The 144,179-nt window shown below is 38.0% G+C and overlaps 1 protein-coding gene across 1 annotated transcript; it reads right to left on the reverse strand.

Annotated features, from left to right (window-relative positions):
• Positions 1 to 6,329: 6,329 nt before the first annotated feature.
• On the reverse strand, positions 6,330 to 115,418 carry cntnap5l (contactin associated protein family member 5 like). Its single transcript, XM_053635076.1, has 24 exons — positions 115,340 to 115,418; positions 87,499 to 87,609; positions 83,148 to 83,341; positions 55,741 to 55,888; positions 52,978 to 53,181; positions 46,698 to 46,882; positions 43,659 to 43,802; positions 42,052 to 42,322; positions 41,071 to 41,220; positions 40,102 to 40,273; positions 38,469 to 38,575; positions 32,931 to 33,050; positions 31,118 to 31,318; positions 25,687 to 25,843; positions 25,211 to 25,338; positions 24,911 to 25,081; positions 23,491 to 23,709; positions 20,758 to 20,994; positions 17,861 to 18,091; positions 16,945 to 17,078; positions 12,535 to 12,622; positions 9,085 to 9,297; positions 8,815 to 8,892; positions 6,330 to 7,479 (listed from the first exon to the last, which is right to left on the reverse strand). The coding sequence occupies exons 1-24, from the start codon at positions 115,416 to 115,418 to the stop codon at positions 7,304 to 7,306; spliced, it is 3,918 nt and encodes a 1,305-aa protein (XP_053491051.1). The 3' UTR covers positions 6,330 to 7,303.
• Positions 115,419 to 144,179: the final 28,761 nt, after the last annotated feature.

Raw genomic sequence — 144,179 nt, forward strand, 5'->3', positions numbered from 1 at the left:
CAAACAAACAAACAAACAAACAAACAAACAACAACAAAAAAAAACAAACAAAAAAAAAACAAAGAAGTGAAAGTTTAAAGAGTTAAACAGAAAATATTTTTTGATGTGTCTATTTGGTGCTGTGATGATTATTTTCTTGGTGTCATTTCTGTCACCTTTAGCATGTTCTGGCTACATTTTGGTCAAAAATTCTTTCAGATTACCTCCTGTATCTCGTTTAATTGTAATTTATACATTTCACATTTAGTCCCTTATGATTCTGTTCACCACCCATCCAAAACTTTTGCCATCACCGTCCACTCTAATATCAGTGGGGAAATAATTATTGATTAAGTCCGTTCTTTTTTGTTGACTAAATTTCATGTTCTTAATGTTTTGTATACTGTAACATCATGGAAAGCATGTGAGCATCAGAAATGGACCATGGAGCAGTGGAAGAAGGTGGCCTGGTCTGATGAATCATGTTTTCTTTTACATCATAAGGACAGTGGGGTGTGTGTGCATCGCTTTCCTGTCGAAGAGATGGTACCAGGATGCACTATGGGAAGAAGGCTAGCCGGCAGAGGCAGTGTGATGCTCTGGGCATTGTTCTGCTGCGAAACCTTGTGTCCTCGCTTTCATGTGGATGTTACTTTGACACATACCACCTACCTAGACATTGCTGCCAACCAAATACACTCCTTCATGGTAAAAGTATTCCCTAATGGCAGTGGTCTCTTTCAGCAGGATAATGCACCCTGCCATGTTATGTTATATATATATATATATATATATATATATATATATATATATATATATATATATACATACATACATATATATATATATATATATATATATATATATATATATATAGAGAGAGAGAGAGAGAGAGAGAGAGAGAGAGAGAGAGAGAGAGATGTCAAGGTATATTGTTGCAGATTAATTCAACTTTACCACTTACTGGCAGGTGCTTATGCACCACCTCACAAATATTACCATTCTTGTGGACCATTTTGCAAAGTCTTGCCATTTTGTTTCCCTTTGTGCAATTTGGAGCCTGTTTATTTTGTTGATTTTCATGGTATTGATCTTTGCTTTGTTTATTTGACTTCACTATCTGCGATCCCTATATTACCCTGTTTGCTGTCAGTTTTGATCTCTGCCTGCACTGATAATGGATTCTGGTCCATGATTTGGATTTGTTAAAGAAACAGCTTGCTATTGTATCCCATCAACTCCACCTCATAATGTCATGCTGTTTGTTCAAATATACTATGTTATTCTCTGTTCACACATTTTAAAAATTCTTCATTGCAAAGGAAATTGGTTGTCTTATAGAGTAACACTTAGCTGTAATGTAGTTTCATTGAAGGCATGGGTTGATGTATTATCTTCAACATAATTAAACAACACTGCGTTTTAATAAATGCTTTTTTTTTTTTCTCCCTTGTCAATGCCTCAGACTTAGCAAGGTTGCTAAGAAACCGTCTTCTGCTCCATTTTCTTTTTCATCAACTGCGAGACCTGGTTAGGTTTCAAACATTAGAGTTCTTGTCTCATTCATATTTTAAAGGTGCAGTATGCAATGCATAACAGTGTGAAATATTGCAACAGACCTAGACAAATTTTAATCTAGTCTTTATGGTCACAGCAAACATTCTTAGAAAGTTTATTAACTTCAGGTAAGGTTATAAGCTAAAGCAAAATATGTGTATTAGGCCTAAACTAGTCCTTGTGTTACCAATTTTTATACAGACAAATGGCAAGTGACAAGTGAATTGGTTTATTGAATGGCTTTTGTAATGTAATACAATAAACTAGGTTTAGCTGCTAATGACTTCTGTCTGGCCTAGGAGTGTTTTAATTTTCTGTTTTAGCAACCATTTTTGTCATGTCTCCATTCTATATCCCAAACATGTTTCTCTCACTTCTAATAATATCTTCTTGAACAAACACTACAGTTCGGAACCAGCTAGTGATTAAATACAAAAAATAGTCAATAATCACTTCGATTACAATACTTCTGTTTAAAATGCAACATATATCCAGAACAGCTTCCACTTTATCGTGACCCATCCCCACCCCCAAATCTACTAATTTCTGTTTTTCACTTTTCTCTACTATATAACTATTTACTATACTGTAATTTGATTTCATTAATGTTGCTGATAGTAAATATTCTGTACTGGATAACAGGCTAATAATAAAGTGGCCTGAAAATTCTGTGCCCTGAATTCTGTGTCTGAAGAGCTCTGATGTGGTCACCATAATGTTACAAAACACAGGCCATTTCAGAGGCATGAGTGTCCTTGTTTAATTATTTAGTGTTTTCCTTGCATTTATTTTTCAATGCCAACTAAACTTGCTGTAGCCTCAGCCTCAGGAAATGCACATATGTTCACATATATCAGTATTCAAACAAATCTGCCTGGAACTGGTGCCAAATTCAGCATACAACTGACCATTAAAACATACACAGATTGTCAGTATGATAACTATGTTGCTTAAATGCTGTAAACGTAAATATAAATCCAGCCAGCACCCTTATATAAGCTCATGTTCCAGTAATGCTTTTCTATTACAGGTCTGAATTTGATAAAAGATTAAAATACTGAAATTCACTGAACCTAATTACACTGAGAGTTCTAATGAGGAAAATGAAAACAAAATAATTTATTCATATCTACCAACCCCTACATTTATCTGTTTTTTTTTTTTTTTTTTTTTTTACATTCAGTGTCACATCTTTGTATCTATCACAGTGCATGGAGATGATGATAAATTATCACCTTTTCCTCTCCTTCTACTTCTGTTCTCACTCCATCTCCAACTGACTAAAGCCACCATTATGTGTGACACACAGACATATGCCGGATTTGCTGTACAAACCTTTATAAAGGACTTAATTCAATTTTGGGCCAGTCTATAATTTGATCTTTAGACTCCATTTGCTCTTGCCATTTCCTTTTATCTGTGCTTATGGAGGATACCAGCATAAGCTTTAGCTCACTGATTGTGCATGCAGCATGTGTGCTATTAGACTCCAGTTACATATTCAGCTTAGATTTATTTCATACTCCTGCCAGAGTGTTCCTAAAACATGTCCCTGACTATATAATGGAATGTTGAGCATTTAAAATAAAGCAGTGCTTTTTGAAATTGAACATGATGAGCTTGGTACTTGATTGATTTTTGAGACAGTGTGTGAATAAACATTTCTATGTAACAAGCGCCATGCCTTGTTCAATAAGAAGGCATTATTGTAAAGTGCACCTGAGTATTATGATGCAGGATTTGGATTCCAAGCCTTTCTCAAGCACTCTGGTTTGAGCTTAATTGAATTTATGGATCAGCTGATAATTCAATCTTGTGACTTTTGCTCTTGCTGTTTTCTTTTATCTAAGCTTAGAGCTCACAACAGAAGAAATACACCTTCAGCATGGTGCTTGTGTGTGCTTTTAGGCCCTAGTTGAATGTTCCCTGCTTAGGCACTGTAAAAGAAGTGAACTCTTCGTCGTAACGAAAACCTTGCCTTGTTCGACAGAAGGCATGACTTCAAAATGCACCCAAATGTCGTGACAGGCTCCCAGATCAAATCAGAGCTGTACCTCCTGAGTAATAATGCATTGTCTGTAGGCTGCCTGTTTCAGCAGATGGCAAAGCAGAGGCTGTTTCATTACCACCACATCCTCAGGGCTCTCAATCAATGCTGTCTCTCTTTTCTGTCACTGCTTCTGTCTTTCATCACCAGGAGAGAGTAATTCTAGTCAGCTCACTCAGTTTTCACCCGATGATTGCCTGCTGTGAGCCAGGGAATCATCCCATTATGCCATCATGGTGTTATAGTGAATGCGCTGGCTCTATTAATTAAGCTACAGAAGCAAACCAAAAGCAAAGTTAAATACAGCCTTTTTATTTTATTTTATTTTATTTAATTTATTTATTTATTTATTTATTTATTTTTACTTTAGATCAAAACTATTAGAAAAAAATATTTTTAAAATATTTACAGTACTGTGCAAAAGTCTTAGGCACATGCAAAGAAATGATGTAGAGCAAAGATGCCTTCAAAACTTAAATGTTTCAACATAAAAACTACTATAAAGTAAACAGTAATGAGTGAAACAACAGTAAACAGTAATGAGTGAAACAAATTCAATATTTTTTGTGACGACCCTTGACTTAAAAAAACAAAAAAAGTAGTTTCCGGTACAATTTGTGTAGTTTTATAAGTAAATGAGCTGTAAGTTTTATTGAGTATCTTGCAATACCAGCCACATTTCTACAGGAGACGTTGACTGTCGCACTTGCTTCTTATTTTTGCAGCAAAACCCAACATTATGTTTTTTTGTCTGAAAAGTAGTCTCTTACATAATATTCTGCTCTCTTTACTGACATACAAACATTTTTCTGTAACGTTTAATTTTGTGTTGGAAAACTAATGTTTTGTACTGACTCAGTAATGTAGACATAAAATAAAAAAAATATATAACAAAGTTTACACTAAAAAAATAGGGTGCGCTAGATTTTGCATAGTACTGTACATGAATTTCAGAGTTTCCTAGTATTTGGTATGTCCCCTATTTGCTATATTGACAGTGTGCACTAGAGCTGGCATAGTCTACACAATTTTGTGCAAAATCTGATAATCCATCAGAGTGACGTCTGAACACATGCTTCAAAGGAAGAGATTAGACACGAACAAAATCTGACCTTTTGTACAAAGCAGTTAACATGGTCGATATCACACATTAGTTTGGAACCTAGAAATAGTGCAGAATATCGAATATTAAATATATGTAATATATTTAACATTTACTTTCTTCGTTTTAAATATTTCAAAATTCTAAAACCTTCTGTTTATTTCCCTTAAAAAAAATCCAAGAGTTTCAATGTGGTCTCAGACTTTTGGACCCCATGGTACATCTACTTTCCACTCTTACTTCTTATACTTTACTTTCTCACACAGTCGAATAACACTTTTTTTTTCCTGACAAATTATCCAAAACTCACATATTGTTCAACCCACCATTCCTAATTATCCATGCTGAGTTTCGTTACCATTCTTGGTATCCGTACTACATACCCCTTTCCCAGTCTTTTTTCAGTAGTAGTGTGATGAATACCTGTCAAAGTTTCTCTTTACACACATACTGTTTTCTGGTGGATTTACCAGGCAACATCACAAATGTATCATAGCGTTAATTCTTCTAAGTCTTTTTTATATATTTGCCCACAGTTGGCCCATGTCTTTGTTAGTAAATTCACCAACTTCAAATTCAAAAATGGCCTCACTAAGTCCGGAAACCTTGTTCTATGATATTGTGAATTCTGCTTTAGTGCTGTTTTAATGTTTCTATTTGGTTGCTTAGTTGAGATTATTGAGCATTTCAAAACAAAAACAAATATTTTCAATCTTTTTCTCTGGTTTGACATTAAAATCACCCTTGCTTTACAATTTTCTAAATTTGTGCATATTTGGTAATTTTATTACAAAACCCCATTAGCCACGCTCCAAAATCTAGTGGAAAGCCTTCCCAAAAGAGTGGAGGTTATTATAACAGGTAGGTTACAAAAGCACACACAGGTATTACAGATACACTATATGGTCAAACGTTTGTGGACACTTAACCATCAAACCCATATGTGCTTTTGGAACATACCATTCCAGATTTAGATCCCCCTTTACAGTCATAATAATCTCCACTCCTCTGGGAAGGCTTTCCACTAGATTGGCTGTGGGCATGTGTTCATTCAGACATAAGTGGATAAGTGAGGTCGTGTAATGATGTCGAGTAAGGAGGTCTGGGGTGCAGTCGGTCTTCCAGTTAATCCCAAAGGTGTTCAATGGGGTTGAGGTCAGGGCTCTGTGCAGGACACGTTTGAGTTCTTCCACTCCAACATTCGCAAACCATGCTTTCATAAACCTTGCTCTGCAGACAGAGACATTGTTATGCTGGAACATTTTTGGGCCTCTTATTTCCAGTGAAGGGAAATTGTATTACTGATGAATAAATATTGTATGATGTGCTTCTGATGCTTTTATATTGACATAGCCAGTACAGTAAATGTGGCATCATGAAGTTATACTGTTCATATCCTACAAATTACTTCGTATCACCCTGGCTCTGCTTGATGCATGCCCTGAATACCACCACACACTCACTCCATCCACATATGGATACAGAACTATGACATTGGAAAAGTTCTAAAAGAAGCACCCCCTCTGTAGGTGTTTGGTCATTTCACCAAGGTCACTTGAGACTATGCTAGCCAATAAAAACAAAAAAACCTTCACATCAACTCCAAAATCATTACTCAGAAAAAGTGTGTGCTGTACTCTCAGAGGCTATAAAAAGCTTGTTTTATTAAATATATTTATGAAATAGATAAACAGTCATATACAACAATAGCCATATAGAAAACTGAACCCCTGACCAAATAAAATCAATTTCAGTAAGAAAGCATGTTATTGTCTTAGGGGGCATGACAGGGTTGTTTTCACTGTCAGGTAATATAATGCACTTCATTGAGGTCCTTCTTTCTGTAGACTCATTGGGCACTCGGTCATGGATTTAGCTGCATTAAGGCCGCAAAATCTGATCCCTGACATGCAGCTGAGGACGGACACAAAGCTTTCTCAATTGATCTCTTGCTAGTGCTGATTTAACGTAAGAGCTAATCCTCCTTTGTTTATGGTTGGTCTCTTGTTTTAACTGATTGTCTTATTTTGTCAAATCCTTAATACAGATATGTTTTGACATGACAAGAGACTGTTGATCTTTCCGCAATATTAATATACGTGTAAATTTTAGCCACCAAACATCAGTCAATCTCAAGTGCCATCCTCAGTGATCAGAGTACATGAGTTAGAGAGGCCACTCTCTTTTTGTAAGTGACAAAACACAAAGCTTGTGCTCAATATAAAAGGTTTGGACAAGCAGACCATCGTGTCTCCTGTCTTGGGCTTTTACTTCAGATGGGTGTGTATAAGGTGCTGTATCTGAGTGCATGTCACTGTTATCATACAGCACATATCTCATACAAATTGTGACTATTTCCTATTTTTTTTCCCCCCAAATAGTCTCTTCTTTCACACTATCTGTAAGCATAACCAGCAACTAGAGAGTCTCTTCCTGCATGCAGACCCTGATTTCCTTTCCAGCTTGGATCAGAACTCAGCAGCTGCCTCAGACAAGGGGCCTGGATTTAAAGATGGCACAGAAGTGTCGGAAGGCATGGGTCAGGCGCTTGTGTGCAGCTGTTAAGAACCTTACTTCTGCAGATAATGCAACTGATGTGCATGCAGACAAAAATCCTGTCAGATGAAGTACTCCTTCCCAACGTGGCTTGGTTTGCGTGGTTCCACATTCAGGCTAGGTCTTTTGCTCTTTACAGCGATGGCAGGCGGAGGTTGGGGTTCTCTGTGTTGGTAGAGGAAGCGGATCAACACAGCCAACACACACAGCGTTGTAAACACTATGGCAGCTACGACTCCTGCGAATGACAGAACATGAGTGTAGCAAGTTATTACTGTTTCCATTAGTGAACCTTAGCAGATTTAAACATCCAGTACATTAAGCCCTGATGTACTAAGATAATGTGCATGTGCAATGGGATAAACTGTGTGTACAGTCACTCGGTGTATTGCAGCTGATTTACAAAGAAGAATTGTGTGAATTGTCAAAAGCTGGATATGAATTTACTTATTCATTAATAATTTGGACAACCCGTGGGTGGGTGGGGAGGTGGCCTGATCACTTAGTGGTTAGCACGTTTGCCTCACAGTGGAATCTTCCCTCTTCCCCGTGTGCGTGGAGTTTGTATATTCTCCCTGTGCTTCGGGGGTTTCCTCCAGCTACTCCGGTTTCCTCCCCCAGTCTAAAGACATGCATTATACGCTGATTGGCCTTTCCAAATTGTCCGTAGTGTGTGAACGTGTGTGATTGTGCCCTGCAATGAGTTGGCACCCCATCCACTGTGACCCTGCCTTGTGTACTTCATCAGTGCAGAAAAAGAAAAAAACTTCAAAAGAATAATTACAGTATAGTAAATATAATTATATTATATTAGCATATAATAAAAATGAAGTAAAAGTGGTGACTCAAAAGTGTATTAAGCATTTTCAGAATGTTGAAACATATGATTTAGAAAAAAAAAAAATCCGTTGAAGCCTGTTTAGGATTATAGAGTTAGTTAGTATATCAAATAAGTCCTAAAAGGTTTATTTTCCCTTATATTACCATGATACATTTTATTTGGTGTAGTTTATATTTATTATGTGCCACATATGTCAAATATATGACACAGTTTAGGTTATGATGAAACACACTGCACAAAAATACAGTATGAATGCAAAATAAAAGAGCATGTGTGTGCATTTTGTTGATAAGGTATACACTATGGGCATGAAAACATTTTCATAGGCTCTTTTAGTGATTTCAGCATCAAAGGTGCAGATGTGCAGTGAACACTGAACAAAACCAACTTTACCACATTAATACTACCAAAGAACTTCAAAGAACCTTTAATAAATCCATGTGCATGTAATTTTGCAGGTGTTATGAAGTGTACATGTGTTTTTGCACACATAACCTTTGAATAAGTCAATACCTGAGAGTGAATGAATTGAATCTGCTAAGAAAAAGTTTCAACTTGAAAAAGAGAGAAGCTTAAGCAAGATTGTATGTCTGCAGAATTTTGGCATAGTGCACTGATAAAAGTCAGATGCATGAGCAATTGCATTGACCTTCACAGAGCATAAGATACTCAACATCAGAGAACTGTATGCTTTCACAGAATTAACATACACGTGTTCCTGTTGTTTCTCACCTCCAATTAGTGCTGAGTCACTCTGTGCAACCTTTGTCAGAGGTGCTTTACCTCTGTCTGATTTTGATGATTCATCGACTGGAAGAGAGAAAGACGATGGAAGACAGAGAGGCAGAGGAGTCTATGCTTACGTACAGATTAACCATAATGATATAGTGCTATAATTTAATTTAACACAATATACATACATGTGAACTTAGGATGATGCAGGTTTAGGAGATTTGCAGTAAACTGATAAATCATAGCTCATAGAGTCTACGAGTGTTGTACCTGAGCCTGTATGGGTGGTAATGTGAGTGTTTATGCTTGATTGAGCCCCACAGTCTGACTCCTCCAGCCGGCCGTGTATGCTGACTGCTGAGCTTCCTTTGTTTTGTAGCGCTGCTTTTAAAGGAGCAGCTTGATTAAACAGGACAGAGGACAGACAGCCAATGAATCCACTTGATCCTGCACGGACCACTTCCTCATCAGTGATGTCACTCCCTACAACCAAAGAATAGAAAACAAAGAACAATGGTAAGCACTTATTCAACTCCAGAAAAAAGAAGATTTGTTTAGTTTTTTTTTTTTTGTTGCAGGATTCAGTGTGCACTTTATGCTATGGTTTTGTAAGTTAAAATGACTGTGAGGCATTTACATGAATGAATCCTTTCTCGCAGTATACTGGCATTCCATTCCACCAGCAGAATGGAAATCAACTTATTGGCCATTTTCAATCAGTATAAACAGTCTGTTATAAGATTAGTCAGGACACTGTTGGGTTTCTGTGTGTAGAGTATCATGACTCAGTGTTTAGTTGGTGGTGAGCAGGGCAGTGGGAAATGGGAAGGGTGTGAGCCCCTTTCTGGTCAAACAATTTACAATAACACTGATACAGAGATTAAACAAACAGCACAACTACAGCTTTTTTGATAGTAAACACCTTTATACAAACAATTGTGTACAAATATTCAAATCTTGGGAACATACACCGTTGCTCATGAATAAGACATAATTTAACTCCCAGGGATGAACAAAGGTCCAACTGAACCCCAGGAGAACAACAAAGAAACCGGTGAAGGAGTTGGAGGCATCAGGTACCAAATATGTACATCAGCCATTAAGAGAGTCTTACATTACTATGGCCAGAAAGGCTGTCATGCAAGTAAAAATCCCCTACTCTAAGACTGTCATTAAAAAGCCAGACTGAAGTTTGCAGGTGTGCAACAGCCTTTAGGAGGATTGTTCTCTGGTCAGATGAAATAAAAATTGTAATTGTTTAGGATTAATCATATGGATATGGCTACATATGGAGGAAAAAAGGTAAGGCTTTTAATCTGAAGAACACCATCCCAACTGTGAAGCATGGGGATGGCAGCATCATGTACTGAGGGAGTTTTGCTGGAAAATAGACTGGTACACATCAGAAAATAGATGGCATCATGAGGTAGGAGGAGATCTAGAATACTGAAGCAATAACTCAAGACATCAGCCAGAAAGTTAAAACTTGGTCACAACTGGGTCTTCCAACAGGACATCGATCCTAAGAAATGTCCAAAGTTGCTTAACAAAATGGTTTAAAGGTAAAGTGAAAGGAGTGTCTATCACACAGCCCTGACCTGAATCCAATAGTTATACCAGTTCTCTCAGGAGGAATGGGCAAAAATCTCAGCAAAGTATTGTTAGAACCTTCTGGAAGGCTACTCCAAGTGTTTGATTCCAGTTAAGTAATTAAAAGGCAATGCTAACAAATACTATCCAAATCTACAGTAGGTTACATTTTGACCCACTGAAAATCTGATCTAGTAAAGAAAAGCTTAAATAAATCTTTCTCTCAATTAGATACCCTAATTGACTTAACACAGAAAATGTATGGCAACATGGAATATGTGGAGAGTATATAGGTGTTTGTAAGCTTTTGGCCTCAAATGTATTTGTATGTTTTTAAAGCCAGCCAATGGTTTGAAAATAAAAAGCTCCCTGCATTTTTGCTTGGCAATTTGACTCTGAAATTAGGCTAACACAAAATTCGGTATTGTTCAAAGTAAAAAAAATGTTTATCATTATATATTTGCTGGCAAGTTTCATCAAAATAGATGACTTCATTACTCTAATCTCTTGGAGTCCAGGCAGAACTGCAGAAATCAATATATCCATTCACATTTTTTCTTTCCTTCTACCTTGTTTCACCATTAATGACTAAGGATGGATGTGCTAGAGCTTGTCGCATTTTGGTGTGCACTTTACTGCAAATTTATCTCAAACATCCTCCTGTCTCCACCATAGAATTAGGGTCATGCCATGTCTTGTCCTGCTTATTAGTTATCCGATTAAAAAAAAAAAGGTTTCCTAGGCAACATCGTGCAAATCCATTTACCCTTCACTCAACCCATCTGTCGCAGTACTGACAGCTCAGAATGCACTCTCTCGCTCCCTGCCTCTCTGCCCTGCCAACCACCCACCTCATTCTAACCTGCCTCTGAAAAAAAAACCCACACCACTCAAATGCCTCTTTAGATGCACAGAGAGTGTGTGTGTGTGTGTGTGAGAGAGAGAGAGACTTTTAAGACGCCTTTAATGCATCTGTGTAGCATATTTACATATTTAAAATAAAATTAAAAAATGAACCCCTTCAGAGCCCCCACCCACACCCTCCACCCAGGAACCTCAAACCCCTTCAGTCTTACTATAAATCCATTGTAGTCCAAAGATATGTATGAAAGTTCACAGTCCTGTTTATAGTAAAACCTTTCTTGCAGCTGATGCCCATTTTCTTAATCTGAACTGTCTCCCTTGTGAAAGCATGTTCAGATTTTAATTTTTGGTTTTGCGTTGTGCAGATTTGACAAATTTTTCTTCGTCTGAGAAGTAGTTTGTTCCGTTTTCCTTTGGTTAATTCTCAAAACTGGTTAATCTGTTTTGTAGTGTACAGTTGTTCAGGCTGTTCTGAAAAGTCAAAAGTATTTGGCTGATCTGGGTTGACCTCTGCCTCCTCCATGTCTGTGAGCAGTTCCCCTCCTGTAGCCCCTGCACTGCACTCTGGGCCCTCATTCTCCTGCTGTGGCTGTTTGGACGATTCCACCACCTTGTCCATCTTCTGTCCACCTGTTTCCAGCTCAGCTTTATTATTCTCATACTCAGCAGTATGTTTTTGTCTAAGTGTGTTCTTGTGTGGGCTCTATGGTTTCTTCTTTTGCTGCTGCTTTATGGGGTCGGTCCAGTCATTGAGGCTGGGGTCATTACTAACACTAACATCTGCAGCAGGTTTAGCTCTAATACCGCCTTCAGTGTCTGTGATGTTGTTTATAGTAACATCCGCATCGGCACGATTGTTAGAGTTAGTTGAGGAGATAGAGCCGGTGTAGCTGAGACTGTTGTGTTCGTCACTGACCGTTTCAATATCAGCTTGTGTATTTTACCTAATACTTTAGTAATTTCACTTAATTAATCCAGTAGGGAAAAAAAACAAAAAACAAACAAGCAAATATTTGGCAAAACGCCAGAGAGCGCTGCACACTTTCGCTCAGCACATGCGCAGAGAGGGGGAGAGAGAGAGAGAGAGAGAGAGAGAGAGAGAGAGAGAGAGAGAGTACAGAAACTGATCATTAAAATTCATAGAGAATTATAGTAGTACTGATTGCAAACAGCTTTTTTTGGGTGGTGCTGAACAGGTGCAGGGCTGCAGTATAAAGAATACAAAGAGGGGGAAAAAAATGTTCTTCAGCTGAGGATGGAACCCACCTCGGATTCTTCCCAGAGTTAAAATCCTCACTGGAGCAAGCGCAGAGCCAGGAGACAGACTGTACTGCTGCGTCACTGTGTTATCGATCTGCGGACACACAGAGAGATCAAACACAGATCATTTATACCACTTATATAAATGAAGATTCATTGGACAAGACCATTCTGAAATTCTAGTAACATGCCATAAAGAGTGACCCAAGGTTGCATTAATGGAATACTTCAGGAATTTTTTTCAGCCTAATCTCTGTCTACTGCAGATGTAGTGTATATATGTATGTGAACAGAATTTAGACACATTTTCTTTTATTGACATAAAAAGTAAAACCTGTTAATTAAAAACACATAATGGAATTTAATAATACATGTTTATCTGAAGCAGTTCATGAATTCTTCAGAATTTAACTTAAGCTTTAAATGCATATTGTAATTTTTTTTTTTTCAGAAACAGGATTATTTTTTAAGACGGAAAAACTTATAGTTACAGTGATGCTTGAAAGTTTGTGAAGCCTTTAGAATTTTTCTATATTTCTGCATAAATAAGACCGAAAACATAAGATTTTCACACAAGTCCTAAAAGTAGATAAAAAAAAAGCCAGTTAAACAAATGCGAATTTATTTATTGCAGAAAATGATTGATTATTACATATCTGTGAGTGGCAAAAGTATGTGAATCTTTGCTTTCAGTATCTGGTGTGACCCTGTTGTGCAGCAATAACTGCAACTAAACATTTCCTGTAACTGTTGATCAGTCCTGCACATCGGCTTGGATGAATTTTAGCCTGTTAATCAGTACAGAACAGCTTCAACTCTGGGATGTTGGTGGGTTTGCTCATATGAACTGCTTGCTTCAGGACTTTCTACAACATTTCTATTGGATTAATTTCATGACTTTGACTTGGCCAATCTTTTTTAACCGTTCTTTGGTATAACGACTTGTGTATTTAGGATCGTTGTCTTGCTGCATGACTCACTTCCTCTTGAGATTCAGTTCATGGACAGATGTCTTCATATTTTATTTCAGAATTCGCTGGTATAATTCAGAATGCATTGTTCCATCAATGATGGCAAGTCATCCTGGCCCAGATGCAGCAAAACAGTCCCAAATCATTATACTACCACCACCATGTTTCACAGATGGGATAAGGTTCTTTATGCTGGAATGCAGTGTTTTCCTTTCTCCAAACATATCACTTCTCATTTAAAACAAAAATTCTATTTTGGTCTATCCACAAAACATTTTTCCAATAGCCTTCTGGCTTGTCCATGTGAGATTTAGGAAACTGCAGAGGGGCAGCAATGTTCTTTTTGGAGAGCAGTGGCTTTCTCCTTGCAACCCTGCCATGCACACCATTGTTGTTCAGTGTTCTCCTGAGGTGGACTCATGGTGACCTCGCAAGAGACACCCAAGCCAGAGGACGAAGAGCAGGCCTCGCAAGTTGCATGTGAGGTTTCCAATCCGCCCTGACTCCTGACTCTGGTGAGGACATAATTCCCTCCTACCCCCCGAAGACTAGCACCTTGCATATGTGTGTGTGTTTGTTTGTGTGTGTGTGTGTGTGTGTGTGTGTGTGTGTGTGTGTGTGTGTATGGGTGAATGAGACACAGTGTAAAGTGCTTTGTTTAACGGATAAGGTTAAAATACACTATATAGGTGCAGACCATTTAATAAAAAATAAGCCTATTGTGGTATGGAAACAGGACTCAAAATTGAGATTTCACAATTCACTATTAAATACACTTGACAAGAAATTTATTTTTTCCTAGTTTCACTAAAGTGCTTGACTGGGCTTGTGGTCTATTTAGGATTGTGGCTTAAAAACGAAATTGATTGGATCTTCATTTGGGCAGTTTTTGCTTATGTTCAGCCATCACATATAGTTAAATCTTAAACCTGAGCTGAGCCTTTGAAATCTGCCTCATAAGAAAAACAATACAGATACAGACTAAGAATAGTGGACCAATAGCGCTGTTTTTTCTTTGTTTCCAGTCAAGATACCAGCTCTGTGTGAATCTAGAATAGCTCAAGTTTCACAATGAGGATAAGTAAACTGCTATTTGAAGGGCCAACAACAATATGCTTTTTGGCTGTGTTCAACATAATTTAGTGGCTTGTATTAATGATGTGTTTTGAGACTCTTTCTTCAAAAATGTTTTGCAAAAATGTTCTACATAGGCATATGGGCACAAGCTACATTTTTAAACCTTCGAGTCAATGTTATTGAAAGATACTCATATGTCAACATCTCTGGGGGAATAGTAACAACCTTTACTTATTTTAGTCAATTGATATCTTGCTAGGTCCATGTGCAGATTCTGTTACATTTAAAAGCAATGTGTAATTGTAGTTTCATTGGTTATTTGATATATAGTGATGTTCCTTCAAACCCTCATTACAGTGTGTTCATGGCTCTTACAGTAAGCATTAAAGAAGCTGTTGTTATTATATAAGTTTAGTTAGTTATCTGATACCCAAAAAATTAGTATACAATGACTGTAAGCCAATCTGTAAGTCCCCTCAGGCTACTGTAGGTCAAACACCATAGAACAATCACTGGAATGCAGTGCAGTAACACTGACATGGCATTACATTGAATGAACAGTTGACTTCAAAATTTTGCATTCCGCTTACTTTCTGGATGAAAAGTATTAAAAAATAAACATTAGGGAGGGTGTATACAGATTGTCATAAAATTGCACCACGTTTATGGATAGTCTATGTTTGGACAAGAGGTGAAGATATCACTTCCACAGCAGTTTTTACTACTTGGGGTGAATATGCCACTCTTCATATAGTGGATTTCCCCTTGACAACAGATCCACACCTGGGTTTAGGATAGCTGGGACATTCACTACATGTGACAGGAAGTGGATACTACCCCATATTTGCAGGTTGTATTACAGGCAGTGAAGCTGGGAGAGCACATCCTGCCCTGGAGGTTGATGTGTACTACAACTGTCGTGTTTTGACAGCATACTAGCACATGGTGCTCATGGAGAGTTTTCTTTTTTTGGCAGGGGGAAAGGAAAACATGGAAAATTTATATCCAACTGGCTGGTTGCCATTGACACTTGGCTTAACTCCCCCTGAGGCCGCATTTTCTCTTGGGCCAAGGGTTTTGGTGGCTTTTTCTGGGGCTTGTCAGGGCTGGAGCCTGTCAGAACCTTGATGCCTGGACAGCCTGGGGGACATTGTGAAGGACAGGAGGAATCACATCTGTATAGTCTGATCTCTCAACACATCAGTTAGCTAGAGGGGTACGCATCAAATATACACAGATGAACATATTTGAGCTCTAGTCGTGCATCTGTAGCTGCTGCATCATCACTATTTCTTCAATCAAAATCATCCTGATCAGGATTAAACCTCTAGGAGGCAGCTACTATGTGTTCATGGCAAAAGAGATTATTGGGAAGTACAGCTGAAAGAATGGTGTTTCTTAGCTGTGTTAAGGGTACCACAGGCGACCAGACAGTCTTCTGGTTTCTCCGTTTCTGAGACCTCAGGTGTTTTAGACAGCACCTTGCCAGAATGGAAGCTAGTAGCTTTGACATGCAGGCAGATTTGACATGCCTTGCCAGTGCAGTAAAACACAGACCTGTTCCTATATGCCTACAGTCAGGGCGGAGCCTTCCTCACCACTGTGCTCCTGTCTGTCTTGGTGTAACTGTACACTCCTACAGAGGTTAGACCTGGATGACCCTCCAATAACCAGATTTTAAATCCAAAATGATTAAAGAGAATAGTTATTTACCTCATTTACCTTTTACAGATCTTGATGAGGTACAAAGAGCTACAGAGAGTTTAGTGATACCATTAAAAACAGGGAAGAATGTAAGAAAAAATAACTTAATAAAAAAATAAATTGGAAAAACAAAAGAGATTTGAAAAATTCCAAAACAAACAGTTTGTTGGTGTGTGCAAAGAGACATGGCAATGGAACAGTAAAGGCAGCAACACATAAACTCACAGAAGCACAGATGGCCAATGTCTATCATAACATGTAGCATATACAATAGATCTGATCATAGAAACCGTTCTAGAAGTTCTAGAAGTACCACTGAATTTGGTAAGCAGACACATTTAATTAAATATAACTTTTTTTTTAAGTATACATTATAAATCTAACTAAATATTCTGCATTATTGTTCTTGTCACTACTTAATATGAGACTCTGTGCAGCTTGTTCACATCAGCTTTAATGCACTACTTATACTACTTATACTACTTATACTACAATGAGGTCTCTGTACTTACAATTTTACTGCAGGCTAATACTATACACATATACACATACCTTTATAAAAATGCATTTAAATAAAAGGAATTGATGACTGATGCCACAAAATCAGTTACTGCAGTCCAGCAATTAAACAGTTCTGATCCTAGTCACCCTATGGAAGACTTACCTGAACATGAACCTGATTTCCATCACGATTCATTCTGATCCAGTGGAAACGTCCATCAGCTAGACTGGCAGATTTAAGACTGAACGTGTCTGGACCCGTCTCCTGGTTCAGACTGTACCAGATCTGCAAACTGCCTGGGAGACCAGAAACAAGCTTTTAGAATGCACAATTATGTCCTATGTAAGCTACCTGCTTCATTTAGAAGTTTGCTCCATTCACTAGTCTGCAGATCTCATGCTCTCATACACTTTTCTGGCATCATTTGCATTTGTGAGGATGCAAGATATGTCTGTCAGAGTAATTCATTATCAGTTATCATGCAGGGAATACTTGCACTAACCTGCCCACTCCTCTCTCCTCATGCCCTCATATCTCTCTCTCTCTCTCTACTCACTCACACTCTCTCTCACCCTGTCTGTCTCTCTCTCTCTCTCTCTCTCTCTCTCTGCTTGAGTCACAGATCCAGGTCTGCTGTAAAGGATTTATAAAAGCCAGTCATGGCAACTTGAAGAGCTGGTGTTTCACACCCTTCTGCCAGTAGATAAAAAATTGATAGGAGTGGAAGAAGAAAATGAGCAGAGAGAGAGAGAGAGAGAGAGAGAGAGAGAGAGAGAGATGCCAGTAGCTGCCATTACTACATTCCTCCTCTTGCATTCCTTGTGCATGTTTGCATGCTTAAAGAATATCTTTTTTCATATTGGTGACCTTGGAGGATATAGACTTGTTGAGTTGAATGAAAACTGGTAGCAACAAGGAGACAAACCTTTTTATGTGTTTAATTAGCGCACACATGTGCCCACCAGGTACTTTTTGTAACCACAGTTCAGTATTTTTAAAAACCAAATTCTCAAAAAAACAAAACAAAAACAAAACAGGTAGTAAATTTTAATTATGGTTCCTACTCGTAAACTCTTACCATTTTGGGTCAGCATAATTGCCATGTAGCGCTGGTCATGGAACTGAGCGGACAAGAGCAAAGCTGGCGCGTGTTTTGTCAGGAACCCAAATGCCACATTTTCCCGCAATCTAACAGTGTCAGATTGTTTGTTGCTCTGCAGTTCCTTTGGATCCTGGTTCCTCATTACAGAAAATGGTTCCTGAAGGGCATACGTTACAGATGTCCCTCTCTCAAAGGATGCAGATATAGCTAAATAAGACAGACAAGCATAAAAAAGCAGACAATTGCATAAAACAAAAACAAATCTCTTGCTAAATTATGGAAACTTTTTATCATCTCTCTTCAAATGCAGAAATATGAGCACAGACATCAGAGAATCAGCAGCTCAGGCTCATCAAGCTCAATGAAATGCATGAGAATATATGGCATTTTTCTTCCTCATTACTGATTTTCCATCTAATTAGTTGACTAGCATTTGTAAACTTATTGCTGTGATATGAATTTCTTTCTCTTTCTTTGTCTCTTTTCATTTGTCAGCCTTCTACCACACTGAGCTGTAAACAGTCACAGTGTAATCTGACCCTTTCTGCAATCACTCTGTAAAGAGACAGAGCCATTACATCACTAATTTGATTGACAGGCCATTGGGTGAGTCTGGAGGAGAAGCAGGGAAGCTGTAATTAGGTTCTACTCGGCAGGTGAAGCTTCTCCTATATGGCCCACTAACTCCATGTCAAATTAAAGAGAGTTGACAAGCAAGGACATGCTGTCAGCCAACCAAACCCCTCCCTTCTCACCCCATCTTTGAATAGTTGAGAGGATCCCTGGCCATCTTTTAAGACAGGGGACGATTTTTATCGATTTCTTCGCCGATTATTCTTCACATGTTTTACATTTAGGGCTGTAATTCAGGGTTGGTGACTTAAGTCCAAAAGTCATGTCAACGCAGGGAAAGTTACTCCTATTCACAGATCAATTACATGGATTACAGGCTTCTTAATAGCACAGAGACCGCCACCTTTAAACACTTGCCCTTAAACATGAAAAAATATCAGGAATATAAAATTACAGACTAAATGAAAAAGGAAATAGTGTTTTCCTCCCTTTGCTGTCAAATGTAATGTGATGTAACATAAAAGCAAAGAATAATAAAAATACTAATATTATGATATAGTATATGAATGAGAAGACAGCAAGCATTAACGTAAAAAAATCGAACAGGAATGTAGTATATTGTCAATATATGGCTGCTTGAATAGTCTTAATTGTATTGATCACATTACTCACTGCATTATGGCTACCACCCTCATTATAAGGAAGCTTATAAAACAGCACATTAATTTTCTATATTATTGAGCTTTTTACTACTTACATTATCTGCCAACAGGTAATTGTCCACACAAATGAATCAAGGTCACGAAAACATAATGTATGCACAAAATATCTGATTTTTTATCATGCTTTAAACTAGCTAACTTTAGTTTTCAAATCAATAGAACGATGCCAAGATATGCTCTACTGTAAAGAAAATGTGCCCAAGGTCTGAAGGATAAGCTGACCAAGTATTCATCATCTACACTTACAGCTTACTTGAAATTAATTCAGAACTTAAGTTAAGCAATGTTTGTGATTAAGATAGATCCTGTTTCCTCAGATGTCCTCTGTACAGGAATAAAACAAATCAAAAACTTTTTGTGCTCTTTCAAGGGATGATACTATTTATTAATTAATTAGTGTCATAGTTATGTATTTAATATTGGTCCTAAATGGCATACTCTATATTCTTTAGTGTATATAAGGCCTAAATATTAATTTCAGCATGCCATATTGTGGTTACATCAAACTGTCAGACAGTGGTAGTGAATACTGCCCCTCACTTGCACCAATATGTCATATAATGGGGTTTGGAGATAGATGCAAGCGCGGTTAAAGCTTTTAATGAAGAGAGGCAGGCAGACAAATCCAAATCATAACGCAAAATTGTGGTCAAAAACAGGCAACAGGTCAGGCGATGGGCAAACAGGGTAGACAGGGGAAAGGAAGAACATGAAAAACGTGAAGACAAAACAGGATCAAAAGCATGAAACTACGAACAAATATCAAGGCATGGTACGGGTCTGGCGGAAACCACAGAAACATACTCTGCCTGGAACAACGACATACAGGGTTCCCTTTCAAAGGGAACTTCGACGTTGCATTTAGCATAACAGTATGGGAACGCCTATACTGTTATGCTAAATGCAACGTCGAAGTTCTCTTCTCAGGGAACAGGGTTACATGTGTAACCCCGACGTTCCCTTTCAAAGGGAACTTCGACGTTGCATTTAGCATAACAGTATAGGCGTTCCCATACTGTTATGCTAAATGCAACGTCTCGTTCCCTTCTCAGGGAACAGGGTTACATGCGTAACCCTGATGGTTTAAATATATAAACTAATCAAAGATGGAAACAAGAACAGCTGAGACATTAGGAAGGAACCAATTACATAACAGGGATGGTGAGACAGGACAGAAACCAAAGCAAAATACACAAAAGTGTCAAAATTAAACAATGAAAACCCGGAAGTGCGCACTGTCGCAGTTCATGCTGTCCGTGACACAATATCACTGAATAAAAGTCAGAATCATGCATAACTGACATACACATCTATGTTAGTCAATCTCTTAAAATAATACACGTATCTCTTGCATATCTTCTGAATAGCGCATAACTCTATAATCATGCCTGTGGTCTGAATACCGATGTGCACAATTTTGGTACTAAATCCCGTATAAACTGCCCATACCTCAACTCTTAATACGACCCATAGATAAAACCTTAAAACATATTTACAGTTACTCTAATTTCTGAACCAAATTTACTCAGCATAACATAATCCAGAAATGTGCATAGCCAAAATTCAAACACTTCTCACCTGTTTTGCAGTTGGCTCCAGTGAATGCTGTGGGTGTGCAGTCGCATATGTAGCTATTCCTGTTTTCCAAACACCTTCCTCCATTATGACATAGGCTCTCACTGCTGCAGTGACCTGGGCAACCTGAATTCATACCGGGCGTCATCTTTGCTCGCTCATTAAGGTCAAAGGTCATCCCATTGATGCTGAGTGCACGTAGGCACCCTAGGAATCCCCTCTGAGTGGTAGGTGCGCCTCCTGAGAGATGATATCAAATCAATTCCTTAATGAAAATGCATATTTCATAATCGCCATATAAGTGTATACATGATTGGTTATTAACTTAGAAATCTACTAATGAGGGGCTCCCTAGTGGTACAACAGAATTGTCCAGACTACTTTGTTACACTATTGTCCAGAGATCACAAGTTCATGGCCAAGTTTTCAAGAGAGCAAAATTTGCTGTGCTTTCAGGGAGGGATGGCGCACACGCTCTCTCCATTATCAATCATAGTGACACTAGCCTATTATGGGGTCTGTAAGTTCATGCATGCAGAAGTGGGCGGATAGCACTTTCTTCCTAGTGTGTTATACAACCATGACGTTGCATGAGCAGCAGTTCAAAAAGATATGGTCGGCATCGAAGGAAGCATGTGATAGCCTTCGACCTCCCTGGTTGGTAGCTGTCCTGTGATAGGGGAGAGCTAACTGTAGGATGGGAATTGGCCAAGTCTAAATTAGGAAGAAAATGAGACAAAAAAGGGAAATTTACTAATGCCTATATAGTTCAATTTTATTTGTATAGTGCTTTTACCATTGTCACAAAGGAGCTTTAGTGTAGTGTAGATTTATATTTAGATTTTGGAAAGAAATAACAGTAGAAAGTGTTCAAGCACAGCCAGATAATTCTCCTGTAAGCAAGAAAACATTCTGTGCTTTGAAAAAATGACAAGAAATGAAGCAAAAATTCAGTAAAACTAAAATAAACATTGCATTTGTTTTCTATGTTGGAGAAAATTATTACTGGAAAATTAATGATTTTGCTCCTGGACAGGTATGTTATCGCAATCTGTATCACAAATTGAACTGTTTAAATAACTGTTTTGACATATACCAAATAAAGTATATATCTTTTATCTTGCAAGGTAATACTTTGGATGAGCCATCTTTATAGAAATGCACGTAATGCTAACTAAATCTTGTGATACTAATGATGCTTACAACAGCACCTCTGTCAGCTCAGTCAGCTTAAAACCTCAGGGGAGATCATTGCAAGGAAAATCAGGGCAGCGTAAACACTCGACAATTGTCACAGCAGCAAAAAGCTCATACGCTTTTTACCTTTCATTGTCAGTGATAGCTAGTCAGTATTGATAGGTAATTATTCTAACTAGCGAACACCAATTTATTTGGGCTTTATTAACTGCTGAAAAATACATGTATCTTTCACATGTAATTAAGTATTGAAGGATATGGTCTTCAACACAAAAATAACAGGCAGATTGTGATGTTTTAAATATGACTGTTTCTTTCAGTGCACTGACCAACACAAATCAATTTCACTGAATGTCAATCTTACCGACACAAAATGACAATGTAATCAGGAACTGTCATGCCAATTGTCTGAAAGCTGGCAATAAATTATTCATTCGGATTACATGTGCCGAGAAGTCCTGGCCATGCTGTCAAAAAATAAATAATTAAAAAAGTAAGAAAGAACGAAACAGGCTCTATAAAAAATAAACTGTAGGATTTTAAATTTTTCTTTTAAAAATGGTCTCGATCTCCTCTTCCGGAACAAAATCTCTTCAAATATACACTTGGTATAATTAAGTCTATTACAACTAAAGTGACTGCAGTAATCAACTCATTCTTCAAAGACATGAAATCAAATTCAAATTTAGAGGACTCATTACAACTTAATGAAGCAGTAATTTTGACTTATAATTCTAGTTATTAACTAAACCCCTGCACAGTTAATAGCTGAGAATTTTTATCAACATGATTCTGTTTTCATATCAGAGACCTATATGAAAGCTCCAGTTAATTATAATTATCATGGGTAGTATATATGGAAATTAAAAGTCTGCACAAGCAAAGATGTCCTAGTAAATATTTTGGTAAGTCTTTGAAAAATGCACACAATAAGCTCATAATTATGCCTCCTGCTGAGCTTTGGGTTTGGAAAGGTCAGCAAGGTTTTGCAAACCTTTTGAGATATGCAGAATTCAGTTACTGTCTTTCTGAAAAGCTCTTGACTGAAGGGAATTTAACATTTAGTTGTAAACAATGTATAGAATATGCAGAAGCTGGCCTTGAGATGGAGTACCTGCTGAAAATGCTAACAGGCGCACTGTTCTGCCATACAAGAAATCCGAGGTCTTTACAATATGTCTATGCCAATAGAGCCATTGTCTATGCCAACAACCACTGGAAGGTCATTAATTCTTGACATATTTAATAGCAAATTATTTCAAACGCATTAGACAAGTTTTGTCACCCTGTTACTATATAAGACTTTAGAGCTGTATTCAAGAGGGCTTGTGTGACTAAAATCAATTTGAAAGAATAAAAATAAGGAGATTAAAAAACAATACAGATCTCAGACTTAAGAAATCATAGACATAGAAATACAGAAATGAAATATAATGCAAATATTTGGCAAATTCTGCAGCATAATAAAAAGCAATAAATACAAGGTGCATCCTGTAATGCAAAGTCACTGTATGTTTGAAAAAGAGTTCAGTTTCTTACCAACAAAGAGCTGGCTGTTGAGCTGGAGTCTGTGTTGTCCTTCGGCTCCAGCCGCAGTGAGCTGAAGGGGCAGCAGGTCGACCTGCAATGATGCCTCTTTCACGTTTCTTTCTGCTTGTACGTAATGCCACTGCCTGTCATTCAGATGCACTGGTGACCTGACTGTCAGAACCACTGGGCCATCACCAAGGTCAAAAGTGAACGTGACTACTGATGGAGCTAGGGAGAGTAAAATAGGTGAGTACTGCTGTCATTTTTATATATATTTTTAAAATCAGTCAACAGCTATCATGTGCCTACTAATTTGGAAACTAGCCTGCGAATTCTTTTTTTTTTTTTCAATTAAAACATTAGTACTTACACTAACCGTCCACTTTATTAGGAACTTATACACCTGCACATTCATGCAGTTATCTAAGCAGCCAATCATTTGGCAGCAGTGCAATTAATAAAATCATGCAGATAAAGGTCAAGCGCTTCAGTTAATGTTCACATAGAAAATCAGAATGGGGAAAAAGTGTGATCTCTGTGACTTTAACTGTGGCATGGTTCTTGGTGCCAAATGGGCTAGTTTGAGTATTTCAGAAACGGCTGATCACCTAGGATTTTCACACACTTAACAGTCTCTAGAGTTTACATAGAATAGTGCAAAAAATATTAACCGAGCAACGGTTCTGTGGGTGGAAATGCATTGTTGAAAAAGTCAGAGGAAAATGGCCAGATTGTTTTGATATGCCAGGAAGGATATAGTAACTCATATAGTCACTATCTACCATCATGGTGAGAAGAAAAGCATCTCAGTATGCACAAAACATCAAAGCTTGAGCTGGATAAGATACAACAGCAGAAGACCACAAGTTCCACTCCTGTCAGCCAAGAACAGGAATCTGAGGCTATCATGGGCACAGGCTCACCCAAACTGGACAGTTAAAGATTAGAATTTTTTTTTTTCCCAGTCTTCAACTGTCTAGTTTGGCTGAGCCTGTGCCCATGATAGCCTCAGGTTTCTGTTCCTGGCTAACAGGAGTAGCTCACCCTCCTGATGCGTTGTTCATTCTGAGATGCTTTTCTCCTCACCATGGTTGTAAAGAGCACTTATTTAAGTTACTACATACTTCCTGTCAGCTCAGACCAGGTTGGTCATTCTCCTCTAATCTCCCTCATCAACAAGGTGTTTCAGCCCTCAGACCTTCTGCTCACAAGATTTTTTTTTTTGTTTTCCACACCATTCTGTGTAAACTATAGAGACTGTTGTGTATGAAAATCCTAGAAGGTTTCTGCAGTTTCTGAAACAAAAATGATTAGATAACTGCAAAAATGTGCATATGTACGGGTGTTCCTAATAAAGTGGGCAGTGAGAGTATAACTTTAGAACAACAGTCTCCAGAGGATCCTATGTGCAGTACTGTATTTTACTCACAGCTCAGCTCCAGCCTGATGAAGTCTTGTACTCCCACATTCTCAAGGAAGAGACCAGAAGGAGCTCCGGTCTTGAAATAAAAGGAGATGTCTATGCTAAGCTCAGCTTGCAGTGTAGGAAAATGCAGATAAGAGGACTCCAAAAAAAAGGAGGCAGAGTTCCACAAAAATCCTGAGGCAGTGATGGACAAGAAACAAGGTAAAATAAGTTACACATCCAATTATAGAAATATAAACAGCTGCGAACATGAAAATGAATTCAGCACAAACATATCCCTGAATCAGTAAACAAAACACCCACGATCACCAGAGCAACGCAGAGGTCCAATCTGAAAGAACGCCTGCGAGCCCGTTCTGTTTGTATCTCCAATGGCGATCTCACTAAGCGGTAAATGGTCTTTGTAAGATAACAGACCGGTATCATTCACCCTGTAGAGAGAGTGGGAGAGAGTGTGTGGGGCACAAGGAATAATGAGTGAGAAAAAGAAATTCAGAGTCGCTTCTTAGCCCGAGGCGAAAAACGTCTTTGGTGAAAACTGAACTGTATGATCAGACAGCTGCTGAAAAGGTGTTAATGGTGGTCATGTGAAGTGAAGCTAGCTTGCTAAGCTCATCCGCAGAGATGTTTTAAAGCTCATGATCCAGAAGGATTTAGACATGACTGTGCTAATTTCACTGTTAGCAAGCTAAGCACTTGTAGCACGTTTTACTACTTTGTTTAATGGAAAACTCACTCGTTCTTTTCTTTGGTTATTATTATACATGTGGACAGATTACCATGTTTCCTGGTCTGCGTCACAGTTGCAGAAGTAGTTCATGTCCCTGCAGTTGCCTTCCAGACTACAGGAGCATTGCTGAACTCCAGGCAGAGAGCCTCCCCAGTATGTCCTCTTAACACCATCCCTGTCCAGCCACCATGACAGAGGAGTGCCATCTGGAAATATAGCACATTTCCATCTGTGCTGCAACTTTCTGATATTATTCTTTCCCAGATGATTTATGTATGAATTATATGTGGCAAGTTCAAAAGAATACATTGTGAAATATTCACTTTTACTGCATGTGCTAGGTTTTTTTCTTCCTTCATCATGGATGCACAATGATTTTTTTTCCCTTTATCATGGATGCACAATGCACAAAGTGTCAAATTATTTCACTTTGTAAATAGACATAAACCTATTTAATGCTAAATAATATCCGTTTTTTTTTTGTTTTGTTTTGTTTTACAAATGAAATCCATTTTTTCACTTGGTCCATTATCATGTTTAAACTTGAATTCTTTTCCAGTCCTGAAATTATTTGCATTGCAAGTTTGATGTGTTTGGTGGAGTGCAAAAAAATTCTGGTAAACCTAAAATCACAATTCTCATCCAATGCTCCATTGATGGTCTACACCATGTACAAATTGCACCACTGGCTGGTTGTTGAATAACATGATCGGTTCATAGTTCAGGGTTACTGCAATGTGCTCACCATCATGGACCCTATTACTAAAAATCTTCTCAAGCGACAAAGTGTCGTTTGGACGTATTACTGCATGAGTAAACCATTTCAACAGCAGTATCATCTGTTTATCACACTTAGAATATTCATATTTCGATATTAATATTAATTAGAACAGTATCAGCTGTTTGGCATTAAATTGCACGTAACATAAAGAATTGCACAGTCTGAGCCTTTCTGATGTCTAATGGCAATTGCAGTTTAACCAGTCCAGGTAAATGAGGGCTTGTTGATCTAGAAAGCAGAGCCACCCAAAATGTTTGGAGCTATCTGAAGCGTTTGTGTATAGAATGCTCACAAAGTTGATCTCTTGCTTAAGAGATTTACAGTGACTTTTACTTTGGCAGAACAATGTAAAGCCAGAAGCCAGAAAAGAGAATTGTACACTGAAGAAGTAGCTACAGGCTCCTCTCCAAATAAGAGAACAAATACTTCCCCACAGAAAAATATAGATAACAGAGGGAGTGTGCAGGAATAACTCTGTTATATGCTGTGATCTACAAATAACTAGTAACAGAAAATTCACATTGACTTTTTACAGTAATTCTGGATAGTTTTATTGAACACATTATTTTCTTAAATAATGATTAAAGCATCTTATCTTAATGTCTAACAAAGCTGATTCTAAAACAAGCATCTATTGCAAAGTACAATTTTATAAATACAGTGACTCTGAAAGTATTGGAACAGCAATTAATATATATATATATATATATATATATATATATATATATATATATATATATATATATATATATATATATATATAAACTGAAGACATTTGGATTTAAGATCAAAAGATTAATATGAGATGATCGATCAGAATTTCAGCTTCTGTCTCCTGATATTTACATCTACAGTTTCCTTCGAGACTATATAATTTGTTTTTGCTGTAGACTGATCTGTTCTGTTCTGTGCTGCACCATGGTCCTGAAGAAAAGTAATTTCGTTTCAATGTATTCAAACTATATAGAGGAATGACAATAAAAACCCACTTGATCTGACTTGACTTGACTAGAGACTTTTAGGTTTGAAATCAAAAGATGAATATGAGAAGAGAGTTTATAATTTCAGCTTTTATTTCTTGGTATTTATATAGATGTGTTAAATGACAAAGAACACAACAAATTTTGCATAAGACCTCCCAATTTGTAGGTGAGAAAAAATATTGGAACAAATATTTGTAAATTAAAGTAAATGACACTTTTGGTTGCATATATACATTTATGTTTATGGCATTTGGCAGATGCCATTATCGAGAGCGACTTACAGAAGTGCTTTGAAGTCTTTATCAATAAATACATCCCGATACTGGTTCACTAGGTCATGGACTAAGAATATCATCAGTCTTAAAACTCTGTTGGGAGGTAATATAGTAAGAAAAACACACAGACAAGTGATAATTTAAGTACTTTAGGAAGCGGTAGGTCTGTAGGTGTCGTTTGAAGACTGCCAGTGAATCAGCTGTTCGGACATCTAGAAGACTGTCAGTGACTCAGCTGTTCAGACATTTGAACATCTAGACATCTAACAGAGAAGAGTCTTGATGCATGCCTTCCTTGTACCCTGAGAGATGGTGGCACCAGTCTAGTGGTGCTAGAGAATCAGAGGGAGCATGGTGCAGTGTGGGATGTGATGAGTGATTTGAGGTAGGTGAGTACTGGTCCCTTTTTGGCTTCGCAGGCAAGAATCAGTGTTTTAAACCTGATGTGGGCAGCTACAGGAAGCCAGTGGAGGGAGCATAGCAATAGGGTGGTGTGGGAGAATTTAGGAAGGTTAAAAACAAGTTGCAGACCTGCCAGGAGTGAGTTGCAGTAGTCTAGTCTCGAAATGACAAGAGACTGAACCAGCACCTGAGTGGACTGTATAGATAGAAATTGACAAATCCTTCTGATGTGGTAAAGGAGAAATCGACATGTGTCAGATTAGCAGTGTGAGAGGAAAAGGGCAGTTGATTGTCCATGGTTACCCCAAGGTTGCGTGCAGTAACTGAAGGTGGGATCAGAGAGTTGTCCAGGGAGATCACAAGATCCTGACATGACGATGAATCACCTGGCATGAACAGCAGTTCAGTTTTGCTGGGATTAAGTTTCAGCTGATGATCTGAAACCCTTGATGAAATGTCTGCCAGACATGCTGAGATCTGAGCAGAAACCAGAGGCTCTGAGGGAGGGAAGGAGAGGATGAGTTGAGTGTCATCCGCATAGCAGTGGGCTGAACCCATGTGAGAATATGACCTCACTAAGAGATCGAGTATAGAGGGAGAACAGAAGAGGACCAGGTACTGAGCCTTGTGGGACACCAGTGGTGAGTCTGTGGGGATCATATCCCTTGCATGCAATAACTGCATAAAGCCGGTGACCCACTGACATCACCCAACTGTCACGTTCTTCTTCTGTGATGCTTCCAGGCTTGTGAATGAAAAGCTGAATACTGATCTATCATCTAATGTCCATCTTTTTATCTCAAACCCAGATGTCTTCAGTGCATAGCAAAAACAAAAGAATTAACCTTGCCAACCCAATAGTTTCGGTGGGGACTGTAATCAGCTGACCCCTATTGTATTACTGTATCTTATAGTCTTAAATGTTTTTGTAGTATTTTTTTCCTTTGGAAAATTGGGTAACACAGTACACAGTATGAAACTATATATAAACAAGTAATATAAGCAATAAATAGTTTTGGTGATTAATTAATGATTAATTAACGATAAAACATAAACAATTAATCACGTATTTAAAGGGGATCTATTATGCAAAATTCACTTTTACATGGTGTTTGAACATAAATGTGTGTTAGCAGTGTGTGTACACAACCACCCTATAATGATACAGATCCATCCACTCCTTTCTTTATATTCCCCATAAATCATAAACAGTCTCAAAATGAGTCGCCATTTTCTATCCAATGTGACGTCACATTGGAACAAGCCCCACCCACGATTGTTGACGGACTCTGCCCTTTTAGCATAGATCCTCCCCTGAGTAAGCTGCACACAGTCTGCCATGTTCTCCATACTGGAGCAGCTACAGTGATAAGAAGACTATCTCAGCTTCGTAAGCTTTGTAAGTCTTCTGTTGTTGGCTGTAAGAATTAACATAAACAGTCTTTATGTACTTTCAGCCTCAGAGCCACTGAAGACGCAGAGGAGAAGTTTTATTTTTGAAGGAAAAGTACCCCCAAAATAGCTAAATTTCTGTATGATGGTTTGAATCATTTATCACCAGACAGCTGTGAATGAGGATCAATACAAAGCAGGATTTGCTGAAAAGTTTATTCTCAAGCATGGATTAGTACCAACTGTACGTGATCCAGCTTCATATCCAGAAGCCGTAAGTGTCGCACTTTATTTTGTGAATGTTTGCAAATCACATTTCCGAATGTGCTTGTTATCAAATTCCATGGCTAATGCGGATAAAGTTACCATTGTCTCTCATTGTATTCACAGAGACCAGAGCTATGTCGTCATTTTAAATCCAAAAACGCTTACTGTCTGTATAATTCATAAATTCAAGGCTGAACACCGGTATTTACGGTGTCAGTCATATTGGTTCTCCTGATTTGTTGTTGCTGTAGTATCTGAAGTAAGAGCTGTAAAGGCACTGCCCTTTTATGGAAAGGGGGCGGGGAGCAGCAGCTCATTTGCATTTAAAGAGACAAAAAAAGAAGAGAGACAAAAGGGGCATTTACAGAGTGGTATAATAAATGATCCATGGGGTATTTTGAGCTGAACCTTCACAGACAAATTCTGGGGGCACCTGAGACTTATATTACATCTTGTAAAAAGGGGCATAATAGGTCCTTTAAGTAGTTGGATATTAGTCTAAAATCTTTACAATTAAAGGGTCACTGAAGGCAGCTACAGTAAAGATCTGCTGAAGCATTTCAAGGGAGGCAACTCAGCATTTTATTATGCCCATGGTTTCCTGACTTAAGGCAGCCATTGACTGCAAAGGATTTGCATCCAAGTATTAAAAATAATCCTAATATTTGTGATAGTTAGTTTGTCCAATTACTTTTGAGCTTGTGAAAATGGAGGGACTCTGTGAAGTCTATGCTTCAATCACATCCTGATTGCTTCATTTCAAATCCATTGTGGTGGTCTACAGAGGCAAAATTACAAAAATTGTGTGTCGTGACTGTAGCTTTCTTTCACATGGCATATACAATACAGTGAAGATCTACTTTCTGTTCATAAACAAACAAACAAACAAACAAAACAAAAAGACATAAAATATAAAAAATATAAAATATACAAAAATAAACAAATAAATAAATAAATAAATCAACTACTAGCAATAAAAAACAAAATTTTCCAGTGAGGAAAATTGCATGTAAAACCCCTGGTATAAGTATTTCTTTGGCATGGTGTTTTACAAGGTGTTGCTGTTAGAACCAAACTGCAATTTGTGTTTTGATAGAGTGAGTTTATTTTGAGAAATGCTATGTTGTATTGTTAAATTCTGGAAATGAAATGATCTGTTGTGCCATGCTGTGTGTTGGTGAGAGTGGAAATCTGTAAAAGGCTCTAATTTTGCAAATACATATTAGGGTGGTTTAAATTTTTCTGTGGAAAAAATATTATTGACTTTGTTATGATAATTATAGTATGTATAATGGTATAATTATTATAAATATAGATAAACAAATACATTCATGTATAATAAATGTTTTAATTAATATAAAATATAAAAGTAATACTCACCCCACGTGTCAAAGAGGCGAGACTTCCTACAGCGATATGTCACTTCCTGCTGGCAATGTTCTGACGATGCCACCAGGGAGCGAATGTGATATGGCGAGATTGAGTAGTTGAAAATGAGAACATAGGGGCTTCTGGGTGTGGAACCTCGAACGCTAACAGGCTGTAGGTGATCATGACCTACAACTGTCCACATTTTGTCCTCTGCAAAGAAAAAGAGAATACTGACATACAATGATTTTGTGCTAAAAACATGAAGCACAGACTGCAGTTGTCACCAGTTGTGGGGTTGCGTAGCCTCTCAACCTAGACTTCATTTGCCCACATGTGCACATGAATGAGAAAAGGAGATTAGCTACGTGATGAAGTGAGATGCAAATACCCGATGAATATCAAGTAGGGAACAGAAGGTCATTTATTCAGGGGTTGTGAAATGAAGAGTGTTACGGAGCTGGTGCTTACTTCCTTTCTCTATGCAAATTAAAATCCCCCATGTGTGATGCACAGAAGTGCCTGTTTGCTGAGCCTTAAAGAATCAGCGTGGCTAACAGCTCCTGTAATTGGGGTCACTCTGAAACAATCTTCTTGCCAGCAACGGCTAAAAAGAAGATTTCTATTTGTATTTGCCTATAAAGTGTTTGCAGCATGAAATGGCCAACGTCTGAATGAGAAGAAGTCAGAAAGGCTAAAGCAAACTTAGCAAAGGGAAACCATCTCACCTACACAACATACTGAGTGTGTGGCCATGCTCACCCGACTTATTTAACCAACCTCGCAGCCCCACTGCTCTCCTGCAGCCAGAGTCAGCCTCTAGCGAAACTAAGAATAATGGAGCTATCAGTCTAGCAAGGCCAAGCTGCCAGTATCTGCGGGCTGACATGCTCTCTGATTTTTTTCCCTTCTTCCACCTACATTCCTCCCTGCTGCTGACATAATGGACCTCTCTTCTGCTGTGAGATGACATGCTGTATTACAGGCTCATCCCAGAGACAAATCAGCCTGCTGTCTGATGGGGAAGGCTGAGGGGATGTCAAAAGGTAAAAACCAAAATGGCTGAAATCACTAATGAATCCTGACAGGGGATGCTGAAAACTGTGCTGGTCCTCAGAGCACAGGATGCACCTGTGTGCCTACACATGGCAGGTTTTTCAAATTTCAAAGATGAAGGTCAACTATGGCTGTATTTTTGTTTTTGGTAGCATAATATATATATATTTTTAATTCATTTGGTCAGGTCATCATCTGTGTATACTAATCCATAATGTTTGCATTATGGAATGGCAATTTTGTGCCTCAAATAAGTCCTAGCGTCCATCTATATATTCATATAACGATGGACATATACTGTACATCTCTATAACTTCTTTATCCTGCTTAAAATCATGGTTAATCCAGAGCATGCTCCAAGAAAACTGGATTTTCATATTTAGGAGCAATTTAGCAAACCCAGTGTACCTACTGGCAGGAAACCAGGGAACCTTGACCTATGAGCATAGTATGCGCCTGCATGCCTGTGCATTGGCATAAACCTAATTTGTATATTTTTAGCTTTACCTTTTATCCAATTTTTAACTTCTCATATTCTGTCTGTAATAGAACCCCATTTATACTCCTCTATTGCTTTTCAGAGGCTGACTGGCTGACTGTGAAATGCAAGAGGAGAGCTCGCTGAACTATACAGAGGTGTTAAGACAAGCTGAACTGAGTTAATGAGACGTGTGATTTCTCAAGGCCTAATTAACACCCTGTGACTAGAAATACATGACAAATGCATCAAAATCTGCATCAGAAAAAAAAAAGGTAGAAAGTAGCCTACCTGCAATTGTACAGTTCACTTGTGTGTACTCCAAAGGACCACTGCCATCAGGATCAATGGTAAAAACACCGGAAGAACTTGCTGTATTTCTGTATGCTTCACACGATCGCTCATATATTGCTGTGAAAGACCGAAAATGACAGAGAGATAAATAATGGTTACTGGTTGGAGAGAGGTGGACAAATCCTATTTGTCATTTTTTATACTACACCCCTACTATAGCACTGACTATCAGATATCTCATATCCCTTATCTGTTTCACATTCTGACAGTAAACACTCCATCTCTCGGTTGCTAAGCTACGTGAAACATTACTGTCATGCTTTATGCAAGACGTGTTGTGTCAGTCACATCACACATTTTCACTACATAAAATGAATCAGTGGATTTAGGGAGGAAATCCTATCAGGTACAAATTCAGATCAGTTTCAAACCAAAATTGCTCGGATAACAATACTCAGTAACAGATCAATGCAACCATAGTTGGAAAATGGTTATTTTGGCGGATGCAGGGCTGAAAATTCACCCTGCAGACAATAACTGCATAAACAAGGTTTATTGTTTATTGTTACTACAGATGAGCTTGAAATGAAGCCAAGAAAAAGTAATAATAAAAAATGTTTCCTGACATATCCCTTCAATAACGCAGTACAGAAAAATCACCAACACTACCACCAGGAGTGCATAATTTTAAGCAGCATGAAACTACATGGTTTAAAATGTATAATCTATGTGCTACATTGATGATTTGTTGTCGTTGAAGTGCAACCTTATTAGCTATAGGTAGCTGTTAACTGTCAAATATATCATATATCATATATATAACTGTCATATACTGCATCTCTACATGCACAAGAAACAAACAGATCTATATTATACTAAGCTTAAGCGAACACTGTTCATGCTAATAAGACAAAATGACAGGTTTAAAATGATCCATTTAGCACAATGTGCTTGGGGGAAAAACTGCCTTTCTTCAGCACTGAAACTCCTTGCTAAATTGGTGCACAGTGACTTCCTGAGATGAAATTGACAGGTTTGGTGAGTAATTTCTTATTTTATTTTGTTTAATCATTTAATGCAATGACTCAAATGCATCAGAGACTGTGAGGTTATAGGCATATACTGAGACACAATTAACAGGAAAACAAATCTGAATGTGTTTCTATTATCACATCCCAAATATAGTAGACAAAACCTTATTTAAATCAGTGTCTCACAAATGGTAAAATGGGACATTCACAGGTACACTTCACGGCATGTTTAAAATTAGGATGAAAAGGAAAAATCAAAGCAGCCATGCATTATTATATTTTTTCTTTCTTGTTTTCTCGTGATCATGACTTAATTCTCTAGTGATCTTGACATAACGAAAAGCTGTTTCCTCACTTTTTAAACAGAAGGAAGCACATTGTGATCAAGCATCCTTTTTCCCAGTCATGTCGGGTTTTTTATTTATTTATTTTTTTTGTGCGTGTGTATATGAGTGTGTGTGTGTGTGTGATCCATGATTTAATTTTTCTTCTTATTCAGACTGGGAAACAAAATTAAAGCCTTAATTTTCTTATTGAGAGCACTTCACCTACAGGCATCGCCTGGATTTTAAATAATGATGTCGTGCTCAAAGTTGAATCAAATTCCAGTTTGACCCATCCACTGCTGACCTTTGCTGATGAGATTGTCAGGGCAAGGACTGATTCACTTTGTTCAGGGGAAGAGTAGATCATTTTCACCATTATCTTGTTCAACTCAATATTAAATATCTACCAGGACAGTGACTAAAAAAATATTTGTGTTAAGTTTAGATGCATTTTATAAAACGGCATCTGAATAAACTGTGTCTGGTGGATGGTATTCATTGGATAATCCATAGCAATGTTGGGCAGTAATGCGTTACAATAATAAAAATTACTTTCCCCAGTAATGAGTAGTGTAACAAATTAATAATAGAATTTCAATAATAATATTACAGTTACCATCCAAAACAATAGCTCCTTACACCTTACTTTTTACAAACCCTACTGATTTTAAAATCAACACGTCACCATTGCAGCTATCTTGTTTGGAAGATGGAAGAGCTTACATTCACGGGCTGGAAATACAGCCAGTTCCCAAAAATCAAAAACATTTTTATGAAATACAACACCTCAACTCCACCCAGCGCACCCATGGAAAGACTGTTCAGCTTAGAAAGTTTGGTTCTCACTCTAAGAAGGAATAGACTGTCAGATAAAAGGTTTGAGGAGCTTCCCCTGATGATACATAATCGCCATTTCAGATGTGAGCAGTGAAATTGGCTCGAGGTGAAGCAAATGCAATAGGCTATACTTTAGGCCTACAGTTTTGACTTGTCCATTGCCTTATATTTTCATCTAGCCTGTAACTTTCATGGATTCAAAGGCTGCAGAAAAAAAATCTGCTAGTTTGAGGTCTTAGCTGTGCTTACCAGTGATACCCTGACATTCACAAAGAGGCTCACATGTGAAATCAGAATTTTGAGGAGAAAGGACGCAATTACCAATTTTGTGGGGTGTAATGGAAAAGTAATATAATGAGTAGTGTAACGAATTACTCTTGGCAGGGAGTAATAAGTAAAGTAATAATATTACTTTTGAAAAGAGTAATGAGTAAAGTGACTCTTTAGTGTTGACATTTCTTTGGTATTTCCCATTGTAATGAATAATAAAGGGACTTTACATGTGTGCATGTAATCTTGCCACATTTTGAGAGAAAACAAATATGATTATAATTATGAGTATACTTTATACATTGATTTTATGCAATGCTTTGTCCATTTTCTTGAAGGGTGCCTATATTTCTGAAGTCGACTCTAAGGTGCTTACAGATAATTGCTCAAGGTGGTGTTTGAGCAGTGACAGACATCAAATCACAGTCACTGTGGATCAGTGTTGGGCTCGTTACTTACATTTTTTTATTATTTATAAATAATAGATATAAAAATACTTTAGCAGTTACCATAAAGTCAATTTTTTACTACTCTAATTCTTATTTTTCTATTCCTATTGTATATATACATTTTAGATACTTCATTTCAATTCTGTTCCTATTTAATTATTAAGTATTCATTCCTATGTGTTTTTTGTGTAACTGAGCTGCTGTAACAAGGGAATTTCCCGTGTGGAATCAATAAATGTTATCTTATCTTATCTTATCTTATTTTGGACCATAATAGATAGTTTTATGTCTGGAAAAGTTAAACTATTTGGCAGGAATTGGTCACATTGGAACACTGCACAGCCACATACAGAGAGGAGGATAGTGATTGAGACAAAGTAGAACACACATGCAGACTTGCAAAGTACTAAACTTATTATTGCTAACTTTTACAATCAACTATTACGTACCAGTGCTATAACAAAAAGCTTTTTTGGTTGCACTAAAGAGGACATGTCCAAAAGCATCCCACAAAATGCAGTGCCTGAAGGTCATCAAGTGCCACTGAAACTACAATTGGAATCATGTGCTGTGGAGACCAAAATCACTGTATACTCATGAACACAAGTGGCACATTTGTTAGAAAATCTAGGAAAAGGACCTGATAGCCATTGTGAAATATGGTGGTGGGTAGGGGAGGGCAAGCTGGCAAAAATATCATGATTTTATTCAGGTTGGATCACAATCCATGGTTTTATCACATTTTTTTGGTAATGGTGTTTAAAAAAATAGACTTTTGCAAGTTACTGAACAGAGCAAGCAAACTAATTTCCATCTCTACAAGTAAACATAACCTCAAAGAAAAAAATAACAGAGACCACTTAGTCTAAAGTACCTTTTCCTATGCATTTTTATAAAGTGCCCTTATCAACAAAATGTAAACAACTGTTTCGAGAATGAAAACATGGATTATTTAAAAAAAAAAAAAAAAGAAAGTTAAAATGCAAAAAGTACATCACCTATGCTAATGTCTTTAATGTTTAAAAATTAAATAAATGGAAAGGTGGTTGAGAGGTGAGAGAGTATTTAAATATGTTGGTTTTACATTTTTATTTAACGTATTTAAAATAAGCTATTCATGTTTAACAGTTTTTCACATATTTCCTAAGTCACCTGTTTTTAGAAGTTGCTTAAAACACTAGTTTTTGAGGGGCATTTTATCCTTTACCAAGTAAAATGTTATGGCATCTGTGATGATTTTCCAGCACCTACTTGTTTTCTTAGAGTGCCTTTTTCAAATGCGTTGTTTTACTTCAGTGCTGTTCCTAGCTGTGGCGATGTACATGTGTGCTCCCTGTGTTATCTGGATTTCAGCATAATATTTGGGGTGGCTAAACATATATGCTGTGTTTCTTCAATCTGTTAATCTTCTCTTTGCATATTTTTCAAACAGCCGTTTTTTGTGCCTTGCCTGTTGTATAAAGTCCAGCAGTCCCATATAATCTATGTTGAACTTTTAGGCACCACTTCTCCCATGTTGAGCCATGCTGTGTTGCCAAGCAAACTGAGTAGAAAGAGTAAGCTGAGGAACTGGCTAATATTGGTTTGTTTACCTGTCAGGGACAGCACAAGCTGGACTAAACTAGCGAATAGATTAAAGTCTGGTTCATAAAACTACTTGGAATTCCATACCTAAGCATTTTCAGTGCAACTGACAAAATGTGTGTAGTATCATGATCTGACCCTGTCCAGGGTGTACCCCGCCTTGTGCCCAATGCTCCCTGGGATAGGCTCCAGGTTTCCCCGTGACGCTGAAGGAAGGATAAGTGGTATAGAAGATGCATGGGTGGATCATGATCTGTACGTACATCTGGTGACATATTAATCATTCACGATATAAGAATCACGTAATGGTGGGCCATTCATATTTTGGTTTAGGGGCTTTCATACGTATCAGTGAAATCATGAATTTTGCTAAGTACCAGAATATTTTAGGTCAAATCCTGGTCACATTTGCCAGGAGGTTAGGATTTGGCTGCAGATGGATCTTTCAACGAGATAATTAGCATGAAAGATAAGTATTTTTCAAAATAATTATTTTTCAGTCGCTGACTAAGAACCTTGTTGAAAACATGTAGGGTGATTTGAAGAGGACCTCCCACATGTACAAACCTTAAGCATATAAAACAGCTCAAGGTCTAAGATCACTCTGCAAGCATCTCCAACATTTTTAGACATTAGGAAGGGAAGAGACAGATCATTTTAAAACCTGGATTTTACAGAAACAAAACTCTATTTATAGAAAAACTTTTAACAACAACAACAACAACAACAATAAAAACTGTGACAAGAAGATAATACAGCATCCCAAGCTCACAATATCACACATTGCATGTGTGAGTGATTTTTGCTCATTTTATGAATAGTGCCAATAATTTCAGTTAAATAACTGTGCTTTTGACCTAGAAATGAAAAGCCTAATTATGTTTAATAAAACTTGTAGCTAATTTATACAAATCTTTATTTTAAAAACCACTTAAAGTAAAATGTTGTAAAGTCTAAAGTGTGCACTTTAGTTGCACTATATGACTTTCAACATTTAAGTTGAACCATGACAGTGTTTCAGGGTTGTGTTGAACTCACAGTTATGGCAGGTTGTGCCTGTGTAGCCCGTTCCAGAGCAGTTGCAGTAGAATTGGTCCCAAGACTGGTAGCAAACTCCACCATGTTCACAGAAATTAGGCACACACCTGACAAAGTAAGATCAAACTAAATATGAGATTTCTTTTGCATATGTACTTGGATCTAATCTGATATTGTGATATGAGAGTGTATGTTGATGTGCTGATTCAATCATGTACAGATTGCAGATTGTATGTGAGCAAACAATAATAATAAGTCCAGACCTTGGGCCCAAGATATTTCCAAACTATTCTTTATCTAACACACCCACACACACCCACACACACCCACACAAACACAAACAGTGCCCTCCAATAATAGGGGGTATAAATATGAGGTAACACATAGGCCAAATTCCCTTAGTCATTCATAACAATGGGTTAGACCAAGGAATATAGCTGTTATGTGCAGAAAAAGGTTGTTGAGCTTCACAAAATGAGAAGTGGCTATAAGAAAATAGCACAAGCACTGAAAATGCCCATTTCCACCATCAGGGTAATAATTAAGAAGTTACAGTCAACTGGAAATGTTATGACTCAACCTGGAAGAGGACATGTGTCCATATAGTCTCAACACACTGTGAAGAGGATGGTTCGAGTGGCTAAAAAATCTTAGAGGATCACAAGTGGAGAATTGCAGAAGTTAGCTGTATCTTGAGGTCAGAAAATCTCCAAAACTACAATCAGAAGTCACCTACATCATCACACATTGTTTAGAAGGGTTTCAAGAAAAAAGCCTCTACTCTCATCCAAAAACAAATACAAGTGTCTTCAGTTTGCCAGAAACTACTGGATCTTCAAATAGGATCAGGTTCTATAGTCAGATGAAACCAAAATAGAGCTTTTTGGCAATAAACACCAGAGGTGGTTTTGGCACACACAGAGAGGTAGCCATATGGAAAAGTACCTCATGCCCACGGTTAAATATGGTGGTGGCTCTTTAATGTTTTGGGGCTGTTTTTCTGCCAGTGGACCTGGACATTTTGTTAGGATACACGGCATCATGGACTCTTATCAAATATCAACAGATATTAAATGAAAACCTGAAAATGACTGCCTCTGCCAGAAAGCTTAAAATGGGCTGTGTTTGGCTCTTCCAGCAGGACAATGATCCAAAACATACAACAAAATCAACACAAAAATGGTTTACTGACCACAAAATCAAGGTCCTGCCATGGCCATCCCAGTCCCCTGACTTGAAACCAATAGAAAACCTGTGGGGTGAACTGAAGAGGAGAGACCACCAGTGTGGACCTAGAAATTTGAAGGATCTGGAGACATTCTGTATGGAGGAATGGTCTCAGATCCCTTGCCCCCCCCCCCCCCCCCCCTCTCTCTCTCTCTCTCTCTCTCTCTCTCTATATATATATATATATATATATTTATATTCACACACACACACACACACGTGTATATATATATATATATATATATATATATATATATATATATATATATATATATATATGTGTGTGTGTGTGTGTGTGTGTGTGTGTGTGTGGGTATGTGCAATAAGACATTAAAGCTGTGTCAGAGTGCAATGCAAAAAAAATCAAAAACTGAGGCTTATTTGTGAATACTCTAAAAACTCTGACCTGTCACGGATACTGCAGATGTCAAAGCTGAGCTCGCTGAAGTTTGCTTGCTTCTCCTGTTGAATTCTGCTGAGGTTGATAGGTTGGTTGTTGATAAAGATGAGACGAAGGCACCCCTGATATCCTGTGTGAGGTTTCTCACAGCCAAGTTCATACTGAGATACAGGGCAGCCTGGAACAATACAATGTCTACATTTAAATAATTGGGTGAGGAGGCAAAAACCAAATAAATCCTGCTTTGAGAAAAACAACAGTAAAACCCAAAGCAGTTTATGCAGATATTAGCAAAATCACACTGACAGATTCCAAGCTTAGGGATTAAAAGGATTTGGTTAAGACAGTTGAGGTTGGGGAAAGATTATTCAGAGCAGCTTTAGGTTATTTGCAACAATAAGTTTATTATTTTGTAAGGACCAAAGCTTTTAGACATAAAGCAATTTAAATTCCATGTGAAATTTATTAAAAAGAAGAACCTGTTGTGGGTCAAAACTGGAGGAAGAGCAGTTTTGCATTGTCATAAATAATTATTGCTAATGAAATAACATTTGCCTAATCTTTCCTAAAAAAAAAATAAATAGGTGAATTGGCTGATTTAGCTAAAGTACCAGTAAAAATAGGAAATAGGCTCTTTTGATTAGGCCAAACGCAATTCTGAGGTGATTTATAACCAATTCTCTTGCCAGCAGCCAATAGGTCACGGCAATTTGTCAAAGAAGAAGTCATTCTGGACTGCATTATCAATTGGTTGAAGCCAGTGATGGAGAGTCCATTTCTAAATTTTAACAGGATGATAGATTTTAAAGTACAAATTAATTTATCTTAAGATTTTACTGTACAGTACAACCTTTACAAATGAAACAACAATACTGTACTGGATGAAATAATAAGGAAATAAGTATTTCTGTTTAGTGTGTTTTAAAAGTAACCCTTTGTGGTTCATCTTGTTGTGTTGTCTTTATTAATCAGTACCTCCAAATATAACAGTTGTTCTCTGTAAGCTGTTGGTAAGATGAGTGATCTCCATGACCACTGACTTCTGATTGTCGACAGTCAGATAGACCTGCTGACCTTTGACCTCTACCACCACCGAGTGCCACTGTCCATCACACAAACTTGGACCTGGTGCACACATAAGGAATGGAGACTTTAGCATTTCAGAGACTGTCATTATTTGCCATCCTTAGCTGATAGCAAATGCCTTAAAGTGGATTATTGTAGATTTTTGTGGAACCGAGCACAACAGCGCCACCAGTGATCATAAGAAAAATAAACAGAAAGGTATGAAGAAGTAAGGCTGGGGCTGATTTCTTCTTAGCCCAAACAGTAGATTCATCCTCAGTGATCCTCACACTGCCTCAATGTTTCGATACATTGTGCATTCTGAGATGCTTTTCTGCTCACCACTGTTGTAAAGAGTGTTTATTTGAATTACTATAGTCTGCTTGTCAGCTGGAACAATCTCTCCATTCTCCTACGACCTTTGTCATCAACAAGTTGTCTTCACCCAAAGACCTGCCACTTTAACTGGAATGTTTTTTGTTTTCGAACCATTCTGTGTAAACTCTAGAGATTGGTGTGTGTGTGAAAATCCGAGGACATCAGTAGTTTCTGAAATATTCGAATCAATCTGTCTGGCACCATCAACCATGCCAAGGTCAAAGTCATTGAGATCACATTTTTCTCCATTCTGATGTTTGATATGAACATTAACTGAATCTCTTGACCTGTATCTGCATGATTGTACAGTATGCATTGCATTGCTGCCACATGATTGGCTGATTGTATAATTGTGTGAATGAGTAGAGATAGAGGTGTTCCTATTAAAATGTGTGTTGAGTGTATATTCCAAAATGAAAATGAGAGTAAAGACAAGTTTGCACAAGTTCAAAATTAAATAAATTGTGTCTGTATGGCTATTGGTAGATGTAATAGATTTAATTTTTCTCTCACCAGTGCTGATTTGAGCCGTGTCTTGTGGGATTCCTCTCAGGGTGAGCAGGAAAAGCCCCCCACTGAGTTGCAGGATGAGAGATGATGACTTCAGGCCCTGACTCAGTGGGACAGAAAGCAGACGGCTGTCCTGATTCCAGGTGCGGAACTGGAGCCGTATGGACAGACCTTCTGCTGCCCAATCAGTACGCAAAACCAGAAAACTATTGGTGGCACTTAAAAAAGTCACAGCCAATGGCTGCGACTCGGAGCATGAGAAAGTCACATTACCCTAAGACAGAGAATGGATAGAAGATAAATGAAAGAGTAAATATAGCATAATGAAATAATAATAATAAAAAAAGTAGGTTATGAATATGAGAGCAGGGGATGGTAGAGGAAGACATTAAGTTAGATGGTTGAAAATGTGGGGTTTGTTGAGAAGAGCAGACATCTGTCACAGCATGACAGCAATACAATTACAAAGTGTAAATTCATAAGAGGATTCAAAAAGCAAAGGCATATGGAGAAGATAGATTGGAGTGTGGGTGTAAAGTAGACAGTGATAGGAAAAAAATAGAACAAAGGTGGTCAGTGTCACAGCATTAACTCTTCATGCAGTTCAGGTCTCAATGTAGGAATGATTCAGCTCTTTGCCCTTTATGTCCTATGGCTGCATATTTGCTGAACTATTCTCAGGGCTGGTAATTAAGAACACAAACCTGCCTACAGTTTACTAATGACTGCCAAATAGCAAAATTTAGGGCATGCTTTTAAGTGCTGGATCTTGGAACAAATTAAAGGATCAACAGCTTTTAAAGCTGTGGAACTAAAGTACTTGACACTTGGCTTCTAAAGAAGTAATAAGTAATGACACTGTTAAGAAAAAATATACAGTGGGGGAAATAAGCATTGAGCACATCAACATTTTTTCCAGTAAATATATTTCAATTCTTTTCAATGTTCAATACTTTTTTCCCATGTCATTCCACTTTATTACACATAACTATATTTATGGACTTTAATGTTGTGAATTCTTTAGATTTCCGGATTTCTTGAGTTAATACTGATGTCTGGTGAAAATTTCTGAACTGAAAAAAAATGTTGATGCTTTCAATACTTATTTCCCCCACTGTATATATAAGACCACCCAGAGAGAGAAGGGTAGAGAGCAACAAACAGCAAAGAGAAAGAAAGAGCAAGATGACTTGCTTCACTTCTTAGTATATTTGTTAACTAGACACAGAAAGGGCACTATTACAGTTACGTGCACATAGCAACTGTCATCTCGCTCTCTCTCTCTCTCACACCCACACCCACACACACACACACACACACACACACACACACACACACACACACACTCCTCAACTTGGCATTGTAGTGAAAGGAAAAACTAACACTGCAGTTAAGCAGAAATGTGTGTACTGTAGATCCGTGACTAACTGGCATAACACAATGATCCTTAACATTTCCGAACAACAACAAAAAAATGACCTCAGATTTGTTTACAAGTAAGTATGACAATAGAGATTATATTAACGTGGGGTTATATCTGTAGCAATTCTAGTAATTGCTTTTCCAATATGTTGACAATATGCTAAAAACAGCAAACCCTAGCAGCCTACCACAGTGTAGATCTGAGGTTTGCGTCTCTTGGCCATGTCGATGATATTGACTCCATTGTAGTAGAGGTTCTCCAAGCAGCCATGGAAATTCTCCCTCAGAAAAGTCCCAGGCTTGCCTGGCAGAGGGATTCCTCCAAAACTAAGCTTGAGTTGACAATCACACACGCACACACACACACACACACACACACACACACACACACACACACACACACATTCACACACACATTCACACATACAAATGCCAGGAATGACCAAGATGCTAAACACAAAGATATACTGAGCTCAAATAATGAGGCAATGTCTGAGAAAATAATTGCAGCGGCCTGGAAAACCCCATCAGATTTCACTGCTAGAAAACTCTGGAAAACAGCCAAAAGCTGAGCATGAGCTTTAAGCTGTTTGCCTGCAACGATCATATTGGGTAAGGAGCCAGTTTACAGTTTAGACAGCTGTAAATGAAGAGCTAAAACTAAAGATTGCTAGCTAAGTATTATTTCAACACACAGAGAAGGCTTTGATCAAAATAAAAACGAGATAAAAAAACCAAAAACAAATAAAGTAATGAGATTCAATGTGTGGCAGTGCTCTGAATCCCAGTATTTCTAAGAAATCTTTGAAAGTATATCATATAAATGGCTGCAGTATTCTTGTTGTAGTATTAACAACTGCTTGGACTGCAATTTTAAGCTGCTTTTCATATATCCTCTGAGGAACATTCAAAGGCCAAGAGTCCTCTTATGAATTACAATGAGTTCTTTATTATGATGAATTCATTTTGGAGCACTTACAGTAGTCAAGAACCCTGTTAATGGTAAACATGTTTTCCTTTTCCTATGAACATACACAGTTCTAAAGTAGGATATAACCATAGATGGATGGATGGATGGATGGATTGATGGATGAAGGCTATTTTGTGGGTCTTGACAGTATTAACCCTTTATACCATTTATACTACACATTTATAACACACATAATTTGGTGAAATGGAAAGAGAAAAGAACATGCTTTATGTTAATAAGTTTTCAACACTGTTTCCCTTTCCTTCAACTTTACTGCTTGATGACTGCAGTTTTAATGGAATCAATACGTAACAGAGTGTTGTAGGATTGCTTCAGAAATTGCAAGTAGAGTTCCCACACTTGAGCACTATTGTAACTGTCAGTGAGATTTTGTTCCTTTGTGCTGCAATCCTGTAACAGTGGCAAAAGAGAGCAGAGCATCATTTTACAAAAGCAATCCTGTTCTCACATCTGATCAGTGTTGTTCAGTCACAGGGTGGCAGAAAATAAAGTTTCATCTCGCCAATTTAATGCCATGGCAGCATGCAACTACATAAGATTTCCAGCCATTCATCCATCCATCCATTTTTTGTACCCCTAATCCTATTACAGCTGACTTGGGACACAAAGTGGGGGACACCATGGATGGCATGCCGACCCAGTGCAGGGCACAATTGCACACACATTCACAATTTGGAAATGCCAATCAGCCTACAATGCATGTCTTTGGACTGGGGGAGGAAGCTGGAGTACCAAGAGGAAACCCCAGAGGCATGGGGAGAACATTCAAACTCCACACACACAAAGGGCAGAGGCAGGAATTTAACCTCCAACCTTGGAGGTGTGAGGCAAAGGTAATAACCACTAAGCCACCGTGCCCCCTAAATAAAATTTAAAAGAGAGCATGTGCAATGTATTTTATTTAGCTTGCAAGATGATTGGAAAATAATTGCAGGATAAGTTCAATAAAAGGAAGAGCAGTAATCAGCTATAAAAAAGCTGGATGCAGTTTCTTAGTGATCATGGTTGATCACAGTGATTACTGTTTAGACACCAATTCTCCTGATCAATAGAGGCTATAAACCCTTCTGCATGGTAGGAGAAATTAGTAATTTAGCCGGTGCCTGTCTGTGGTGTAATTTGGTTACGGGAAAAGATTGTTATAATAGCATTTGCCTTTCTAAACACTGCATCTCTTTTAGGCAGTCACAGGGGTCTCAAGCAAAAGAAGGCTTATTTTACTCTCCTGGTTTGTTATAGAATATGAACAGTCTTTCTCTCTCTTGCTTTTTGTTTCTGCTCTACCAAATCCAAATACATTTTTTTGTGTAGGTAAATGAGTATGGATATTGGAGTATAGCATTACCCAATTTTAAATCTAATTTAAATTCAATAATTTAAAAAACTTCAATTTATATTTTAAAAAATCATTAGTTTCCATACAAACCACAAACCATTTAGCAAGGGAGACTTATGAAACAGTAAGTGTGTGCAATTTCTAAATAAGTACAAGGTAAATGGATTAATAATTAAAGACAAGAAATATGCCGCATGCCCTACATTTGAATATTATAATATGATAATATAGTTCCTCTGACAAATTAACACTCTCCTGTCAAATGCTACAAAGGAAATCAGATTTTCTAATGAGTTTTCCCACTTGCCCGTGTCTTAAAAGAATCTTGCCAAACCACAGCTGTAAAAAAAAAAAAAAAAAAAAAATACAATCTGCACAATCAAATTATTTTCCTTGAAAAGATTTAATCTTTTTTCTTAGAAAGGGCACTGAATGTCTTATTTTAGACTTAAGCAAATGCAAGTAGTAATTATCATTACAAAATCATTAAATTAAAGGCTTGATTGTGGAATACAGAACACACTCTAGGAACAAAGCTCCCCTGGAAGGCAATTCAATATTTTATGTTTTAATTATATAATCATCATATTTAAGACATTATAATATATTCAAAACTCTCTGGCTTTGTTTTATGCATTTTACAACATAATGGAGCACCAGTATTCACAAGGTATGGAGATGCTATCTATTAAGTAAACAGTTTTCTGCACTAGTACAGCATTGATGGTCAGAAATTTGACTATTGATGTCAGCATTTTAGAGAAGATCCATTAATTGTATAATCCATAAATCCACTGATTGCTCTGGATCAGGCAATAATAATGAAAAGATTTCAATATTGATAATAATAGATTTAGAATAGATTTAATCCAGTGTAGTTTGTGGGGTGGCGATCCTCACCTCATAGTCTACCTCCAGAGAGTCCTCCTGGCCCTGTGTGCGAAAGTGCTGTGTGTCTTTGTCCACTGTGAAATTCACCTGCTTGTTGAAACGCTCTATGAGGACAGAATGCCAGAGATGGTCATCCAGCAGACTGCCTAACATCACTGAAGTGTGTCTACCACTGGACTGGGGTTTAGCATCGTCTGTGATTAGAGAGAGTGAAAGAAACATACAAGGAAGAGAGAGAGAGAGAGAGAGAGAGAGAGAGACAGAGAGAGAGAGAGAGAGAGAGAGAGTATCCATCACCAAGCTGAGGAAAAGCAAGAGCACTTCAACCAGATGTCAGCAATTAGTTCTAGAGTAAGAGAGAGATGGGTAGGTGGGTATGACTTACTGCTGAGGTCTCCATCCACCTGTTCTAATGTGACTTTTCAATTTACGCCCTATCAAATACACCATGTGTACTCACGAGCAAGCGAGCCAAAACATATTCCAGCATGAAAATGCTCCTGTGCACAGTGAGGTCCAGGAAGACATGGTTTGCCAAGTTTGTGTGGAATAACTCAAGTGGAATAACTCAAGTGTCCTGCACAGATCCCTGAATTCAACCCCACTGAACACCTTCGGGATGAACTGGAACATCGACAGTGTCCCAGGCCTTCTCGTTCAACATTACTGTCCGTTCTGACTAATGCTCTTGTGGCTGAATGGGCACCCACAGACATGTTCCAAAATCTAGTGAATAGCCTTTCCTGGAAAAGTGAACTTAAGTAACTAAGTGGGGTACTAAATCTGGAATTGTGTGTTCAACAAACACATATGTGTGTTATTGTCAAATTGCATGAATTGTTTGTGGGGTTCTCCTAAAAATCGGATCAGATATTGCAGTTACAAGATATAGCTCATTTTATTTTACAGTTTGTCGTGCAAAAATTCTTTATTGTTTGTTTGTTTATTTATTTATTTATTCGACTTATAATTCTTTTTAAACCAACTATACTAAGGTGGAGCTGAAAGGTAAATAGCTGCAAAGGACCTCAGTAGGTTTGGTGCTTACAAAGCAAGTGGACTCTTTTGGTGAGGTCTCAGACTACTTGTTGTTCACACCACAACTCCTTTGCCACAGATGTTACACTGAATTATGGGTAGTGTCATTTAAAATGCTGCTTTACATGATGTTATCATTTGGCTGTGGATGAAAAGAGAGAGAGCAAAACATAATTGAAGTAAAATACCAGAACTTAACCTAACACTGCTGAATTTGCTGTGGGACCACATGACCCCATGAAAAGCCATTTGAGCTTTTTTTTTACTTAATTTTTGTTAGGTGACAGAAACTGGAGCTATACTGTATATGTACATCAACCCACAAGTTGTTTTCTAAAGCAAATGTGAAGTGGACTGAGACCACTGTGTTTCACAATGCAGAAATGAAGGTGACCACAAAATGAACCACAAACTAACCTCTGTAGGTGGAGTACGGTTCGCTGATGGGTCGTTTTAAAGGGGTCTGAGATCATTTATTGTGTTCACATATGCACAAAAAGTGTTGATTCATCCATCTGAGACCACTTGGAACTCCACTGAGACCACTTGGACCAAATGTGAAAACACCCTCAACAACTTTTCTTTGCTAGATGGGACAAATTTGTTGTAAATCAAATGATCAACCAAGGAGGAGTAAAAAAAAAAATACACCATGAGTCTGCTTTAGATCCCCTTGCTTGCCGGAGCTTGCCTTCGGCTGCAGCTGAGGACTGTTTGTTTGTGTTCTAATGTTCATTGGCATTTATCTGATTGTTACAAATATGAATTATAAATAAAGGCACAAGCAGGGAGATTCAGGATTGTTCAACCCCACATGTAAGAACCTGCTGAATTTTATAATTATCACAGCATGCTACTCTAAATAGTTTACCTTTGTTTGCTAATTCCCTTTCACTCACCACTGAATAGGGCATTCAAGTATTAATACATAGTTCTGATAAAAGTTATATGGGCAGGAGGAGCAGCATCAGTGGTGGTGCCACAATTTACATAAAATTTGGGAAAAACAACTATTATTCTTACCTATTCTACTTATGTTGCATATTGTGGCCCACAAGTCCAGAACTCTAACTCCAGTAGAAAGTAATCACAGATTTGACTTTAAAATGTGTGATACATTTGAATAGAATTCAATAAATTCAAACTGCCTGCTCGCATTTGAAAAAGATCACAGCTACTCGGAGAGGAACAGCTAATACCAGACAATTTTGTGCAGAAACCTTGGGCTTGCGCACGTCTAAACGTGTGCCTTGTGTGTGAGTGTGTGTCTGTGTGAGGATGAGTTGCTATAGCAACAGATTCCAGCACAGTGTTGAAACGTGAGTGTCTGAGCACCTCTGCCTCATGTAACTGTAAACATCTACTTCACTACTCCACTCCCTCTTAATCACTCTTGTTCACTTCACTCCCCCAGACACTGCTCCTGCCTTTGTTCACTCCACTCCTCCTTCATTTATTAACCCCACTCCCCCATAGTCCTTCCCCTGTACTCATTCACTCTAAAACCCAAAATCCCTCTCCTGCACTCGCTCATCTTCACTCACATCTTCAATTATATTTCTGCAAAAATACAATCTTCACTTCTGCATATGTATCTTCTGTACAATCTATCTCCCTAGCCCTTTTCCTCTCTCCCTCCTTTATTCACTCTCCGTCTCCTTCCGCATCTCTCATGTTCTCTTGCTCTCTTCCCTAATTGTCATACTTTCATTCTTCCTTTTCCTCCCTCATTCTTGTAAACATTGCAGCTCTCCCTCACTCCTCTGATCTCTATATACCATCATTTACTAGCACTCTCCACACCGTAATGTCTTTCCTTCACTCGTCATAACTTCGCCTTCTGCACTCATTCACACCACCACCCCAATCTCCCTCCATCATTTGTTCACACAGCTTCCTTAAGCCTCTCCTTCATGCACTTGCCTTCACCCACACTTTTGCAATTTAAATTGAGTGAAAATCCAATCCCCTCTTCTTCATATACATCTTCCATCCAATCTCTATTTTTCTTCCTCACCCTATACTTTCACTATTCTTTTTCTTCATTTTCTCTTCCTATTTTCCACTCTCACTCTCCTTCCTGCCTAATTACTTTACTCTTACTTTCCTTCTGTCTCTCAACAACTTTGATTTTCCTCCCTTATCAGTGCCTTCTTCATCTTCCTCGTCTGTCTCTTTCTCTGTTTTTATCTTTCCCTTGCACTCTCCCTTATCAAACCCACCTTATCCTTTCATTTCCCCTCACCTTCCTCATTTCCCCATTGCCTAGTCCTCTCAATCTTTATCACTGTCTTCCACTCTCACCTCACATTATTCATTTGCTCTGTCTCTTCTCTTTCCATATCGCTTTCTTATTCCTCTTTCTTTACCCTTTCATTCTTCCTCCTATTTGGAGAAAGTTACAGAGCACCTGGGCCAAGTACTAGATTCATGAACAGTTATTACTTCTCACAAGCCATAAGAATCTTAAAACTGTCTCATTATACCATACACACAGGTCACTTTGCATGTTCGTACTGCTGCTAAGGATTATTAACACAATTTACATCGTCATCAATACTTACAGAAGTTGTGAAGTATTGATTGTATAGTAGATATTATAGTCTATAGTATTTATCGTGGCCTATAGTTTACTACAGTATCTGTATTTATACCACAGTGCTGTTGAATTCTTGATTTTATTGTGTGATTATACGGTATAAACTGTAACCAGTGATAATAGGTTATCATTTCTATAGTAACAACTAATTCAATGAGACTTGTATTTAAGCCAATTTAGGCCTAACAATAAACATGACAGCTTGCGCTTCCAGGTTATGTCTTTGTTTGTGTTGCCACGTCTCTACCATGTCTTGTCATTGGTTGTCTTACTAATGTGTCTTGATCATTCATACCTGTTTCTGTTTACCCTTTGATTAGTTTGTATATTTATATCCCCCCTGTGTGTCTTTGTTCTTCATGCAGTATTGTTCAGTGTTTCACCGCCTGGCTTTACAATTTGTGTTCCATGTGTTAATTATCATGTTCTTGATCTTGATTTGGTTCCTGGTTTATGCTTTTGGATTATCCTTGATATTGTTGTTTGTAGATCGCCTGACCTCTGCCTGTTTTCAGTTCACGAGTTTGATTCACGTTTTGGGTTTGTCTGCATGCCTCTCTTTAATAAAAGCTCTTACTGCAGCTGCATCAGTCTCAACTCGCCACTCATGACACATAACATCTTCTTACTGTAGCTTCTGTGGCAAATTTACTAATGACTGTAAAAGAAAGAACAATGTTTTTTTTCCAGTTACAAATTTATTTTTTCCTACCCTTTTTTATTTTATCAGATTTGAGTGTAGTAGCCAGGCCTATGAAAGTACCCATCAGAATTAACCATCTGTTTACTCTTGCTTTTACCAATTGCGGACTTTATCTTTTCTAACTGCAGAGATTAAAGTTGTTTCGTTCCTGTTCAATCAGCCTTTTTGTTCATGAATGTTAGCTAAAATGCATCAATATTTTTTTTTCACAATTTATATACACTGATTTTCACTCATGTTTCAGGTTTATTTTAATGGTGAAAGGAATTAGAATTGGCAGAGTGGATGCATAACAGTTTAGATCGACATCATAATCGATGCCTAATACTGTAAAAATGCAAGTTCTATTTTGTGAAATGTAATCATTATGTGTGTCACACTGAAAGCCAAGAATACAATTTCTGAGAATGTTTTTATATGTTATAATGACATTATAAAAGGAAAAATAATAAATGATTTTGCTGGCAAAACTCAACACTCTAAATGGGTAAAAAGATGCTCTAAGACAGTAAAGCTCATTTTAATCTATTTTATTAAACCAGATGCGATATGTTCACTGTCTTCTGCAAATTGCCGTGCCATGCTCTACTGATTAATGTACCTTTTAAACTAGCTGGCATGGCAGCAAAGTATAAACAATCTGCAATAACACTAGCACTATTTGCGAGGTACTCAGATCACATGCTGATTTGACACACACACAGTCTTGGGTTGAGTTTCCCAAAAGCAATGCAAAGTTAAGAATATCTTAACTGGGAAAGAGATGGTTCAGTGTGATGCTGGATGTACTATTTAACAATGATCTTTGTGTTGCAATTCTTTTGAGAAACCTAACCCTGATTAGGCAGAAAAAAATGACTTCTTGTACCTTATAAATACATCATAGTTAGGGATATACACTCACTGGCCACTTTATTCTGAACACCTGTGCTCATTCACGCAATCATCCAATATGCAGCATAAAATCATGCAGTCATGATTGAGGAGCTTCAGTTAAATGCTCACATCAAACATCAGAATGGGAAAAAATGTGGTCTCAGTGACTTTGATAATGGTGCAAGATGGGCTGGTTTAAGTATTTCAAGACAACTGATTTCATGAGATTTTCAAACACAACAGTCTCTACAGATTACACAGAATGGGCAACAAATAAAAGTAGAATAGCCAGAATGGTTTGAGCTGACAGGAAGGCTATAGTAACTCAAGTAACCAGTCTTTACAACCGTGATAAGCAGAAAAGCATCCCAGAATGCACAACATTTCAAACCTTGAGGCAGATGGGCTGCAATGGCAGAAAATCTCATCAGGTTCCATTCCTGTCAATCAAGAAGAGGAATCTGAGGCTGCACCTGGTACAGGCTCATCAAAACGGGGCAGTATTTCCAGTCTTCAACTATCCAAGTTGATGTGGTCTTCTGCTTCTTGTCATGTAGTATCTGCATGATTTTATACACTGCACCAATGCCACATGATTGGCTAATTGTATAATTGCATGAATGAGCAGGTCTACTGTACAAATGTACCTAATACATCGGTCAGTTATTGGTTTTTGCTTATGTAATGATTGATATTTAGCATCTCATGGGCACTTTTTTTACATTTGAAACCATTGAGGTGGACAATCTAAAGGGCAGATGACTTGCTGTTTTGTTGTTTCAACTTGACAAGCTGCATTTTTGTTGTCTTATTAATTTAAAAAAGAGAGAAAAGAGAGCGGCAGGTCGCAGAAACAGTTTATAGCTTCTATAGCACAAGTGATGACCAGAATTAACTTGTTTTATGGATATGAGACCCATGTGTACTTTAATTAAAAAAAAAAAAGCATAATCATTGGCAAATTGTTGTGGAGTAAGCAGAATTAAACACTAGCTATTCTCTCTCTCTCTCTTTCTCTCTCTCTCTCTCTCACTCTTCTCCTGCCTCATTCACATCTCTCACTTTTATCATACCAAGGTTGAGACGCAGTGCAAGTCTTCCTCTCTGGAGCTCCAGGGTGATGTAGTCTCCTCTCTGGCCTTCTCCGTGAAGCAGAACACCATTGGCTTGCCTGCTCCGGAAGCGCACTGAGATCACATTCTTCACTGTGCTTGTAGATTTCTGATTAAACCGGTACAGCAGAGCACTGAGCCCATCAAAGTCTGCCACATCCGACTCTGAGAAGCACATGAACACATCAGAGACGTGAGAAGTGGTTGGAACAAATTGACAGTTAAACTGTACCTCAGTCGCAGAACGTGTCGCATCATGCAGAGAGTGTCATAATTTCTTTTGATTTCACGGTAGAACAGGTGCAAGACGTAGTTTAAAATACATTATATAATATCTGATTTTCATATGAATTATTACTGATCTAAACACTATTTCTAGAAATAGACCTACACACCCCCTTGCTTTGGAATTTTTCTCATGGCAGGTGTGCGAGTTCTGGTGGGACCACAAATAGGAAATAAAAATTAAACAAAAAAAATCTCTATGAAAGCCAGTCATTTTTAAAGTGCACCTATTATGGTTTTTCAAATATTACCTTTCATGTAGTGTGTTATAGAGCTGTTTGTGAATGTAAAAAGTCTGCAAAGTTTCAAAAATCAAAGCGCATGGCAAACGGAGTTATTGACTCCAAAAAGAAGGAACAGATTCTGAACAGCTGAAATGAGTCGTTAATAATTCCAGACTTTACTTCCCGTACTAAGCTACGTAGGTTTGTAACAAAAAGCCCCGTCTCTGGTCTTCATTAGCTGCTTGCTGACAGACGGAGCTGAAACTCGTTATGGTAGTGGGCGTTACCTTTTCGACACACGCTGACAGCGGTACACCAATCACAACAGACTGCGACATCTGACCAATCAAAGCAGAGTATGCCCTCTGAAAGGAGGAGTTTAGAAGGAATCCTTTAGAACAGATAATTTAATGAGTCGTTTGTGACACTGGGAAAAAGGTAATGCTGCAGTTTAAATTATGAGCACATTAAAGTGTTTTTTGACCTTAGATGCATGTAAATCTATTGCATGAGAAATTTAAAACAAAATTAGGTACATTTCAAAACCATAATAGGTGCGCTTTAAATATTCTGATCTCACATTGCTTCAGGCCAAAATGAGCTGTTGAGTGTATAATTTTTTAGAAATCATTACAAAAATAAGCCATTTACACAATAACCATGGAATTCCTTAATATCTCTTAATATACAGTAGATCTCCTAAAAAATGTAATCAGAGCTAAATCAATAATCCAGATACTACGTGACCGTGTAAAAAGTATAAATGCAGAAACAGAAGCAAGAGAGAGCCAAAATGTCCAGAAGGACTGTGGCAGGTTCAGCAGTATACCTGAGAGAATAATATTAACATGACTTTAGATTATTTCTAATTTAAAAAAAAAAACTTTTCCTTTTCCTTTTACTATTTTAAAAGCTTTTTAGTTTTATTTTACAGAACAAACTTCTTTCCAGTGTTATGAATGAATAAAACCTTTCGATGTTCTTGGCTGTCATCAGGTTGACTTCAGATCATTATGAAGTCTTTGGGTTTGACTGTGAGGATGAAAGCAAAAATACTATCTAAACCTTCAGCAGCCTTGAGAGAGTGCTGTCAGTAATTTCATCGCTGTCACGGTTGAAAGAAAGAATCTGAGTCTGGAAAAGTCAAGAGCGCGAAAAGAAGGACACATGTCTCTTGAGGTCTATATTGAAAAAGCTAAAAGTAGTGAATACTTTGAATGCATAATCATCTTTGGAAAATGTTTTTCACACATGTACACACAATCACACAATCATTACAAAGAAGATTACGAAAACATATGTTTACTAGTGCATTTGCAACCCAGTTTCACAGAAAAGAATATGTTGGCATGCAGCTTATCTGCAGCACCTTCTACATGTTGAATATCACTGTTCTGGCACAAGCATATGTTGCATAGCAATATATCAAACTCCAGGGTCAGGGTTCAATTCCTGCCTCTGCCCTGTGTGAATGGAGTTTGCATGCTCTCCCCATGCTTTGCGGGTTTCCTCTGGGCACTCCAATTTCCTCCCCCAGTCCAAAGACATGCATTGTAGGCTGACTGGCATCTCTAAATTGTCTGTAGTGTGTGTGATTATGCCCTGGGATAGGTTGGCACCCCATCCAGGGTGTTCCCCGCCTTGTGCCCTGAGTCCCCTGGAATAGGCTCCATGTTCCCACTGACCCAGATTAGGATAAAGGGCACAGAAAATGGATGGATGGATGGATGGAAATTTTACTTCATGCTGGGCTCGCACTCTTTCTCCTCTTCTCTGCAAACACAATCAGTCTCGCAAATCATTTGGTAACATGGTACAGTAACTCAGGTTTTATTTTCTTCAAAAAAAGCTATTGAGAATACAGAGACTTGCTGTGCTTTGAAAAATACCCATGTTATTGTACTGTGCTACTATGTGATTTAAAAAGAGGTATGTATTTAAAAAGAGGTACAATTATATATATATATATATATATATATATATATATATATATATATATATATATATATATATATATCAATCTTATTGAAATAGCATAGTGTTAAAAGTTAACTTGGTTAAAATATGTTGGGTGCAGAACATGACAGAGCATTCGAGTGAAAGTTTGATATGTTGCATGCGAACATTTTTTTCTGTGAGACTGGGTTGCACTTTTGAGTGTGTGTGTGTGTGTGTGTGTGTGTGTGTGTGTGTGTGTGTGTGTGTAGGTTCTTACTGTAACTGCAGCCATAGATCTCCAGTCTGAGCCCTATTCCTCCAGTGGGGTTTCCTTCCAGGGGCAGAAATCGCAGAAATCGAGTCCTGATGGAGTGGAGGAGCTTGTGCTGGACCACTGAGTCTGTGTCTGTGTTCCCTGAAAATGTCTGCACATACAACATACATACATACGTATATATATATATATATATATATATATATATATATATATATATATATATATATATATATATGTGTGTGTGTGTGTGTGTGTGTGTGTGTGTGTGTGACATATGCCTCATAAACCACACCCAAACACATATATTTTGCTCTGAAATATCTTCAATCACGTTTTTAATGGAAATGTTTTGGTTTGGGGAATTATTAGTGGAAACAAAAGAAGGGCAATGGTGCATATGATGAGCTGCTTGATATTTGCACCTTCTTCTCAATGCAAGTAACGATTCAATCAAATGACTTTTCAATAACACTCATTCTCCCCTCTCAGTGGGAATTCTTGTCTTTGTGGCCACAATTTTTGTCACTGAGTCCGTAGCAAGACAGTGGGCACTTCTTCAAACATTGTCAAACATTGCAGAAGAGCAAACATGAAGCTGCGTGTTAAGGATAAAAAAAAGGGGGCAAAAATTGTTGATCACAAATCAGTAATGAAAATAGAAGATGGGTCTTGCATGGTATGGACTGATGAGAGGGAGATGCAGAAAAGGAAAAGAGGGAATGAAAGTATGTGTGAGAGCACAAAACTGGCTGCAATAGCTTTAGCACAGGGAATGATTGCTGAAATGTTTGTTCCCTGCACATCAAGTTCAAAATGGAGTCCTAAATAGACGGAACCAGGGGAGAGATTGGGTAACACTGTAGGATGATGTAAATGAACCATGCTTTGTGGGGTACATTCTATTACACTGCCATACTGGAGAGCTCATTATACAAGCAACAAGTCTTAAAATAACTGTTCTTCATCATCACCACACAGTGAAAAATATTTTCTGAACGATAGGTGGGAGAGAGTGGACAGAAGAGAACCAAGAGTGAGAGAGGCGCGCGAGAGAGAGATAAAGAGAGAGAGAGAGTAATAGAATAGAGTAAGAAAGAGAAAGTAGAGGCATACAGAGCACTTAAATATATATTTATAAGAAAAGCTTAATCACATGACCTAAATTTCTCAAATAGCAGTTAGTACAAGAGGACTGATCATTTTGATCAATGTCTTTTAGCTTTCTTCAGGCCCACTTTGCTTTATAATAATTCACTTTCATGGGAACTGGGAACAAAAGCAGGAAACTATATATAGAGTGGCAAAAAAAAAAAAAAATCCACTGGCATTAAGAATAAAAAAGAGAAATTGTGAATATATATGCAGGGCAAGGATACTTGAGCAATTCTCTGGCTTCAGATATTCATCAAAAAATGCATTTGTAATATCTATAAACTCTTACTCAAGTGATACTATATTTGTCCATACACTCTAACATTAGAGATCTTAGCTATGACTTTAACAGTTATTTTGATACTGTAAACATAATTTTGATCCAGAGACAGAATTTATTCTTATTTAGTGCATTTAGCAGGTGAGCTAGTTAGATAGGTACAAGGTACAATGTGTTTCTATAGAGAAAACACAGTGTAGTGTAGTTTCAACCGCCAAATGCACTGCCAGAATCAGGACTCTCTGTTGATGCATAAGTACATTAATTAACAAATTACAAGTGCTTTTTTGTTAAGTGCATAATTAGTGTTCAGTTAAGTGCTTATTAAACAGATGGGACTTCACTCTGTATTTGATAACAGCCAGTGAGTGACTCAGCTATTTACACAACCGTCGGAGTTCATTCCACCACTGGGATGCCAGTACAGAGAGGAATCGTGATGCTTGTCCTTGCTGGTCAAGTTGCAGGCCAGACCTGAAGTTCAAAAAGGTTGTGCTGTTCAGGGTTTGACCACTGCCATAAAACGGGCAACTCCAGAAAGCCAGTGGAAAAAACACAGGAGTGGATTGATATGAGTGAACTGATGCAGAAAGAACTGATGCATTCTGAATAATGAAGGATTGAAGAGTGGTTTTGAGCAAATTTTGTCTGACGATAATATACTTTCACATTCCATTCTTATACACTCTATACAGAAGTTATAGTAAAAAGGCATTAATAACAAGAAATGTTATTTCATGGGCAGTTGTAGCTCAGTGGTTAAGATGCTGGGCTATAGATCATGAGGTCAAACCCCAGCACCCCCAAGCTGCCAATGTTGGTCCCTTGAGCAAGACCCTTAACCCTCAACTGCTCAGATGAAGATTTATAAAATAAATAAATGTAAGTTGCTCTGGATAAGGGTGTCTGTCAAATGCTGTAAATGTTGTCAATAGAACAGAACTGACTGAATTACAGAGCAATTATTTCCCCAACAATGTTTACCACAGACTGAGACCAGTCAAGTGAAGAGATGATGATAAGGCTCATGTTTATATGTCACAAGGATGGATGGAAGAATGAATGAACTGATAAACAAATGGATAAGTGGATGGATTAAAGAACAAATGAATGAACAAATAAAAAGAGTGAAGGAACAAATAAAGAAACATAAATTCTTCAATACTCTTTTGTGCTTTTGTATGCAGGGCAGTCAATAACAAAACTTCTATTCAAACAGTGCCCACATTCCCTCAGATAAAGTGAATCCGACTTTACAAGTTATTCTCATTCTTATTCAAAGATGATGACTTTTGGGTCTAATCCTCCTACGCATAAATACTTGGTACTTATTCATCATCAGAAGCAGGAGCATGGAACTACACAGTTAAAGAGTTTACTTAACATTATCTTTTAAATGACATAAATCGTTTCCTTAGCTGAATTATCCATATGTAAAACATTAGTAAGTACTTTGGTATGGTTTTAATAGAGCACATGGTGAAGACTGTTATTAGAGCAAACTTTTACAAATAGCAGGGGGACAGATTGAGAATGTGCAGACTACTGATGTAAATCTAACTCAATATTTATACAGGTTTCTTCCAATTATGTCATATAAGTGTCATATGTGTTAACATTTTTTTTAATCACCCTGCACTTGTTAGAATGCCATGACAGCTTATAGGTGGTGCCTCACAAAAACTCAATTTAATTAAAAATTTGTTTATTCTTTCCAGGGTGGTTAATTTACACAGTGTTGACAATGATGGTTGCAGGAAAGTGTGTGCTGTGCTTGTATATCAGGTGTAGCAGTGATTGTATATATACAAATATGAATACATTCTCATAAAATACTGCATAATTTATAGCCAGAGCAATATGGTCCCATACTTGCAGATTTGTAACAAATTGTACATCTAAATTTGTAGGAAACGTTATGAAAATTATACATTTTCTTATGATTTAATTCATATGCAGGTGTGGAATTGAACAAAATTCACATCAAATACATCACTCTTGGTCATTTGAGTTTGAGTATACTAAAAAAAGTTTACATTTTTCATGAGAATTTGTTTCAAGTTTCAAATTTTTCCCTTGCTCTTAGGTTCACAACATATCTAAAACTCTCTCCCTCTTCCTTTTACTATGTAAGCCAACATGTATAACAATAACCGGTAACACTATACTTGAACACTTTAACTCTTTACCTTACTTTGTCATGCACCTGACATGCCTAATGTCATATGCTGTCATAACTTCTCATAACAGTTGATGTCCAGTAATATAACATTGTTATGTAACCACTATTGGTAATTGGTATGATATTGGCAGGGGCAGGTTAGTGGGGAGCGACATTTAATCCCTTTGTTACACACATTTTAATGGCTACCAGCTGCTGCTGTGAGAAACAGGATTAACCAATAGAAATTGTAAATTGTAGAACTGCATTTTTCCCATCTGTATGGTCAGGTCACAGGTCAGGGCTCTGTGCAGGCCACTCAAGTTCTTCTGCTCCTTCAAATACTTCTACCTTGGCAAACCATGTCTTCATGGAGCTCACTTTGTGCCCAGGAGCATTGTCATGCTGGAACAGGTTTGGGCCTCTTAGTTCCAGTGAAAGGAAATCTTAATGTTACAGCATACAAAGACATTGTATACAAATGTGTGCTTCCATCTTTGGAAAAGATACACCCATCACACACATGGGTGTGATGATCAGGTGTCCACAAACCTTTGGCCATATAATGTATTTTATGGCAAAGTTAATTATATGGCAGGATTGGTTGATTAAATGATTACAATAATATATTTGTGTCATCAGCACTCATACTACTGTCTGGCATCCACCCAAAATGCACCCAAAAACATCTCAATTTAATTGTAGAGATAGCACTGTGATGTCCACATCTCCCCCTTAAATTAATTCCAGGCTCTGCTACCGGATATTGGTCATAATGTTTAATGCCATAACAGATTGCTGTATGCTCATTTTTGCTAAATGTGATCTAGTTAGCATATAACTAGACTGACAATCTTATGTAACATCATGAAAATCACTCCAAAATAAAATCCCTTGTCATCATTTATTATTTTCTTTTAGTAAGTCAGTAAGGTATGTGACATTACAGCTTATAACTGCTCATAACATTCCTTTGACCATTTTTGTGATTCGAGCATTCATTCATCTTCTGTAATTGCTTTATCCTGGTCAGGGTTGCAGTGGATCTGGAGCCTATCCCAGGAACACTGGGTGAGAGGTGGTAATATACCCACACACACCCTCATTCATACTTTGGGACAATTCAGAGTAGCCAATCCAAATGGAGAACACAGAGGAAACCCAAGCAGACATGCAGAGAACATGTTAAAATACTGCACAGACAGTAGTTCAAACTGGGGATCCTGGAGCTTATTTTTATCCATCCTGCTCTCATTCTTGTTCAGAAGCTGAATATAAGCTACTATTTATAATCATATTTGGCATAAACACTGAAGACATTTGGGCTTGAGCAAGTCATTTTGTGATGAAAAACCCAAAACAACTGTCAGTGACATCACCAACAACCTCCACAGGGCAGGGATGAAGGTATCACAATCCACTTTTTGAAGAAGACTTTGAGAGCAGGAATATAGAGGTCATACCGCAAGATGCAAACCACTCATCAGCAATAAGAATCAGAAAGCCAGATTGAAATTCGCAAAGAAATACAGAGATGAGCAACAAAGGTTTTGGAACTAAGACTAACCTCTACCAAAGTGATGGGAAGGCCAAAGTGTAGAGATAGAAAGGATCAACTGATGATCCAAAATATAGAAGCTGTCAAGCATGGTGGAGGTAGTATCATGGCTTGGGCTTGCATGGCTGCTTCTGGAATGGACTCACTAATATTTATTGATGTTCTAACTCATGATCGTAGCAGCAGAATTAATTCAAAAGGCTACAGAAAAATTTTGTCTGAAATTCTGATCAATGATCTCATATTTATCTTTTGTTTCTCAAAATCAAATGTCTTCAATATATAGCATAAACAAAAGAATTTGCCAATACTTTTGGAGGGAGAATCCCCCCTACCTGTGACATGACAGCTCATGATTGGAGGAAACACCCTTGCTTATCTAAAGTCACGAATCAGGCATTTCATAAAATATTAGGAACAGATAAAAACTTTTAAAGACTCAATTATACGAAACTGTTCAATAAATAAGTAACATGTCATTGTGTATCATTATAGTACTCGAATGGTACAATATTTTTGGGCAGTTAATGGTAACATGCGACGGTGTCATACATTCAACTGCTATGGCAATGTGCCAATGTTTTCTTAGAGTGATTTTCATAATGTAACATAAAATGTTGTATATTATGACAATAACATTGTTATGACAACTTATGCCAGTGATATGACATCAGGCATTGCAGTGTTTAAGTGTATGAATGTTGCTCATTAGGTTACTATAATGAATATCCACATGTCTCACAGCAGTTCCCTCTAACCTTATAGAAGACAGGTGCATTCAGTTCTACATACGTAATTAATAGGGATACGACTAGAGTGAGTCAGATTTCTTCCTTTGAAAAGCCAGGAGAAAATATCCATAAACATGTTTTTGATTTGATTGACCTTTAAAAGTGTGTTAATGGGATCTGTCACTGCGTGATAAATGTGCCAAGCCATGTTAGCTTTTCAAGCTGAAGTCCCCGTTGGTCAATGGCATCGATTTGAGTGGGTGCTGACGTGGACACCAAAACCTTGTTATGTGAGATGAAGAGGGGGTGGTCTGTGCAGAAATCCGAAACCAGAAAAAAAGCCACACAGCAGCTACACTTCAAATCCTATTAACGCAAAACTTGAGAGCAATGCACCTTTAATTCCAACTGCTTTATTCAGCTTGAGATGGCACTCACTTCTGGCATGAATATCAGAATGTAAGGTGTGACAGACTTTAGTAGTTTTAGGATTTAAAATATGTCTGAATTGTTCTGGAAAATTCCAGTGGCCACAGTGTGAGAGCTGATTTGTTTTTGGTGTTGCATATGTTAGACACATACTGTATTAGGGTGACCATATTCTGGTTTTCCAAAAAGAGGACACCTGTTTTTTTTTTCAAATTCCTGTTACTAGGAATGCGCACTTTAATACACTGAAAAAGACACCTTATTAGTGTCCCATATATAAATAAAATTGGTTTCACTCAGCTCACATTTTACATTTTTTCCTACATTTATTTGAATGTCCTGAACATTCCAAATCCTGGAATGTTCTCAAATTTAGAAATCCCGGCCGGATGCTTTTTTTAAGGTCTGAAAAAGAGGACATGTCTGGGAAAAAGAGGATGTATAGTCACCCTATACTGTATGTATATAAGGAATAAAACAGGAAATTACAGGATTACACTGAAAATAATCAATGATGCAGTTACTGTAAAAAAAAAAAAAAAGACCTCTTAGCAAGTGGAAATATCTTGAATATAGCCAAATGTATCTAGTATTTCCTATTATAAGATTACAATAAATTAAATATAAGATTATTAAACCTACAGTATTTCAAAACATTTTTACAAATTTACAAGCCTGATATAGTCTTGTTCAATTGGCAGAAAATTTATATTTTAAGCATTTATTGCTAGAAAGAAGCAAATGTATCTGCCAATAGAATAATAAAATGTGAAGTTTATATGAATATGAACTTAATAAATATGTCTAGAAATAGGTACAAAAATGTATATTTGGCTTAGCGCTGCAAAAACGAATCGATAAAATCGATAATAATCGATTATGAAAATCGTTGTCAACGAATCTCATTAACGATTAGTTGGTCTGCAGCATGGGGTACATTTACTCATTGCGTTACTTCTGTTCCGAAAACATACATCGGAGAGTACAGACCAAAACTGTGTCTCAAATGACATACTATACACTTACACTATGCACTATTTACTCTACCGTCTAGTGTATAACTTTTTGAAGGGCAGTATCATTTCAAATGGAACACTAGCATTTTTTTTACTAACCGGAAGTGTGAGCTGTTTCCCAGACAATGGCACATGATGTACAATGCACATAATGCGACACCGCAGGCTTTAGCAGAATACCCAGTGTCAACGACAATAAATTTCTTCAGTTTACTGTTTATATCAACGTTATCTTTTATGCCCAACATGACAGTAACCATCAGGCGGTGTCATAATTGTTGGGGAAATTGGTGCAAGTTGCTTAAAAGGTTCAAGTTTATTGTCATTATATGCTGTATTTGCACATTTGTAAGCAAATTCTGTTGTTTATTCTAACAGGTGAAAAGTGTTACAAAGCTCTGACACTGGAGACTCCTTTTAAATAAAGCTAAATACTAGTACATCTCTTATTACAGAATATTTCACAATAACAGCAAAAACCCCCTCAGACTGTTATCTACAATCACAACTGACATAAGGTCTAAAACTGATCAATAGGTTATCTTCTGCTACCTTTTGTTGGGTACTGTAGTTTGAATTCCAGAGCTGCAGATTGTTATTGCTTTTGAGCTTCATTAAGTTTATCATATCAAGACACTGACTTCGTTTACATGGACAGCAGTAATCTAATTATTGACCTTATTCTTTACATGTTATAGAACATAGATCGATTAATGGCACACGTCATTACGTCACTGCGTTCCTGCCAGAATTTCACGTATTGACATACAGTTGGTCTTCGTTATGGTACCGTATACAGTTTTGGGTGTTTAATTTTTACGAAAGCTTCAAGTGCAGTTAATTATTTGTCATGCTATATGTGCAAATAGACGACTGCTTGAAGTCTCGGGCTGCGTCCCAAACCGCGTACTTACCTACTATATAGTAGCTGAAATACATGTATTCCATCTATTTTTGGTAGCTAAGATACATGTATTTCACCTACTATATAGTGGGTAAGTACGTGGTTTCGGATGCAGCCATGCTCTCTTGTTTGCCGTCAAACGGTTGAGCACTGCCGTGTATGTATGTGTCCTGTCGCACAATGCGGTGAAAACTCCCACATGACGTTAACAGTGTGATTAAGGGGTGTACATGACTGTAATGCGATTAAATTAGGAATACTCCACACGTCTTAATTCCATTTGTGTTTACTTCGAGTATGACTTTAGTCTGATTAAAGCAATCAAAAATCGCTGTTTACATGGTAGTTTATTAATCAGCATATTGTCTTAATCGGATTAATATCAGATTATTGTTGTCCATGTAAATGTACTGATTGACAGCATGTCTCACCAATGGCCAACAAAAGGTCTGTAATCAGATGATAGCATGGACTGCTTTGATATTTACATGGCATTTTGTTCTTCTTTGTATCAAATTCTTCTCTACCAGTTAATATAATCTTTTTTTGGAGGATCATGGCAGAGGAGTCTAAAACTTTTACAATATGGTCTACAGAGAAGTGGCATACAGAGTTGCTGGAAAATGGAGTTCTAAAATTAAATGTATTGATTTGTGTGTGTGTGTGTGTGTGTGTGTGTGTGTGTGTGTGTGTGTGTCAGAGAGAGAGAGAGAGTGTGTGAGACTGTGTGGTAATGGTTAAGCAGGTTTTTTACACCTAGAGAATCAGGAGAACACGGACCAGCGGCATGGTGCTGGAGGCTAAAGCAATCAATCTCACAGCTGTCACAATAGTCCCAAACTAAACAAAGCATAATTGGAATCAGTGTGAGTAACCACTACAACCTGAACAATAACTATGTGGAGTCTGAAGTGCATTTTATCACAGATAAAATTCTGGCTCATCTTACAGTGGGGGAAATGAGTATTGGACGCGTCAGCATTTTTTTCAGTAATTATATTTCCAACGAGGCTATTCATATGAAATTTTCACCAGACATCAGTATTAACTCAAGAAATGTAAAGAATTCACAACATTTAAGTCCATAAATAAAGTTATGTGTAATAAAGTGGAATGACACTTGAAAAAAGTATTGAACATGCTAAGAAAAAGCAGTTCTCCAAGGCAAGGTAAGGCAAGGAACCAGCTGAAATCTGTAAGTAATTATACCCCCTATCTGTGCAAATTAGTAAATTGATGGACTATAAAAAGACTTTTCGTTACCAAGGTGTCACACAAGAAACATCTCATGACGGATAAAAGCAAAGAGCTCTCCCAAGACCTTTGGAACCTTATTGTTGCAAAACATATTGATGGTATCGGATACAGATGTATTTCAAAATTTCTGAATCTTCCAGTAAGCACCATTGGGGCCATTATCTGTAAGTGGAAGCAACATCACTCCGTCATCAACACACAGGAGCTCATCGCAAGATTTCTGACCAGGGAGTCAGAAGAATAGTCAGGAGAGTAGCCCAAGAGCCAAGGACCACTCAGAAAGAGCTCCAGAAACACTTGGAGGCAGCCATTGTCACAGAGAAAAGAATAGGAAATGCACGCCACTGCTCATGCTCACCCTGCAAGACTCCATTACTAAAGAAAAGGCATGTCGAAGCTTGTTTAAAGTTTGCTACAACTCATTTGGACAAGCCTATGAAATACTGGGAGAGTGGAGTCTGGTCAGACGAGAGCAAAATTTAACTTTTTGGCTGTCATACTACACACCATGTTTGGAGAGGAAATGGCACTGCATATCACCTTAAAAACACTATACCAACAGTGAAGTTTGGAGGTGGAAGCATCATGGTGTGGGGCTGTTTTTCATCACATGGTACTGGCAGACTTCATATAATTGAAGGAACAATGAATGGAGCCCTTTACCGGAAGATTCTTGAGAAGAATCTGCTGCCATCCACCAGAATGATGAAGATGAGTCATGGGTGAACCTTCCAGCAGGACAACAATCCAAAGTATACAGCAAAGGAAACTTTCAATTCAAGGTGTTAGAATGGCCCAGTCAATCACCTGACTTGAATCCAATTGAACAAGATTTAAAGACAATATGTTTAGTAGAATGGGCCAAAATCACACCTGAATACTGCGGCCGATTAATTTCTTCATACAGGAAGTGTCTTGAAGCCGTCATTACAAACAAAGGCTTCTTCACTAAGTATTAAATAAACTTCATTTAACGTGGTCAATACCTTTTTCCTGTGTCATTCCACTTTATTACACATAACTTCATTTATGGACTTTAATGTTGTAAATTCTTTAGATTTCCGGATTTCTTGAGTTAATACTGATGTCTGGTGAAAATTTCATGTGAAAAGCCTCATTGGATATATATTTACTGAAAAAAAAATGTTGATGCGTCCAATACTTATTTCCCCCGCTGTAACTCATCCAGCTTAAAAGCAAAATGTATTATTTTTAAAGTAGGGGCAAGCTAATGAATTTGTGACAACAAAGTTACTAAACACCTTATACAAGCTTGTTGATAACAAATAAATAAACACTATATAAATACAATATCTGGCCAAAGGTATGTGGACACCTGACCACCACATTCATATGTGCTTGTTAAACATCCCATTCCAGATTTAGTCCCCTCTCCACTTCTGGAAAGGCTTTCCACTTGATTTAGGAACATGACGTGGGGATTTGGGCTCATTCATCTACAAGAGAATAGTAAGGTCAGGCACTGATGTTAGGCAAGAAAGCCTGGCATGGCATTTCAGTTTATCCCAAAGGTGTTCAGTGGATTGAGGTCAGGGCTCTGTGTAGGCCACTCGAGATCTTCCACTCTAACCTTGGCAAGCCATGTCTTCATGGAACTCACTTTCTGCACAGGGACATCATGCTGGGACAGGGTTTGGGCTTCTTACAGTGACGAGAAATTGCAATGCTACAACATACAAAGACATTCTATACAGTTGTGTGCTTCCAACTTTCTTGGGAGAATTAGAGGAAATTAGGGGAAGGCTCATGTAGTATGGGCGTAATGGTCAGGTGTCTACGTACTGTTATCCATATAGTTATAGACAGCCTTTTAACTTCATCATGGATGAAAGCATGAAATTGCATGTTTGTGAAATGTTTCCAACTGACAAATACATGCTTTTTTTTAAAAGCAAGAATAATAATCGGAATGAATTTGTCTAAATGTTTATTCATCCTATATGATGAATAATTACAATCTTGAAGTAATTACAATCTTGTAGGGTTTTATTGAGAACAACAGTAGGCATGTTCTAAAACATACAGCAGCAGTGCAGGCTTTTTCTTTTTGAAATGTGATCACAACAGTAGCTGCGTTTACATGGACAACAATAATCCACTCTTAATCCGATTAAGACCATACTCTAATTAAGAAACTACCATGTAAACAGCAACTTTTACTTACCTTAATCTAATTAAGGTCATAATCGAAGTAAGCAATAATCTAATTAAGACAGGTGGAGTACTCCTGTTTTAGTCGCATTATGGACATGTAGTAGTGACATGTAAACACCTTAATCACATTATGAACGTCGTGTGGGAGTTTTCACCGGATTTTGCGACAGGACACGATCACACACGGCAGTTTTACGTTTTACGGCGAACAAGAGAGTTCGGCTGTGTCCCAAATCGCATACTTTCCTACTATAGGCCTGTAGTGGGGAAAAATACATGTATCTCGGCTACTATATAGACGGTAACCACGTGATTTGGGACACACCCACCGCTTCAAGCAGCTGTCTATTAGCACGTATAGCATGACAAATAATTAACTGCACTTAAAGCGTTCGTAAAAAAAATTTAATAAAAACACCCAAAACTGTACACGGTACCATAACGAAGACGTACTGTATATTGATACGTGAAATTCTGGAGGGACGTCGGACGGCGTGGCGCAGTGACGTAATGACGCCAGCTGTTAATCTAATTATGTTCTAAAACATGTAAAACGGGAACATGACAGGAGTATTCTAAAAGCGACTCATGTAAACACCTTAATCACATTATTATCTTAATCAGATTAAGGTCAATAATTAGATTACTGTTGTCCATGTAAACGTAGTCAGTGTGAGCAAGAGGCAAGAAGCAAATGTGTATACTCAGCATGAGTTTTATAGGAATTTTTTCCCCAGATCCTTTGGCACATTTCATGAAACACCCTGAAAATTCTCAAAATATTAAATGCTAGTACCGCAACCATGTACACTAAGCAAAACTCTTTACATGCAAAAGGCAGTAACTCACTCAAATCTTCAATTAATTTATTTCATCACCCAATGCATCACTGTCTGCAAAATACATTATGCCTTCACTCCTTATATTAACCAAGAAAGTCAAAAGGTTAAAGAATTTAAAAGACAACAAGCACTGAATTAGTGCGTCTTTATTGAATTTCTCCTCTTGAACTTTTACAGTGAGGTCTAATATCCTCTGAAGACAGCTGAAGGGTATTTGTCCAAAATCATCCAATTTTGCAGAAACATTAAGTATTTATTCACACTACTCCAACACATTCCATAACATGCACTGCATGCACATTTTCCACATTGCATTAATGTAAGGTAGAGTAGCCATAATGCAGAACAACAAATAATAATAATAATAATAAAAGATTAAAGATCACACTATTATCACGAAAATTATTAGGAACTCTTCTGGACAAAGAAGGAGAAAAAAGAAAATAAACTCACTGACCATTCAAACACGCCTGTCTATTTGACCACAGCATTTCACATTTCACCACCAAACATTCACCTCTTCCTCTTGCAGGAATGGCTTCTTTGCCATCTCTGATATCTGCAGGCTTCATACTCAGAAACTGTGGAACACAGGTTCTCCTTATACAGTACTATACAGTAAATGTGTATGAGAACTGATAGGTGATGTACTGCACCAGTGAACTAGTAAATTGGACATCTTTTATAGATTGTAATACAATGTGAGAGAAACAGAGTAACTGCATGTCAAGATTCCAATCTATTCTCACATAAAAAATGTTCGAAGGCAACTTATCTGCAGCACCTTCTGTATGTTGAATATCAACATTCTGGCACAAACATATGTTGCACAGCAACACATAAAACTTTCAATCGAGTGCTCTGTAGGTCATGCTCTGCATTCATGTAATTAACCACGTTCAACTTTACCACTACATTATTTGAATAAGATTGATATGGAATAAATAATAATTTCACATCTTTTTAAAACATACCCAGCATAACCCACTTCATGTGTAAAGTTTGAACTTGTCACACCATATGTTGTCACATGGTTACACAGTATGCAACGCAGGTATTTTCAAACTGTGGAAAGTCTTGGTATTCTCAATAGCCTAAAGAATTTACAGCCTAAAAACTATCCGCATTTTGAAAATACATGTGTTCCCGTACCATGTTACCGTGTGACTTGCCTGATTGTGTTTGCAGAGAAGAGGAGAAGTTAGGCATATTTCATGAGCCTGGTAAGTCTAAAGAACATTCTGACCAAATGACTAATTGGTTTGCAGTATTTCCCAATGTGTTTTGAGAATAATGATTATCATTTCACGATCGTGCCAATGCATCTGAGAAGCGAAAGCATCTGTTGCCTAAATCTTCCTTCATGGTTAAGTTTAACTTAGTTTTTAATATCTTCAGTGATCTGTGATTGAATTTTGCTCTGGGCCCCAACCTGTGCTTTTTACACATTATATTCAGACATCCAACTGGTATTTTTTAGGCCCCACCCCTGCTGTTGGGCCCTAGAATTATCAGCACTCCTCTACATGATTATTGCCTATGAGGAGCACTAGTATCACTCAGCATTATCAAACATTCATCTTGTAACTGCATGTGAATGCGCACTGTCAGTTTTAGATAGATAGATTGATAGATTGATTGATTGATTTTAGGCCAGAACTATACTGAGACAGACAATACCGGTGGAAAGGCACAGTTTTTAATAAGCTCACACACACACACACACACACACACACACACACACACACACACATACACACACACATACACACCACACACACAGAGAAAGAGTGCACACCGTGTGTTTGCTAGCAAAGGGTTATTGCTGGGGTTTTTCTTTGTCATTTCAATGCCTTGGCTATACTGTAACTGCATGGCAACATCATGGCAATAAAGCTCACTGAATTGAATTGAACTGAATTGCACTGAATGAAAGGAAGGTGTGGTTGGAGCCTCCATCACAATCCATATGCTCTTAAAATAATAGCAAAGCAGAGGAGAGAATGGAAAAGGTAGTACACTCTTTCAGAATGTTGATGCATGACTAACCACCCCCCACTTCAGTAAAAAAGTGCTAAATTAATCTTGAATTGTGTACAGTAGAAGCCACAGGGCTTGTGTTAGCTTTCTTTGCACAAAACTGCTACTTAAATACATATGCTCATTTACACTATTTATCTATATCTAAGTGGAAGGATGGGATTTGTTAAATTTGATTAATGGCTGCAAGCTGATGAGTGATAGTGACAAGTTGGTTCATGGGTAATGGATAGTGTGCTTCGTTATTGAGAGTCGGTGACTATACGCTGGCATGAAGCAGATGGCGTCAGACCATGCGTGACTGTCTAATTTTGTCACCAGCTGGCTTTGCTGGAACACTGGTATTGCTCTGGCATAGAGTGACATATCCATGAGAAAGTTTCCCACACTCAGTGCGTCACAGTACAGTTTGTCAAGGACACCTCCTTATACAGTATGCATAAGTGTAAATGTCTCAGTGAGAGTTCTACCTAGCTGGAGTGTTTATCATTTCACTACTGGAGTCTCCATTAACCTTCATATTTCTGGTCAGTGTACAATATGCCCATGCAATTTACCTTAAGTCACGCTGAACAACAATGGACAGGCTAATTAATTAAAATCTGAAGTGATTAAGCAAATTAACTTGCCACTTGTCATGCTAATGAACATATGAGCCAAGCTTTCAGGGGCACTTTTCTTAAAGCTTTCAGGGCTAAAAATGAACCCTTAACAATCCAACCATAATTAAATTCATGAAACAGTTTTAATGTCTGTAGAATTATTCTGTAGGACACATTGGGAGCTCGGGTGTTCCTCAAGAGAAGAATAACTTAGCAGTGAGGACATGATTGCACACACTGGACCACTAACAATATTTAACACACAGATTGCTGGAACTGTTGTCATACACTAATCCTTATCTATCTCTCTATCTGTCTGTCTGTCCATCCATCCATCCATCTATCTCTAATTTCTGATTTTCTTTTTCCTCTATTCCTTTTCTTTCCTTATACGCCCACCCCAGGAATGACTTTAATATAGTCCAGAAATGTAACTTTATATATTGCTAACAAAATCCTTTTTGTCCTCCGAAGAACAATAAGGAAAAAACAGGCAGAGGCAGGGTCTCAATAGAGTAAAGTCACATCAATATTCAGTGGCAGAAGTAACAAGCTACCAAGCTACCTGGAACTGCAATAACAAATAACTATAAAAGCATTGCGTATTCTCTGTTCCTTTCAGCTTTTATAAGGATGTTTTAGTGGCTGAAATAATGGCTGATGGAATATGCCTTTTCTGCATTCTTGGATGCTTTTGTTGATGTTCAATCTATTGTGGCAATAAATTTGGAAAGTGTGATATTTCATTAGTTTGTTTGACATTCTGTTTTCTATTTTAATTATATGATGTTATGTGCACATCATATACTGTAGGTCTGTATTTAGAGTCAGTGACTTAAGTCCAAAAGATGCACTATATGGCTAAAGGTTTGTGGAAACCTGACCATCAAAAATCCAACTCCAGATTTAGTCCTCCTTTCCTGTTATAATAACCTCCACTCTTCTGGGAAGGCTGGATTCCACTGGAGTTTGGAGCGTGGCTGTGGGGATTTGTGCTTATTCAGCCACATGAGCATTAGTGAGGCCAGGCACTGATGTCAGTTTTACAATTCATCCCAAAGGTGTTCATTGGAGTTGAGGTCAGGGCTCTGTGTAGGACTCTCAAGTTCTTCTAATCCAGTCTTGGCAAACCATGTCTTAATGGAATTCACTTTGTGGACAGGGGCATTGGAACCGGTTTCGTCTCCTCAGTTCCAGTCAAGGGAAAACTTAATGCTACACTATACAAAGACATTCTAGACTTTGTGGCAACAGGGGATGACACACATATGGGTATGATGTTCAGGAGTTTACATACTTTTGGTCATATCGTGTATGTTGCAGAAATAATCCATATTCACAGTCGGCTTATGCAGGTGCTTAAACTGATTTTCTGGGTGGCACACAAGCACTAACTTTTTTAGCCTGAAAAAATTGGGGGATAGAAAATGTGAACTGAAGAAACAGATTTTTTTTTGTTCTTTGCTATCAACTGCAATACAATGTAATATAAAGGGAAAAGACTATTGAAAAAATATATAATTCTGCATGAATAATCCTAGTTGCAAATATCACATTAATCAGTGCAAACTGAATTTAACAATATAGCTTCCACCCTCATTATTCAGCAGCTCTAGCACATTCTATTTTTCGGCATGATGAACTACAAGTACAGTGGCAGAACGTGTGATGATAAGACAGGGGTGAAAAATGCTTTATGTTACAGTTAATTGTGCACACAATGTATTGTATCTCAAGATACAGATGCATCTAAAAAAAAATGATTATAGTGGAAAAGTTAATTTTTTTCCGTAATTTAATTCAAAAAGTGAAACTTTCATATATTCTAGATACATTACACACACAGTGAAATAGTTCAAGCTTTTTTTATTTAATATTGATGAAATCCAGTATCTCAAAATATTAGTGAAGTGAATATTATGAAGTGCTGTACAATCTCCTGGTCGACGCTGCATTGACTCTCGACTTGAGAAAACACAGTGGACCAACACCAGCAGATGACATAGCACCTCAAAGCATCACTGACTGTGTACACTTCACACTGGACTTCAAGCAACTTGTATTCTGTTCCTCTCCACTCTTCCTCCAGACTCTGGAACCTTGATTTCCAAATTAAATGCAACATTTACTTTCCTCTTCCCCATGATTGTGGTTGTGTTCTGAATCAGACTGAGAGATTAAAGGTTCAGGAAACCTTTGCGGGTGTTTTGAGTTAATTAGCTGATTAGAGCTCTTCTCGGGTCAATATTTCTGCATTATAAATTCTTTATTCTAATATTTTGAGATACTGGATTTTTGATTTCCATGAGCTGTAAGTCATAATCATCGAGATTAAAACAAAACAACGCCTTGAAATATTTCACTTTATGTGTAATGAATCTAGAATTTATGAAAGTTCCACTTTTTGAATTAAATTACTATATATATATATATATATATTTTCCACAATATTCAATTTTTTTTGGTTGCACCTGTACTAACTTAAATCGAGGTCATGAAATTATAATGTGTGCATGTAATGTTTTGCCAAATTAACAAAATGTAAATGTTTTTGTTTTGATGTGCTGTACAGAAGGTGAGGAAAAGGTGCCACTGTTTGAAGGATGCTTCTTCTGCTATGCTTAGGGTTCACTCTAGGTAAGTATGGCTCAATGGTTAAGGCTCTAGGTTGCTGATCAAAAGGTCTGGGGTTCAAGCCCCAGCACCTCCAAATTGCCACAGTTGGACCCTTGAGCAAGGCCCTTAACCCTCCCTGCTCCAGGGGTGCCATATCATGGCTGACCCTGTGCTCTGACCCCAACTTCCTAATAACTGGGATATGTGATGAAAAGAATTTCACTGTGCTGTAAAGTATATGTGACAAATAAGGACTTTGTCTTCTACTAAGTGTAGTAGATATTTAGATCAGTGTACTTAATATTGGCCTCTAATAACATTCCATATATTTTTTGTGTGTATTTACTCAACATGTGAATTTCAGCATGACATATTGTGGTTACAACAAACTGTCAGACTGTCGTGCCAGACTTAATACTGCGCTTTACTTGAGTCGATATCAAGTAAGGAATGCGAGTAGCATTTGCGTCCCTCACTACACACGCTTAACTCAACTCTGAATATGGCTCTTAATGCACAACTGAGTTTTAAATGAAATTAAACAGATTAAATAATTAAGTCAGTCATATCACATTATAATTGGCAAATGGTTATTTATATTAAGGTGAGGTGATATTAATAGGGTACATCCCCAAAACCGCCTTGGCAGGGAGTTGAAGGTACCACTTGCAATAACAAAAACACAGTTTTGCACTTTGCATCTGCACCAACACTGACTCCTAGGAGGAAGAAACTGCAAGTTTGGACCAAACAGAGCACAACATACCTGAGCGTCTGCAAATCTCAGATGACACACAACCTGCATCACTGTTCTACCCATGTCAGGGGATATATTTTCATAAAAATACCCATGAAAATAGCGACTGGATGGAAAAATGGCTTATGACTTATGACAAACTATTAATACCAGGGACTGCACAGACATTTTGGGGAGCAGGGGCTCAAGTGGGGGAAAAAAATGGCACTTCTCATAATTATTTATTTAAAATAAATAAAAAAAAAGTTAAATATCTTAACTCTGACTTCCTTACCAATTTATTTTAATAATTCTAATTCCCCCCACACAACTGTTTCAAACTCAATAGATTTCTACAAAATAATCAGTTCAAATGTATGCAAATAGCACATTTTAATTAGTTAATGCCTAATGTGCATATCAATGTGGTGATTGTGATGACGTTATTAAACACAAATTTTACTATATTCACCTGCAGTGTCTCCATAAAGTACAGTACATTAGCCTGTATGGCAATGATATATTGCCTTAGCTAAACTTATCACATTAGCTAGTAGCTCATGAGTCATTCATGTTAGCAAGACACAAGTTAACTATATTTGTCTATTGGCTAATTAGATGTAAAGTCAAGCTACTGGTAACTTAGTCTTTTCTTCATCACCACTCACCTCCACACAAGTCAAGAAAAACACAACTGGGAGGGGCTGCTGCCTGCCTGTCTGCCTCTTTGTGTGTCTGATGTGCCGATGTGTGCTGCACTGCTGCGCGGAGACGCGGAGAGGAAGGGAGGGAGGGAGAGAGGAAGGGAAGGAAGGGAGAGAGGAAGGGAGGAAGGGAGGAACTCAACAAAGTCTCATCTGCTGACCTGATATATACAGTATCTCACAAAAGTGAGTACACCCCTCACAATTTTGTAAATATTTGATTATACCTTTTCATGTGACAACACTGAAGAAATGACACTTTGCTACAATGTAAAGTAGTGAGTGTACAGCTTGTGTAACAGTGTAAATTTGCTGTCCCCTCAAAATAACTCAACACACAGCCATTAATGTCTAAACCACTGGCAACAAAAGTGAGTACACCCCTAAGTGAAAATGTCCAACTTGGGCTCAAAGTGTCAATATTTTGTGTGGCCACCATTATTTTCCAGCACTTCCTTAACCCTCTTGGGCATGGAGTTCACCAGAGCTTCACAGGTTGCCACTGGAGTCCTCTTCCACTCCTCCATGACGACATCACGAAGCTGGTGGATGTTAGAGACCTTGTGCTCCTCCACCTTCCGTTTGAGGATGCCCCACAGATGCTCAATAGGGTTTAGCCCATCACCTTTACCCTCAGCTTCTTTAGCAAGGCAGTGGTCGTCTTGGAGGTGTGTTTGGGGTCGTTATCATGCTGGTATACTGCCCTGTGGCCCAGTCTATGAAGGGAGGGGATCATGCTCTGCTTCAGTATGTCACAGTACATGTTGGCATTCATGGTTCCCTCAATGAACTGTAGCTCCCCAGTGCCGGCAGCACTCATGCAGCCCCTGACCATGACACTCCCACCACCATGCTTGACTGTAGGCAAGACACACTTGTCTATTGTACTCCTCACCTGGTTGCCGCCACACACGCTTGACACCATCTGAACCAAATAAGTTTATAATGGTCTCATCAGACCACAGGACATGGTTCCAGTAATCCATGTCCTGAGTCTGCTTGTCTTCAGCAAACTGTTTGCGGGCTTTCTTGTGCATCATCTTTAGAAGAGACTTCCTTCTGGGATGACAGCCATGCAGACCAATTTGATGCAGTGTGCGGCGTATGGTCTGAGCACTGACAGGCTGACCCCCCACCGCTTCAACCTCTGCAGCAATGCTGGCAGCACTCATACGTCTATTTCCCAAAGATAACCTCTGGATATGACGCTGAGCATGTGCACTCAACTTCTTTGGTCGACCATGGTGAGGCCTGTTCTGAGTGGAACCTGTCGTGTTAAACCGCTGTATGGTCTTGACCACCATGCTGCAGCTCAGTGTGAGGGTCTTGGCAATCTTCTTATAGCCTAGGCCATCTTTATGTAGACCAACAATTCTTTTTTTCAGATCCTCAGAGAGTTCTTTGCCATGAGGTGCCATGTTGAACTTCCAGTGACCAGTATGTGGGACAAATTTAACACACCTGCTCCCCATTCACACCTGAGACCTTGTAACACTAACAAGTCACATGACACCGGGGAGGGAAAATGGGTAATTGGGCCCAATTTGGACATTTTCACTTAGGGGTGTACTCATTTTTGTTGCCAGCAGTTTAGACATTAATGACTGTGTGTTGAGTTATTTTGAGGGGACAGAAAATTTACACTGTTACACAAGCTGTACACTCACTACTTTACATTGTAGCAAAGTGTCATTTCTTCAGTGTTGTCACATGCAAAGATATAATCAAATATTTACAAAAATGTGAGGGGTGTACTCACTTTTGTGAGATATTGTGTGTGTATATATATATATATATATATATATATATATATATATGGGTCATTCCATGAATTTGGTGCGTCCCTAAGAAATAATCAGACATAGAATTACTATAACAACAAATAAATTTGTGATTTAAAAACATAATACTATGTATTCTTTCATCAATATTTATCATCCTCCAGGTCAACTGGGGAAGTTCAACGAAGAGTTTGACATGCTATTGTCCACCATCCTGGATGACAGAACTCCTCTTGTGGTCCTCGGTCACTTCAACATTCATCTAGACAAGCTGCATGCAGCTGATTTTCTTGCACTCCTCCCCAAGTTTGACCTTAAGCAGTCCACCACACCAGCAACTCACAAAGCCGGCAAACAGCTCAGCCTCATCCTCACACATAACTACACCACGCAAAATCTTCTCATTACTCCTCTCCATACCTTTGACCAGGGGTTCCCAAACTTTTCCAGGGCAAGGCCCCCCCCCCCCCCAAATGGCATTAACATTTGACTGAGGCCCCCCTTTTGCAAGATGTCTTTAAAACACATTAAAAATACAGACTTCTGAATATATCCCCCTTTTTTTAAAATTAATAATTACATCTTACATCTTTACATTACATTATATTAGGAATTGATTGTGTGTGTGTGTGTGTGTGTGTGTGTGTGTGTGTGTCTGTGTGGTTGTCTGAGAGTGAGAATTTATTTTTCACACCAAATTGTTGAGGCCCCCCGGGCACCCCCTGGAGGCCCCCAAGGGGGCCGCGGTCTCCACTTTGAAAACCACTGCCTTTGACCATTTCTTTATCCAGTTTTCCATTTCTCTCCCCTCACCTCCCTCACTGTCTCCACCTTCTATTGACTTTCGTTGCAATCTTCACTCCCTTTCCCCCTCACACTTCTCCTCCATTGTCACAACCTCACGTCCCTCTCTAATAGCCACCTCTCCTCAGTGGAATTAAACACTGCAACTTACATGCTATGTTGCTCTCTAACATCTTCTCTTGACAGCATCTGCCCCTAACCTCCAGACCAGCTCACACATCACCCCCTAGCCCTTGGCTCTCAGAAGCTCTGCGTAACAACCAGGCCAAACTAAGAGCAACTGAAAGGAAATGGCGTAAATCTAACGATCCGACTGGCCTAACCACTTTTTCCCATAGCATCTCCACTGCTAAAGCCACATACTACCAAGAGAAGATTGGCAGCTCTCCCAATACCTGTACTCTCCTCAAAAGCTTTTCTTCTCTTCTCTGTCCTTCTCCTCCCCCTTCCCCTACCTCTCTCAATGCAGACGACTTTGCCACTTTCTTTTCCAACAAGGTTACATCAATCAGGAACCAGTTCTCCACCCCAGACATGACAGACCGGCTCCTCCTCCATGTAACTCTCAACTGGCCTCCTTTTCTCCTCTCTCAGAGACTAATGTCTCAAAACTCCTCCTCTCTAGCTGTCCCACAACCTGTCCTCTTGACCCTATCCCTTCTCACTTTCTTCAGTCCATCTCTCCCACACTATTACCTGTACTCACACACATCTTTAACATATCCCTCTCGACTGGCACATACCCTACCTCATTTAAGCAGGCCAGGGTTACCCCACTGCTTAACCCTGTTGCGGTTGACAACTATAGACCTGTTTCCCTCCTCCCGTTTCTTTCCAAAATACTTGAAAATGCTTATTTTAATCAACTCTCCATTTTTCTCACACAGAACAACCTCCTGGACACCAAGCAATCAGGCTTCAAAAGCAGTCACAGAGATTGCTCTGCTTTCTGTCACTGAAGCCTTACGACTAGCAAGATCAACCTCAAGATCATCTGTCCTCATCCTACTCGACCTCTCTGCTGCTTTTGACACTGTGTATCAAGAGATCCTCCTGGCAACTCTCTCCAGCCTAGGTATCACCGGAACGGCTCTGTGGTGGGTGGAATCCTATCTCTCTGGCAGATCCTTCAAGGTATTGTGGAGGTGAGGTATTTCTGAAACTCAGCAACTCACAACTGGGGTTCCTCAGGGGTCAGTCCTGGGTCCACTGTTCTTTTCTATTTATACTACATCTCTAGGGCAGGTGATTGAGTCTCATGGCTTCTCATATCATTGCTATGCTGATGACACTCAGCTCCATTTGTCCTTCCAGCCTGATGATCCATCTGTCTCTGTACGACTCTCTGCTCGCCTGTCGGACATCTCGGTCTGGATGAGGGAACACCACCTTAAGCTCAACTTGGCAAAATCTGAGCTGCTCGTCATCCCAGCCTGCCTCTCAATCAACCACAACCTCACTGTACAGCTCGGCTCAACCACACTCAAGCCAACCAGGACGGCCAGGAACATTGGGGTGACTTTTGATGACAGCTTGACTTTTACAGACCACATTTCAACAACTGCACGGTCCTGTAGGTTCATTCTGTACAATATCAAGAAAATCAGACCCTATCTCACCGAACAGGCTACACAACTACTAGTCCAGGATCTTGTCATATCAAAATTGGACTACTGCAATGCACTACTCTCGGGCCTCCCAGCCAGCTCCATCAAACCCCTTCAGATGATTCAGAATGCAGCAGCACGTCTTGTCTTCAACCAGCCCAAAAGAACCCACGTCACACCCCTCTTCATCTGCCTCCACTGGCTTCCTGTAGCTGCCCGAATCAAATTCAAGGCTTTGATGCTCACGTACAAGACCTTGTCTGGAACAGCACCGTCCTACCTCAACACTCTCCTGAAGGCTTATGTTCTCTCATGCAATCTGCGATCAATTAATGACCGACGCTTAGTAGTGCCTACTCAGTGTGGCTCATGGTCCCTTTCCAGAACTTTCACACTATCTGTCCCTCAGTGATGGAATGAACTTCCAACCTCAATCTGGACCACAGACAATGTCACTATCTTCAAAAAACAGCTGAAGACCCACCTCTTCAGTGAACATCTAACTAATCCCTAAAACGCTAACCCCACATTATCCCCACATTGCTTTTCTATAAGTCAATACAAAGATCTTGTATGGTAGCACTACTTGTATTGTTCTCCGCTTGATATATTGCTTTGCTTGTATTTCCTCATTTGTAAGTAGCTTTGGATAAAAGCGTCTGCTAAATGAATAAATATAAATATATAAATATATTAAATTAAAGTCAATTAAATATTATTTAAAATAATTAAATTGCATTTATGCTGTTAAGGGTAAGGGATTTTGGCCTGTCCCTCGCTATGATTGTTGACTTTTAATTTGCAAATTGAAGGCAAAATGATACAAAATCACATTTGCACATTGTTCTAAGTATAGTCTCACTGTTAAGCAATGTTTTGGCATAAGCATACATTATTTTAATAAAATATAAATCATTTTATCAGTGTCCCCGATTTCATGTGAGCCCTGTTACCGTCACCAAAATCCCTTGTAAAATAATGATACATTCCAGTGATCTCTCAACCAGGATTCCAACAGTTAAAACACAAGTAAGTTTCTCTCTCTCTTCTATAATGTTCTATTTTTGATGATTTATTAGGTTTGACTGGGGGTGGGGGGGACATCATGCAATGTCAAAACTGTTACTATTTTTAAAGTAGAAATTTAAACAATTTTATATCTATATAATCAATATCTACAAGTAATATCCTTTCAAAGGGTACATGTGCTTTTGTGGCCTTGACCTATTAGCTAGCAATTAGCAAATTAGCTTGAAATCGTCAAACCTGTTACTGTCAGCCCTGTTAGTTTTCTAGAGTAACAGGTTTTGACATATGGGTAACACGGATGACATAGATTAGATGTCACCTTAGCCACACATTTTTTAAAGTTTATCGGTGTAAAATGCAGACATTTTTAAAGTGTATTACTGAATTACAAGTAATACCTATATCATTCAGTGTTGGTGGCATATGAGCCTTTGGGAACATATCAGGCCGATGCCGAACTACATCAGGCAGGAGTACTCTGCTGTGAAGGTGCTGCATTTTCTAAGTGATGGTCCCTGTACACAATACCGCCAGCGTGGTAACTTCTACTTCTTTTGCACAGAACTATACAAAAGAGGCTTCACACAAGGCATGTGGAATTTCTTTGAAGCCAACCATGGCAAGGGAGCTCCTGATGGAGTAGGAGGTGCGCTGAAGAGACAAGCAGATGACCTTGTCAGCAAAGTCCATGACACACCTGATGCAAGGTTTCTGTTTTCAGCACTCTTCGGAACACAAACCTCCATCAAGCTATTTTTTGTTGAGGAGGAGGATGTAGAGAAGGCAGTGCAGGCCATGCTGAGGCATGTATAAATTTAAACAATTATATATGAAAAAGTATATATATGTTTTGAGAAAGGGCGCACGGTGGCTTAGTGGTTAGTATGTTCACCTCACACCTCCAGGGTCGGGGGTTCAATTCCCACTGTGGCCCTGTGTGTGTGGAGTTTGCATGTTCTCCCCGTGCTGTGGGGGTTCCCTCCGGGTACTCCGGTTTCCTCCCCCAGTCCCCATTCCAAAGACATGCATGGTAGGCTGATTGGCATGTCCAAAGTGTCCGTAGTGTATGAATGGGTGTGTGAATATGTATGTGAGTGTGCCCTGCGATGGCTTGGCACCCTGTCCAGGGTGTACCCCGCCTTGTGCCCGATGCTTCCTGAGATAGGCTCCAGGTTCCCCCATGACCCTGAAGATGGATAAGCAGTATAGAAGATGGATGGATGGATGGATGGATGTTTTGAGAAACATCTGCCCAGTTCCCTCAACAATGCACCTACATCAGGTTGTGACACTGGCAAGAGGTAGCCTGATCTGCCGTGATGTCAGTTGCATGAGTGTAGCTATGAAGAGGCTTGAATGCCAATGCCCAGATTCCCAGTTCCATCAGTTTTCTGTGTGACCAAACTCCAATCCAACACAGTGCAGTTGAATGGACCAGTTCAGAGGTCATTGGAAAGTGGTGTGTGGTCAGATACGACGATAACCTTTATCCAGGGATTGTGATTGCAACGGATGACTCCTACGCCCAGGTCAAATGGATGCATAGTGCAGTTCTAAATAAATTTTTTTGGCCTAATCGAGATGATGTACTCTGGTACCTGTATGATGATGTAGTTTGTTTCATCCCTGCCCCACTGCGAGTCACTGCCCACCATATGGAGATTCAGAGAGACATATGGTTGGATCTTACTCAGTAAAATGAGTCTCTCATTTTGTACATACTCACACAGACAAACAGATGAACACATGGGTCTAATTACAATACCCTTAAAACATTAGATCTCTTAGAAAGGTAATGTGGTTCACTAATACAACTATGCCAAGTAAGTGCAAAACAATGTAATGCAATTTAAAAAGGTAAAACTTGTAAACAAATATGTGGAGTGTATGCTGAAGAATGTGTGTCCTGTCATCCTTGGTATTCTGGTCAGTCCTGTTACTATGATGTCAATCTTGTTGCTGTCATTAATTTCATAAAACTGTAAAAATGATTTGAAATGGCCTTCCAGGTTTTGCCATTGTAACTTTAACTATATTGTATTTTGGACTAATATCAAAATCCCTTCTTTTAAGATCTCTCTTGTAAATAATATATATATATATATATATATATATATATATATATATATATATATATATATATATATATTTATTTATTTATTTTTTTTTTTTCTAATTTACATTAGAAAAAATACCCTCCAAAATGAGGATGTTCTTGGTCATCTGAATGCAAATATAAGATTGAAAAAAATAAATAAATTTAAACAATCCCAGTGAAAACAGGGACTTAAATACTGATCATTTATGGGAAAACTATTACATAGTTCTAATTAAAACTACAGTATATAGTAATGCTTGTGTCTGTAACAGGGATGACAAAAATATCAAAACATGTGGTAGATAAATAGTCGTAAAATAAAAAATTACATAGCCTTTAAGCTGTCTTCATTTCATGGATATTTTAAAAAGAATTTTTTTTATTAAACTTATTTTATATTTACATTTTTCAAAGTTGAAAAGGTACCAATTTTGTAGAACAACATATATATATATATATATATATATATATATATATATATATATATATATATATATATATATAAAAAAGCACCCCAGAAAAAAATGAGGAATAAAAAGGGCAGGGCTCAAGCCACCTTTGATGTCTGTGTGCACATGCCTGATTAATACCATTAAGGTGTACTTGTGTCTGTATGAAAATAGTGTTCCATATAGACAAACTGTTAGTCATATGACTGCCAATTTCAATGAAATTCAATTAAATTACTTGGTAAACCTCTGTCTTATTGCCCTTGGTAGAAAAATATGCCTCTTTGTGCATTCATTCAGACATGAACACAGATTTCCAGTTGAATAAATAGAGCAGAAATCAACTATAAGTCATGATGCAGTTGCAGTGACTGAGTAGCAGAGCTGCTCTTTATAGCACTACACATGCAGAGCCTGCACATGGTTGCAGACTTACCCATGGCATGTTGTCTTGTCTGTAGGATCTCCATGTTTTGCCAGAGTCACTGTACTGCAGCTGGTAGCTGCTCACCCAGTCTGCGCTGCCCCATCGGCCCTGCGTGGCCACTACTGTCACCTCCAACCGATCTCTTAGGTCTAACTGCAGCCAGGGTCGACGGTCCTCACTGTCTGGAGACCAGCCACCAGAACCTACAGAGAGAACAACGAGAGAATCGAGCCAGGAGGAAGTTAAGAGCAGTGACATAAAATATACAATAGAAACTATGTTACGTTTTATGGCTTGTCCTCTCTGATATTCTGATGGCAATCTCTAATTCAGCTCTAGAGGACAATGTACAGACCTCAGAGCAGTGATATTACATTACAGTAGCTAAGCAAATCTGCTCGACCTGTAATAGACCTAAATGCTCCTCATTCTTCCACATTTGTTTGTATTTTTCTATATTCTACCTGAGTCCAAGGCTCAAGCTCATGCAGGGCATACTGCTAGTCTCATCTACTTTTCTTTCCCCGGTTATTGTAAGTGAATATAATGATAATGAAAAGAAGTAACTAGATTCCCTAGAGCGTAAAGAAATCTAATTCCTTGCCCAGGAACAAACAGCGGCTCCTTGTTCCACATGCTCAAATACAAAAACTGACATAAATCCACAATGAGGATGAGGATAAAGTCTGGTGTAGTTGTGGATGGTGATGAGGTGAGAACTGGGATTGATTCTTACTGTCATTAACCCTAATCTCAGACCCTGGTCCCATTCCTGTTCCTTCCATTGTCTCAGTCTCGGATCTAATCATAGTGTCAATCTCAGACTCTGTTTTGTAAACCGAGTGCAGTAACTGGTTCTGCTTATTAGTCTGTTGGCTTCTTTCCTAGTGTCAGTCATAACATTTGTTAAGGTCTTTGACATTTCTCAGAGTCAGGCCATGAATTTAGAGTCAGCGTCTGAACCATTCCCTGTGTTTCTCTCCTTTCTCTGGTCATAGATTCTGTTGCTTTCCTGAGTGTCAACCTTAGGTATGTAGACCTCAGGCCTTTCTCTGGGCTTTTTTTCTGTCATGCTTGCCTCTCTGAGAACCTCCTATTTGCTTTCCATTTTCTTTACTAGTTATGTAGCTGTTTTCTAATTTTGACAATGCAGTGAATTGAAACACTTCCTTACCAGCTAGTGACCATTTTTTGGTTGTGTTGCTAAAATTCAGAGGAAAGTCCTGTGCCCCAGGCTGGGTTGTTCTTGTTTCTGAAAATTAATTAAATTATTTAAACCATTATACTTATGCTCCTCTGTATGCCATTACATGGTTTGAATGTGCCTAGAGCTTTAATCAATGTATGTACGCCATGCTTGATGCACATACAAGTATCAGAGTAAAAGTTGTAAACCAGTTATGAGTAAAAATTTTGAACAGGTTATTTCCTGCTTGTTTAGAAGATCTTTTTCAGGAGTATAATGTGTTAGGAAAAAGTGATTTCCAGACTGTGCTGCTGTAGTTATGGATTGGCTTCAGGGGATTGTTGATTCCTTACTGCTGTATCCATTTAATCTTGTACTGCAGTGATTTCAGCATGAGTTTTGGCTGTGGGAATGAGTTATGATGATAGCTACTTCAAATAAAACAATTTGATTGTCATATTAACATTTCATTTACGTACAGGTGATAATGAACTATTACACTGATATTTGGAAAGCCAAATTACTTAGTTACTGTGAGTTGTAAAATTTTTTGTTGTTGTTGTTGTTTTTTTTTTTTTTTTTTTGCTTTAAACTTGGTACAATTTATATACAATCCTCATAAAGCTCAAGGCTGTGCAAATAGCAAAATGTAGGGGCTTACGAGGAAATACTGCAGGTTTATCATTTTTGCACCACCTGGATGTTGGCATCTTCCATTCTGTGTCCTGTATTATTTATTTATTTGTTTTTGCGTATGTGTTTATCTATTTAGATATATTTTTCATTTATTTAAACTTTATTCTTGCTTGGAGGAATAAAAACAGAGTCTGAAAAACCAAAAAATGCCAGTGTTTGGAGTCAGTGCACATCCACCAGAAGCAGATGTTGACTGGATGTGAGCATTCTGGCTCCATCACTCCTGACTCAAAGACATAGAGAAAGATACAGTAGCAAACACCTCATGGAGCAGCCTAACATTCAATCAATAAAACTTCACAGACTTATATTTTTATAGTAGTCAGCGTTACTTTACAAATAACAAAAACGAGTTATAAAGTAAAAGTACACAAGTCTATATATCTTTATATCATTATTATCACATTTTCCCCTCGCGCTAAGTGCTGGAGCATGCAGAGCACGCCGAAGTGCAAGCACATGCTTCTGGTTTTTCAGTGGCATTGACTTTATTTACTTTCAACGCATGCATCTGTTATGGTTTATGTCCTGTCTCCGGCCCTGTATTGTCATTTGTTTTTCCCCGTATGTGTCACCATTAGTCTCAGTTGTTTTGTGTTCACCCTTGATTACATTTGTCATTTAAACCCCTCGTGTCTCTTCGTACCTCGCGACGTCTTACATGAGTTTTCCATATACCAAGCATTTGTTCCTCGTTTCATGTGTTATAGTTTTGATCTTGTTCTCGCCCTTATTCTCAATTCCTGTTTAGCCTTGTTTATACCCATTTGCCAATCGCCTGACGTATTGACTGTTTTTGACCACGCTATTGTCTCACGTTTTGGAATTGTCTGCCTATCTCTACACTAATAAAGCTTTTATCTGCATTTGCATCCGTCCTAACCTCCATCATGTGAATTACGTGACAATTATAGAATATATTAAACTTTTAAAGCTGCTTGGGGCAGCAGTGGCCCTTCTAATGTTGCTGTTCTGTTTTGTTTTGTATTTCACCATATAACGCTTTCTGTTTTCAGTTTGTCCAATTTTCTTTTTTAAAATGAACACAGCAAAGTGAGCAGTTTCACTTACCACATAAAGGTTTTTCATTTAGAATACAGATTAGGAGATCTGACTAAATGGGGAAAAAGGGTTTTGCACAGAGTGAAAGTAACTTAAATGAGGGAATTATATTATTACATTAGCAGTCATACTGGATTTATTTTTTTTTTTTTCTTTGTGATCTTTTTCGCTTTGTGTTTGCTTTGTGGTCTTCATTTATGTCCACCCATGTCACATGGGTGGTACACACTTGGCTCATATAACAGATAACATATCACACAGACTGAATGAGGAGTATCTGCAAACCTGGAATGTTAACTGGGGAAGTTTTTCAATAAAAAAAATTATATAAACAAAACGCAAAGCAGTATATACAAAGTAGAAAGGGATGATGGATAAAGGATTAAAAAGGAAAATCCTGAGAAAATAAAAATAGACTATACAGGTCAAATATTAAAGTATTAGGTAATGGAAGTATCAAGTATTAGGCAATGGAAGCAGCTTGATATATTTTTTTAGATGGTTGGGTGAAAGTAGTAAAATATGTTAAATACTAGCTTAATAGTTTGAACCACTATTGAACTGGGTCTGTGCTACAGATATTAAAAATAACACTCAGAACTGCCGCAGTTTAACACCAGATTGAATAATATTCTTTGTTAATCAGGGCCTGTTATAAATCTGTTTTGGGGCAAATACATAAAACAGATCAGGACCAGTATGGCCGTTGTGTAAGAAGATACAAGGCAGGCTCTGCTATTCAGATCTGTAGCAGATGCAGAACAATATTTGTCCCTAATGCAGTGCAGTGTACATTTCTTGTCTGAGTAGGTAGCTAGATAATATGAAAGGTGATAAACAAATATAACTCTGCTAATAAACAATAAATTCCCTGTTATACACTATTGTTTGATGCTGTGGCCACTTTTGTTCTAGACGATACAGAATTTCAGGTCATGAGAGAAAGCTGACAAGAGCACATTAAGAAACATTTCAGCTTGTTGGTTTGTCAATACCTTAGAACAATAAGCCTAGAATTTCAGAACTACATGCTTATTAATAGATGAAATATCAATAACTGACTTTATTACAACTGAGACACAATTTTGCATTTTGAATCTGTCACCTAAATGCTCAAAGAATAGCATAAAAACAGTGTCATCGGTGTCAGAGGTCACCAGAGAGAGACACTGAGACAGTTTATACCTTTTGCAGACAGGGTTCAATTCACACTACCTACAGTATTTAAACAGCTTTGAGTAAAGATATTCTGGATAAGAACACATTTCTCACTAGTGCTCCCTTTCAGGCCTTATCACCTGCACTGATAAGCCATGAAAGAAGCCCTCAGTAAGATCAAACAACTCCAACAGGCCCTGTGTAATAGCTCTTGGGAACTGCAGCTAACTGATGAAATAAAATAATTTAAACATATACCATCTCTGGTGTAGAGTTTTGCAAAGTGTGGCGAGTGGCTGTCAGAAGATCTTGATGAACTCTGAAAGGAAGCTGAGGGGAGCAATGCCAGCAGTGGTTCTTCACAGTAATCTAAATATGAGAGACAGAGAGAGACAGATAGACAGATACATTAGTGTTTTTGAACAACTTAGACAGTAGTAAAATCAGCAAGCATTAAAATATGAAATTCAGCTGGAGAAAAATAAAGCTCCAACTGGAACTCTGAACTGAGCCATTCCCAGACATTTTACCAAATACAACAGGAGTCTGTCCAGTGGGAAATGCCCAAATGGAAATGAACTAACCAACTAACTAACTAACTAACTAATAATAATAATAATAATAATAATAATAGCAATAATAACAATGATGGTGATGATGATGATGATGATGATGATAAAAATACTAATACTACAACTACTACTACTACTACTACTACTACTACTACTACTACTAATAATAATAATAACTAGATACAGTGCATCCGGAAAGTATTCACAGTTTTCCACATTTTGTTATGTTACAGCCTTATTCCAAAATGGATTAAATTCATTATTTTCCTCAAAATTCTACAAAAAATACCCCATAATGACAACATGAAAGAAGTTTGTTTGAAATCTTTGCAAATTTATTAAAAATAAAAACCAAAATATCACATGTACATAAGTATTCACAGCCTTTGCTCAATACTTTGTTGAAGCACCTTTGGCACCAATTACAGCCTCAAGTCTTTTTGAGTATGATGCTACAAGCTTGGCACACCTATTTTTGGGCAGTTTCTCCCATTCTTCTTTGCAGGACCTCTCAAGCGCCGTTAGGTTGGATGGGGTGTGTCGGTGCACAGCCATTTTCAGATCTCTTCAGAATTGTTCAATCGGGTTCAAGTCTGGGCTCTGGCTGGGCCACGCAAGGACATTCACAGAGTTGTCCTGTAGCCACCCCTTTGTTATCTTGGCTGTGTGCTTAGGGTCGTTGTCCTGTTGGAAGATGAACCTTCGCCCTAGTCTGAGGTCCAGAGCGCTCTGGAGCAGGTTTTCATCAAGGATGTCTCTGTAAATTGCTGCATTCATCTTTCCCTCGATCATGACTAGTCTCCCAGTTCCTGCCGCTGAAAAACATCCCCACAGCATGATGCTGCCACTACCATTCTTCACTGTAGGGATGGTATTGGCCAGGTGATGAGTGGTGCCTGGTTTCCTCCAGAAATGACGCTTGCCATTCAGGCCAAAGAGTTCAATCTTTGTTTCATCAGACCAGAGAATTTTGTTTCATATGGTCTGAGAGTCCTCCAGGCAAGCTGTCATATGCCTTTTACTGAGGAGTGGCTTCTGTCTGACCACTCTACCATACAGGCCTGATGGTGGAGTGCTGCAGAGATGGTTGTTCTTCTGGAAGGTTCTCCTCTCTCCACAGAGACACGCTGGAGCTCTGTCAGAATGACCATCAGGTTTTTGGTCACCTCCCTGACTAAGGCCCTTCTCCCCTGATCGCTCAGTTTGGTCGGGCGGCCAGCTCTAGGAAGAATCCTGGTGGTTCCAAACTTCTTCCATTTATGGATGATGGGGGCCACTGTGCTCATTGGGACCTTCAATGCTGCAGAAATGTTTCTGTACCCTTCCCCAGATCTGTGCCTCGATACAATCCTGTCTCCTTGGACTACATGGCCTGGTTTGCGCTCTGACATGCATTGTTAACTGTGGGACCTTATATAGACAGGTGTGTGCCTTTCCAAATCATGTCCAATAAACTGAATTTACCACAGGTGGACTCCAGTCAAGTTGTAGAAACATATCTAGGATGATCAGTGGAAACAGGATGCACCTGAGCTCAATTTTGAGTGTCATGGCAAAGGCTGTCAATACTTATGTACATGTGCTTTTTTTGTTTTTTTTATTTTTAATAAATTTGCAACGATTTCAAAGAAACTTCTTTCACGTTGTCATTATGGGGTATTGTTTGTAGAATTTTGAGGAAAATAATGAATTTAATCCATTTTGGAATAAGGCTGTAACATAACAAAATGTGAAAAAAGTGAAGCATTGTGAAAACTTTCCGAACGCACTGTAGGTAAAGTTTGTCATGACAAACTTTGATGTTGGCTTGAGAAAGCAAGTCTGCTAGGGTGTTTCTAGGTGGTTGCTAGAGTGTTCTATGTGGTTGCTCAGCAGTTGCTAGAGTCTTCTGGGTGGTTGTTAGGCAGTTGTTAGGGTGTTCTGGGTGGTTGCTAGGGTGTTGCTAGGCAGTTGCTAGGGTTTTCTGGGTGGTTGCTAGTGTGTTGCTAAGCAGTTGCTAGGGTGTTCTGGGTGGTTGCTAGGCAGTTGCTAGTGTGTTCTGGATGGTTGCTAGGGTGTTGCTAGGTGGTTGCTAGGTATTCTGAGTGGTTGCTAGGGGGTTGCTAGGGTGTTCTGAGTGGTTGCTAGGGTGTTGCTAGACAGCGTCCCAATACTTTTGGAGCTAGGCAGCGTCCCAATACTTTTTGGAGCTCGGCTGCTTTCCAATACTTTTGGAGCCGGGCCGTGTCCCAATATTTTTAGGCTTCAGGCCGTGTGCACTCAGATGTGTGTGAGTTTTGACAATTGGAGCCAGGTTCTGAACATACCCTCAATGTAAGTGAATGGGAGTTTTTGGGAATTTTCATAGTCTGCAATGGGAATAACGGGAGTCCGACCAGTTTGGAAAAATACCTGACCAGTGTGATCAGCCTGAAGATGTGTGCTGAGTTTGGTGGAAGTACCTTGAAAGCTCATGGAGTTATACCAGTCAGAAAGTTTTAATGCAAGTCAATGGGAATTTTGGCCACTTTGAGCTTCTATACTAGAAAATTCTGGAATTCCAATCACTTCGAGAAGATACAGCAACTCGAGTCAGAACAGGCTAGGAGATACAACTGATAATTTTGGGTATCAATAATAATAATTATTTATTTACTCATTTATCTTGACCTCTATGTCATTAACTTATAGTAACTTATAGCTTATAGCTGTTTAATTACCAACAATTAGACACCTTATTCATATTTTTTTTTATAGAAATAAATAAACTAAAAAAGCACAATACTCAAAGTCTCATTCTGACTATAGTCTTGTATTCGTATTCATATTTCATAATGCCCATTTCATATTCCTAAGAAATACATTTATTCAGAGGTAAAAGATCAAGATACAGAAAAGGGGGAAAGCAATTCTTTGGATTATGATAAATGTGCATTGAATTATCCTCTCACACGTTCCCTGCACTTTTGTATAATAAGGACGACAGCACTGCTGACCTTTCTGAAGGCAATCAATGGCTGTGACAAAAATCAGCGTTTAGTCTAAGGATAAAATACTGAGAAAGAAAAATAGAGATGAAATGACAGAATTACTGATAATAGCTTCCTGACATTTTCTGCACATTTATTTAATTATTTACTTATTTGTGAGAGTCATGCTCTTGGTGTGTTGAATTCAGTAACACAGTACTTTCATGCTTTTAATACTTCCTTTTTGTAATTTAGATGATGCATCATGAGAAGCAATAAAGCTGCCGGCAATCTATGAAATTATTAATGATACAGCTGGACTGTACTTCCCTATTAAAGTAAATGTATTTGGTTGTCCATATCATTTTTTTTTTTTATCATTTAATGGGATAAAAAACACGCAAGAATATTTCTAATGATCTAGCTACTACATGTTTGGCTGTACAATGGGTAAACGTCAAAGTCTGTATTACTAAGAATGTGCACCATTCAATTAAGACTGTACGATTCTGTGGAATGAAGAGATTAAGATGATTCAACTGCTGTAAATAGTAAATAGTCAAATTGTGTGAGGTGAGGGGCGAAACATAAATTCATTGGCTAGCTCATGGAGCGCCAAGCTCAGTGCCATGTTTTGGTTATCCAGAAGCCTTACTGTCTAGGCTAATAAGTAAACGTGGTAGCAAACATAATGTAATAAAGTATTGCGAGCCAGTTCTGTATAATAGCTAGTTAACTGAATTAATAGAGACTATGGAAACAAATCACTTTATGATCATTATTCTCTTTCTGATGTAACGCTTCATGTGTGTGACCTCTACAAAAAGTCAGTAAGCTGTTGGCCAAAGTTTCAGCTATGCAATGGACTATTCTGTCCTTGCATCACACATAAAAGGTGTTGTCTGGCTAGAAGGGTTGACAGCTCTGCGCTGGAGTTTTTATTTTTGCTCGGGTTTCATCATACGTCCTGCTGCTGTTATCCATGCATGCTAATTAATCAGCATAGTTTACACCATTCTACCATCCGCCAGATCAGATGATGTGTGTCAGCTGATGTGCGTAGTGTAGCAGCTTGGTAGGATAAGGAGGTTTGTGCTATAATTCCAGCTTTGAGTTGTCATGCACCACCATGGAACATGTGAAATTTAAAAATAGAGACATACCAAATGAAAACTTTGTTCCGTGAAAGTGAATACAAGGTATTATTATTTCTTGGTTGTCTAATAGGCAATTATAAATAAAACAGTAATACTCAGTACTCTGCTGGTCTCAGGTGCCCGGGCTAGTGATTTATCCACCCCGATTAAGCAGACACTGTATCTCACAAGGGAGCCCTAATCATTTCACTACTAATACATTATTCATATGGGTACAACTTAAGTTGTATAGATACTCTGGAAAAATACAAACCATCATACACATCTATACAATCAACCTATTGACTAATTTAAAACAATATATCAAAGGTTTACGGTTATTGATGTTTAGTAGTTAATCCATGCACACTCATCTATCTATCTATCTATTTATCCATCAATCCAGTCCCCTCTGAAAGTATTGGAACAGTAAGTCCAATTATATTGTTTTTGCCATATATCAGATTTTCAACTTTCATTTACTGATATTTACATCTAGATGTGTTAAACAACTTAAAACATGGTGAATACCTTTGGTGGTAGACCACCCAATTTGTAGGTGCTTGCTGTTCCAGTACTTTTGGAGGGGGGTGTATATGTTACATAAAGATAGAAGGCTAGGTGTGATTGAAATGGGTAAACATACAGTTGATGTACAGTGATTACAATTGAGCAATATACTTTTGGAGAAACTTGCACATTGTTTTCAGAGAACGAACACAACAATCCTGAATTAGAAGAGAATAGCATTTATATATACTGACCAGAAAGGAAACATCTTGAAGCTACAGAGAGAGAGTTAACAATGGCTCAGTTTGACTTCAGGCTCTCCATCATTCTTTCAGATTGCTGCAATGCACATCTGACCAATAATATAATTAGAAGTTCTGCACTACCAAATTCCTGTAATATATTCAGACAGACATGGAGAATGCCTGTTGTGCTGATTGTTCTTTGTGAAATGTGCTATGTGTAATATTCTACATGCTGGCATAAGGAAAGTGATGTCCTTGTGCAAGCAATGTTACATTGCTTTCTCTCAGCATTTCATTTTAGCATTCAGGGTTGAACTTCTCTAATGAACATTGTTTGTGCAGACTGTTCACATTAAAACCTGGAACTAAAAAAAAATGCTCATAATGCAAGAAAAACACCAGAATGAACAGCAGGTTGGGGAGTCATTAGCTGTGTCCAGGGAGCAATCTAATGTTCTCTCTTGTTTCTGTTATTTCAGAATAAGCACTTTATACCAATTTCTATGGTACGTATGTGAAAATATAACCCTATTTAGGCTGGCTTTACCTGATAAACGTTTAACAACAAGCAGTGAAAATCCCTTGTCCATACTCTCTCTCTCTCTCTCTCTCTCTCTCTCTCTCTCTCTCTCTCTATCATCCACTCATTCAGACTCATGCACAGGTGAGCAATAGTGTCAGTCAGCATTGTTTTCCATTCTAACAAATAACCATATCTTTGGATTTTATCCACTGTTTGTGGTTTGGAAGTCATGCCCAAAGTCAAGCCCCAGGGTCAAATGCGACCGAGGACAGATGTGAAATGGCCCATGGCTTTTCTTTAAGAATGTATGACAGGTGGCACCTGCCAGCCAACACAATGCAATTTTTCCTTTGTTAACACAGCCAAATCATCAAGATTAAAACAAAGAAAGGCTTAAAATATTTCACTTTATGTGTAATGAATCTAGAATATATGAAAGTTCCACTTTTTGAATTACAATATGGAAGAAAATAAACTTTTCCACAATATTCTAATTTTTTGAGATGCACCTGTATATATGTGTATATACACACACAGTCTATAGTATTTTCGCTAACTGTGTTAACACCGTCTGTTGTGTTAACAAAGGAAAAATCGCAGTGCGTTAGCCGGCAGGTGCCACCTATCATACATTCTGCATGTCAGCATGGGCACTCTGACCAGTCTGCAGCTAAGCAACCCTATACACAGCAAGCTGCGATGCACTGTGTGTTCTGACACCTTTCTATCATAGCCAGCATTAACTTTTTCAGCAGTTTGTGCTACAGTAGCTCTTCTGTGGGATTGGACCTGACGGGCTAGCCTTCGCTCCCCACATGCATCAAGACCTGTGTACCAATAAAATGTTCATTTGATTTAAGAAAGATATTTAGTCGTGGCTACAGACAAAAAAAACACAAAGTTAACACCGAGAATGAGCAATTTCAAACGAACCAGAAACCGCACTGAAAGCCTTTTCGTGAATTCTTGAAAGAGTCATTAACTAAAGTGGATTTGCAACCAAGTATTAAAAATGACAGTTTAATATATGATTGTTAGTTCATCCAATTATGTTTGGAGACCACATTCCAAAAGTGCTGTAATTCCTACATCATTCACCCGATGTTGATGTGAATACCTTAACTGAAGTTGAAAGTCTTCACTTTGAGATATTCATATTTATAATTCATATTCATTAGTTAATTTAACCCAGTTTATAACTGTGCATATGACCGACCTAGAGTATTTTGATCAGGTCTAATCTGGCACCCTTTGGAAAACGTTTAGACACCCCTGATTTAAATCAACCTTTATTAGTGTATGGGATTATTATGGAAAATATTGGATTATTCAAGCAAGATGTTAACATCAAGACCATTTTAAAAAATGTTATTTTATCATTGTTTGCACAAAAGAAAATGGTTAAACATAAAACCTCAGCTCTCTAATCACTGATCATAAGTATTGTCACTTCTAGAAATCTTTGGTACAAGATATTTCAGTCAACAAAACTAATTTCCCAGTGGATTTTCTGGCCTTGAGAGATGCAGTAGATAATACAAAAACCAAGGCCAGGTTTAATTATCAGAAGCACAGATACGAGACAAATTTCCTCAAAATACTGTATACTCTAAGGATCATGCAAACAGTGTTAGGCACACAAGAGAACACTGTTTACACTAACAAACAATTATTTGTTGAGTGGGTGTGAGTCTCATACTCTAAGCTCTAAAACATGAGCACCCATGTAGACCGCTAAGGAAAATTCTAATAATATCCATACAGTAGCTTGTCCTTCCTGTTGAGGTGTGTTATCACTGTATTATCATGTATTTATTTTATTATTGCAAGTTAGCATGCTTTAGTTTATGAGATTAGTATCTGTAGTACAGTAGGTAAAGACTATCTGCAATTCTGACTACTAGTACTTAGTTTTTATTTATTTGGGTTACACACACACACAAAAGAGGTCAGGAGTTAATACTGAAATGACTCACAATGAACTATGACTTAAGTACTGCTTGGACATTTACATGGGTGATATACATGATACTGGCCATACATAGCATTTAAATAGTATCTTTTAAATAGACAATACAATGATAGTGTCTGTGAGTATAAAAATACTTTGTGATTACTAGAAGACTGAACACTTCATTCTGTGAAAAAAGTAGCTTTTTTCCCCCCATTTGTTGCACATTTATATGATCTGATGTATGTGATGGTAGTATTTTATAAGTGTTTAACCAGTTAATATGTGGATGGATCACAGAATGATGGCAAACTAACATGATGTCATAACTGACTCTTCATACTATCTATCTATCTGCATTTTAGACTAAAAGGCATACATCTTAGCAAGTAAAACTAATATTCTATATTATAAAAGATTACAATAACCTAAATATAAGATTATTAAACCTGTTTCTGGACATCTGTTACTCATTTCAAGCTTGAAATAGTCTTGTTCTATTGGCAGATGATTTTTCAAATTTTAAGCATTTTTAAGCAAAATTATCTGCAAATAGCATAATTTAAAGTGAGTAAAAGCATCTAAAACAAGCTGAATAGTGTTATATTTGATTTATAATAATCTCAAAATAAGAAAATTTAGATACATTTGCCCATATTCGAGATATAAAGATGTAATTTTTGCAGTGCATATACTTGTTTTTTGGTCAAATCAAGTGCTACTTGACAAAATAGGCAACATTGGAGCACAATAGGGAATTTTAATCATTTTTAAAACAGTGGGCACAAGCTCTTTCCAATCATCACCTATCCAGTTTTTTGTGCCTATTGTAGCCTCAGATTCCTGATCAGAACCTGATGTGTTTTCTGCTGTTGTAGCCCATCTGTTTCAAGGTTCGATGTGTTATGCATTCTGATATGCTTTTCTGTTCATCATAGTTGTAAAGAGTCGTTATTTAAGTTACTGTAGCCTTCCTGTTAGATTGAACCGGTCTGACCATTGTCCTATGTCCTCTCTCATCAACAAGGTGTTTCTGCATGCAGAACTCCTACTAAGTGGATGTTATTTTTACTTTTTTCACATCATTTTTTTAAACTCTAGAGACTATTGCGCTCAAAAATCCCAGAAGATCAACAGGAAAATACTCAAACCAGCCCGTCTGGAACCAACAACCATGACATGGTCAAAGTCAACGAGATCAAATTTTTCCCCAATCTGATGTTTGAACATTAATGAAATTATTGCACTGATTGCATTGCACTATCACATGATTGGTTGACTGGATGATCTCCCAATCTCAGAGTTAATAAAAACATGCAAACTCACTTAATCACATTCAATTATTACAAGACAATTGACACAGTTGTCCCCCATCAAATAATGGAATTATTATATTTCTCTAAAGTTAAGCAAACTGTGGTGTGTAGAGAGCCACCAGGATTTTAAGTGTTTGGAAGATTGTTATTAAGTAGAGACTGTTCTAAAGGTGAATCGGAGTCTCAGAATGTTTAGATGGGGTTGCTGATGAAGGGCCCTTTGATACTGACCTGCCCACACCATCATTATTCTAAAGGTCAGCTATTATTGCCCCACTCCTTTACATAAACAATGCCCTATCAAACAGAACACAGAGTACAAGGGCTTCCACCATTAACAATCGAGAGAACAAAAAATGGGGAAGGAACAGACACGAGATGAAGCTAGAAATGGGTATAGATGATAGGAGGGTGTAAATAATTAGAGAAAAAATATGAAGAAAGTGTTTTGAAGGAGAAATGTCATACAAAGTGTAAGAAAGTTGGTTAGGTGGCAAAGATAAGACAGCAAGACAAGATGTGTGCAATCGCAACAGCATGCACTTCACACAATCTACTCTAATCAATGTACACGGTGGTTGTTTTAGCCAGACAGCTCTGAGCCATTTATAGCTCTCACGATCATTCACTCAATTGACAGGTTGTCAGGATAACTGTGATTAGTAAGATTAATGGCAGATTAAGGTGTGATTATTGAGTTTCCACCAATCAGCTTGTCAATCAATAATGCTATTTTGCATGCAGGAGCTTTTTGGTAGTAGGATAACCAAAAGCCTGTTAGAAATTAAACAGGTCCATTTACTTGTAGTGGTTGTGTAAGTCAAATGTACATTTGGAGAAGCAAGGCTATGGGGTGTGTATTTTGATCCGTTTGTTCAAGTTGTATTACTCCAAATACCAAAGGTGTATATACTAGGTGTATGAAATTGATTTATAATACCTTCATCTATGTTTAAATAAAGTGGTTGTATTAGAATTTGTGCAATAAACAGTACTACATTTTAAAAACAGTCATTATAAACTCACTTATAAAAGAATCAGTGGCATATCTGTATAACGAGGAAATAAATGTTAATTGAAATTCAGCCTAACCTCAAGCTTTCTACCTACATTTCTGTTTAGTAAATGTGCTGAATTAACTCACGGGTGGTAAACACATTGGTGAGAGAAAATGCTGTGTTTCTTTTTTTAAGGATATTTTGTTTGGGGTTCATTTTACTTGTACTCATTAGACTCTCAGCCATGACCTTAATTTCCCCTCATTAATAAAACCCAGGAGTATTTTGTTTGTCCTCCATTCTGCTTTAATCTGTGCAAAATTCCTGCCTGCCTCTTTTGATCTTCATCTGTGAGCCTTGGCTCAAGCCTCATCAGTGTAGGACCCTTGCCCCCTCCCCACCTTCTTTCCTCTTCATTTTTCCATTTATCACTCCTCTCTTCTACTTCCCTAATGTAATATAGCCAATAAGTGTCTGTTTGTTGTTGGAGGAAGGATTTAAGTTGTGGTATTTTTATTTTATTATGACAAATTAGAGTTGAGGTAAATGCATTACTATTTAAGGTTGAGGGCACAATTGGTATTTATAGCTACATTTCAGAGAGTCTAACTATATTTCCTCATTTTTATATATCTTCAGAAATATTCTACATAAGAGAAAAGGGAAGAAGGGACCTGAATTACAAATATGGGAAATTGAGGAAGATGGCTTGAGGGACATTGGAGCCTGCACAGTAATGTTATTTTGCTGGTTTCTTTTGATGTGATAATGACTATGAGCTCAGCAGTGGTCTGGGCTATGGCTAGTATGTCATACTTGTAGCATGGACAAAGTTCACAAAGCAAATAATACCTACTAGTCATCAGAATTTAAAGTAATGTGTGGACATATAGCAATGGTTGTAATTGCCTGGTAAATATGTCTGTTATATAGACAGATAAATTATTGGGAGGAAGGCATATGTAGGGACATATTTAACTTATTAAAAAAAAAGACCCTTGCTGTCTGTTTTTGTTTCATGTTGTACTAACGTATAACTTCTTTATAACAGAGTTTAGCTCTATGGGATTATTAGGGTGCTTCCACACCTATTACTCCAGTTGCTGACTCCGAATGAGAATGAAATTTGATACTTATACTTTTGGTTCATTTGTTATTTGATTTGATTAATTTTCTCACTGCATGTAATTATAAAACCAAAAATCTATTAAATGTAGTCTGGGGGTTTGTGGGGCTAAAAACATATTCATAAGCCTTTGTCCTTTGTCATTGGTCAAAAATACAGTGACCGAAAAAAGTAAACAAAGCTTTACCAAGTGTGCATAGAAATCCAAAAAAATCACCAGAGCATCTACAACACTTTCTAATTATTAAACACGGCATATGTGAAAGCACCCTTAAACCCTGACTTATTGAACTAGCATGAGTATATGTTTTGTAAGTCACTCTGCTACATGCAATAAATGCTGTAAATGAAGTCATCATTACTGCTTTTATGAATCAGTTTGTGCCTTGTTCCCACTTCCCCAAATGCACACAGCATGTGTTAGACAGGGCAACATGCTGTTGCATGGGACATGAAAGATAAAGTGCAATGAGAATGATTAATGATTTCAATAGGGGCTGAAAATTCACTCGCAAAAGCTAAAATGAATCATATTGATTCACAAGGGTCTCATCACCAGGGGAAAGAAACCTGGTGAGAAACTTGCTAATGTGAAAGTACCAAATCCTTGTTGCTTGTCTTCACTGTGGATTTATAAGTCAACTGCACAGAATTCTTTTAGAGAAAGCAGCCACTGAGTCAAGTACAGGTGAGAAACTGTGATATTTGACACTAACCTGATTTCATGAAGAGCTGAAATCTGAAAAGGAGCTGACATTTCTTTGTGCAAAATACCCGTGGTACCTGTGTCTACTAAAAGAACAGGTAGATAACAATTTGTAACCTGATGCATACACTGGTCTGTCGATGAAGTCATTATACAATGCCAAGTTTGTGCAAGTGCCATTTCCTTGAATTTACAGAGATACACTTTAACCTCGTACTATCTACACAACTTGATTACAATGGATTTCATTGCTAATTCTGTATCTCAAGATGAAATTTCATATCTCATTGTTTGAGCATCAATGGCAATGCTTGGCTGGCCTTGATTAAAGCAATGAACCGTGGCTTTTTGGATTAGCGTATGATCACTACTCTTCTCACTGCAGCAGTTTTAGAAATGCAGAATGTACTGCCATTCAAACTGGGGGATGTGCACAAGGCTCTGCACATCAAGTACCAATCAATAAGACAATAAAAACTATAGGGCAAAGTTTACATATAATACATCTGAGTGTGTATTTGAGAAAATAAATGCAGGATATATTACCTGAATAAAATTTGTGAATGACTTCCAGAGTCAAGCAACTATGGAGCAACTATTGTCCATCTCTGCTCACAGTATTCTTGCTTAATATATATATATATATATATATATATATATATATATATATATATATATATATATATATATATATCAGATATATATTAGAGATGCACCAATACAAAATTTCTCAGCCGATACCGATAACCAATTATTCAGAGTGATATCGACCGATACCGATAACCAATACTGATAGTTCTGTCTTTTATGCCTTCTAATAAATGAATAATGATTAATTCCACAATTCTGAAAGAAATGCAAATAAAAACTTTATTCTCTCCATTTCAGCAAGTTGAAATTCACAGTAACTGGTCTCATAAACAGAAAATACATTATTCTAATTAACATAAACACATTTCTTAATTTATTGAATGTTATTAATTCATATTAACATTGACTGAATTGTAAAAAACCTCCTGTTAGTCTCACATTCACTCTCCACAAACAAAAGCATTTCTATAACTTTTTTTGTATATTAACATTAACTGGATATGAAATATAGTACTCTACAAATTTATTTTTCTGTGCAATATATAGTTTTTTGTCAACTCATCTTCATGTAAATCATTCAACAGTGTACTGGTGCTTTAATTCAGCACGAGCAGCTCGAGCAGTGTGGCAAAAAAATAAAAAATTGACACCGAAACTCCCGCTTCACTGCTGCTCACTTCCAGTATAAAATTTTTTAGCAGTGTAGAGCTTACAGAGATTACAAATTGCAGTTTTGTCATCATTCCACACAAGAGACATCATCTTTACACACAGCACGAATTCGATGTGTTTTCCCACATGTTTCCCACACGGCCGATGGCCGATAGCATGAAAAATGGCCTTTATCGGATGACAGTTGGTATCGATATATCGTATACATCGGTGCATCTCTAATATATATATATATATATATATATATATATATATATATATATATATATATATAATCACAGGTTTATCCAAAAGAAAATCTTTGTTAAATATAGGTGTGCAACAATTATTGGCACCCCTTGGATTATATTATTCCCATTCCCAAGCATATTCCCATTGATATTTTAATTTTTTTTAGTACACCTGGGTGACTAGGAACAGGAAATTGTTCAACCATGACTTCCTTTTTCACAGGAATATAAATATGAGGTAAGGCATAGGCCAAATTCCCTTAGTGATTCTCAACAATGGGTAAGACCAAGAAATATAGCTGTGATGTGCGGCAAAAGGTTGTTGACTTTCACAAAATGGGAAGTGGCTATAAGAAAATAGCACAAGCGCTGAAAATGCCCATTTCCACCATCAGGGCAACAATTAAGAAGTTCCAGTCAACTGGAAATGTTATGAATCAACCTGCAATTGGACGCGTGTAACACAGCAAGTATCACAGCTGGAGAATTGCAGAGATTAGTTGCATCTTGGGGTCAGAAAGTCTCCAAATCTACAATCCAAAGTCACCTACATCACCACAAGTTGTTTTCTGCCTGAGGACCTGGTCATTTTGTTAGGATACATGGCATCATGGCCTCTATCAGCTATCAACAGATATTAAATGAAAACCTGACTGTCTCTGCCAGAAAGCTTAAAATGGCCGATGGTTGGATCTTCCAGTAGACAATGATCCAAAACATACATCAAAATCAACATAAAAATGGTTTACTGACCACAAAATCAAGGTCCTGCCAAAATCATAGCCATCCCAGTCCCCTGACTTGAAACCCATATAATGCCTGTCGGGTGAACTGAAGAGGAGAGTCCTCAAAATTTGAAGGATCTGGAGAGATTCTGTATGGAGGAATGGTCTCAGATCCCTTGCCATGTATTCTCCAACCTCATCAGACATTATAGGAGAAGACTGAGAGCTGTTATCTTCGCAAAGGGAGGTAGCACAAAGTATTGACTAAAAGCGTGCCAATAATTGTTGCACACATATATTTAACAAGGATTTTTTTTGATAAACCTGTGTTTTGTTTGCAATTGTTTGATATCGATGAGAGCAGAGTATTTTTCTGAATTTTTTTTAACAAAAGTTGAAAAGGTTAAACAATAAAGACAAATTTTCACAGCCTTCTTTGCTCATATTTACCAAGGGTTCCAAGATTAGTGGAGGGTGTGTGTGTGTGTGTGTGTGTGTATATATATATGTATATATATATCATACTAATTGTGCCAATCATCAACCCCTCTTGCATGGAGAAAGTTTTGAAACATTTCTTCGCTTTTCCCTTCGTATTAGCTGCTAAATTAAGTGAAGAAAGAATGTTTCCATTTGGTCTGTTGAAAAGTGGTGGAAGTATGGTGAGGATTTGATGCCATTTTGAGAACTAATGAGCAGGCTATTACAGAACCAGTGCAGTGCTGGATCAGTAGCTTATTAGACTAAAACGTTTTGCATGTTTAACTTAATGAAAGTCAAATTTGGGATATTTTTATCTAGAGTTGCAGAATTCCATGCAAATAGATTAGTTCTGCACTTGCTATTTGATTTACTAAACCTGAATATCAAACTGTGTGCAATGCCAATTGTGTGCACAAATTAATACATCCTGATAGCATGTATTAAATTTGCAGAAGCCTGTTCTGCAAATAGAACATAGGGTGAAGACAAAATTATATAGGGTGAAGACAAAATTATACTTATAATATATAATTTTATTAAGAAAGTTTCTCAAAATTATGTCTTATTACCTCTGTAAAGTTGTTTTTTTTTAATATTCAATGCACACATGTGCCTCCATACAAATAGCTTTTAAACAGTGACTTTTAAAAAGGTTATTATTCAGTCCATACAGGATTTCACTTTGCGTGTTTGCTTGATTTTGTGTTCATTTCTGTGACTGCAAAATCTTGGAGGGGCTGATTAATATAATGCACACTCATCTCTAAACTCTATTTGAATAGTCTTTCAACCTGTTTCTCTCTACCTTTTGCTGATGTTATACTTGAGTTTTAGTTACTCTTTTGAGAGTTTCTTTTAGATCCGAATTCACAGTAGCTATTCAGAACACGCACAAAAAAATTATTTACACATTTTTCCCCCTCTTACTTTGATGCCATAATTAAATAATTATACCACAATCAATTGTACTCGATTTTCTGGAGTTTCAATATAAATGTGTTCTAGTGTTTCAGTTCGGACAAAAATGGATGTCTAGAGCAAGGTCATATTTGTATGGCTTGTCTCTGAATTTGATAAACATATTAAGAAGAACTACATTAATTATTTCTACACAATAATTCTAAGTTCTAAATTCTTTCACAATGGCCTTATCTCATTAGTAACGTGGCTGAAATCAACAGAATTATATTACAATTCTAAACTCACAAAGCTGTTAAAACATGTTTTCACAACACAAAAGCTAAATGTTAAGTAAAATTGAGTTTATATCAAGTAGAAAATAATATAAAGAAAAATCTGTTTATTGTTGCCTGTGCACTGCCATATTGTTATAACGTCAGGTATGTTTATGTCAGAGGACTCAGGCCAGGTGGATGTTGCCCGAGTCCCTGACTTGGAAAACCCAAATTTCGAGTTTAATGACCATTCCATTGCACTTTTCCACGTTAGAGGTCCTTTTTTTTTTTTTTTTTTACAAGTTCTGATTACAGTGGATTGCAGCATTACTCTCTGTAAATCACCTGGAACATGCCCGCTCACTGTGCGCACAATTTATCCCATTGCATGTGCAAATCATCTCTCATTATTTTGGATCTAATTCAGGGTGTAAGCATGGGCTTGGTCTCATGATACATTTTTGCTTCTTGTTTTATTTTCTGTTTTCCATAGTCGTATTTTACTAGTAGTGTGAAAAACGAGAGATTTATTTATGAAAAAAAGAGATTTGGACATAAGTGCAAGCATTTTTATTTTGAAAGCAAACAGTCCAAAAACAGCAAGTTGATATTGAATCAGTATCTGAATCAGGCTGAGAGAGAGATCCAAAGACATGTAAATAAGGTTATAGCCAGTATTACAGAGAATTATTTAGTGAGTTGGCTTTCACTGATGTTCCTTTATTGTTACAAGTAACAAAGATGGCCAAACAGTGTATGTTAAAATTGTAATTGTATTTATCCTAATAACATCTCAGTTCTAAATTTCACCCTCTTTCTTCCTGACATCTCTTGTAAATCTTGTAACCAGCTTGCTTGTCCAATCTTTCCCTATTCTTCTGAGCATAATCTGTTCTGTAGCCATGTCTGTTAAAATGTTAAAAACACTATAAAATAAAAAAGGATTCAATGGCTCAATTAGTTACTTTTAATTGAGTAATCAGTTATATAATCATGTAATCAGTTGTAAACCTGATATAAGAATGACATCCCTTCTGGACTGTCAGTTTTCAGCTTGGACCTGAACTGACTGTAAAATAACATAAGATCAGCAGATCATGACGATGGTGCTTACTGAAGTGCAACACCTGTTCATTCCATTGGCAGCACACATCGAATTTGTGTCACTTGTGAGCTTTCTACTAGCTCAAGTGCACTATGGCACAATGGACACCAAGCAAATCTTAGTGGAGCTATTCATACAGTAGATTGTATTCAGGTAATATGTCCCAATTTCATTGCCATTCTTGCAATAAAACACTTGTATCCACTCAGCTCTGCTTTCTCATACCTGCAAGTACCTTTCAAAAGAATATTGGCATACTCTATAAATTATAAAAAAAAAAAAAAAAAGGGGTCATTACAAGCCATTTCTATGACATTATGCATGACTGCAGAAAATATATCCAGACAAAATAGCAAACAATCCATGCTGCAGAATTTGCTTGAAAATTCTTAAGTTAGTAGTTAATTAAGCATGACAGCATGTACCTGAGTCCTAGAGGAAAGGAACAAAAATACATCTGTTTGAGTGTCTAAAGTCTGTCTCATAGAATAGTGCACTGAAGGGATGCGCCACAAAGAACACATCAAAACAACAGAAGGATACTGCGGAGTTTCAATGTGACAGCTTTTCTGAGACAATCAATGAACAAAAAATAGCCTGCTATCTTATCATGAAGAGAAAACATCTACAAGTTGAATGTCTCACATGTTTTAATTGATGGCACATAGTAGGAGATACAAGTTAATCTATTAAGTAATCAATCTGATATTTTTAATTGAGCACTGAGGGTGTCATCCTCAGGACCAAATCTAACTAAAATAACACTAAAATACCACTACACCTGTCCTCTTGTAAATATTATTTTACTAGGAACAAAAATGCAGCTGAAATCATAATAATCCTTAACTACTCTGGAATGTTTGAAATTTCTTTTACATATTAATAAATAAGGAATAACACATGACAGACCACATGTCCACATCATGATAATCCACATCAGGCTGGCGTGATATGAAGTGGAGGACTGTTACCACATCAAAGTGGATTATTTTTATATAACAGCATGGTCCAAAGTGTGTTATTTACCTTATACTGCAGCAATTTGCCAACAAGAAGTTTGAATTAGTTACTGAATGTCGTCACATTATGGAACGTCCAGGAAGCAAGTTAGCTCTTGTTATCATTTACACTATAGCAGCTATAAACAGCTATTCCCTCACCAGTCACTCCTGTATTGTCTCTCTTAAAGTCAGTGAGACAAAAACATATGCGGTTGCTATATGACTGAGAACCCAGAAAGCATAACCTCCTCTGTCCTGTATTGTCTCCCGTGTTGTGAAACTTACTAACTGTTACAAAAAGTCTACTGTGCAGTTGTGGCTCAATGGTTAAGAGTCTGGGTTACAGAAGGCTGGGGGTTCAACCCCAAGCTGCTACTCTTGGGCCCTTGAAATAAGGCCCTTAACCCTATCTGCTCCATGGGCATCGTCTCTGGCTGCCCTTGCACTCTTATCCAAGCTGGGATATGTGAAAAAATTATTTCACTGTGCTGTAATGTATATATGACAAATAAAGAATTTATATATAGACAAATAAATGTTTTAATGATTATACATGTTTAATTTTTTTTATCTGTTTATTATCATTATTACATTATATTGAGCAGCCACCGTAAAAGTCCCTGTGACTGAGCTGTTACTATATGAATGATAACATATTGATAACTTATTATGATAATTTATAATGATAACTTATTATACTGGGGCTACAAACAGCCTATTTTTTCTGACTAGTTTAGTAAGGGTGTATTGAAGTTGGATCACAAGATCCAAGAGAATGTTTCAATATTGGTTCTGTTCAGTTTGTTTCTGTGCTGTGTGTGTTACACAAGTAATTGCACTTGTTAAAAATTTGACAGGAAGAAAAATTAAATTAAAATAAAGGAATTGCTGGCTTTACAATGCACTACAAAATGTTATCCAGCGATTATATCTTGAATATAGTAAAATCCATCCATCTTCTACCATTTACTCCGTCATCAGGGTCGCGGGGGAACCTGGAGCCTATCCCAGGGAACATCAGGCACAGGGTGGGGAACACCCTGGACAGGGTGCCAGTCCATCGCAGGGCACAATCACATACACACACCCATTCATACACTACAGACACTTTAGACACGCCAATCAGCCTACCATGCATGTCTTTGGACTGGGGGAGGAAGCCAGAGTACCCAGAGGAAACCTGGGTACTCTGGCTCCCTGCAGCACAGGGAGAACACGCAAACTCTGCGCACACACGGGAATCGAACCCCGGACCCTGGAGGTGTGAGGCGAACGTGCTAACCACTAAGCCACCGTGCGCCCTGAATATACTAAAATGCTTAAAATTCAAGCTTAAAATTTTCCTGTGAAATAGGCAGATAATTTAGCTAATTTAAGACGCAAAATTATTTTAATAAGAAAATTTTAAACTTGAAATTAGTAAAAAAAAATGTCTTTTTTTTTAAATCTCTTAGAGTACTCAAAGAGAGTAGCCTTGACATGCAATTAGAGAGTAAAAAAAAATCCATTACCTAGGCTAGTTAGCGTACATCAGATTTTCTTTTAGATGTTCTAAACGAACAAAGCAAGAACATCAGCATGTACATCAGCACAGTATGCTTTTCTAAAATCTCAGCTTTTTGTGTGCTGCAGCATTGTCTAGTGTTTTTCAAAAGAGTAAAGATGCTGCCTGCTATGATTGCTATTGTATGCAATCTGTTGTTGAATAAGCTTGCACAAGTAACAGCAGGACTAATGTCTGATATAGGGAAGATGTGTTCCATTAGATTAACCATAACATGCAAGTGAAATGTGTCTAAGCTTATTGTTTGCATCTTGTGATCATGAATATTTATTTCCTTGTCAGAATATATTTTCTGGTTTCTTCTTTTCATATTAACATCTATGAAACAATAACATTTACATAGAGTATTTCTTAAATGTGGTGCCAGGACCGATATTCTGCAAGTGACAGTGAAGTCAAAATAATAAGTGCTTCACAATAAGAATGAATATATCAAAATATTCATACAACTTTCTAGGTAGTAAGGTTGACAAATGACAAATACTTACAATATATTAATTTGATTATTATGCTAATTTTTCCCTTTTCCTCTGATATGAGTGTGAAAATATAAGAATAATAGATCACCTTAAATTTGGCTACTTTCTATTAATTCATTCAATATATTCATAGTACAGAATTTAGGTTCATATTCAGCATTTTTATCATACAACATTAGAAAAAACATTCCAACCCTTAAAGGCTTGTTGCTTTGTCCCTAAGTCTATTAGAGGTAGAACCTTTAGGTAGTTAAGAACCCTCAAAGAACCCTGCCCTTCCTCAGTGGTTCTCTGATGGATCTACTGTAGTTTCAACATTTTTAGCTGTATCTTTTCATACAAATGTATTATATATATATATATATATATATATATATATATATATATATATATATATATATATAGTGCACAACAATGTAGACTCAAAATAACATTTCTGCCCAGTCTTCTGAAGTTGCATCACAGTGCAGTGTGTTATTGTGATTAAGCACTTCAAGCAAGATGTCATCTTATGTGACCTCTCATATATCCTTGCTAGTTGCACTAGAACTCCTACACAGAGTTAGAAATGTGTGCTACAACCAAAAGAAGAAGAAGAAGAGGACATGTTTTTATTGTTTCTGATGTCTGTACTTGTGCATTCTAAGTGCACTTTGTGACATTGACTGAAAACAACTACGGAGTGTATAAAGAAATAAATAAGAGAACATGGAGAATAAGTAGAACAAGAGTTTTACTTGGTTTTATTCCAGTTTCCTTTGGAATGCTCTCCACTTGTTTCCTTACCAACTGCACTATAACAGGGTGTCCGCGGGTCCTTAAAAAAAGGCTTTAAAAAAGTCTTAAAATGTCTTAAATTCCTTTAGGCAAAAATAAGGCCTTAATTAGCATTAAAATGTCTTAAATTCACATTTCAAAGGTCTTAAAAACCGAACCGACCCTGTAAAGATTTAGATCTTATTTTTGTTTGTTGCTTTTTGAAATGGTAAACCCGTGTGACTGTGTTGCACTCAGAGTGTGTGCGGCTCATCAGTGTTTTAGAGCGGCTCGGTTCCCAGTAAATGCCGCTCCACACCAACTTCATCTCTGTCTGTGTTGTGAGTTTGAGTCGCTAATAACCTGCATTAGACACAACATGCGCCAGATTCATTTTAGTTTTACGTTAGAGTAATCGCAAACATTTTTGTGGGCAGAGGTTTATAGCATTTCACCTGATTGGTAATGAGAAGTGAATTAAAAAAACTGTTGCCAACCAAAAGGAGGTCTTCCTGTGGTTTTCTGCCAAAAAAAAGCCACAGGGTCTAACACATAATAGTGAATGAAGTCAGAAATACACTATTATTGTTATATTACTATTTGTTATTGTTAAGTATTATCCAGTGCAATAGTAATATTAGAAAATAGCAATGGTTTTTAATATTATATATATAAATATAATATAATATATATATATATATATATATATATATATATATATATATATATATATATATATATATATATAAATATAATATAAAAATTCTGACTGCCGTAATCCATTTCTCTCTATTTTTTTCCTCTCTTGGAAAGTCATGGAAAGGAAATACTGGATTTTTTTTTTCTTTCACTGTTGGAGCAAATGGTAATGCAAAAAGGATATTTGATATGGTCTCCCATATAACTCTATAGAAGTTTACCCAGAAATGGATGTATATGCATGAACACAATCCATTATAGCTGATGTATCGTGTAGCATGATTGAAGTGATGTGCAGGTCTTAAATTTTTTTTGGAAATGTCTTGAATATGGTATTAAAAAGTATTAAATTTGAAGTACTGATACCTGCAGATACCCTGTATGAGGACAGTCACTTGCAGATATTTTGAAGTGTGGGTGCTGCGGATACAGAGTAACTAATTTCTTAACCTTAGTAACGCCAACATGGCATAACTTGCTTATCTAAATTATTAAACTTTTTCAACTTTCCCAACCTTTTGGACAGGATGGTGTTCTGTTTCTTCTACCAGACCCTGGCAGAGTTGGTTGATTAACACAAATAATGCCCAAATTGTTTGTGACCAGAGCATCTTCGGCAGGCACTTACAGAACCCTGACCTCAGTGCAGCATAATGTTGATAGTGAAATAATGCAGGCTATTCATTACCATCCTCTGATTCTGTATTGCCACTGTGGGGAGTGGAATGTGCAGCAGACATGGCTGTGAAGCCCACTAGGAAGAAAAATGTACGCTTCATTGCCATGTTGCCACTGCAGGAACAACTAGAAACAAATAGAAGATGCAGCTGATCAGCTCCATGAAAGAGGAAGAGCGAGTGCCTTTACTGCATTGGGATGTAGAATAACGGAGCTGGCAGTGGCCAAAAGCCAAGTGCATGAGGCTTGATATCAGTGCCTTGGTTGAGAGACCAGTGGCCTCATTAGGTAAGCAATGTTTCTGAAATAATGTGGTCAAAGGTGGGATGATTTCCCTCTCTGCAACTGAAGCATTGTAGCTTAACATCTGGTCAGACATCTGGGCATACTGTTCACACGGCATCCTTTCCAGCTTCACCACTGGCCACCTCCAATCACAGCGGTCCACCTCAGAGAGGTGTAAGTCAGAAGCTAATTGGCTATATATTTCCTAGTTCTAAAAGAGACCCCTTCCTAGATCTGAGAGGCCTATGTGTCTTCTGACAACTGCCATTCACTGCTCTTCTGTATGTTACACATACCATATGTGACGCTAACAATGAACAAATTGGTTTGTGAGCATAGACTCTAAAGTTGCAAACCAATTCAGAGTCCTTCCCTTTGGGTTAACACCCATGGTGCTTACAGATTGTGTGAGAATTGCCTTAGAGCGCTGTGATGCCACCGTCTATATATATGTACTCCTTTATCTGAACAGTTGGCTGTATAGCCCCAACAGCTGTCTTCCTGTCTTTAGGAACCACCTATTGGCTGATTCAATCAGTCAATTGATGTGTTGTCTTGCAGCAAGCCTATACCTGATTATTCGCAAGGAAATTCAGCAAATTTCAGTAAATTTGGAAGAAATTTGGGACTTCTGCTAAAAGAGCTGAAGTCGATCTGTTTGCAAACACACATAAAACTCACTGACCAATGTGATTCACTGGCAAAGTAAAGACAGAGGCTTTTTTCTACCATGATGCAATGGCACACAGTTGACTGAATCTACAGCTGTATGCCTTTCCACCACTGTCATTGTCATGGATGACACTGCATTGCTTTTCATTGATTATGCAACCAGTGTCATTACTATACCAATTGGGTTAAACGAGCCATTGTTCTGCCTGATGTTGATGTTTCTAATGGGCCATCTATGCCTTCGACCCAACAGATTGGACCTGCTGCCCTGGTTGCACGGCTCACTGTGGCACAGGAGAACACACACCTAGAAAATATGTGCCTGGCCCATGGGAGGAACTCTAGCATGTTCACAAGAGTCAGACACATTCCTGTGAGTGTGCAGGTTCTGAGCATGGACCCACTGTCTTCCACCATAAACCATATTTTGGTGTTTTGCAGCATATGCTACAAGCATCTCTTTTGGGGTTCTACCTTAATACTGTATGTGGCAGCATTGTCTGCACAGCAGGTTGAATGTTTGCTGCTGGGAGTGCATCAACCACTCAAATCTTTTCTTAAAGGTGTGGAACATCTCTGATTTTCACATAAAACACTGATTCCACTCCAGGACCTGAACTTGATGCTAAGCTGTTTGTGCAACTTGAAATATGAAACAATGTAAGACGCAGGAATAAAGTGCCACTTAAGACAACTTTCTTTCTGACAGTCAATATGCTCAGATGAGTTGGCTAATTGTTGCATCATTGGTCAGCATGCAGTACCTGTGTTAGACTGGCTTTTAAACAACATGCTCTGGACAAATCCAGCATTCTTGCCAAAGGTACAGTATCGATGCCATGGTATATTAATAAACCTACTGACCAGTCAGGGCTCTCAAGTTACTGACCAGCTGTTTGTGTGCTTTGTGAAGCATCATAAAGGGGCTCAGCTGTCTAGACACAGGTTAGCCCATTGGGTCAAGGAAGTTATTATGCAAGCATACTTCAATGCAGGTCAAGTCATACCTTTCTAAAAATACTCATTAAATATCATTCAATGCAGCCTGTTTGACTTAAATTAAGTCTGTTTGACTGCTCCCTTGAATTGAATGGGTTTAATCTGTTGTAGAATATCTCTCCAATCTAAGTCACAAACTTACAGAGACAACGAGTTATAGATGTCAAAAGATCAAACTTTCTTTGTCTACCTTTGCCAGATATCACTGACTGAATCTTCCTTCATCTCAGACCATGTGCTCTGTGGTGATTTTTAATAACAATAGTATCAGAATTTTGAGTGATACCTATCCAGTAAAGAGCTGTATCTAGTTATGAGTACTGTCTTTTATTGTATGACAGGGGAAAGGCAAGTGGACAAGCACTGATGTAGAGGGTACCTTTTATAGATTGCATTTGTGGGGTCATGTTCATGGTCACAGTTATGGGGTGACAGCTTTGCTATTGTTACTCGGCAAGAAAATAAACAAATGGGAATACTCCTCTAGTTCCAAAGGAAACTGCCCTGGCAGTCTGCCACTCAGTCAGAGACCATGGTTGCATATGTAATATTTAGATTTTATAAGTATAACAGAATTAATATTTTTTTTGATTATTAATTATCAGATTATTATTTTTTAGATAATCTACCCTGTAAAGTATTTTTGCTATCATTTCCATTGTGGTTCATTGTCTTGGGCTCAAGATCTTTGCAGGAACTTGTTTGAGGCAAAGCCGTAATTACAGATGAAGACAGCTCAGGCATCTCAGGAGACATGCATGAATATATACTGTAGAGCTTCTGTCGAAAATTGTGGAGCTAGGATAAATTATACACCTTGCAGGGGAACTAGAATTCAAGGAAGATGGGCATTATACAGTGCCTAGCATATGTATTCACACCCCTTGATCTTTCCCACATTTTGTTGCTTTTCAAACTAATTGAAATGGACTTAATTGGAATTTTTAGCATTCAATTTACAAAGTATGTCTAACATTTGAAGCTGCAAAATGTTTCTGGGGAGACAAAGGGTAATTTAACAAACAAGAAAAACAGACACTGGCTGCATATCTATTCACCACCTGCAGTGCATAATTCATGCCTGATAATTCCGTAGCAAGATCCGGTCACCTCTCAGTTTTGAATTGCCTGGCTTCCAGAATTTATTTACATGGATCAAAGTACCTCTGCAACTTTTTTGTTTTTGAAAACAAAACACAGACTAATACAGACACAACTCAATGAGCTTAGTTAATTTTGACTATGCTTTATAAATTCTGAAACAGCAGAGAAAAAATGGGACATTGAGAGAAAACTGTTGTTCTCCATGGTGCTGAACCCTATCGTCACAAGGACAGCTTCAGCACGGGATCACAGACTGCTGTGATCATAGCCATGACTAATCATCATCTTGTGAGATATAGAAACTGACTGTGAATATCATGGCCCATTACATCTCTCACACAGATGTGGAAACATGTGTTGTGAAGATCAGACTCTGATAGATCGCTGTTCTTTAAATAAAACAGTGTGCTCACTCACACCTGATTGTCATCCCATTGATTGAAAAAAACCTGATTCTAATTTCACCTTCAAATTAACTGCTAATCCTAGAGGTTCACATACTTTTGCCACTCACAGATATGTAATATTAGATAATTTTCCTGAATAAATAAATGACCAAGTATAATATTTTTTATCTCATTTGTGTAACTGGGTTCTCTTTATCTACTTGTTGGACTTTTGTGAAAATCTGATGATGTTTTAGGTCAAATTTATGCAAATACATAGAAAATTCTAAAAGTCTCACAAACTTTCACGCACCACTGTACATTCATATTCATATTTATATTACTGTAGACTTACTCACTTATTGCTACCCTAATACTAATGCTACTGCATTTGACAAGGATACTCCAACACCTAATTACTCCAAGACAAGACAGAATAAGACGCCTTTAAATAACATATGGTTTGAGGCTCAATATAGCTTCCAAGAGTGGAAATACATACACAGTATAAGCTACTGCTATAAGCTACTGCTATAAGGTATAATCTATTGTCTAATACAGGGGTGTCAAATGGCAATTACGTGGGACTACTGGACCATCAGTATTTTTATCCTAGGTTATTTCTAAGTCATTCTAAATCATTTAATTATTCATTTCATTCAACTAGGCAGCGAATTAACAAGCTCTTAATTAACTTAATTTGGTTGAAAGAAGGAAAACATGATTCTCAGCCCGGCTGCTGCTCTCCAGGACTGTATACTATCACTTTATGTACTAGCATATATTGTCATTTTACCACACATACTTGTGGGGATATTTGGTCTCCACCAAGATATGACCCCCCCAACACACACACACACACACAGAGAGAGAGAGAGAGAGAGAGAGAGAGAGAGAGAGAGCTTTGATGTGCAAATGTTGCCTTCAAGTCGTGTCTGAAATATGAACGCACGTTAACGCACATATTTTTCCAAGTTGGTGGCGTGTCAATAACAAATATGAATGTAACGTTCTTTATTTTCTTTCAATAGGCTACAGCAAAAAAATAATCTTCTTGTGGTTGATGATAGGCTGCTAACAAATAAATTAAAACCAAGAGAAGTTTTCTCACGCCGTCAGATTTTTCGCCCACAGTCACTTGAACACACACACACACAGCACGTCGTAATTACTACCTCGGAACCCGTACGCACGAACTTCTGAGGAGAACTTGAAAGCAGCAAAAGATTGGCACTTGAGCGCCAGGCGCTTATCCGTTTAGCGCTGCACGCGCACGGCTTGGTAAGCGTTTTTGCGCGCTCTCTTGCCCACAAATGAGTTTATATGACATCATAAACGTGGGCATGAAAGTCAGTGAGCTCTCAAGGAGTAAAGCAGAGAGAAATGAAAAAAAGAGAGCAATTCTGCTTACTTAATTTATTGTACGATCTGTCTATTAATGTATAACTGGCCAATTTTCCCGAGATAGGCTTATACCTTCATATTCATATAACTGGTGGTTTATTCACATACTACCATACTATCATTATGATACTATTGCATTTGATGAGGATATACTCCTGACTACCAGTAATTACTCCAATACAGAATATGAAGGTTTACGAGAACATGCCTTTACAGTCAAACAAGCACATGAGTGTTCGCACACTATATAACATTAGTCCATTATACGGCATTGCCCTGCTGAAAGAAAAAAAAACAACAACAACAAAGCAGTAGATATCATCACAGAACTTCCACTGGTTTCTACTACAAATACCATTACAAACCAGCAGATAACCATTAAAACCATTAACTTAATGGTATCCACTAGATATAACATGTCACCAATAGAAGGCAACAAATTACCAGTAGCGACCCACAGGGACCATTACAGTTTCCATTAAAACCAGTACAATTCCCATTATAACCATTAAAACCATTACAAATTCTGAGGGTTTCTATCGTATTTAGTTTGTTTGTTTGTTTGTTTGTTTTTTCAGCAGGGTGGCCACATACCTTGCGCGAAATACAGTTAGAGGTTCTCCGCTGAGTTTCCTAAACAGATGACAGTATAGGATTTATTAAAGAATAATTTGGGGAAAAAAGAAGCTGAGCGGTCATGCACCGAGCTTGAGGAACAACTGAAACAGATGTGTGTGTGTGTGTGTGTGTGTGTGTGTGTGTGTGTATATATATATATATATATATATATATATATATATATATATTTTTTTAAAGAGTACCATGCTTTTCTCCTAATAAGCTCGTTAAGTATTATACAGTACCCTATACAATGCTAGCTAATGCCACTTTATTTCAAATTCAATTTTGACCAGACTTTTTTTTTATCCAGAATTTGCAGCGCGGAATATACGTACAGTCTAGCTGGAGGTAAATGAACACTGTATAAGTGGATACTCCTGCTCTTCATTCATAACACTCAGGATTTGGTATCGAAAGCACTTGAAAGAATAACACTCACAGCTGCTCGCGCCCAAAGCTGAAGTAAAAACACTGAGGGTGGTGATGAGGAACACGCTGATGGCGCTGTGGAATCCCATCGTTTATAAAGAACAGGCTAGTCCGCTTTAGAGCAGAACGAATCTCTCCAAAACACCTCGCCAACTCCAGCCTCTTGTGAAAATAGCTCAAAGACTCCCAAGTTTCTCTGTTCGTGCTACTTTCGTTCTGACACCTCACACACACGCATACACACACAAACACCGAGACACACACAGAGAGAGAGAGGATCACTGGACGCGCCACTGTTAAAGTGCTCTCTCTCTCTCTCTCTCTCTCTCCTGTGTGTGTATGTGTGTGCGCGCGTGCGCGGTATTACAAACGGACAGATTACAAAATGGGCATTTAAGCAACAATGGCCAAATTGTGATGGCTAGATGACTGGGTCAGAGCATCTGCAAAATGGAAGGTCTTGTGGGGTGCTCCTGGCATGCAGTGGTTAGTACCAATCAAAAAGGGTCCAAGGAAGGACAACCAGTGAACCTGCGACAGGGACATGGGTACCCAAGGTTCTGCATGGGGAGTGAAGGCTAGCCAGTCTTGTCCAATCCCATAGAGGAGCTACTGTAGCACAAATTGCTAAAAAGGTTATAGAAAGGTGTCAGAAAACACAGTGTAGCCATGCTGACCCCTGTCCACTGCTGAAAGCACTTACAATGGGCACGTGAGCATCAGAACTGGACCATGGAGCAATGGAAGAAGGTGTTTTCTTTTACATCATGTGGATGGCCATGTGTATGTGCAATGCTTACTTGGGGAACAGCTGGCACCAGGATGCAATATGGGAAAAAGGCAAGCCAGCAGAGCCAGTGTGATGCTGTGGGCAATGTTCTGCTGGGAAACCTTGGGTCCTGGCATTCATGTGGATGTTACTTAGATACGTATCACCTGCCTAAACATTGTTGCCGACCACATACACGCCTTCATGGTAATGGTATTCCCTAATGGCAGTGGTCTCTTTCAGCAGGATAATGCACCCTGCCACATTGCAATAATTGTTCAGAAATGGTTTGAGGAACATGACAAAGAATTCAAAGTGTTGATTTGGTATCTAAATTCCCCAGATCACAATCCAATCAAGCATCTGTGGGATGTATTGGACAAACAAGTTCGATCCATGGAAGCCCCACCTCACAACTTACAGGACTTAAAGGATCTACTGCTTACGTCTTAGTGCCTGATACCACAGCACACCTTCAGAGGTCTTGTGGAGTCCTTGCCTCAACGAGCACAAGTGGGACCTACACAATATTAGGCAGGTGGTTTTAATGTTATGGCTGATTGTTGTATGTCCCTAGAAAATCCATATAATGAGAACAGAAACACTACATACAATGAAACAAGGAAGCACATAAGGGAACACACAAGGAAATACCAATTTTGTTCTAAGTCTATAGAAGTGTCTTCACTTTTTTTTAGCACTTTGGATTTGAAATAAGGATAGAATAAGTTTAAGATACAGATGTTTTACTTCTACATTGGATTAATCATTGGAATCATAACTTGTATGATTTATATGATTTGTCTTTGTATTTGGACAAATCAGCATACTAAGCTGGTGATGTTTAGTACTTGATCAAAATCCTTTGCTCTTGTTGACAGGCTGGTTTATATGAATCATAATCCCTATTCGAATTGGTTTAGTTTATACAGGAGGGGGCATCTGTATTACCACAGGGGAATGAGTTTCTAGAGGGTTCGATCTTCTATGAACCTGGATGATTGTGTCATGTGTCTTTAGATAAGAAACTGGCAGTGATACAACTAGTCATTATTTATAGAAAATTAAAGTTGATGATATTGTGCATATGTGTATATAAAGTACTGTGTTATACCTGTATCTATTCCAGTATAATGACTCTTTTTGCAGGATCTCACTTTTCTTAATGATTTTAATTTCTTTAACCTCCTGAAAATGCTTTCCCGGGTAGAGTGTGTAGTTAAGCGTTTATCACCCAAAAGAAATATATGGTTGAATGCCTCTTCCCAGGAAGAGTTTTGTATTGGGGATACTGATAGTTGCACTATGAGACTAAATACAGCAAGTAGCAGCAGTCAGACATCTTTTTCCAACATGAGGCAACATCTACATAGAAAATTATGGGCAAGTATATCCGGACAGGACTAAAATGATCAGATGAGTGCTGAGTTTGACAAAAAACAGTGCATAATTTGGTCTGTAACTGTATTATAGTGGAGGACAGAGAGAAACACCGACATGGACGATCCAGTGTAACACCTGTAAAATATGAAATTACTCCAGTACCCCAAGTAAATTTAATCCTAATCCTATAGATATGAATGGTATATTGTGAGTCATTGGAGAGCTGTCCATAGCTAAGGATGACAACCTAAATACTGAGATGCCAGAAATGTAAATACATGTAAAAGTCCAAAAACAGTGTAGCTACTTCTCGGATTGTAATATTTGGTACTCAATTGCTTGTGATCATTTCATTCATTCATCTTTAGTAACTGCTTCAGCCTGGTCAGGGTTGCTGTAGATCCGGATCCTATCTCAGGAAAACTTAGGACAAGGTGGAAGAATTCATCATGGATGGGACCCAGTCGGATAAGTTTTAAGCATGATCTCTGTGTCTCAAGGTCTCTAGTGTCATGATGTACTGAAACAGAATTGTTTTGTGTTCTTGGAAAGTGTTTTGACCATTCCTAATCACCCCACCTTTTGTCCTCACTCTCTCTCAGTTCTTCTTCTTCTTTGCCTCTGGTAGAATAGACACCTTTAGTTCTTATATCACTCGAACCTACGTAATAGATTTTCTGATTTTATCTGTGACATTGTCCAATTGACATTTATACATCTTCATTAATATTTCTTGTGTATATATATATTATGCTTTCTGAATATTAAAACGAAGAAGCTTTCACTGAACGATGGTGTCGGTGTGACTTCTTCCTGGGCCCAGACGAGAGGGAATCTGTCACCGTGGTCCAAATTTTGGTTCTGACTGGTATCAGACAAGAACTTAACAGTTTCCTGGTCTAAGAAGCGGGGATATCTGGATGGAGGTAAGTCAATGATTTTAATTCTTTGTACCTCCGTGTAGATAACCTGATAAATCTTGAAGTATTGGTTGAAATATCGCATTTTGACTCACGGTGTTTCCATGAACACAGTGTCTTAGAGATGCTGTGCACACGTAATTCGACAAAACATCTGATAACCTTTACTGATTGAACATTATAACCTGCACTGTCTGATATCCTCCCGTGATTAAAATTATAAGCTTTGATTATTACATTGTAAACTGTAACTATGGGTGAAAATGGTCAGTCTAAAATCACACCAATCAGTGGATGTAGGAAAGAAAATAAAGATCTACCACGGTTATAGAGCAAACAGCAAACAGTGGATAAGCTGAACTCTGGCTCAGAGCCAGAGGGATATGTGATGCTTAGCTTCAACAGATAAACCTGGTCACTTAAACAGCAGACTAACTATGCTCAATCCAGATTTCCGCTGTATTTTGTTTAAGGTCCTTTGTCATGACATCATCGAGGAACTTTTGCTCGCAGGCTCACAAATACTTTAGCTTATTTTTAATTGGCTTCCAGGGTGAATGGGAAAACAATTCACATTTGCCTTTAACCTGAAAACATAAAAAATGTATTTACTGCAACGCAGAAGTTCTCAACCTTTTGCAACTAAAGCCCTCCCAAGCCTTCCCTATCATGTGGCACGCCCCCCCCATATTGGAGGAGACCAGGTATGATTATCTATCTATCAATCAGTGTGTATGTATATATATATATATATATATATATATATATATATATATATATATATATATATATAATTTGTTTTTGATAGATAGATAGATAGATTTTTGCTTTTGTGTTTTTGTACTTTTTAAAATTAATTTTCATATCTTTTATGATTTAAAAAAACAAAAAAAATACAAAAAACTTTTATGACTTGTATAAAACTACACAGTAAAATCCCTAGTGTTGAATTAACACCCAGAGTGTTCATTAGTGTCCAATTGACTTATATAAACAATGTAGAGTATAAATTCAACACTCTGGGTGTTAAATCAACACTGGGGATTTTGCTGTGTATATAACGGACAGGTATGGAACATGAATGATCAAAAATATTTCTGAACACTATAACTACTTTGAACAAGAGAACTAGATGTAATAATGTGTACTATTTTACATGTAAAACATGTTGCATTACATTCGTCTTGCAGATGAACAGAGCAGATGCAGAGAGAGGTGTGAGTGCAGCGGGAAAGCAAGGCCTTGCGCTTGCAGGACAGTACTGGCCACATTTGGAAAGTTGCTAAGGTTTGATCAAAATGTCGCTAGATTTGTCGATAGGCGCCTGTTATTTTGGGGGGTTTTTTTTGCAAAAAAAGTTGCTAAGGGGTCTGAAATGTTGCTACGTTGGTAACACCAGTCTGCACTGACAGGTAGATAAAAGGCAAGCTAAGCTCCGCTTATCCCCAGGAAAGAGAAAATAGAGAGGGAGAGGGAATGCAGAGTTTTTCCATTTATGCACATTCTATTTGAAAAGCAATAAAATACACTGAGTACACAAATGATGAACTGTCTGTTTTTTTCTTGAAAAAATTCGCACCCCACTTCCGATCTCTCCGCCCCCCTGGTTGAGAACCACTGTACAGTATCACGACGATGGTGATGCTAATAGTTTTTTGGGGACATTAAAGATTCCATAGTTGTAGTGTGCTAATGCTGGGAAACGTTGTTCGGAAGTTCTCATAGTAAAAATGTGACACAAGTTCAGATATGCGTCTCCTGTGTATTATTTTTAGTTAATACATCACATTTATAAACACGTTGAAACAGTCTTCGTATTGAGCAACCCATTAGAATTACAACACACTGTCTATTATTTATCTCTGTGTTGAGGTTAAATCATACCCATATATGGTTGACACGGGTGCCACTTACACCTCGTTTGATAGAAAGTACGAAGGGAGAGCATCAAGCTCTAACATTAACTCTGTGGGAATAGATAGGGTTCCTGTCATCTGTCCAAGAACACACTCGCCACATGTCACATCTCCTGATGATCCTGATATCATGATATCATGTTTTATCACAAATTTTGTTGTCATTCCATCTTCTCCGGAGAAAAGAAGAATCAACACAAATGACGCCGACTTCCTACTAACCACTCTTAACCGTGCACTATTTACAGAAGTGACTATTAGTGTGTTAATTAACAAAAGTAATATGTACATATATATACAAGGGTATCACATGAATCGTAACGGGGCAGATCATAAACAAAGTCAAAACAGGCATAAGGTCATACACAGGCGAAAAGCACTTCTCTCTACACACAATGGCAATGATCTACCCTGGGATGGAGACTGACGAGGCTTAAGTACACTTCCGGAAGCGCGCAGGCAACCAATCCTGTCGCACACGGCCGGAACAGGCGTGGACAAGACGTGATCGTCCAGTAGCAAGCCGGAACGTACGCATGCAATAGGCAGGGCCTAGAGAAGGGGGAGGAGACAAAAGAAAATCCATCCCACCACCGACATACACACAAATGGCACATAGAGCAAACAAAAATACATTGAATAACGTAACACAACCTACTAGGTTAATGCTTAAATTGAATTGTTCTTTTACAATGCATGATGGTTGATTCACTCTGCTAACTCCATATAATCTTTGTTTTTCTTCTGTCTGCCATGTGGGTGATGACGAGCACGAGCCTGACTGCACGGAGCGTCTGCTGCCTGATGCACTTGCCTCTGTGCCTAAAACTTTATGGGCAAAACATTCAGGTAACCCCTTATGATGCAAACCTCAAAAGCACTCGACTTGTATATTGTAAACAATATCCTTTATCTACAGAAAAGGAGTTAGGCATGCAGCTGGTGATTGATTCTTTACTCGTGCAGGGCATGGTCATTCATACAGTATCTCCCTACAACACACCGGTTAACCCTGTATGCAAACCGAATGGGAAGGGATGGCGTTTTACTCAGGACCTTAGGTGAATTAACAATATAGTAATTCCAATAAGCCCTCTTGTACCTGACTTGGCTTCTAATCTCACCGTTATTCCTCACACTTACACACACACACACACACACATATTTCATGGTAGTTGATTTATATAGCACTTTTTTGAGCGTCCCTGTATCTGAGCAGACACATATTTGCTTATTCTTTTAAAAATCAACACATCTTCCACTGGGCTTTATCGACTCCCCCTCTGTGTTTTCATTTGTGTTTTCATGGTACATCAGGCCTTATCTTCTTTCCTGAGGGCTGCTGCCAGCAGCTTACCCGAGGGCTGCTGCCTTGTTCAGTACATGGACGACATTCTTTTATCAGCTGAAGGTCATGAGGGCTCTCTAAAACTCTTGCCGCACCTGGCTCAGTGCGGTTTCAAGGCCTCCCTAACGAAACATCATCTCTGTCAGACACTAGTCTAATATCTGGGTTTCCATATCTCTCAGGGACAGTGCCACCTAACCAATGACCAAGTGCGCGCTATTGTCGACGTCACACCTCCAGCCACACAAAAAGGTATGCTGAGCTTTCTGGGACTTATAAACTATTGCCATCAGTTAATTCATGACTGCTCACACCACGACAAAATTTTCAGACACTGTTGTCACAAGGTTCTCCGCAGAACATTGAATGGACTACAGAGATGATGATCTCTTTCTGTTATCTAAAACAGGCATTAAACTCAGCTCTGGCCCTGGGAATCACAGAATACTCGTCCCTGTTTCACCTGTATGTTTCCGAGGATGGGAGCACTGCAGAAGGAATCCTGGCCCAGGAATACAGTGGTAGCTACTGCCCAGTAGCCTATCTTCCCAAATCTCTAGATCCTTAAGTTCAAGGTATGCAGTAGGTTAAAACACTCTCACTGGACATCACCATGTTATGAATTCAGTGCTGAACATGAAAATTAATACAAAAAAAAAAGCATCTCAGAACATATACAGTCCATAATTAACACATTAGAAAAGGGGATGGCTGTAAATGGTAAGGTTATGAATTATATTTTCATTTATAAAATCTGAGTCATTCTAAAAGTCTAAAATGGGTGATTCTGTGCAATCATGAGTAAATAATTAAATAAAATATTAATAATAAATATAAATAATAATATTTCTATAAGTATATTTTACTTTACAGTATCCACAACAATGACTAGTTGGTTAAATTTGGAATATATATTTTTATTTCTAGCATGCAATCAAACTAAATAAAACACCCTAACAAAAAGAACACTGAGTGCAGAGCACAGCTGACAAGACCACGAGGGTAAATGAGCTTACTAACACCCCCCATAGCCTTGTCAGCTGTACCCTGCTGTTCATAAAATTGTGTGTGTATATGTGTGAGTTTATACGAACAACCAAACTATAAACATAAACAATATATGTGGACCAAAAAAAAAAAACACCCCAAAGACAAGGAAATGTTAATATGACAAATGTTGCAGAGTGCAGCTGATAAGACCATGAGAATACATGAGCTTCCTAACACCCCTCATGGCTTTTTCAGCTGTACCCTGCTCTCCTCCTTTTCCTGGCTGCAGTGGGCCTCATAAATTAATTTGTAATTCTCAAATTTTACACTATTGTTCCTGTTAGAATGCAACGTTTTTAATTGTGGCAACTCTTGAAAAAAAAGTTCATCAGGGTCTTCTGGTGATGGAATGGAGGTGGGTGCTGCCTCTGTCCTGTCTAAGGCAGCAAGGAGGCATTTTTCAAATAAAATCTTTGTACCTTGCCTTTTTGATTTGTCTTGGGGAGACTGTTCTACCTTTTGCCTCATTTTCTGACAAGGTGATTGGCTGCTGGCAGGATCTGGCTGCTGGCTGGAATTGGCTGGCTGCTCACTGGATCTGGCTGGCTGATGTCTGGTTCTGCATTTCTTCCTGCTGTTCTGTTAAGATTTCGCTGATACTGGCCTCAGAATTAAATTCTTGGACTCAGAATGAAATTCTGTTCCCCTCTCAGTACTGAGCTTGGGAAGAAGTCACACATACAAAGAGTTCAGTGAAAGGAGCCAATAGCCTCAACTGCCCCAGAGAGACAAGAACCATGAAAACCATGAGTCATCAGCAGGCGGTGGCACCATTATGGCTTCCTCTTGTGTTTAATGTGGTAACATTTCATGAGTTGTCAGGAAACAGCACAAGGTGTTGAGCATCTTACAAACGTCTCCCCGCTCAGCGGTCAGTAAGTCTAGGACCAGTCTATTCTGCGTGACAACTTTGCAAATGGCTTTTAGTTCATCATTAATTAGTGTGAGTGCTTCCTCTGTGTCAATGGCCAAGGAGAGCAACATGTAAGTAAGCCCATTAATTTTATTCAAAGCTGCAGTGGTACATCCTCCCAAAAACAGAGACAATAGCGGCTGGGGTCATCCACCGGTCAGCGAGGGGTATCCCTGGAAACGTTGAGGTGTTTTTCATCTAAGTATAATCAGTGATAATATGGCCCCAGGATGGAAGGGATCAGATTGTTCCCATGGGGAGGCAACATAAACTGAAACAGAAGTCACCACAAAGGCAGGATGGCAACATCCTGCCCAATTCCAATGTCCAGGAATCCCAGGCAGCTATGGCTCAGGTGGTAGAGTGGGTTGTCCACTAAGCGTAGGGTTGGTGGCTTGATTCCCGGTCCATGTGACTCCACATACCGAAGTGTCCTTGGGCAAGACACTGAACCCCAAGTTACTCCCGAAGGCAAGTTAGCGCCTTGCATGGCAGCTCTGTGTGCACCATTTATCATGGTGTAAACGTGTTTACCACAGACTCAGAGGACACCTACCTTTGTATCACTAGTAAAAAACTTGCTGTTTATGTTACATGAGGCAGCATTCGAGTCTGCAGATAAGGTAACATTGACATTGTCTTTACATGAAGAATGTCCTAACATCAGATTTGACTCTGATGTTAGACTCCTTACTATGTGCACAAACGCGTGTGTCTCCAACCCTCTCTGGGACGTTAAAATCCTGGATGGTATTCAGAATGACATTAGGTAAAACCCTACATTCATTATAGCCATTATGCTCAGTTGAGCTGTCACTACCACATACGCGCATTGCATTCAGGATTTCCACAGTGCCAGAGCTCATGGTGTCATTGTAGCCTTTTAGGTTATTGTGAAAATATGTTGACATTTGCAAGAGCCAGAAAATATAGGTGGGAATCATGCAAGATGAGGGGCTTTTGTTGGCTTTGGCAGCAGTATCATTGTCTAAGGGAAAAGGTGGTGTGTGCCAAGGTGATGACACACCCAACATGAGTTGTAGTGTACTTCAGAGAGATTTTAAGCTATTTCTATAGAGAATGAATATGCCAAATTACCACCGCACTGCTGTATTGGGGTGAATACGCTGGAAAAGACTGTGATTGCACTAATTACCAAGATGAGAATTGGGATCCCTTCTAGATAGGCCATTGCTAGAGGTCAACTTCTTTGTCTCTCCGATATCGCTACAATTAGAACTGTGCCCGGACATTTGACAGAACCAGTGTTTAGAGAAGTTTTGCATTTTGCACATAGAGAGTGCTAATTAACTGAGTTAAGTGATGTATATATAATCAGAGTCTTGTTCCCAATAGGCAAGCAATGTTGCAGTTAATATCGCACTTGTATTTATTAACAATAGCTTGTGTTCTGATATGCCTTCAGGTGCAAAGGTCAATTAAATATGAGTGTGGATGCTAAACAGTTGGAGCTTTGGCAGAGTAGAAGATAGAGTTCATGTGTGTGTTTCTAATACAAAATAATACTATATGTGTATGTGTTAAGATGAGATGAGAAAAGGACTCAAAAGGACCCATGTCACACCCCTCTTCATCTCCCTCCACTGGCTTCCTGTAGCTGCCTGCATCAAATTCAAGGCCTTGATGCTCACGTAGAAGACCTTGTCTGGAACAGCACCCCCCTACCTCGACATTCTCCTGAAGGCTTACATTCACGCAACTCACGCAAACTGTGATTGATTAGCGACCGACGCTTAGTAGTGCCTACTAAGCGTGGCTCAAGGTCCCCTTTCCAGAACCTTCACGCTAACTGTCACACTGACATCAGTGGTGGAATGAACTTCCAACCTCAATCCGCACAGCAGAATCTGTCACTATCTTCAAAAAAACAGGTAAAGACCCACCTCTTCCTCTTCCCATAACTAACTCCTAAAATGTCAACCCCACATTATCCTTCAAAAAAATAAATAAATAAATAAATAAATTACTGTGGCACTTACACCTCTACTCTGCACACTTTGCTTTTCTAGAACTCAATTACAAATCTTGTATGGTAGCACTACTTGTATTGTTCGCCGCTTGATATATCACTTTGCTTGTATTTCCTCATTTGTAAGTTGCGTTGGATAAAAGCGTCTGCTAAATGAATAAATGTAAATGTAAGAGGCCCCCTAAGGGCTACTTGATAGCAGTATTGTCTCCTGTCATGGATGGGCAGGACTTGATATGGCTGACGTGCATCCACTGGGGTTCATAGTCATACGGGTAACAGCCACCACACGTGTAGGAGGGCCGAAGGCTGCTTCCCCCACCTTACGTGGATTCAGACTTTTGACGAGAACTGCATCACCTTGAAGGAAAGGTTGAAAGGGTGAGTAGGCTGTTCTGTGGGTAAAATTTTTCAATGAGAGCCTGAGTATAGTCGCCAAAAATAACGTCCAGATATCCTGTAAAACAAACACCTGGGTTGCCCTTTGTCCCTGGAGTGTGAACTGGTCTGCCCATAATTATCTCAAAAGGAGACAATTTTGTTTTCTGATTAGGTGTCATACAAACTTCGCATAGGATGGCGGGCAAAAGGTCAACCCAATTGCTGGAGGGATTTTCTAGTAGCCCCTTAGTGAGGCGGTTCTTGATGGTATCTTTCTTTCTTTCCATGATCCCTGAACTTTGGGAATCATATGGGATATGGAAGTGCCAATAAATATTCAAATATTCGCAAAGTTTCTGTGTTACCTTAGAAACAAAGGGTAATCCTTTATCGCTATCAATAACCTGAGGGATACCATAGTGCAGAATTATTTCTTTGGCTAGAATTTTAACAACAGTGTTGGCATTTTCTTTTGAGTATGGGAAAGCTTCTACCCATTTGGAGAATTTGTCCATGATAACTAAAAGGTATTTGAGACCTCTGATAGCTGACATGTGTGTGAAGTCAATTTGTAATGCTTGAAAGCGGCCACTACTTGGTGGTAATGCATCATGTTTGGTGGTTTTTCCTTGTACATTTACTCTAGCACAGGCCAGACATGCATCAAGAAGTAAATGAACATTTTTGTGAGTGTCTGGAATACAAAACCTTAATGTTATAGCTGAGATCTCCCTTCTTCTTGTGGTATGAGAAACACTCTGAAAATGACCACCAGAAATGGAAGGACAGATGATGATAGGGCGAGATGGCCAGAAAAGCAGTGTACTAAACCATCGGTGGACATGGGGGAGCAGCCTTCCAAGGACCAAAACATAAGGTTGTCTGGAGAGGCCTAAAAAAAAAGAAGCAACATAAACGTCAGGAAGAGTTATGCTGGACAAAAGGGCTGGGTGAACCCTCTTTGGAGGCCCACTTCACCACTTCATCAGCGAGGGAATTACTGCGAGCCTTATCTGTGTTAGAGGAGTCATGACCTTTAACCTTAACAATAGCAAGCCTGTTAGGTAAGAGTGAGGTTTCTAAAAGATTAAAAATGAGCATGGTGTGCGATATAGGTTTGCCATCAGTGGCACGAAAACCACGAGCATGCCATATCTTTTCAAAATCATGGGCATCACAAGAGATGGCAAGCACGAGTGAGAGCAACGAGTTCCACAGCCTGAGCAGAATGAAAGGGGATGAAGTGATCCTTGTGAACAATATTTGGTAATTAAAAAACAGAGTAGCCCAGAAAAATGTGGAGTCATTGGGTTTAGAACATGACACATCAAAATATACTTCCTCCCCTCCTTCCAGAGGGTGCTGTGATAGATCAAGACAGAGTGATGAGGAGTCATGTATGTAGGTTCAGTAGGTTCAGTCATGCTCCAGCCAGGCCTTGGATGTGGACTCCTCTGAGCAGGCACTCAGAAGTCTGTGGAGCAGATCAGTGAGGCTATTAGCCATTGTCACAGATTTGATGATCAGGTTATGAGCGGCGCAAAGGATGGCTTCATAACCTGATCTGCACTGTGCAGTCATGTGTTGAGTCTGAATGTTATTCAGGATAGATAAGTGGGTGAGATAGCAGTACCTTTTCACCATCAGTGATCATGAGAGCGGATGCAACGACAGATTGCAACCAGGTGGGCATACCTTGAACTACACGTTGTAGAGTTTTTGAGAGATATGCTCCAGGATAACAGACACCACCGTGTTCCTAGGCCAAGACCCCCTCCGCAGTACTCCCGTCCTCCAATACATAGAGGTGAAAAGAAGACGTATAGTCCAGAAGTCCCAGTGCTGGTGCTGAGCTTAGTGACTCTTTCAGGTAACAAAAGGAATGCATAATTTCTTTGGTCCACTCAATATTTTGAAGAGAGTCTTTGAGACAGCATTGTCTGAGGACCTTGTCATGGTATGAGCAGTCGGGGATAAATTGACAACAATAGTTTAAGTCCCAAGAAGCTCAGCATACCACGTTGCATGGTGGTTGGTGTGACGTATACTATGGCACGCATTTGATCAGACGTGAGTCACTGTTGTCCCTGGGAAATGCAGAAACCCAGATATTGGACAAGTGCTTGGCAGAGCTGAAGCTTTATGAGAGAAGCCTTAAACCCACATTGAGCTAGGTGTATCAGGAGTTTGAAAGAGCCTTCTTTGCAAAGTTCATGTCCGTCTGCCGACAGCAAAATGTCATTTGTGTGTTGAATCAGACAGCAGCCATCTGATACAACGAATGATAAAAGGGATTGATGCACCACGGATGAGAACAGTCCAAGCGGGAGAGTCACTGAAAGCCTGAGGAAGATGGGCCCAAGTGTATTGCTGATTTTTAAAGGTAAACACAAAAATTAGCTATGTCTGCTCAGAGACAGGGATGCTGAAAAATGCACTACACAAGTGTGCATGCATGACATTGAAATGTGTATGCGAATGTGTAATTGCAGTCAAAATAGATGCTACATCAGGCACTAAAAGGCTAATAGGTATGACAAAGTCATTGATGCCTCTAATGCCATCCCTTACCATTTGGCTTACGTACAGGATTGACAACGACAACATCCTGTGCTAGTAATATTCAATCATTGGTTGTATGCCTAGTTCCTTTTTTGCTGATAGCGGATATTGCATACAATAAAATGGCCGAGTAGTCTTCAGATTCGCAATGTATGGGGGTACCTGGATATGACCCACTTCATTAGAATGCTGAGCCCACAGTCTTATTCCCACAGAGTTATTGCTAGAAAATATAACAAACATCAGGACCGGTTAACTGAGCATATCTGGTCTGATGTTTAAGCGAATCAACAAAATGACCAGGTTTATCAGTCGAAGGCAGAGCGTCACAAGTATTTCCATAACACAAGCCGGTTTCAGATTATAGCATTTACCAACCTGCACGAAGACGATGGCGATGTTTGGCTTTGTTCCAGGGGTCACGGTGGTGCCCTCAAGCTTTTCTACTTCGGGTTCAGACGGACGAGTATTATATGGCGGCAGAGCGCTTGGGGGATTGGAGGATGGACAGGTAAGCACTACGCTGGATACCATGACTAATTTAATTGTTTGAGGTATGTTTTTGTGCTTTGTTTTAACTTCCTTAGTTTTTGTGAGGTCCGTTGATTTGCCCTTTTTCTTGGGATGATATTCTGCATCCCATTGAGGTTTACTATCTTATCATGCACTTAATGTCTGCTTCATGTATTCGTAATACTATCTAGGGTCCCCCCAAGTGTCTCGAATGCATAATGCCGCTGTTAATAAATGAGCCTCGTGGAAAGTACTGTCTCGGGTATAATCATGGAACTGGGGTTGAGCCTCCATCCACGTTGAGCCTCCTGGCATATTATCTACAAAAGGTTGCGCAAATAAACCCTTCTCAAGATCATACATCCATTGATTTGGCAAAATTTTGGACTGACCACTTCCACCCATGGTTTATTTCACAGTTATGTTACTCTGAGATGATTTCAGACAACGTTAGGTCCTATTGTCCAATTAATAAAAGGCATCAGGTTTTACTATGTTGAATCACACAGTAACAGAGTCTCTATGACACCTGTGTTCGCGGGAAAACAATAAGGACTAAAACAACGTGATATTTTCAACCCACACTTCAAGAATACAAGAACATCTACACAGAGGCAGAAAATAAAAGATCACTTACCTCTGTCCAAATGTCCCACTTTCTGACACCAGGAAACTGTTAAGATTTTGCTAATACCAGCCTCAGAATTAAATTCTTGAATCCACACTGTTGTTACCCTCTCACTACCGAGCTCGGGAAGAAGTCACACAGATGCAGAGTTCAGTGAAAGCTTCTTAGTTTCATGCTGGGACAGGGATTTCTGTGTACTCAGATAAGATGATGTAGCACTTAGGGATGAAGGGGTGATAAAAGCACCCGTACCTAAGGCACCTGTAGGAGAGGAAAATGACCATATATATATATATATATATATATATATATATATATATATATATATATATATATATATATATATACATATATATATACATATATATCCTTTCTCCTGTACAGGCTATTATGGGAGAGAGGGAGAGGGGAGACACAGAGAGCATGCCTATGTTATGTGGAACTTATCATGTTCCCTTCCTGTGCCTTTCCATATCTCTGCACTTCATATGACATCATGGGCTCCCTAACCTGTACAGTTGCCAATGGTGGGCCTTGCCTCCATAAAGGGGTTGATGAAGCCCATGATGCCAATGTACTTCCAGGGTCTAGTGATGTCTGCTACTAGGCCACTTTTCCTGTCTTTTATTTTATTTAGCTCTATAAACTATCTATAAACATCGTGAAGGTTTTTCCGCCTTTTTTTTTTTTTACATTCCTCCACTAGAAAAGGATGAACAAACACACATACACAGACACCTTTATATATAGGCCTACATGATATTACAAAATCACATATTTGTAAATTTCACCTTTCTATGTTGATCTATAAACATATTGGTGCTGTAAACAGCACCGGTCAAAAGACACCTGATTGAATCGTTGTTTCTCATTATCTTGAAGACTTTTTGACATAAAGGCCTATGTTGTAATGTTTGAAATACATTTTTTTTTTTTATAGTTTTGATGACTTCATTGCTGCCCGATGAGTAGTTTTAAAATGTAGAAAACAGTAATAACTATTATTATGAATAGGCATGTCCAAACCTTTGACTGGTACAATAGCTATGTGTTTGAATGGCATTCTTTTATGATTTAATCAACCAAATCAGATTGAGGTAAGGTTACTCAGCTAATCATGCTATTTGTCATGCCACTCATGGTTGACACGATTAATGATTAAAAGCTATTAAGCTATTAAATACATTAATCAACTTACTTGGAATGTCCATGATGTCGGATACATTTTTCCACGTATAATTATTTTTGTTGTGTTTCTGTATGCAGCCAGAGTATGGTCGCTGTTGCTCATGTCACCAGAAGTTGCCAGCTCTCATTGAAAATGAATGGTCTCTGGTCACTTTGTCACTGCAAGTCGCTGTATGTGTGAATGCAGTTTAAAGTCAATCTAGTGCAGCATGTTTTTGAACAGTTGGAGGAAACCAGCAAAACCAGAACATAACCCACACAGACATGGGGAGAACATGCACTACACAGACAATAACCCGAGCTCTGAACTGAACTAGGGACCAGGGAGCAGAGAGGTGTCTCCCCACTGTGCCAACCTTGTGAGCAATTATGTTGCTTTTATACACCTCAGAAGTTATCTTATCTTAACAGCCACAGCCTGAAATGTTGCAACCTTGTCACTTAAGAAAAATGACTTTTATAATTGGAATATTGCATTGCAATATATTCAAATATACTAATAGATTCCCCTCTGAGTAGAGACTGACAGAACTTGTCATAATAATATGGACATCTGTTTAAATTAGGCTGAGAATGTCTTCTCTGACATTGGATCTTATTTATCAAGCTGAATACAAAAAAAAAGATTTATTTGTAAATAGAAAATCGGAAAATTTATACATGAAATTTGGTATTCATAAAAATCCAGTAACTTTGCAGAAATGTTCGCACCCTACTCATGCTCCTGGTGTGTTAAAATGTCAGCATAACATTTACATTGCATTTATTCATTTACCACATGCTTTTATCCAAAGTGACCTACAAATGAGGCAATACAAGCTTAACATGATTCACTAATGTAAACCTCAACTTGATCAACTTCAGTTCAAAAAATTTGCATGGATTACTGCACTTTTATGTATAGAATATGCTGTCAAGTTTAAATTGCTTATTTTGACTAGTCATTTGATATTATTAGCATTAATTAAAGAATATGAAAAATGAAAAGAAACACAAACCCATCAATTAAGACAAATAATAACTAAAATAAATAAAACTAATAAAACTAATCATTCAGTTATAACAAAAGAAATGCCGTTGTACAAACAGAGGACATGCCAGTCTGTCTGCACATGTCCATAAGGACATTTAAAGAAAGTTATGATTTTTTTTTGTTGAAGGATTGCACATTATCACCTGGGCACAGTCTACACTTACACTTATTACACTTATTGCACGTTATCACCTGGGCACAGTCTAGACCTTTTCTTCTCCTCTATTTTTATGTCACAGCATTTTCTTGTCACCTCACTTAATTTCACACTTAATTCCCCTTTTCTGAAATTTGTCTCTAGATTTTGACCTTTTCATGCTTTTACACTGCTAAATATTTGTATTGGCACAGAAGAGAGGCTAAAATAGCTTCCACTTCTGCCTTTTCTTTCACCTTTTGGTTTAGTAGTCAATTAGTGTTTCCAGGCCCCTGTGTGCTTAACCTTTTATGGAGTTTTGTGGGCATCACAAAATGCAAATGAGCGATGTCAGGAACGCACTTTATGAGTGATCAACATAAGCATTTAAGTACAAAGAAAATCAGCATTTCCGGAACTTTTATAAATTTGGCAGAAAATTAGTTTGGCTTGCGCAAACATTTACACAAGTTTACTAAAAGTTTGATAAATGAGACCCATTCTACAGTATGCCATTATATAGAGTACATCTGTCTCTCCTATACACACATATGCTCACTCATCAACTTTGTTTCTCATTAATTCATGTCTAATCTCTCCAGCTGGGTGATTTGTTGTGGAAAAAGGATCAGTGTCTGTCTCACTCTCCGGAAAGATGCCCAATTATCCACTGTTTACTCAAATAGAACGTAGTTTATGAACACTTTTTACTGCACACTCACATATAGTTGCAATAGGTTTTTAAGTTCTGTACTGCATCATAAAAAGCTATAATAATATGTCCAAAAAGCACATTTGCTTGATAATGCATAACTCCAGAAAACACTGAAATGTGTTATACAATCTCATGTAATCTACAATCTTAATATACTCAGAATTTGAAAGTCAGTACGTTACTGGTGAATTATTTAGGCAAACAAATTGCATGTGTGACCAATTTTTTAAAGCCTTTTAAAGATGTTTATACAGCGTCTTGAGTCCTGCAAGCCCAAAGAACAAAGTTTAGCGTAGAGACTTTATTTATTTATTTATTATTATTATTATTATTATTTTTTAGCTTTTTAGACTAAATATAAAAGTGAATGCCTAACCTTCAGTACACATATGAATGAGGTGATATTTTCTGTGGTGCCTGTGATCAAAAATGAATATGGCATAAATCAGAGGCAAAGCAAAGAGGCGATCAAAGATATGCCACTTCAAAGAGCTTTTGAAAAAAAAAAAGACATCAATTTGAAGACCACCCTCTTGAACTGATTAAAAGAAAGACATAAACAGATGCATTCAATAAATAAGTCAAGAGGCCAAGCAAACAAACAAACAAACAAATCTGCATGCATTACTGGTGGATATGTAATAAAACACTCAAGTGCATAAATAAATAAATATTTGCCGCTGTCTTCCCCTAAGGATTTCCTTCTCAGAGATGAAAGAAAAAAAAGGAAACATACTATATGTAATATTCATATTGTGACTAAGTTACAGAGAGAACTGCATGCATTTCATCTGAACCCCATGCAAAACCAGCTCAACCACACAAAAGCATCAAGTGATGATTTAATGTTGATACCTACAGTGTTGGAATTTCATAATTACCACTGGTCATAGATTTGCTTTATTTAAGGACACTCGCTGGATTAAAGCACAATGAAGGGTGCCCTATGCTCTTAAGCCACAATAGTAATTCTGAATAAACCAGAAAAAATTTTGCATGCCCAACTGCAAACAATTTTCTGTCCCTATTATACCTTTCAATATTCTTATTTATTACCACTGTTCTTCAGTCCTTGGTGGGCAGTGGAACATTTGATTTTGCTGAGAAAATGCAAGGAGTTGTTATGCATGACAACTCTGATTTTTAAATCTTTGTTTGGTGTATCATGAAAGTAGTCATGGCTGGATGCACACAGCTTCATTTTAAATGTTTATCATTAAGCCTGGGAGAGACAGAGAAGAGAGAGAGAGAGAGAGAGAGAGAGAGAGAGAGAGAGAGAATGGCTGTATGAATGTCTTTATGTCACTCTTTTTTAATTCCTCCTACATTGGCAAAAATAGTGGTAATAATATACCCTAAGTACAACAGTGCCCTCTTTGTGTATTTCTAAAAGTTTGTGCTGTGTTCAAGAGTGCTCTCTATCTCTCTTCTCTCTCCAGCAAGGTTATTCTCTTTATAGAAGAGCCCGTTTCAGCACCCCTACGCAAGTGTTGTTTCACTGTCAACTCTCATAGGCTTGTTTGTTTACTGTCTACTCTGCATATTATTATCAGCAAAACATAGTATCACTCTGTTATATATATATAAAATAGATGGATAGATTATGTTGGGAATTGGGAATGACATGCTGATTAACAGTTTTTCCTGACAGTTTTATAATGATTACTTGTTACGCTTAGTACAACAGAGAAGTCTAAATATGGTTATGTGTCTCAGTTTTGTGAAGTTTAAACAAGATTACAGATGACATTATGATCAGTGATGTGTGCAATGTTGCCTCGCTTGTTATACCTATTAATTACAATACCATTTACTTTCTGGCTCTCCACTGTCTTTTGCTCTAGCTCTGTCCTATCTCCAAATAAATTGCTTGCACCCAAATCCAACTAGATTTGACTGTGCACTACGGCTTTGTTAAAATTTGGTGTTTTAAAAAATAAGTGTGAAAGCACTCCTGATCTTAAAAGACAAACTGGAGCAAGAAAAGAATTTGAAAAGCAAATGTGAGAGCTTTTGTACATATTTTCACATCAAAACCTTAATCTATTAGAAACAGGGTCTTATGGGTCTCACTTTGACCAATGGGTTTTATGGGGAAGGAACATGGAAGTAAAAGGTAATCTGATGATTAATAAAATACATAATCCATCATACATTCAGATGTCATTGTCATTGTAGTGACCTCAGTGTCTAGGATTTTAGGCTGTGTCATTATTTATATAATTATTTTGGATGCCATTTTGAGACTAGAAAAGTAGGAGAAAATGCAAAATGATAAAAAAGGTAATATTATGAATCAATAGTGATACTTACTCAATTATTTATCCAGGATACTATTTCTGCATTTCGGGCTTTTGAGCCTACATCTCTGCATCTTTAGACTTTTCATTCCATTAAATATTGATGAGAGGAATATATATATTCCCATATTTTCATTATCTGCAATCTTTAACAAGTGTATCGACTCACCTTGTTTACTGAACTCATAGACCGGTGTAAAGGATCTACTGTTCATTCACTGCAAGTACTGCCTCACATACAGTACATTTCACTTGGCTCTTTCTTACATCTTTTGCCAGTGTTGGAACACATAAACTGATTTACTAAAGGTTTGCGTGTGTAAAAACATGCAAATTGATAACAACCTCAAAACACTGTACTAGCAATGTTTACAGAGTCTTTCAAATGTGCAAGAAAGCATGTATTTTGGCTGCCTTAATGAATTTCTAATTTGTTGCATTTCTATCCAAAAGTGTAAAATACAGAGTGGAGTCAATGCAAATAGATTCATTTAGCACCTAAAATGTGATTTATAATGTCTGACAGTCACTTTGGGAGGAGTAATGACATGCACAAATATATCAAGAGACCTTGTAGTAATTTCACCAAATCTGTTTCTATCCAATAAAGACATAATTATACCATTCGCTAAGTTTTAATAATGAGAAATTTAATCGAGATTATGCCACAATCTCTCAAAATGCTTAAAAAGTCTCTGAGAATAGTGACAATAAGCACAGCATGTTGGTTTCACATGAGATATTCACACATTCTAAGCCAACATGACTTTAATAGAGACTGTGGAAAAGGTTTTTTATTTACCCTACTCTATAAATGGAAGATACATCCTTTCAGTTTGCATTCAAATTGTATTTTCTCACAGCCTTTAATCAGTAGTAGATTAGACATGCAATTATGCATGTGTGGCTAGGTTTAGTTTCAATTTGACTTTTCCAGGAGTCTCTTATAGCAGATGCAAAATACTAATTTACACCCGGTTTTCTACCCCTATTTTGCATGTAACATCATTCACACAATTATTCATTGTAAATTACTCACAATGTGCCCTCCTTTTTCATGCACACTTTATACCCATTAAGTGTGATCTAAGTAAATTAAGGCCTGGGTTACTTCATTAATTATTTTCATTGTGTGTAAAGAAAAAGAGACAGAAAGAAAATCTCTCCTGGAGTAGGCTCTGTGCCAGCCTTGAGTGACAAAATGAATCATTGACAAAATGGCACATCATCCAGAGAGAAGACCTGCACCTGAATTGTATGGATCAAGAACTGTGGAGTGAGATATATGTGTCTCTGTGTGTGGATTTGTACAGTCAGGTAGTCTGTGCTCTCTGGTTGTAGAGTTTCCCAGAGGAAATGAATGAAAGTCAATACAGAGTCTGTAATAATACTGCTAATGGAGTTTCATTGCAACCTTACATTGCAGCTTTTTGTCTTATGCCGAATTCAAACATGCACACAGCACCGATGTATTTTCACAAGAAATTTGTGATTTGAAAGCAATATACTGTATTTTAATAAAGGTTCTCCCAGTTGGACAACCAAATAATCAGTAAGAGATCTAGAGTTGATCTTTTTATAAGAGTTCATTACCGGGATTTATTTAGAAAAGTGAGAAGCCAGTTCTGTTTTATAGAATACAGGAAAGCATTGAATCAAAAGGTTTTCAGACTGAAAAAACAGACTGTAGTCTGTTTGGTTCCGTGATGATAAGAGTCGGTCTGCAACTAACACATAAGGTCCAAGGCCATAATGTCTGGCTTAAAAAGCTAACAAATGAGTGCAATATTGTTGGATTTTAAACAGATTAACTTGTAAGACAATCTACAACTTAATCACTCTGTTTTTTTAAAAGATTTTGTTCACATTTTTTCTGCTGTCATGCTGTCCAAGAAGCAAGAAGTTAAAAAGAAATCAATTATTCATAAGAAAATGTTCTTACAAATAAAAGGGTATGATCTGCAATCTGCTACCCCTTGCAGCCTGTCTTGGCATGCCACTGACCACATCACAGTGAAATTCTGTGTTCTGCCTCTAAGTAGATCACTGATGTGTAATGCATGTGGGTTCACCATTGCGGCACTCTTATCCTCTCTCCCTTAAGCTTGAGTGCTGATTCACTTCCTCAGGGTAAAAGATGCTGATCAGAGCAGGTAACACCTTCAGAATCTCAGCCAGGAGCTGAACCAGCCAAATCCCTACCTATACTCTGCGAAAGCCATAATCCCATCTTTAAGATGGTCTCTCTGCTGTCATTAGGTTAGCCCCTGAGACTTCTTTCACTGTAGGGAGGCGCTGTAGATTAGTGCCTGGAATTGGTGAGTTTGCAAGTGCCGCAGGAGGAACAGAAAACTTACCTAAATACCTTAGTAAAAAAAAAGCATAGAGATGGTCCTCTTTCTATGTCTCCCTGTGTAGAGTCCTGAGGCAGAAAAACTTTAAGGGGATTTTGAATCTCTGCTCGCTTGCAGAAAGTTGTAGCACTTTCTATAGTACCAACTTATTCCAACTCTTATTTATTTATTTATTTATTTATTTTTCAGAATTGTAGGGGGCATGGAGGCTTAGTGGTTAGCACATTTGCCTCACACCGCCATGGTTGAGGGTTCAATTCATGCTGCGGCCCTGTGTGTGCGGAATTTGGATGCGCTCCCCGTGCTTCGAGGGTTTCCTCTGGGTACTCCGGTTTCCTCCCCCAATTCAAAGACATGCATTGTAGGCTGATTGGCATGTCCAAAAGTGTCCGTAGTGTATGAATGGATGTGTGAATGTGTGGGTGTGATTGTGCCCTGTTATGGATTGGCACCCCGTCCATGGTGTACCCCACCTTGTGGCCCATGCTCCCAGGATAGACTTCAGGCTAAAGGCTCCCCGCGACCCAGTAAGGATAAGCGGCATAGAAAATGGATCGATGGATGGATGGAATTGCAATGAGCAGAAGTGGTATTATTGGATTTCCTCTTAATTAAGTAAGTAGAATTGCAGTACCCACTTACTGCTATGCTAGAAAGTTTAGGAACCCTTTACAATTTTCTGCATTTATCCATAAATTTAACCTGAAATATGATCAGCTCTTAGTCTAAATCCCAAGACTAGGTAAAGAAAACCCGATTAAACAAATGATGCAAAATCATTACAGTTTTTATATTTATTTATTGAGTATTAAATATCTTTTTCAGAAAACACGTGAACCTTTGCTTTCAGTAACTGGTGTGACCCGCCTGAGCAGCAATAACTTCAACCAAATGTTTCTGGTACTGGTTATCAATCCTGCACAATGGCTTGGAGGAATTGTGACCCATTCCTTCCTACAAAACTGCTTATATTCAGTGATGTTTGTGAGTTTCCTTGTAATGAACTGCTCTTTTTAGGTCCTTCCACAAAATTTCTCTTGGGTTTGGACTAGAGATGTAACGGTATGAAAATTTCATATTACTATTATCGTGACCAAAATGATCACGGTTATCAGTATTATCACAGTATTGTTACAACGTCCTGAAAATGTACATAAAGTACAGATAGACGCACTGAAATCATTTAAACAGGTTTTATATTTGAAAATCAACAAACAACAAATAAAAGTAGCAGCATAAACATAATAAAATTAACATTAAAGTTGGCACCATGTAGCCATGAGAGGTAAAAGTTCCCCCAGTGCAGGTTTTAATGAAAACAGCCCTAATTGTGCATATAAAAACAAGTAAAGCTTGTACAACTATACAACATAATAATACAAAATAATGCAATCATATGTAAACAAATCCAATGTGCAGGTGTTTACACTAAAATTACAAAATTTTTAAAACATTCATCTCAAATAACTATGTCATGTCCCTGTAATCATTTGAAAAGCTGTGTATTAGTGGTATGAATGTGGACTATCCTTTAAATGTCACACTTATTTTTATTTGCTACTGTCTTGATTGAACTTGTTCGTTTGTCTTGGCTCAAAGCCATGCACATGCTAGTAACGTTTTCTTTTGCAGAAGCTTACAATTACAATTGAGATAAGAAATTATTTCAACCCAAGTCAATATTTTGTGTCCAACTATTTACTTTTCCTCATACATTTCCCCAACTCATGCATTGAGCTAAAAGTTAACTTACCTTGCATTCACTATAAAATGATGGATGGTTGTCACGAAGATGATTTAGCAGATTGAACGTGTTGCCCCCTTTTACAGCAACTTTCTTCTGGCAACCTCTACAGACAGGGTTACCATCTTCTATTAAGTTTCCCTTAGCATTTTTATAAAATCCAAAATATGACCACACTTTAGATTTGGTCCTCTTGGAAGGTTGGAAAATCTCCCGAACGCTGTCACTGCTTTCCGACAATTTTATTGTGGTTTATCGTGAAACGAGTAACTATTTCATCCCTAGTCTGGACTTGACCATTCCAAAATGTTAAAATTCTTCTGCTTTAACCATCTCTTTGTAGACTTAATTGTGTGTTTATGGTCATTGTCTTGCTGCATGACCCACTTACAGTTAAGCTTCAGTTCACAGACAGATACCCTGACATCCTCTTATAGAATTTGCTGGCACAATCCAGAATTCATAGGTCCATTAATAATGGAAAGCCGTTCATGACCTGAGGCAGAAATGCACCCCAAACCATGATACTGCCACCACCATGCTTCACGTTTGGGATGAGGTTCTTATGATGGAATGCAGGGTTTGGTTTTACCTAAATGTAATGCTTTTCATTTAAATCAACAAGTTCTATTTTGTATTTATCTGTCTGCAGAACATTCTTCCAATAGGCTTCTGGCTTATGCATGTGGTCTTGAGCAAATTTCAGATGGGCAGCAGTCTATCCTTGTTCAGTGTTTGCCTGATGGTGGACTCATGAACACTGACATTACTCAATGCAACGTCCTTAGGGGTTCTTTGTGACTTCCTGTAATATTATTCGCCATGTCCACAGTGATTTTTTGCTAGACAACCACTCCTTGGGAGAGAAACATTCGTGCTGAATTTCCCCATTTTTATATTATCTGCCTCACAGTGGATTGGTGGGGGCTAAGCTCTGTACAAATGGTTTTGTAACTTTTTCCAGCATGGTGAGCATCAATCATTTGCAACTCATTTTCGGAGGCCCTCACAAATCTCCTTTCATCAATCTGGTGAAGACCAGACTTTGATAGTGAAGAACCAAGTTTATGTGCCTGAAAGGAGGGCCTGATTGCCACCCCCTTGATTGAAACACCTGACTTCAATTACCCTTTTATATCAACTCATGCTCCTAGAAATTCACATATTTCTTCTAAGAAAGATATTTAGCATTGGATCATCTTGCTCAATAAATTAATCTGAAAACTATAATGTTTTTGTGTCATATGTTCAATTGGATTATCTTTATCTAGTTTTAAGACTTAGATGAAGATCTCATCACATTTCAGCTTAAATTTATACAGAAATATATACAATTGTAAGGGTTCACAAACTTTATATTGGCACTGTACCTCACCTTTATCTCTAACCTTAACCATTAGTTTAAAAAAATGCATTCAAAAAATTGCAGTGGTTTGACTATGCTGATTAGAATGGTGCTAGAAAGAAAGATTGTCTAACAAAAGTCTTAAAGACCAAAATGTATAGTGTTTAGTATCTAGTGTTTATCTGTGTATGTCAAGGTACTGTGGTTTACCATAATAAAAAAGGCATCCAAATTATAATTATTTATACTTTTTAAGGCTATCTACCTAAGATAATTATGCAAGATAGTTATATCTACATGGCATAACCACATACAATGTTTACTTTTACCAGGTAAGTACAGTAAACCACTTAATAACTAGAATGTATGGGGCTGTAAAATAAAACATTACCAAGAAAATATGTATTTTTATATAAGGAAAATGAAAAAGGAAATCCAAAATTGGCTTATTGTGTTTCCTAATAGGTATAAACTTAAGTTGTGTTGGTCCATCACTGACGTCAAAATTTTTAGGGAAATAAAATATGGACAAACACAGTGTGAAAAAGACAAGGTAATGCCATCATTATTTTTCAGCCATAAGGACTGAGCTGCTCAACAGAAATTAATGTGTTCCTTGCTTATCAGATCAGAAAACAAATGTCAGGGCAAAAGCTGAAGGTGCCTGGCAGTCATCTTATACACACACACACACACACACACACACACAGACACACACACACAGAGACTAGGCTCCTTGTATATATAAACAGATACAAATTGTGCAAACATTATGGCCTAGTAGATGGGTATCTTCTATATGGAGTTACACTTTAAAATAAGAGGTTAGTACTTGTCTAATTAGTATGTACATAATGTCACAATCAAAGAAAATATTATGCATTATATGGCTAAAAGTATATGGACACCTGGCCAGTTAAACCCATATGTTCTTGTTGAACATCCCATCGCAGACCCCCCTTTACTGCCAATTAAGGCAATACTATTCTGGGAAGGCTTTCCAATAGATTTTGTAGCACGGCTTGTGCTCATTCAGCTACAAGAACATTAGTAAGATCGTGCTAAAATGAGCAGAAAGGCCAGGTGAACAATTCACGTTCCAGTTAATCCCAAAGGTGTTCAGTGGGGTTGAGGATAGGGTTCTGTGCAGGCCACTCAAGTTCTTCCACTCCAAACCACATCTTCATGGAGCTTGCTTTGCGCACAGGGTCACTGTCATGCTGGTACAGGTTTGGGGCCTTTTAGTTCTATTTAAGCATAAAATCTTAATGATAAAGCATACAAAAACATTCTAGACGACAATTGTTTGCTTAAAACTTTGTGGTGACAGTTTGGGGAAGGCTCATGTATGGAAGTGATGATCAGGTGTCCACATACTTTTTGCCATATACCGTATTCAAACAGTTTGTACTAATGAATTTACCCTCTCCCAGCTATGCCTGAGAGAGAACTGATGTCCTGTTACAATGGTCCAGATAGACTTATGTACTTACAGAAGTGAAAACTGAAGTTGAGACACTTGTGTTTTTAATATGAAATATACTGCTGTAATCTCTCTGTAACATTGCAGACATCTGTACATCAGTAATGGTGTCATAGCTGCCAACATAGTTTATGTGTAACTACTCAGGTATTAGAGACACTTGATATAAAGTGTAACCAAATACACAATACGCTAGCTAACACAAAACACTATTTTTTAAAACAATTTTTTTGTTTTAAAATCAAGTACACTTACACATGTGGAGAAGTGAGGAGTGTTTTTTTTTATTTTCTACAAATTGAAACATTGCCTGTTAAGCTGTGCATGATTAATAGTATCTTTGTAATGATTTCACTGCTCGAATGAATCCATGGATATGCTGGAGATTGTTAAGATAAGAACTATGGCTCTCTCTTGCACACAAACACAAACGTATTCTCTCTCTCTCTCTCTCTCTCTCTCTCTCTCTCTCTCTCTCTCTCTCTCACACACACACACACACATGCAGCTGTACACACACACACACACACACACACACACACACACACACACACACACACACACACAGAGTAATGCTTTTACCTGGAGGCTGAGCAGAGTTGGCAAAGAATGCAAGAGCAGGGAATGTGATGCAGATAACAAGGCACTGCAATAATTCATTGATTTGATTGATTTATCACTCCTGAATCACTGCAATACAATTTATTAGTTTGCATACTAAGGGAGTCATTCCTGCCCTTTCTATATATATTTTTTTACAAACTTTAAATCAATTTGCAAAACAAAACCTACCTTTTGGACCCAAGTGAATCAAGCCTTAAATCAAGCAAATGGAACCGCATGGTGGCTTAGTGGTTCGCCTCACACCTCCAGGGTTGGGGGTTCGATTCCCACCGTGGCCCTGTGTGTGCAGGGTTTGCATGTACTCCCCGTGCTGCGGGGGTTTCCTCCGGGTACTCTGGTTTCCTCCCCCAGTCCAAAGACATGCATGGTAGGCTGATTGGCATGTCCAAAGTGTCCGTAGTGTATGAATGGGTGTGTGAATGCATGTGTGAGTGTGCCCTGCGATGGATTGGCATCCTGGATTGACAGGGTGTACCCTGCCTTGTGCCCGATGCTCCCTGGTTTCCCTGTGACCCTGAAGGAAGGATAAGCGGTAGAAGATGGATGGATGGATGGATCAAGCAAATGGTGTGCAAACTGTTACACTCTGAGAAAACTGTAGTACATCTTAATTTATTTGGTATTATTTTGTGATTGCTTTATTGCTTTGAAGTGTGCTTTGAAAAATGCTTTAGCTGGCATACTTTCAGTATAAACACTGGGTAGTATATACTGTAGGAGAAATTTGTATATAAAGAAACCATTTACCATTCTTTACGGATATAACCATTGCAACCATAAAGCATTTCAGTATTGTATTTGTCACCCTTTCACTATATTCTTCATGCATGGCCAACTAGCCTCTAGTAACAAGGAGAACTCTGGAGTGCAATATGGAAATAAATGTAAATGCATAGTGTCATTATCACACCCTCCCATAGTTCTCAAAGTTTTTGCTTCAATTGTCATCCAGCCTTCATCCCAGTATCTATCCTGGATCATGGATTTGACTAAGGAATGATTACATCATGTACTTGTTAACGACATGTACTAGGTAAAGACAGTAGATAAGAAAACAATAGGTACTAGGAACTAGGTATTAGGAACACCTGGAAACTAGATACGCAATACCAGTTTAAGTAGGCTATGACTGATACATTTGCTTTTTAGACACTTCACAGGTTTTGTTTAATACATTTTCACATTTGGATATTTCACTTGTAGTGGATTTATTTTTGTTTTTCCACATTTGATGTTTCACATTTATTTATTTTCACATTTGTATTTTAAAAATTAAATAATTAATTTATTTTCAAATATTTTCAAAATCATTCCCCCACATGATTTTGATCACACGTTTTATTTGATCACACATGATTTATTTTCACATGTGCTTTTTCACGATTAATTTATGTTTATATGTAAATTTTTCACATTGTTCATTTATTATTTTTCAGAAGATTCATTTATTTTTACATGATAATTCCCCGCATTTAGTACATGTGGTTATATTTAATGGCATATTATTAACACAATAACACATTTGTTTGAACAATCAGAGTATAACATATTGAAA

This window comes from Ictalurus furcatus, chromosome 10 (assembly GCF_023375685.1).
Source record: "Ictalurus furcatus strain D&B chromosome 10, Billie_1.0, whole genome shotgun sequence".
Taxonomy (NCBI): Eukaryota; Metazoa; Chordata; class Actinopteri; order Siluriformes; family Ictaluridae; genus Ictalurus; species Ictalurus furcatus.

Excerpts from the sequence above, each read along its gene's own strand:
- cntnap5l (XM_053635076.1), bottom strand. The coding sequence starts at position 115,418 with ATGGGATTCCACAGCGCCATCAGCGTGTTCCTCATCACCACCCTCAGT. Across the intron at positions 53,182-55,740 it reads GATCTATGGCTGCAGTTACA|AGTCGGATGTGGCAGACTTT; the intron begins GTAAGAACCTAC and ends TGTGCTTCTCAG. Across the intron at positions 12,623-16,944 it reads GAAATCAGGTTCATGTTCAG|ATCGATAACACAGTGACGCA; the intron begins GTAAGTCTTCCA and ends GTGTGTCCGCAG.